The following is a 144,179-nucleotide window of genomic DNA, read 5'->3' as shown; positions in this document are numbered from 1 at the left end:
TGTGGCTCACGGGCCCAGCTACTCTGCGGCATGTGGGATCCTCCCAGACCAGGGCTCGAACCCGCATCCCCTGCATTAGCAGGCAGATTCTCAACCACTGCGCCACCAGGGAAGCCCCAAGTTTCTGACTTTTTGCTGTTACAGTAGTAGGGCAATGAATGTATTTGTGCCTAAATCTGTGGGATTTTCTTGAACGTTGTTTCCTTAGCATATATTAGTAGAAGGGAAATGAATGGGTTAGAAATTACAACTGTGTGTGTGTGTGTGTGTGTATATATATGTGAGTAAAATAACTGGAACCACACGAAAAACCCTTGATGCATTTTACCCAATTGCTTTCTTTTCAAAATGGAAAACTTTCCACTCCCATGGTGGTGTGTGAGTGCCTGTCTGCCTGTAGACCTAGCCCCAGGGTGGGATGGATGGTCTGGGCCCCTCCACCCAGCTGTGGTGCTCCATCCCAGACCAACTCTGCTGCAGGGTGTTTTGTGTGACAGGGTGGTGTCATGTGTCTTCTCCACAAGAAAAGGCATTGTTACCAAGGCAAACAGTGACACTTGATACAGCTATGTACACACCAGAGCTGGAGAAAAGCTTTACCTGAGGGATTGTTGACAATTGCTAGAGGTTGTGGCAGTGCAGAAGTTACATAGTTTTCCTTTGGCAACACGTGTTAATGGATTTGTTGTAATGTTGGAGCCCTACTTAAATGAAAATTCTGAACACTTACACTGGAAAAATATAAAATAAAAAGCCTTAGTCGGGAATGCATTGCTTAAAATTTAGCAAATGAGATCACAAGTTGTTAAAGTAGGTTGCTTAAAAAAAAAAGGTAAGGAAATAGCTCTAATTTGCTTTTAAATAAAAAAAATATTTATAAGAACACATTTTTAACAAGAAACAATGACCAAGATATGTTCTCTGGTCCCTGGGCACTTATAATCTCATGTAATTTTACATTTAGCGACTTAACACAATTCTTTTTTTTTTGAATGGATGCCGAAATGCCATTGGGGCAGAGTCTCAGCTGAGAAACTTAGACACATAGAGATTAGTTAAATGGAAATAATTTTGTTTAAAAGGCAGTGCATGGATTCTTCAGGGAAAAAGAAATATGGAAAATTTTATAGGAAAATGCTTAATAAGTATCTAGTAAAGATTCAGATTTCGTTCTTCAGCTTCTTGTCTCATAAAATTAAGTCCTAAATTCACCAAGCAATGTTCTTTCCAGTTTACCTTTGGGTCTATGTATGGAAGAACTTGGAATTTCAGTTAGCTTCGTAATTTCAGTTAGCTTTAATGAGAGGCTCAGAGTAGAAAGCTAGGAGGAGTTGCCTATAAGGGTCAGGCAGGGAGATTAATGGGGTTGTGCCCATCCACTTCTGCTCTGTGCTACCAGGATGTTTGCCAGGGTAACCTGGTTTGTCTTCATAGTGAAAGGAGTCATCTTATCCTACAGAAGTATGAATCACTGATGCATCACCAGCAGCATCTTGCCTTGGTCCTTGGGCTACAAATATTTGAAAGGCCCACCTCAGACCCACTCCTCTCTTGGGAAAGGTAACAGAAGTTCTATGCCTGTAACATCCCATAAAGGCTAAGGAGCAGAAGGAGGGTGAGTGGGCAGGGTGCCAGCTGTCTGTGCTGAAATACCAGAGCCTGGGCTCTGATAATTAATGAGGTTTGAGAGAACATTTCCTTGGCATACTCTACTGCCTGACCCAGTTGACTGGGTCACTCTGGGGAGATGGGCCTCGATTCCTGCTCTTTCCTCCCAAGATTGCAGTCTGGCATTTATGTGATTGTTAGTATTGAAATGAACACCTGTACCATCCTATTCTTGACAGGAGGAAGCCTTTATATCTTGTAATTCTCTATTGAACGTACTCTCTTTTTTTAAGCATATATATTTTAAAAATTTGAAACCTGTGTATATTTGCTCTGTCATTATACACATAATGGAACTTGATTGAAAAAAAATTTTTTTTTCATGAGGAAGAATCAAAAGCATCTTCTCAGAGTATTCTGAATTTTGAGAAGGCTCACATTTGCTAGGCTTTATCTTTTTTCACGGATAAAGATTTCTTCTGTCTTTTCTGGTGATTGTGGGATATCAGATACTTGTCTTAAATGTTACAAACTATTTCAGTTAAAGCAGTCAACAGCTGATGCTTGGTAACATGTTTAAAATTACATATTAATAACTTTCAATCAGATTTACAATACTATGGATGTAGGTAGTCTCAATTTACATATGGAAAGTTAAAGCACAAGTTAGTACAGTACTTGCCTGAGATGTCACATGATTGATGACAGAATCTATATTCTTAGTCCTTTATGTAAGAAGAGACTTCTGTTTTTATATAATAAATTAATTGGGTAAGATAGTGTTCTAGTTAATAGCAAGGAATACGTTTAACAAACGGTTCTCAAAGTATGATCCTGAACCAGCATCGTTCGCATTGTCTGAGAGCTTGTTAGATACTTAAATTTTTAGGGTTCACCCCAGACCTCATGAATTAATCCCTGGAAGTGGGAGTCCTGCATTTTGTGTTTTTAAAAGGCCTTCCTCATACTTGTGATGCACTCTATAAAGTTTGAGAACCACTGGCTTCATGTAGTCTTTCCATAATTGTTTGTATAGTTTAAATGCTTGGGGTTGCTGAGGTGATGCACCTCAGGCAGGAAGCAGTGGGGCAACCTCCCTAGCGGCCCCAGCATAGATGACCTTAGCAGGCCCTCAGAACCTGGCTTTCAAGGTCCAGGGAGAAGGTGGGTCAGGAGATGGAAGAGGAACTAGTACTTGGGCTGCCTGTGCTATGCCAGGCACGAAGGTGGCTTTCCACGAGGTCTCTTGCATTCAGTCCTCACCCCAGTCAGGTGTGTGCTGTTAGGATGTTCCTCGTACTTCATTGGTACTGAACATCTTCTAGTTGTAATCTCATTCTCATCCATTTGCTTTGGTTCTTTGATGAGAGAGTTGATATTCCGTTTCATTTTGGGAGCTGTGCGTTGGCTCCTAGGGCATGCAGTTTGTGTTTGAGAAATAGAAAGCTTCCTGCTAAACTGGGTGCTTCTTCCTGGAACAGGTGTTTTACTTCAGGCATGTCCGGAGAAGGGGAGGAAGGGCTTTGTTTCTCTTGTAAAGTATTGTATTCCCTGTATCTAAGGTAAGGTGCTTGGTAAACAACTGTTGATACTGCACATGGTTGTATCATCTCCTAAAGAGCTTGTGTCCCCTTCCAACTCACTTCTGTTTGTTTAAGGCAGTGGTTCTCAAATTGTCATCCCCCATTCAGCAGCAGCTGTCCCACTCCAGACCTACTGAATCAGAAACTCTGAGGTGGGGCCAGTAACCTGTACTTTAATAAGTGATTGCCATTTATGCTAACATTTGAGAACCACTCGTTTTAGGCAAGAGGCATAGGTGTTTGGTTTGTTAAGATGGTACCTTCTCTTATAATTTTCCAGGAAAGTAAAGATGATTCACATTTAAACTTTGGGATTAAGGGCACACTGAAAATAATATGGCATCCTTCAAAGCAGCTGACCAAGAGCGGACTACCGATGGCTACCTGCTCACACACCCTTGCCTTGCTCAGAGTCCCAGCGAGGGGGACTTCCTGCCAGCTCATCCCCAGGTCACCCCCAGATGTGGTCCCTTCCTCCACAGAGAACTAAAAGACGAGAGAGAAGTGCTAGAGGGTGTAGAGCTTTCCATCCTGGGGCTTACTGTTGAAAGGGCAGAACTGAGCCAAGTGGTAACCCCATCAGAGAGGAAATCACTTTCTGATCTGATCATTAAAAAAAAAAAAACCAAACTTTTGCTTTCTTTGCTTTAAGTGGAAATATTCTTCCTACTTTATGTATCTAGATACCAAGTAAGGAAGTTGCTTTGGATGACTGAATGCTCCTTATTCCATACGCAGTCTCTCAAGTGTAACTTTCTGGGGTTTGTTTGGCCTGTGCCAAACAATGGAGGGTAAACAATTACGTATATTAACGATATAGTTTACACGGATAGTAGTTAGTCAGATATTTCATTTCTGATTGATTAATCCTAAAAGAGAAAAGTGTTTTTCTTGAGCCCTCTATACAATATTTTTAAAATTTAATATACGTATCTATTTTATTTTTTTCCCTAGGATTGTATCACAGTTTGAGTATATCTCATTGTTGATTAAAAAAATGCATCCAGGGCCTCCCTGGTGGCGCAAGTGGTTGAGAGTCCGCCTGCCGATGCAGGGGATACGGGTTCGTGCCCCGGTCTGGGAGGATCCCATATGCCGCGGAGCGGCTGGGCCCGTGAGCCATGGCCGCTGAGCCTGCGCGTCCGGAGCCTGCGCGTCCGGAGCCTGTGCTCCGCAACGGGGGAGGCCACAACAGTGAGAGGCCCGCATACCGCAAAAAAAAAAAAAAAAAAAAAAAAAAAAAAATGCATCCATGGGCTTCCCTGGTGGCGCAGTGGTTGAGAGTCCGCCTGCCGATGCAGGGGACACAGGTTCTTGCCCCGGTCCGGGAAGATCCCACATGCCGCGGAGCGGCTGGGCCCGTGAGCCATGGCCGCTGAGCCTGCGCGTCCGGAGCCTGTGCTCCGCAACGGGGAGAGGCCACAACAGTGAGAGGCCCACGTACCGCAAAAAAAAAAAAAAAAAATGCATCCATAAACAGCTAGGTTTATACATTGTCACAACATCGATGCAAGTTCTTAAGGAAAAATCAAGGGTGACAATTGAAAATAAAATACCCATTGCCAAGTAGGACCATTCTTTACCATTTCAAGGACTTGTGCTTGCATGTTTATGGGAGAAATTATTCCAGACCCTACCAGTTCTCTGTCAGAAAACATAATATTCTGACAACCGTTTTCTCCTACCTGTGTGTAACATTTATTTGAAATGTTGACCCCAGCTACTTGGGCTTGCATAGGCTTGATATCTTAAAATGCAAGGGGTGGGCACTGAGAGCAGAGCACATTCATGACTCTCGGAGTTTTGCTATTATGTCTTGATTTAATGTCCGCAGCTGAAAGTAGGAGTAGAAATTGGCTGTACACAGGTTTGAATATATATATTTTAATATATTCAGGTAGAGTATTCAGCCTGCAAGCCTAGGAGAATGGGTTTCAGTGAGGCAAAGTTTGGCAGGGAGGCACACAGAAATGGAGGGACGAGAGAGTCTAGTCAGTGGGGAGCTGTTTCTAGTTGAGGGCCTGGACTCTGCTGTACATAGTCCAGTGGGGGAGTCCTTCCCTGCTCCACACCCCACCCTGGGTCTACTACCCTCTGGTCTGATTCAGCACTCACCCAGCACACCCCGTTATTAGCTTGATAACATGGTAACAGGGAAAGAATGGTATTCAGTTGGGAATCTTTGACTGCAAGGAATAAAACCAACTTAAGGAACATTTTGTCAGGATACTGAAGTACTCCAAAGAATCCAGGATCCTCAGAGACAAGCTAGAATCAAAAACAGGAAAACACAAGGAAGTGGAAAGACTCTGTGTGTTGGCCCAGCTGCCCTCAGCTTTATCTTCACCTTTCTGCTGCAGACCAGCTCTGTCTGTGGAGCTGTTCCCAGGTGCACCTGCATCCAGACCCTGGCTGGCAGCTCCTCAGCCCCCATCTCTAAGCCCCAGAGGAGGACAGATTTGCCCAGCCTGGATCTGAGGTCTTTAAGTGGTCCAGTGAGCCATGGTGGGCGAGATGTGTGTGCTCTGAGAGGCAGCATGGGAGGCCCACCTCTGACCCTGTGGCTGGCTCAGAAAATTCCAAAGAAGGGAGTAGTTTGCATAGAGAGGACAAAAGCCAGTCCCCACACACATACCATTAACATGCTGCTGTGTGTTTATGCATTAGCCCCACTCTGGGGGAGTAATCATCTTTGGCTCCAAGAAAATCTGGATGTTAGACCTGAAAAACTTTGGGCCAGACTGAATCAGGGTCATGAATTGTGGTGAATTTTCCAAAGTGACTCCACTCCATGAGGCCTTGTGGCTATCAGCCTCAGATGCCTCCGGAGACCCCTGTCTCTGTTAGTGCAGACCCTTTAAATAGCAGTGGTGATGAGCAAGGCTGGGTGTTCCTGGGGAAATGCCTGCATAACGCAAAAGCCTCATGAATCTCTGCTCTAAAAGCTTTCTTTATTCTGAATGACATTCTGACCCACTGATAGAAGCCAATGAAGTGAAACTAATTTTGTCAGAAAAATATGTAGGTTACTAGATCTTAACCCTTCTTCCTTCATTTGTTTGCTCAGTTGTTAATTTGAATTGGGAATGACTGTTAGTCCACAAACTCAGGAGTGCAAGAAATAGTGCATTTTCCTGAATCAAATTAGTTTTGTCTGTAAGCTTCTGCTCCCCTGGGGTAGCAGGAAAGTAACCTTGGTAAGGCTTGGATCTCTTTCCTACACCACTCTCCCAGGGGGTCATGCCAAGGTTCCAGACTCTGACTACATGTCATGAGGGCAGGAAAGCGCCCTGGGTCATCTGTTCACACCGTCCCTGCTGCTTCTGGGCCATGTTTGAGGCTGGGGAGGATGCTTTGTCACAGCCAGGAGACCAAGCTCAGCATCTGGCCATTCTCTTGGGGCTCCGGCACGCATCTGGGGGTGCTGCCAGGGAGCAGGTGTGGCCTTCAGCTGCTCTGAGTCTCACACTCACTCTCCTCTAAGAATCCCCTCTTAGTATGAAGGGGGTGGGGGTGGGAGGTGTTTCTCTCTCCTCAAACCCTTTCCTCCTTACGGAAGCCCAACCACAGCCTCCCTGAAGCAGGAAAGCAGAGCCCTCTCCCCACGTGAATGAGGAGAGTCCAGAGAGAAAACATCGAGGAAGCCTCCTAGCCAGTAACTCTCCAAGTGCTGGCTGCAGCAGGCGGTGTGCAGGGCTCTGCCTCCTGTGTGGCCACTCAACAGCGGTCGCCTGTGGGCAGAGCCCCGCTTTGAGGCATCACCTGCTCTTCCTCGTGGCTGCTGATTTATGGGTGGCTGTACCTACCCCTAACTGGCAGCAGTTTGAGGCATTTGTTGTTTGGATGTTTCTAAAGCCAGTTTGTAAACCTGTTTACTCCAGAAGAGTAGCCTTCAAATTCTTAAGCATTTCTATAAATCTTATTGAATTTATAAAAGTATGGGGGAAAGATTTCCTTTTCCCTTTTCTGGCAGTGGAGAATTTAGTTCTGCTAATATTCCTGCCGAGAAACTTACCTACCTGGCCCCCACACATGCACTTCTGCCTTCAGAATTCTCAGTGACTAGACTAATTGTGAGTGCATCCAGTTTCAATGATCAGCTACCTTCCTTTTGCCATTGTTTTAGATGCTGCCTTGGCCACAGCACAACTAATGTATTAAAAAAAAAAACATTTTGGAAGTATATATTTAGGATTAAATCAAGGGGAATGGTATAGAAGATGGCAAAGCTTGCACAAAGCATTAATATAAAATATGTGGTCTTGGGCAATCAGCATATTACGTAGGAACTGTGAATGCCTCTTCATCTAGAATTTCAGTACAAGCTGTGCATAAAATATTTATACAGCACAGTGCTGCTTCACCCCTGACAAAAACATAGGTTCGGGTGTATGCTGTTACTACAGACATCGCTACATGTAAGCAGCTGAAGCACCTTTAAGGGTATTTGGAATGTTAGAAAGTAAAGTGTCTGTCATGGGGTTCAGTTAATAGTGACTGATGAAGTGGCCTTGGTTCCTAAACAGAAATGTGTATCTTGTTGCCAGAATGGCACTTAATAGTAAAGGCACATCATAGAGGAGAGAGAAGAAGACAGGTCACTAATGTGAAACTTAAAGGAATAGATGGTGTAGGAGCTAGTAACCTCGTTTACTGTTGGTGCAAGGGCTAGAGTAGTCCCCGGGATGACTTTTAAGAAAGAAATGTTACTAAAAACACAGCTGAGAATAATTCTGTAACCAAGCCTTTTTTAGGATCAATGCAGAGCTCATTTGTAAAATAAAAATCTAATTGTTACTTTACTAACTATGCATGCCTATTACATCTCATCTGCAAAAGAGGACTGATAACACCTGCCTAATGGGCTCATTGTAAGGATCAAAAGAATAAGGCATTTTAGTAAGTACTGAGTAAGAAACAGCATTTTTTGTTTGTTTTTTGAGTTTTTGCTTGCTTTAACAATAATTACTTCCATTCATGACTTTACGTGTCTTTTCTTTAATCCTCGAAGTAGACCAGTGAAGTAGTGGTATTTCCATTTTAGAGATAAAATTAAAAATTGGAACTATTTGCAACACATGTCAAAGTTCATACATAGTATCCTTATATAAGGATGCCTCTGTATCCTTGTGGTAGAGATCCTTTCTGGCTCTAATAGGCTGGAATTGGTTGGTTTTGTTCCTGATAGCCAAAGGTTCCCAATTAGTATACCATCTTCTTTGCATTATTAGGGTACCAAGTTAATAATATCCTTCATAGATGAAGAGATGCTACAAATGAATAATATGAACACTGTAGCAGAAAAACAAAGGGCATATACAATAAGTGCAGAAAAGTAAAAAAAATGTTCAACCTCAGAGATATGCTAATAAAAGTGAACTTTTGGAATCTATAAGATAGGATAATTTAAAAATTAATACTACCCAGTTTTAGAGGGAATACGGAGAAGTGTACCACTTATATACCACTCATATACCACTAGAGCACAAATTGGGTGAAACATCCTGTAGGACAAGCTGTCAGCAATATCAAATGCATATTTTTTTCATACGTTTGACCCACGACTTTATTGCTAGCACATACTTAATGGTGTGTTTGAGGATATCCATCTCAGCTTTATCTATATAATCAAAAATTGGAAGTGACTTAAATGCTTCAGGGGGGTTTATTAAAATTGATTATTGTACATTCATTAAAAATAAAGGCATAGGAGGCTAATAAGTGACACAACACTTCCATCAAAATAAAAATAAATGGGAAAAGTAGGTTACAAATAATGCCTAGAATTCACTTTTAGTAAAAATTACATATGCTTACACATTTGTTTATTATGTCTATGGATGTGTGATGCGAGCATACCAAAGTAGAAGGAAAAGTCAAAAATGCTAATGATGCTTATAATTTTTTTCTTTATTTATATTGGATTGTTGTAAACTTTTGGTAAAGAACAAGCACTACTTTGATGGAAGAAAAAGCATTTAAAGTTATCTTTTGACAATTCGGATCTATTATGTAGGTTACCCAGAGGTAGTAATATGGAATCTGACCTGAATCTGGATTTTTGCTCTGTTGATCGGATACATTTCAGTGTCTATTTTCTTTTTCTTTGTTAAATAAATAGCTATCATTTATCTAGAGGAGGAAAATATAATTTAGATGTTCAGACTTGATAGCGTATAGCTGTTGAATGGTTCCGCAAGGTCTCTTAGAGAACCAAAACCAGGCACACAAGGGTGGTGTCAGGAGAGAGAGGTTGGAAGGGTTTCCATTAAATTATTTTCAGTAGTCAAGCTCTGTGCATATGGAAAGGCAAGGAGCAAGGGAATAATAGTGAGAGTTTTTATCAGGCTGGTAAGTAAACTTCAGGGTAGAGAATGACCAACATAAACCCTTTGGCTTGATAACCACAATTCTTAACAGGAAAGTCTCTGCTTGTCTCCATTTGCCCTTCTGGCTTCTTTTCAATCCCCTGCAGTCCACATCCTGGACCAGCCCTATGGAAAATTGTCCTCAGGGGTCACCAGTGACCTCCTTAATAATTGTTATATCCAGTGACATCTTGTTAGTTCCCATCCACAGCGCTTGAAGTCCCTTATCTTTCTTTGGGTTGATGTGCCTCTCCACCCCCATGGTTATCCTCCCGCCTCTGTAAGCACTCTCTGTCACCTTCATTGGTTCTTCTTCCTCCATCTCCCTGAACCTTCACTGTGTCTTCTACTAACTCCCCTTAGAACCTTTGTTTAGTCCTAGTGGTTCAACCGTCATCTTTTTTGAGGTAAAAGTCTAGCAGCCAGTCTTTCCTTACTGTGAGTCATTCCTGCTGCTGCTTGGAGTTCAGTCATAAAATGTTTTTTGGAATTAGAATGTGTTGGCTTTGACTCAAAATCTACAGGCATTGGAGATACTTAGAAGTCATCTCTTGCTCTAGGAGAAGGCCCCTGGATTGTCTATGAATGGCCTATTGATGATGGAATAAGCTCCTTGTGTGAGCCTCTCCACACAAACAAAAAGAGTGGCGCTAACAACGGAATCGTGGGTCAAGGCACAAAGGCTTATAAATTTCAAAGAGCATTTGTAGAGCTGATGCAAAAAATACCAGGTTTGTAGAAACTTTGATGTAGTCCGTGCCAAAATGACAAACTAAAAATAATCAGAATAGTCGCTTTCCAGCTGGAGAGCTAAGCTCAGTAAACTAGAAACAATGGCCAGTACCATTGAGACACTGTGTGAGTTAAATTATCTGGAAGGTGGGATCGCTGAGTCTGTGAACTCGAGATAGGCCTTGACAGAGGGGATAAGAAAAGCTGTATCTTGCACGAGGAATGACAGTTGCAAAATCAGGGTGTAGGAGTATGTGTTCTTTGGAACATAATAAGACGTACCTGACTAAGACAGAAGGTGTTTGTTGGAAGCCAGAGGAAGATAAGATAAAGTAGGGCCAGATCATGGAAGAGCCTGAAAGTCAGCAAAGGCGTTTACATTTAATGGAAGAGAAATGTATTACCACTGTGGATATGGATGTAGGAGAATGCTAGATTTGGAGATGGGAAGAACAAAGAACTTCAGAGTTGGAGGTATCCTATATGGTGGGGTGGGAATGACTGATATTTGTTGTACATCCTGTATGTCAGGTGCAAGATCTCATAGTTCTTATTCTTACAGCAACCTTAGAGGTAGATGATATCATTTGCATTTTATATATAATAAATGAGCTCTGAGGAAATATAATTTGTCTGAGTTTTTAGAGTGACTGGGCCAGGATTCAACACATCCGACTTCAAAGCACAATGAGGATGGAGAACATTGAAATCAGTTCTTGATTTTACAGTTAAGAAAACTGAGACCCAGGAGATAGGGGACTATCTAGGGTTACCCACATAATGGAATGAAAGCAATTGGATGGGTAGTGTTCTGCAGAGGGAGGCCAGGTTAGAGGCTGCTGTTGTACACAGGTGGGGGTACCAGAGAATTTGGTACTAGTGCAGACATAGGAGAGAAAAAAAAAGTAGAGAGCAGTAGGACGGACATTCAAGGGAAAGTGGCAGTGGACTGATGTTGGAATGGGCAATGATGGAGAAGGCTGACGTGAAAACAATCCCAAAGTTTTAATCCAGGGGAACTGCCACTCACAAAGAAAATCCTCAGTGGAGCTAGTTTTCAAAGAAAGGCCGTGTATTTCTTATGGGCTTGTCTGATTCTGAAATGACAAAGATACCAAATATAAAAATTGATGGTATTCATGAGCTGACTTATGTACATATTGATGGATACATGGAAAGCAGTAATGGAAGTGAAGGTGAAAGGATGTGAGGAACCAGCCCTTTTCTTTGAACTGGTGGTGAGACACCCTAGAGTTAATGAGTAACTTTTACCTAAAGCAAAGGAGACTCAACGTTTGCATGATATCCTAGGTTCTTTTTTATTCTGGCCTACACCTTCCACCCACAACCGGAGAATGACTTAACCATAATAAACTGCATAGCTGCCTCTAGTAATTGATTCCCCCTCTCCTGTTGGGAAGGAGTATTGCCCCATCACATTTCCCTCAATGAGACTCTTTTTTTCTTTCAGAATGATTGTCACTGTACTGGATGGACTGCTGAGCTATTGAATTACTTCTGTCTTTTGACCACACTAGGAAATTGTCCATGGAGTTGAGATATTTATTGCAGTAATTTCTGGCCTTACATACTTAGGTAAGGTATACTTTTTTCCATATAACTATCATGAAGTTGTCATGCTTTTCTTCTTTAACTTTACTTTGTAAGAGGCATTAATCTGTTCTTTTCTTCTACTTTTTATGCTCTAATAATCACTTCAGAGTGCTCTTAATCTTCAAATATATGAGTGCAGAAAAGACTTTTATATAATGAAATATGAGCAAGCTGTTTGAAGAATAAAGGGGGAAATGTATTACTCTTCAGATTAAATCAATAAAAGTACCCCATTTCCTTAAACACAAGATGCATAGACCGGATTATACTAGAGAAACTTAATAAATTGAAAGGAGTATTTATTATTAAGTCTACTTGAAAAAATGAAGATACTTAAGTATTAATATATTGCTGGCTTTATTCAAGTAAAGAAAATTTAGAAAATACAGGGAATTTAAAAGAAAAAAATGTGTTATTTCACTTCCAGAGATAACCAGTGTTAAAATTTTACTGCATTATTTATATTTGTTTTTACAAATATTTGTAATGGGGTGTGTGTGTCATGTTAACTTGCTATATTTTTGCAAATGAGAAACATTTATCACATGCTTGCTCCATGCCAGGCTCTGTACCAGCTCTGTACCAACCCCTTTACATACATTAATTTATTAATTCTCACAATTCTATGAGGTTGGTGCTTTCTTATCCCCATCTGTACACAAGAAAATTGAAGCTCAGAGAAATTAAATAACTTGCCCATGTTCACATGGCTGGTAAACCCACTCAGAACTTGAACCAGTCAGATGCCAAAGCCCATACCAACAGGCGTTTTTACATACTTCTTTTCCTTGACGATGTGCTTATACCTTTTTTCCTGAAGCATCATTTTATATGACTATATGGTGTTCACTTATGTGGGTGTGCAATGGTTTCTCTACCCCATCTCCGTTTGTTGGACATTTATTTGTTTTTCGTGATTTAGTTTTAGAAACAACATTGTAATAACATCTTTTGTGCACGTCCATGATTATCTCTCTAGGGCAGATTGCTGCGAGTGGCATTGCTGAGTCAGCCACAGTGTGGGAATGTATCCTTCAGTATATGATGCATTCTGCTAATTGCCTTCTCGAAAGGTTGTACCGGTTTATATTCCCACTAGCAGAATATGGAAGTGGCTGATGACCCTAAGCCTTCAACGACATTGGTAGTTGGCAATTGAATAATTTTGTTTGCCTTCTTAAAAGAGTCCAGGTGTCCTTGGTCAGGTCCACCTTCTTGCCTCTAACCCTCTAGAGCCATAGCCTCCTGACTGGTTTCTCTCTCTCCACTGTAGACCTCCCTTTGTCACTAAAGGAACTGCAGGACAGTGGGTGAGAGCATGGGCTCTAGAGGTAGATGCCTGGGTTCAAATCATGGCAGTACTGCTCTGCCTTAGTTTCCCCATCAATAAAATGGAAATAATAATAAAGCCCTTTCCTGTGGTGGTGCTGGGTGATAGTTGATGTAAACAATTCTAGAACAAGTGCATGACTCCTGGTATGTGCTCAGTAATTGTTGGCTACTGCTGTTGTCTTCCAGAAGTCCATGCTCATATAATTAAAAAACCATAGCTTATATGCAGCTGACCCTTGAACCACATGGGTTTGAACTGCGCGGGTCCACTTATGCACAGATTTTTTTCAGTAGTAAATACTACAGTACTACACGATCTGTGGCTGGTTGACTCTGTGGATGTGGAGCCCTGGGTACTGAGGAAGCCAGACGTGGATGGAGGGTCGACTATAGATTTTTGACTGTGTGGAGGGTTGGCACCCCTAACTCCCGTGTTGTTCAAGGGTCAACTATACTTGTTTTAAATTAAATACAATTATTACCAAATTAGTAATTCACAGCAGAAACTACAGGTGCTGACATGGTGTTATTATATGTTAACACTGGGAGCAGCCTGAAGGTCACGAATAATCATCCCTGTCTCTGTTGATGATGCAAGGTCAGGGTACCGAGCGGAGAGTAGTAACAGGAATAACTAAAGTGTTAAAGAGTTTTATAAGCTCACAGAGCACTTTCACATGCATTATCTCGCTTGATCCTCACAGCATAACTGTGAGGGAGGTGGAGCCAGGTATCATTAACCTCTTTTTACAGAAGAGGAAACTGACTTGGAGGAATCAGGTGACTTGTTCACTTGAGGTCATGGAAATGGCCACTGGCAGAGCTGAATGTGCACTCTAGGCCTTCCGACTATAAATCCTTACTCTTGATACTTCGTGACATAACGATAGACTGAAGAGGTGCAGGTGTAGATAGCGAGGTGTAGAAATGTACCAGAAAAGGGAGGAGCAAAGAGGGATGCCACCTGGGAGGAGGAAGCAGAGTTGGGATAAGGAGCTTGGACATATTGAAAAGAAGGCAGGGACCCAGTGGGGAGGGAAGAGGGAAGGAAAGAGGGAGAGGGAGGGAGAGGGATCAGAAAGAGAAGGGAAAACTGAAGAGGTCAGGACCACAGGACCCATAGGGCTGGCTGAGGAGCTGGAGGGAGGGGGGCTCCTTCTTTGCAGCAAGCAGGGAAGAGGGAAGGAAGAGATGGAGGATAGAGACTCTGGTGCCTGGAGGTAGAAAGGACTATTTGAGAGGGCTGAAGACTTATGGCCTGAATATACCTCCTAAATAAAGAAGAAAGTATTCGTTGAGAATAAGAGTGGTGGGTTTGGGGTTTTTGATTTGAGAAAGAGGAACTACTTAGAGTAGCCAAGGTGTGAAGTGGGCCAGGGAATTAGTAAAGGGCCACCAAAGACCTTTGCGGCACAAGAGACAGGACCCAGATAATGTTTAGGCACCAACCTGGCAGATTCTAGGACCCCCAGCAACCCTGCTCTGGGGGTGCTGGGAATGTACACTTGCCAGACAAGGATGTTTCTTTGTGAGCAAAGGGTAAGACAGGCACTGGCTCAACATTAGGAAAGGTAAATTCCTCAGTTGCCTATGGAATGAGAGGAAATCACACTCTACAATAACCGTCTTGTTTCCAGATACCAGAGTGGCTATCAGGCTGTGCTCTAGTCCTGGGGTACCCTTTGCTCAGAAGTTAAGTACTGCAGTGATAATATTTGTACACAGTTCTCCTTGGTGTAGGGTGTTTTAATCAGTGGAGAACGAAGAAGCACTAGTTCAGTTTTTGGTTCTGGAAACCTTTGTTAGGACTGTGCTTATAGTCAGAAAGGTGAAGTAGGGAGATTAGATGGTTTCTTTTTTTTTTTTTTTCTTTTTGCGGTATGTGGGCCTCTCACTGTTGTGGCCTCTCCCGTTGCGGAGCACAGGCTCCGGATGCGCAGGCCCAGCGGCCATGGCTCACGGGCCCAGCCGCTCCGCGGCATATGGGATCCTCCCAGACCGGGGCACGAACCCGTATCCCCTGCATCGGCAGGCGGACTCTTAACCACTGCGCCACCAGGGAGGCCCTAGATGGTTTCTTAATCTGTGAAATGAGGAGTTAGACTAGATAGATGCCTCCCAGTGTCCCTTTCTGCCATACCATTTTCTGATTCAACTTCAGTCTACACTGAGTCTTCTATCTATGACCTCTTTTACAAGACAGTTTAGCATTTCTATATTTTTATTTTATGATGTCCTAGATATTTTTTTGCTTGGATACTTTGCTTAATATTAAAAGTAATGTATATTGACTGGTAGATAAATGAAAGATATATAGATCAAATAAAAGGACCTGTTGAAAATGCACAATCCTAGAGAGCCCAGAAATGAACCCACACACTTATGGTCAATTAATCTATGACAAAAGAGGCAAGAATATGTAATGGAGAAAAGACAGTCTCTTCAATAAGTGGTGCTGAGAAAACTGGACAGCCACATGTAAAAGGATGAAATTAGAGTATTCTCTAACACCATATAAAAAAAAATAAACTCAAAATGGCTTAAAGACCTAAATGTAGGATTGGATACTATAAAACTCCTAGAGGAAAACATAGAACACTCTTTGACATAAATCATGGCAGTATCTTTTTGGATCCATCTTCTAAAGTAAAGGAAATAAAAGCAAAAGTAAACAAATAGGACCTAATTAAACTTAAGCTTTTGCACAGCAAAGGAAACCATTGACAAAACAAAAAGACAACTTACTGAATAGGAGAAAATATTTGCGAATGCTATGACCTATAAGGGGTTAATATCCAGCATATATAAACAGCTCATACAACTCAACATCAAAAAAACAAACAACCTGGGCCTCCCTGGTGGCTCAGTGGTTGAGAGTCCGCCTGCCAATGCAGGGGATACGGGTTCGTGCCCCGGTCTGGGAGGATCCCATATGCCGCGGAGCGGCTGGGCCCGTGAGCCATGGCCGCTGGGCCTGCGCGTCCGGAGCCTATGCTCCACAAAGGGAGAGGCCACAACAGTGAGAGGCCCGTGAACAGCAAAAAAAAAAACAAAACAAACAACCCGATTAAAAAATGGGCAGAGGAACTGAATAGACATTTTTCCAAAGAGGAATGCAGTTGGCCATCAGGAACATGAAAAGATGCTCAACATTGCTAATCATCAGGGAAATGCAGATCAAAACCACAGTGAGAAAAAAAAAAAAAAAAAAAAAACCACAGTGAGGGCTTCCCTGTTGGCCTAGTGGTTGAGAGTCTGCCTGCCGATGCAGGGGACACAGGGTCATGCCCTGGTCCGGGAAGATCTCACATGCTGCGGAGCAGCTGGGCCCGTGAGCCATGGCCGCTGAGCCTGCACGTCCAGAGCCTGTGCTCTGCAACAGGAGAGGCCACAACAGTGAGAGGCCCGCATACCGCAGAAAAAAAAATACAAAAAACAAAAAACCACAGTGAGCTGTCACCTCACACCTGTCAGAATGACTGTCATCAAAAAGAACACAAATAACAAATGTTGGCGAGGATGTGGAAAAAAGGGAACCCTCTTACACTGTTGATGGGAATGTAAGTTGATACAGCCACTGTGGAAAACAGTATGGAAGTTTCTCAAAAAACTAAAAATACAACTACCATATGACCCAGCAGTTCCACTCCTGGGTATAGATCTGAAAAAAAAAAACCCACAAATTCGAAAAGACACTTGCACCCCAATGTTCATAGCAGCATTATTTACAATTGCCAAGATATGGAAGCAACCTAAGTGTACATCGACAGATAAATGGGTAAAGAAGATGTGACATATATACACAGTGGAATATTACTCAGTAATAAAAAAGAATGAAATTTTGCCATTTGCAGCAACATGGATGGATTTGGAGGGCATTATGCTAAGTGAAATAAGTCAGGCGGAGAAAGATAAATACTATATTATATCACTTATATGTAGAACCTAAAAAAAAATACAACAACCTAGTGAATATAACAAAAAAGAAGCAGACTCACAGATAAAGAGAGTAAACTAGTGGTTACTGGTTGGGGGAGGAGGGGCAATATCGAGGTGGGGGAGTGGGAGGTACAAACTATTGGGTGTAATGTAGGCTATAAGGATGTATCGTACAACATGGAGAATATAGCCAGTATTTTGTAATAACTGTAAATAGAGTGTAACCTTAAAACTTGTATAAAAAATTAGAAAATAAAAATATTTTAAAACAGAAAGTACACAGTCCTACCACTGTTACATCACTGCTGTTAATATTCTTCCAGAGGTTTTTCTATGTGTATATGCTTAAATAAGATTTTTTTTTTTTTTTTTTTTTTTTTTTTGCGGTATGCGGGCCTCTCACTGCTGTGGCCTCTCCCGTTGCGGAGCACAGGCTCCGGACGCGCAGGCTCAGCAGCCATGGCTCACGGGCCCAGCTGCTCCGCGGCATGTGGGATCTTCCCGGACCAGGGCATGAACCCATGTCCCCTGCATCGGCAGGCGGACTCTCAACCACTGCGCCACCAGGGAAGCCCTTAAATAAGATTTTTAAATATAAATATGCAACCTACTTTTCTCAGTTGGTATGTTGTAAACTTCTCTCCATGTCAGTATCATTGCTGCATAATTATTAAAGATAGATAAAGAGTCTATTTTAGGAATGTATGTACTTAACAAATCTCCCTCTAGACACGTGTGTCAGTGCCTATGAGGATAACTATAATTTTGAGGCTACTCTTAATTATTCTTACTGTAAAATCAGGAAAAAGGTCTCTGATCTATATTACCTGAAAGACAACCAATTTACAATCCCACTGATATTATGCAAGGTTTTCTTTTCCCACACTCTTTTTAACATTAGATCATAGAATTTAAAAAACTATATCCAGGGCTTCCCTGGTGGCGCAGTGGTTGAGAGTCCGCCTGCCAATGCAGGGGACGTGGGTTCGTGCCCCGGTCCGGGAAGATCCCACATGCCGCGGAGCGGCTGGGCCCGTGAGCCATGGCCGCTGAGCCTGCGCGTCCTCCGCAGCGGGAGAGGCCACAACAGTGAGAGGCCCGCGTACCACAAAAAAAAAAAAAAAAAAAAAAAAAAAAAAAAAAAAACTATATCCAGTCTTATGCACAGGTGAACATTTATCATATGTTTATAAGGCATTTGTATTTCTTCTTTTGTGACTATTGTGTTCATGTTCTTTTTTAAAAATTTTTATTTATTTTTATTTTTATTTATTTTTGACAGCGTTGGGTCTTTGTTGCTGTGTATGGGCTTTCTCTAGTTGCGGCGAGTGGGGGCTACTCTTCATTGTGGTGTGCGGGCTTCTCATTGCCGTGGCTTCTCTTGTTGCAGGGCACGGGCTCTAGGCGTGTGGGCTTCAGAAGTTGTGGCTCGCGGGTTCAGTAGCTGTGGCTCGTGGGCTCTAGAGCACAGGCTCAGTAGGTGTGGCGCATGGGCTTAGTTGCTCCATGGCATGTGGGATCTTCCCCAGACCAGGGCTCGAACCCGTGTCCCCTGCATTGGCAGGCGGATTTTAACCACTGCGCCACCAGGGAAGTCCTATACAGGACTTTTGTATTAATTACAAAAATAATACATATCCATTGTCACATATTCAAGCCCTAAAATATGTGTACAGAAAAAAAAGACTCTTGCATCCCAACTTCTGATCCCACACCTTAATATAACCACTGCTGAGTTTATTGTATACCTTTTCAGCCTTTTTTTTTTTTTTGGCGGTACGCGGGCCTCTCACTGCTGTGGCCTCTCCCATTGCGGAGCACAGGCTCCGGATGCGCAGGCTCAGCGGCCATGGCTCACAGGCCCAGCCGCTCCGCGGCATGTGGGATCCTCCCGGACCGGGGCATGAACCCGTATCCCCTGCATCGGCAGGCGGACTCTCAACCACTGCGCCACCAGGGAAGCCCTTCAGCCTTTTTTATACTTAGTAAATATATACACACCGCACACTCGTATACTTGCATGCTTTTTCTGAACAGTGTCTTAAAACCGCTTTCTTATATACATCAGTGGCTTTAAAAACACTTGAAGCCTTTGTTTTCTGGCTGGCAGCATCTTAGAGAAGTTACTCATTGATATTTTCCCAAGGCTTTGAACACCAAGCCCTGCTTAGTTTGTGGGAATCACTGGATGTAATCTTCCAGAGAGCAGGGGCTCGGGCACATTCAGGAATGTAATATAATCTGATAATAATTTCCATCTCACTACAGAGGAAGAAATGGAGACTTATAAGGGAAGCCAGTAGAGTGGGAAAGGAGAAAATTATTCCAAGTTCATGAAGGTGAACATTTAGCTAAATGTTTCACTGGGTTATATAACAAGTAGTTTGATTTCCAGGGAAAAAGGATGGCAGATGGCGTGCTGTCAGGTTGCAAAATTTTTCACAACTTTATCTCTCTTCATTCTCTTCTGCCCCCACCCCTTTTTTTGGTCCATGAGAACAGAAGATAAATTTGGGGTGGAGTAGGGTAGAGAGCAGAGTGACTCACCAGGCTGTGCCCTTCACACTGGCATTTGAAAGCATGCAGTTGGCTGCCCCAGGTTCTGATCTATGGCACTGCAGTCCAGAGAACTGTAAGGGTTTCTGTAAGTGATGGGGGCTCTGGACTTAGGCAGAATTGCACTTGTCAGGGTTTTTCACAGTACCCACCTTATTACACTTAGAGAGGCAAGTTTCATTGCTTAAGGGGACAATTTACGGCAATGGACTTATCACCTTGTTTTAGCTCTTTATATTTTTCTGCCTCTTAATAAAGCGTGAAGTCACAAAGCAATTAAATAGTGGTGTAGTTTTCTGGCAGGAGGTGGAGAACGGCTAACCAGGGGAAAAGGCTAACATGATTGACAGAGGCTGACTGTAGATTTACATTGGGAATAACTCGTTCTTCAAAACTTTATTCATTTTCTTGTGGGAATTATGGGGTAAATCATACACCAGGAGGATGGATGATTAAAAATGTAGGAGTTATGATTTCTTTTTGACTTTGTAAGTCTCTAAATCCTCCACCTTAACATAGAGTTCTCATTTCAGGAACTCTTGATGAAATGATGGGAACCAGTCCTGCCAAGGATTAAAGAGAAGCAGAAACGCTTTAAAATCTTAAGTTGTTAATAAGCTTGAGATTGTTTATATTTTGTAAAATATCTTAAGATCCAACAAACTGAAGTAGAGAATTAATCAAATCTACAAGTGTAGATATTTTTGAATATTCAAATATATTGAATGGGGTTTTAACTGTTAGTTTCTGTAATTTTCGAAATAGCATTAGTAATGTTTAATAATGACACTTAAAATGAGGAAAATTTTGAAAAAATTGAACATAAAAATCTGGAGAGTTAAGATTCCCTGTCACTCTTACTCCAACCTCCTCTAACATATAAAAGAAATTCTTTTGATTTAGCCATGTTGTATTGATGATGATCAGTTTATTCCAATTAAGAGAATTGACAAAGATATAATAGTTCTTCATATGACCCTTGTTACAGAAACAGTTTGATTTTAAGGAGTTTTGAAAAGCTCCCTTTTGATTTGAAGTTCTCTTGTTTCCTAATAATCACAATGAAATGGCCAAAGCAAATAGCTTAAAGTAAGCTATTTGAGAAGTAAGCTATTTGCCTGTTGAGAAGGATTAACTAAGAGTTAATTTATGTGACCCAGAAAACAAGTAACTAAAAGGATAGTGCTTTTTCTGGTGTGAATTTCTATTGCTGTGAAAGCACTCTGAAGGGGACTTCCCACCACAAAAAGAAGAACCATCAAAGAATCAACTGTAAAGTGATTCTACTGCTGTTTAGGGTGTCTTTCCAAATATAATAGATTACTAGTGAGAAGATTTGTGCTGAGAGAATAGGAGAAATGCTAATGTCTAGAACTTGGTAAAATGGTAACAAGCAGCTTTTATACCAAATCAGTAAGTCTTTTGCAAGTTCCTCCCCAGGGTCCTGTGTATGAGCCATGGTTCAGTTTCCTCACCTGTAAAGGAGGGTGGGAATTCCTTAGATGTTCATTGCTGTAGATTAAGTTTGGAGAGAAAAGAGACTAAAGGCAACCAGAGCCATCTGTCCTCTCAGCCCTTATCCTAAAGCTGAACTAGGGTGTGTCTCAAGCAATGGATCATTTTGCTGCCTTGGGGACAATGCAAACTTACAGTCCCTGGTTTTTAGTAGGTTTTCTTTTCCCCTGGCGACAGTCTTTTATCTAGAGTGTTCCGCAGAGAGGCATCTGGATGCGGAAGATGCCCATCCACACTGGTATCAGTCTCACTCTTCTGGGGTAAAGTAACTCAGTGGCAGTTGGTGTTTTGGTCTTACCTACATACTATTATTATTTTTTAAATAAATAAATAAGTAAATTTATTTATTTATTTATTTGTGGTTGCGTTGGGTCTTCATTGCTGCACGTGAGCTTTCTCTAGTTGTGGCGAGTGGGGGCTACTCTTCGTGTGGTGCGGTGGCTTCTCTTGTTGCAGAGCACAGGCTCTAGGCACGCGGGCTTCAGTAGTTTCAGCATGCGGGCTCAGTAGTTGTGGCTCGCAGGCTCTAGAGCGCAGGCTCAGTAGTTATGGCGCACGGGCTGAGTTGCTCCGCGGCATGCAGGATCTTCCCGGACCAGGGCTTGAACCCGTGTACCCTGCACTGGCAAGAGGATTCTTAACCACTGTGCCACCAGGGAAGTCCCTTACCTACATATTGTTTTTTAAGTTGTATTTATCGTTAATGAGAGAAAACTCAAATAACAAAAAATGAACAATTTAAAAATGAACAATTCAGTGGCATTTATTACATTCACTGTTGTTTATTACATTCACTGCTGTTGTTCAGCAGCCACCTCTATCTAGTTCCAAAACACTTTCATTACCTTAAAAGATAACCCTATACCCATTAAGCAGTAACTCCCTGTTCCCTCCTACCACTGCCCCTGGCAACCACTTATATGCTTTCTGTCTGTATTAATTTACTGATTCTGGATATATCATGTAAATGGAACCATATAATATGTGATCTTTTGTGTCTGGCTTTCTTCACTTAGCATGTTTTTGAGGTTCATCCATGTTGTAGCAGGTCAGCCATTTTATGGCTGAATAATGTATTCTATTGTACGGATACACCACAATTTGTTTATCCATTAATCCATTGATGGACATTTGATTTCTTTCCACCTTTTGATTATTGTGAAAAACACTGCTGTGAACATGGATGCTTAAGTATTGGAGTCCATGTTTTCAATCTTTGGGGAGTATATTCCTAGAGGTAGAATTGCTGGGTCATATGGTAATTCTATTTAACTTTTTTGAGAAACTGCCAAACTGTTTTCCATAGCAGCGGAACCATTTATATTCCCACCAGCAATGCTTAAAGGTTCCAATTTCTCTACATCCTTGCCAACACTTATTTTTCCTTTTATTTTTCAGATTGTCCATTCTAGGTGTATAGAAACACAACTACTTATACATTATTTTACTTTTTAAAAAATTTAAAGTTAAAAAAATAATCTCTTCTGGTTATTTTAAAAATTAGTTAAGAACCCCACTGTTTCTCCAGATATTTCCTACAGTGGCTCCTCTTAAGTTTGATATATATCCTTCTATATATTTTCTATACATATATGTACAAATATACTTTCTTCCTTTGGATGGACTCATATACTTTGTCTATGTCTTAACTTATTTTTACTTAATTATAGATTATGAATACTTTCTTTGTCAGTACATCTAGATTGACCTTATTCCTCTTAAATGCTGCAGAGTACCCTTTTATACAAATGTACTATTCGGTTTAAAATTTTTCTTTTAATGAGCATTTAGTGTGTTTTCAGTTTCTTCTGTTATAAACATTGCAACAGTTAACAATCTTGTACCTTTGTCAATATATACTTCTATGAGTATGTCTCTAAGATAAATTCCTGTAAGTAAAATTGCTTAGGCGAAAAATGTGCGCATATTATCTTTTGATGGACAGTAAGAGATCTTGTTTTTGTTTTTAATAGCCTGTCTACTTTGGGCATAAATGCTACCCACTGTTATCTAAGAACATCACAGTGAGTAATTAAATGCTTGGAAAAAAAAGGAGAAAAGAAGGGTGTGACTCACCCTTTTTATTCCCATATAATGTAGTAATATATGCAGTAATCAAAATAGAATGTAAGTAATAAAATCCTTTTGGGTATGTTTGTGAGCTATGTAAACAAGATATTTTAAAATGCATCTTTAGTCTGATTTACTGTTGTCAGGTGTGGAAGCAACTAGTAGCACTGAGGCGCCTCTTGGGCTTTTCTCTCTCTTGCCTTTTGTATGCCCCACCCCACTCCTAACATATCTTTTATTATCCCCCCACCCATTGCTGGCAGTCATTTTTAGATAGCTTTGGATTTATGCCAAAAGATCTTTTGTTTATTGACAGATTCTGTGAATACCCAGTGTTTTCTTGTTTAGCACCATCCAAGAAAGACCAGTTTGGGAATTTGCTAACATGTTCTAAAGTTAAAGACGTTGTTTTGTTCAGGACTAACTGAAAAGCTTAGCTAAACTCCAGAAGGAAGACCATATTCATCTGGGGGGAAGGTCACTGTGATATTCTTTGTGTCTGAGTCTCATCTCATACCTTTCTATGCTTGTCCATGGTTAACTCAATAAAGCAGAAGAAGATGCTTTCATAAAATGCTCAAAGTAAAGAAAGCCAAACGGAAGTGAGGAATAAGGATACCACAGTTGCTTTCCTCATCCATCTGTTTTTTTAAACGTTTTATTTTGAAATAATTTTTGACTTGGAGAAAAGTTGCAAAAGATAGTACAGAGTTTATATATTCCCTTCAAGCAGATTCCCCTAATGTTAACATCTTACATAACCATAGTGTTCTTATCAGTATCAGGAAATTTAAATTGATACAGTACTTTTAGCTCAACTACAGACCTTATTAACATTACATCCAGTTTTCTACTAATGTCCTTTTTCTGTTCCAGGATCCCCATTGCATTTAGTTGTTCTGTCTCTTTAGATTTGTATAATTTGTGACAGTACCTCAGTTTTTCCTTGTCTTTCATGATCTTCCTACTTTTGAGCAGTACTGGTCAGTTATTTTGTTCAATAATTCCGAGGTTTTCTGATGTTTACTTTGAGGTTACGTATGGATTTTGGGGAAGAATACCACAAAAGTGATTGTGGTTTTTTGGTGAGTGGTTACCTGATGTCAGTTTCTCTTATTACTGGTGATGCTAACCTTAATAATTTGATTCAGGTAGTATCTCTTGTCACTATAAAGTGACTATCATTCCCTTTGTAATTAATAAATATCTTGTGGGGAGATACTTTGAGACTATGCAGATATCCTGTTTCTCTGCAAGCTTTTGCCCACTGATTTTAGCATCCATTGGTAGATCTTGCCTACAGTAATTATTACTGTACTATTTGTGTAATAGTGATTTTATCTCCTTTGTTACTTGTACGCTTATTTATTTATTGGAATTCTTTAAGGAAGAGCTGTCCATATGTATGTGTGTGTGTATATGTATCTCAGTATGGATTCATGGATAGTTATTTTATTCTGTGGGTTATAATCCAATACTATAATTATTTTGTTGCTCAAATTCTTCCAGCTTTGGCCATTGGGGGTTCCTTCAGATTGGCCCTAACGTTCTTTTGACATGTTCCTAGACTTTTTCAAGCACTTCCTTACTTTGAGGCATCTCCAGATGTTCCAGGCTCACTTGTATTTTCCTAGGTCTGGAATCAATCAATCACTTCTTCAAGGAGCCTGTGTCCTTTTATTGCAGAATGGTGTTTAGAAAGCAATGTCTGTTAGGTGTGCACATTGCAACTGGGGTGTCATTGCGTCTATCTTCCATCAATTTTAAAGTAGACTCTTCCAGGCTTCCCTGGTGGCGCAGTGGTTGAGAATCCGCCTGCCGATGCAGGGGACACGGGTTCGTGCCCGTCTGTGTCCCGGTCCAGGAGGATCCCACATGCCGCGGAGCGGCTGGGCCCATGAGCCATGGCCGCTGAGCCTGTGCGTCCGGGGCCTGTGCTCGGCAACGGGAGAGGCCACAACAGTGAGAGGCCCATGTACCACAAAAAAATAAATAAATAAAAATAAAAATAAAAAATAAAGTATACTCTTCCCTGTGAGCCTAGGTGTAGCAGGTCTGAAACGCACTCTTGTCACTGGTGGGTAGTAAATCATTTTAACGTAAAATCATTTTGATCACACCACTTAATGGTGGTTGTTAAAATTAGTTCACATAGGCCTGTAGACAAGTAGGCATTTTGACTATAAATGGAATGGGTTAACTTTTTTGTGGAAAAATACTTTTACATTCAAAGACTAGTGCTAGCATCTAGACGTCCCTAATATTCTTTCATTAACCTTTCATGGATTTTTGACTCTCATTTTTAGTCTATTCCATATTTATAGTAATCAGAACAACATTTGGTCTTCTGTTAGTTATAGAAGATAAATACCACCTGAAGTATTCCTATTTAGAGTGTTTTACAATTCAATGTTTAGGTACAGGTTGATCATCCTATAATAAAATAATTTCATTTTTTGCTTAATTATATGGCACAAAACTTTTGACAAATTATGTCCTTATTAACTTTACTTATGAAGTCTTACAGTCAGAGGACATTGATAAAATATTTTTATTAGTTATAAGCATTGAGGACCTCTTTTCCTTGGAGATCCAATGTAATTCCTTTTGACTACTGCTTTTAATTCTTACAAAATAGTTCTTGCCTAGATGAGATTCCTGTGTGACTCCCTTTTTCCTCTGTAATTTTTTATATTTCTGTTATTATATCTCAGCTCTTTTGGCTAGCAGTTTCTGTGAAAACAAAGCATGAATTCAAGGCAGTTTCGTGTGTGATGATTGGCATTGTAATGTTACAAATTGTATCATCTACAGTGATAATGATATTCCTAAGTATTTTGCTCTGTTTTAAAACTCATTCTTGGGTCTTACCATGTATTTCTTACATATGGAGAAAGTGTCTCTTGTTAATTGTTCAAGAAGAAGCAGGTTTATATCAGAATTTTAAAAGATGACTTTTTTCAGGGACATTTTCCTCTTGGTTTTGGCATTTTGTAAGAAATTTTCATTTTCTGGTACACGTTAATTTGGGGGTGGGGTTAGATACAATATGGTACAATCCCTAGCTTGTAAGTAAAGCCTGGTGTTGCAATGTTTTGAAAATATGCCTGGCTAGCTCTCACATTTACATGTGTAAATTATCTTTGCAGCAGTAAGTGAGCTTGAAGTAGCTTTGATAACTAATCATTGTATGATCACTCAGCCAAAAGAATTTACTAAGAATAGTTTGTGTGTCTTGCATCCAATTTAAAGGTTAGTAGTGTAAGACTTGTTTCTGGTGCCTGTAACTCTAGTTATGTGGAGAGACACCACATTAACATTTAGTATTTTTTTTATTGTCAATAATTCCTACATCAGTCATCATTATCTTTCCCTTTCCCTTGTCTAGAACGGAGAAATATTTTACTTATTATATTAGTATTAATGTGTTCTGTTTTTAATTAATAAGAATAAATGCACTTGTTTAAATTTTTCTCTTTTAAAATTTCCAAAATTGTTTTAAACTTCCTGTGCTTGATTTTTGTTTCACACTAAGTCATGGTTGAGGTGGCGGGTGGAGTGCCAATGGCCCTTGACTTCAGCCTTCTCATACTATAGAATCTTGACTTCAGGGTACCAGATCATAGATGCATTAGTGTTTAGGGTAAAAGTTAGAGGTAATATATTCAAAGCACCAAACAAGTATTGTTCTGATTATTCGGGTTTTTTATTCCATCTCTTTCCTGGAGACATGGTAAATAATGACCATGATGCTAATAAAAATCATTTATTAACTGGGCACTATGTGCCAGACATTGTGTTGGGCAGTTTGTAAATACCATCTCATTTAATCCTAATAGAAACCTCCTAATTTTTTAGAAACGGAACCTAGTGCTTAGAAGGTTAAATGACTTATCCAAGATTGCACAGCTAATAAGCCAGAGAACTGTCTGAATTTTGTCTGAGTTCACTGCTCATTCCATATAATATATACTGTGGCTGTCTTCGTGTCAGTAAAGATGAGAATGCCTTTAGGATTGCCTTTCTTTCAAAGTATTTTTAAATTTTAAGATACTTCAAAGTATTTTTTAAATGATTTTTTAATGTTAGGTTTTTTTTTTTTCTTTTGGCTTAGCTGCTGTCAGGCCTTTGGTTTCTAGATATAAAATACTAGATATGAGGAAAGGTATATTGCTCCCAGATTGTACAATCATGCCTTTTCTTGAACCTGACTATAACTTTTCTCTTAGACTTTTTCTTTCCTATGAGTAGACTACAGCTTCAGGCTGGAAGAGTATTGGATTTAACGACAGAGAAAGTGAAGCACTAAACACGACAGTGTGTAGACTATAAATATGAGTCAGTTGTGACTACCTTGACCTTTGGTATGAGTGCCCTTGGCTTCACCCTGCACCCAGCAATGTTGTACAGAGTTTGGATTCAGGAAGCCTGGCAAAATGGTGCAACTGGGAACTTACCTTGGATAAATAAAAAGCCCTGACTTCAGCCCCATGTACATTTATTCTTCCTAAATTGCTACGGTGTGGGCTTCTGATGAGGCTGGGCTCATGATGCGATCTTCTTTTGGAAGAAGGTAGTCTTGAGAAAAGGAGGAAGATGGGTTTTTATCTGGCATACAATTAAAAACCTGCCTTATAGGTTCTGGACAAGTAGGGTCGTAGGTGTTGGGCTTAATAAAAAGGTTTTGCTGTGATGGATGATTTGGGATGTAAAGGAGGTATCCAGCTTATATAGTCTGAAAGTTCTCTTCTTAGGCTAAGAAAAGAAATGGAGGATATCATAAACACAGCAATCACAAATAAACACTAAAAGACTATTTTTCTATTGGGTTTGTGTATAAAAATCACCTGACTTTCACATGAGTGATGCTTATACTAGGAGATGGAAATTGTTAGAGCATTTTGTGTTTACTTATAAGTGCATCTGAGGTGGATAACAGAACGAGCCACTTACAACTAATCTTTCAGAGAAAGTTACTGTTACTGTACTAACAAACTATTGAAGACACTGCCATGTTGGTAAGAAGAAGTTAGTCCCGGTCTGTTTTTTTTTTTTTTTTTTTGCTGTATGCGGGCCTCTCACTGTTGTGGCCTCTCCCGTTGCGGAGCACAGGCTCCGGATGCGCAGGCCCAGCGGCCATGGCTCACGGGCCCAGCCGCTCCGCGGCATATGGGATCCTCCCAGACCGGGGCACGAACCCGCATCCCCTGCATCGGCAGGCGGACTCTCAACCACTGCGCCACCAGGGAGGCCCCCGGTCTGTTTTTTATTGGTGATGGGAAGTATCTTATTACTCCCGTGTATCTTAAGTGACACCTAAGGAAGTGACTAGAAAATGAAATAGCAGGAAAAAGATTGTTAAAATAGAATATGTGCCATTTGTAGACTCTTAAAAATTGGGGAAGAACTGGCATAAGCAGAACACACTGAAGTCCAATTTCCTGAAGTCAAATACGTGATGACATGGAACATCTCTTGTCTTTAGAATTTCCTTGTTTTATGGCATTTGGACCTGTGACCCAGTGCAGTGAGAAATTCAGGTGTACATGGAAAGAGAGTGAGTCCTGCCCTCCTTGCTGCATGCAGGCCCTGGGAGGGGAAGGCCCCAGATTAAGGGCAGTGATAGAATGACAGAAACCCTCCCCCACACTCTTTCGGTTCTCATCCTTCTTTCTTTGGTTTGTTTGCTCTCCGTGGCTTGGCCTAACACTGCTTCTCACTGAATCCCTTGCTCTTAACACAGCCAGGGATACAGAGGTCAGCCTTTGAGTTAGCTTTTTGTATGACTTGGTTTGATGGTTTCAGATAGGGTATGTTTCAAAGCAGGTATGGAATAGCAAGTAAAGCTTCTCTAAGTCTGTTGAGAATCTGGACTTGAAACAATGTTAAGTAAAGCACTTAAGAGGATTCCCAGCCATTGGTCACTGGGGATGCTTTTGATGATTTCTAAGGTGGTAAGGCTACTCTGGCTACATATTAAACGCAGGAGAATTTAAGATGAGTGTCATGTGATATAATATGAATGTAAGCTAAAAAAAAATGACAATTAATGTCAAGTTTATTTAACTTCAAATTGCCTGGTAAATGTGCATTCAGAAAATTTAACAAATTGCGCCACAGTTCATATTCTGTTTATATATTTTTTCCACACAGAATTATTTTATATGAGTGTTTTCATAAATGGACAGAAGTCATATAATGGTCATTTTATTAGGAACATAATATCCTATTGTGTTACGTGCCATGGTTCTTGCTAAGCTGTCCCCCTGGTGTCAAATATTTATACTGTTTCTAGTTTTTCTCTATTATAAATACTAAGCACTGAAAAGGGCCATTCTTGCTATGGTCGTTGTTGAGCATATGCTGTATATGTTCATATACGTGCATGACATCAGATGCTATGGTGGATGATACAGAGGTGAATGAGGCACAGAGTGCTGTAGGAGACTGGAGGAATGAGGGATGCTTTCTGTCTAGTGTCATCAAGGAAGGCTCCATGGAAGATTGGCATTTGATTCGGGGTCTTGAAGAATGAGTAGCAGTGAGAATGGCAAATATGGGAAAATTGAACTCCACGCAGTAAAGTAAGCAATTTCAGAATACTGTGGCTGGAGTACATCAGGTGCATCTGCTGAAGAGTCTATAAAATACATTTCACCACAAAATATCATGCTATAAGGATGTGTCTTAAATATGTTTTAGAAAGAGTATGTACTATAAGTGTATGGTAAAAATGTTGTCAAAGGGATGCTAGATATAGAAAGTATGTGACTAGAGGTTTAACTCCTCCTATTTGTCAATCACTTTTTGATCTTCCCTATCAATGATTCTATAGGCCAGTCTTATGAGGGAGATAATATCTAATTTACAAGTGATGAAAGGGAGGCATTTAAGTATGCCAGTTTGCATAAATACAAGAGGTTATCAATATCGTATGTACAAGCAAACTCTAGCTCATTCGTGCAATGATCAAGGATTTTTAGGTAGTTATTATGTGCTAGATGGGTCAGTGCTGGAATAAAGACATAGAAGATTCCATCTCCCAAAGGAACTAATGGGTTAATTGAAGAACCAAAATAAACAATGACAACAATAAAAACAAAACCTCGACAGTACGTTAAGCCCTTTGAAGTTATGCATAAGGTACTATGAAGGCACAGGAAAGGGGCATTTATCACTGGTGGGGGTGGGGTGGGAATCAGGGAAGGCTTCCTGGAGGAGGAAATGTCTACACTGGGTTTTAAAGAGTGGGAGGAAAACAAGTGAAGCCCTCCTATGGTAGGCAAGGTGATCGGCCTGGGCAAAGGTACAAAGAAGTGAAAGAACATAAACACTAGGAAACATATGTATATATATGTATATATATATGTATTTATATTTATATAATAAATATATATTATACACACACACACACACACCCCTACACCCCTTCTCTGCAGCTAGAGAGGTGGGGAGACCAAAAATGAATGACTGTGAATGACATGCTGTAAGAATATTCTGAGTTAAAAAAAAAAAAAGGCACAATCAAATTTACCCAGGAAGTGAATGGGTTGGTCCAGGCTCACGATGTTGATCAGAGCTACAGGACTAAGAAGGAGATAGGAAAGGAGACCTCCTTGGTGGCCCACTCTTCCTCAGTGCTTTGGAATATGATGAAATGAATAGCAACTCAAGGAAGCCAGTGTACCCAGAATGCTGTGCAAATGTGGTTCTGTAAGTTGATGAATACTTGGTGAGAATTATTTTACTATGGGTTAGGCAGTGACCAGGATGGGAAAGAGAATGGTAGCAGGATGAATTTGTCTCCATACTCCCTGTGGCATGTGGGGGGAGCACCAGGTTTGTGCTATGTTCTGGCCCTGTGTCCTGATTCCCTTCCCCCTAGAGTGGTGGAGGGTAGGCAATATTGGCCACACAGTGTGTTCTGGGTCTGGGTTTCATTTCACCGTGCAGCCCATTTTACCAAATTAGGATGATTTGATAAAGGACCATAGGGGGAGAAAAACCACGGAGCTGTCCCCTGCTTATAGCATTGAATGTTATATAAAGTATATATAATTTATATATAATAAATAAAAACTTTAAAAATTTAAAGTAACATATGTAATATGTCACTGCACTCATATGACCACTGCAGTTGGAAAAGAGGACCAGAATTAATGAGCTCTTACATATATCTGTGGAGTATTCATCCACTCCACAGATATATACTGAGCCCCTACTGTGTGCCAGGCACTGTTCTCACTACTGTGTACACAGCAGAGAACAAAAACAAAGTCCCTATTCTCTTGGAGTGTATATTCTAGTGGATTTGGATGAGGTAAGACAGGCAACTGAGTTGTTTTAAAAACTAAGAAGAAACTGGTAAAGCATACTCATCCATTCATATTTTTATTTATTTATTTGTTTGTTTTGTTGTTTTGTTGTTTTGTCTTGGGTAGGAGCTTTTTTAAAATTTTTTATTGGAGTATAGTTGATTTACAATGTTGTGTTTCAGTTGTACAGCAAAGTCAATCAGTTACACAGATACATATATCCATTCTTTTTTCTTTTAGATTCTTTTCCCATATAGGCCATTACAGAGTGTTGAGTAGAGTTCCCTGTGCTATACAGCAGGTTCTTATTAGTTATCTATTTTAGATATAGTAGTGTGTGTATGTCATTCCCAATCTCCCAATTTATCCCTCCACCGCTGCTTACCCCTGGTAACCATAAGTTTGTTTTCTGGAATCTAAAAAAGGGGTACAGGGCTTCCCTGGTGGCGCAGTGGTTGAGAGTCCGCCTGCCGATGCAGGGGACACGGGTTTGTGCCCCGGTCTGGGAGGATCCCATGTGCCGCGGAGCGGCTGGGCCCGTGAGCCATGGCCGCTGAGCCTACGCGTCCGGAGCCTGTGCTCTGCAACGGGAGAGGCCACAACAGGGAGAGGCCCGCGTACCGCAAAAAAAATAAAAATAAATAAATTAAAAATAAAAATAAAAATAAAAAAGGGGTACAAATGAACTTATTTACAAAACAGGAGTCACAGATGCAGAAAACAAACTCAGATTTTTATTTTTAAGTGTTTCATCTTTAGGGAAAACTTTGGAGCTGGGACTTAAATTCCAGTTTATGAGTTTTCATGGGTCATTCTTTAAAACTGGCTCTTAGACTGGTCATTAGTAAATGATACCCTCTTTCACCTTCCTTAATCCCTTTGCGTGCTGTTGGGTCATTCAGGATGGCACTAAGGTTAAATTTGGCATATCATAATCCACTTGCAAACAGATGGTTAAGTCTGCTAAACACAGGTTCAGTCAGTGCCTCTCCTGTGAGCTTGTTGGTTCTTGTGCAGATTCCTGCTTCCACCCAGTTCCAGAATCAGCTGCACATACCTGCCTCACCCCAATCCAAGAGAGCCAGCCTTATTTTCTTCACCCAACACAGAAGTAGAGTTCTAGAAACATTTGCTTCCAGGACTAGGAGAACCTCTGTAACTCCTTCTCCCTTTCCTTGTTCTCCTAAGTTACTGTGCTGGGAGGGTCTATCATGGTCAGGTGGCAAGGACTTTTAGGCAAAGAAAAAACTCTGGAACAGATGTGGTATTGAAATCAGGCTGATCTCTGGGAAGCACCATAGCAACCCTCTTTCATGATTCTGCTACCCTTACCTAGTTGTCTATAGTATGTATCATTTGTTTTTCCTTTTTTTTTTTTGGCGGTACGTGGGCCTCTCACTGTTGTGGCCTTTCCCGTTGCGGAGCACAGGCTCCGGACGTGTAGGCTCAGCAGCCATGGCTCACGGGCCTAGCCGCTCTGCGGCATGTGGGATCTTCCCAGACCGGGGCATGAACCCTTGTCCCCTGCATTGGCAGGCGGACTCTCAACCACTGCGCTGCCAGGGAAGCCCTGTTTTTCCTTTTGAAAATTTCCATGTGTGTGTATGTGTGTGACTTACCTAATACCATGGGATCTTTGAAATAAAGAGTATAAAACTTTCAGAGTTATAACATTAGTGACTCATTTGTTGTGTATCACATTCTACATGTCAATAAATAGACCAGTTCTCCTTTATTAATATCTGTGTATTCCCTTAAAGACCTAAAAGAAATATTTTGGCTTTTTAAGAAATCTCTATTGAGCAGTGTTATATTAGAAAAATGTTATTGTCTTAGAGCATCTGTGATGAAGGTGGTTAACTTGAGTGTATTTGCCTGTGGAAACTATAAAGAGAGTTGAGGTTTACAAGGGTGGGCTATATCTGCAGTCCCTACTTCAGGAATAGTGCAGTCATCAACCAGGCTGATTTGGTCAGTCTGTTTTTCTTCAAACCAAGGGGATAAACAGACTTGACAAATTGTTCACAAAAGGTTGTCAGTTTTTAGGGTGTGGCCATTGAACCACACCTGAGAAGCTACCTAGATGAAGTCAACTCATAAAGCTACTTAAGAGCCTCCACCCCAGTTGATGGTACAGATTGTCTCCAAGAGAGGTGAACTAAGCCAGTGTTGAGACTTTGAGTGAGGTAAGGCAGTGGTGGTAATGCATAATGGATGCATTCATACACATCATTTCCATACAGCTTTTTCTTGGATGGAAGCATGGGAAATAACACATGAGCGCGCACTCACGCTTCTTGGTAGCTCTCTGGGTCACCGCTGGCCTCCTGCTGTTCTTCTTGCCCAGCTACCCATTGGGACTTGAGCTTTTGAAAGATCATTGAACATCCTTATGTTCTGAGAGCCCAAAGGGAAGAAAACCTGACTCCTCAGGCTTTGGAAAGTTGGTTGAAACAATAAAATTGTTTTAAAAAGACTGTCTACACATAGCAGTTGGCTTTGACCAGAAAAAATTTACATGTTACTAAACTGATCATTGTGGTATTACTGTGATGCCATTGCGGTATTTTAATTTAGAAAGTACTTTGATAGGTTTATGGCTTATGTGTTAAATGGATTTGTTTGTAAATTCTTGGGGAATTCCTTAAACTTCTGATTGCTACCTCAAGTCCATTTTAAATAGATCCAGTAGACCTTGATCCTGCTACCGTGTTTTATCTTTTAACCCATTGGTACATCCTTCATTTCCTTTAGTAAACTTCAGTAAAATTTAGGAATGCTTATAAATTCCAATAAAGTTAACCCTAAATAAAGAAGAGGTAGGTCAGTATCTTAGTTTGGAACTATGGCAAAACCATTGTTTAGCAAGTATTTTATATTTCTTTATTAAAGAAAATCAACAAAATATTTTAGATTACATATAAATTCTACCACTCTAATATAATACATTTTCATCTTTCTTATATATATTTAGTTCACATTTTAGTTATGTGGTATACTTGGAATACTACTTTTACTTAAGTTGTCACAGTTTTCCACTCATTTACAAAGCCTTTACAATTATGATGATAATATTTAATCATATTAATGGAACATGATCTATAAACCATCTTTCTAAAGTTAAAAATGTAGGTTGTGTGTAATTCTTTGCTACTTTAGACATCATTGCAGCAAAATCTTCAGGCCATAATAAATTATTTCTTTGGGATAAATCCTAAGAATAATGAGGTAAAAGGATGAACATGTTTTGATTTGGTTAAAGAGTTTATATTTATTAAAGACTTTTTAGATTATAAAAGTAATACATGATCATCCTAATAAGTTAGAATGGTATAGGAATATGTAAAATATAAATTCTCTATGGGACCTCAGTTCCACTCTCCAAGTGAACCCTTAAGCAAATGTTGTATAGAATGAGAAAAGATAGTTCTGATGAGTGGAATGATATGGAAGTAGTGATGACATACTACGTAGTTTAAAAATAAAGTACTGGTTTATTTGTATGATTTGAAAAATGGAATCTAAGCAGTTCCTTCTTTGGACACGACATAGAAGTATCCACTGTTGGTCTACTATAGCAGCTGGTTTGACAAAGTGCAGTCTCCTGTATCAGGTAATGTTAAGTGATACCCTTGCCCCCTTGACTCTGATCAAGAGGTGGCTGGAACCAGCAGGCCCCAGCTTTCCTGGGTTTAAGGGTCATTGAAGAATCCTTGTAGATAAAAGAGGAATTGTGTATTCCAGGCCCTGGATTGATGACTAGGCCTGAAAAGCCAGGAGGGCCACTGGAGACAGTTCAAGTATGCTAAGGGGAAAATGTACTTTTGGCTGCATGTCTGTGACCTGAGTATCTATTTGATTTGATCTTCTAGACCCACCAGCAGAAATCAAGTTTGTGACCTTTCCCACTTTTCTGGGAATTGTGGCTGAGCAAAGGGAAGGAAGCCCATACATAAGACCACTCTTTACAGAAGTGTTAATTTCTTCCATGAGCCCATAGAAGAATAATGCAGTGGTAGTCTCCCACTTGGTTGTTTCCTTGAATTATTTAGAATTATTTTTCTCTGAACGACGTCTTCTGTGTTCTGTGTGTGCTCATTTTGCTACTCTAGCCTGAGTATAATTAGGTTACCTTATCACTCTGCCTGTCAGCCCTGTCTCCATCCTCACATCTGTAGGGAAGGTTGGCCTGACATGCATGGTGGTTTTTGGCCTTTGGGGGTGTTAGCTGTTAGTGTCCAGTGTTCCATTTGCTAGTATTGTGCCCAGTCCAAGCTTACTATCTGTAAAAACAATAGGCAAACTATGGAATCTTTTAGTAAGTCACAGATAATTGTCACTGAACGGAGAGTCCTGCTTACTGGGCCAAGTTTCTCATGGACTCTGTACTTTAGTTTCCAGTTTGTAAAATTGGGTGTCTGGACTCATCTCCAAGATTCTGTCTGGGACATAGATGGGAAGAGTTGGAGGCCTCAAGTGATGACTGAAATTGGAATAAAAATTATGAGACCCATTTCCCCTGTCTGTCATGCTTTTTAGACATATCTTAGCACTTGCTCCCTGCAAGGAAGCTGAATTCCAAACAAAGAAGCCACTGAGGAAGTTGTGCTTCACTTCGCTTTTTTTAAATTAAATTAAATTAATTTATTTATTTATTTTTGGCTGTGTTGGGTCTTCGTTTCTGTGCGAGGGCTTTCTCTAGTTGCGGCGACCAGGGGCCACTCTTCATCGCTGTGCGCGGGCCTCTCACTGTCACGGGCCTCTCACTGTCGCGGCCTCTCTTGTTGCGGAGCACAAGCTCCAGACGCGCAGGCTCAGTAGTGTGGCTCACGGGCCTAGTTGCTCCGCGACATGCGGGACCTTCCCAGACCAGGGCTTGAACCCATGTCCCCGGCATTGGCAGGCAGATTCTCAACCACTGCACCACCAGGGAAGCCCCACTTCGCTTTTTTTTTTTTTTTTTGCAGTACGCGGGCCTCTCACGGTTGTGGCCTCTCCCGTTGCGGAGCACAGGCTCCAGACGCGCAGGCTCAGCGGCCATGGCTCACGGGCCCAGCCGCTCCGTGGCATGAGGGATCTTCCCGGACCGGGGCACGAACCCATGTCCCCTGCATCGGCAGGCGGACTCTCAACCACTGTGCCACCAGGGAACCCCCAACTTCGCTTTTTAATAAAAGTGTCTATCTCATTAGATAGAAATATGTCTAAAGTTCAGAACCTCGGATACTAGTTTTCTGATCTTCAGATGATACCATCATTCAACTTCCCTGGCATTTTTTGATAGTTTATCTTCCTAGCAATTTTTCAGTTATCTTCATCACCTTGACCAACAAGTTTTGTGTGCACATGCCTGTATATGTAAAAATTTGATGTTTTAAAATAAAACCTGTTATCATTTACATAATGAACAAACAGATTACCTATAACACCTCCCAGGCCAACCCACACACAGTTTCTACACTCTTGACTTGCTAATCAGAAATTATTAGTTATTTTGTGCTTTTGGAAGTTCTGGAGAAAATATGGAGCCAAGAATTGTCACTCTTGGGAATAGGATTAAGAATGTAATTTTTACAGTCTATATTGTTTAATAGATAATTGACATGAAGTCTGAGATGCCCCAGTGATGAACTCTCACTTGGCATCATTATCTAAACAACACTGACTGAATGCAGTACTGCAGTATGTAGGCAGGACATATTAGATAAGCATAATGTGTGCTAAGGTGGTGATAAGGTACCTAGCATTGCCCTATGTGTGTCTGGAGGGAGAAGGGAGAGCCTTAGGGATTTCAGTATTGCTGTCCTCATGCATGTTGCTATAACAGTTTCTATCCTGCCTTTGAATAAGACTATTTTTTGAAAAAAACCTTTTATATGAAAAATTTAATAATTTGGAATACATGGATCACTTATATAGGAATAGAACAAAGTGTAAAAGCAATGATACCCAGTGGATTTGTCAGATGGAAAATGAAGAAGCAGTCCCTTCAGTTGAAGAAGCTGCAGGAATTTAACCTGAAATCCTAACGGTGAATTTAACCTTCACCCTAAGATGATGATGTCTTAATGAGGCTATACTGGAATGTGAAGAAGACAGTGATTATAAGTGAGAAATATCTCTGAATCCTAGTTTTGACCATCAGCTGTTCTTCTAATGAGGCGTTAACAAGTGGAAAGTGGACCCAAGAGTCACACAAGGCAGGAATCACCATGGCCCATGACACTTGCCTTCCATATGCTTATGGTTACGTGATCAGGGTCCCAGTGGTGGTATCATACACACAACAAATGACAGGAATGGATTTTGTTTGTATGTATGCAGTCTTTCAGAAAGAAATTTAAGGTGGCTTAAAAGAGTATGCAAAGTGAAATTAATGTGAGGATATTTGGGCAAAGAGAAATAGCCAGAAGAGGACATGAGGAGTGAAGCTAGACTGTGTATTGTGTAAGGTCTTGTAAGTATGCTGGAAATAGGCTGATTTGGCTCCATGGTCTCCAGCAGCCAAGGCAAGGGGAGCATTGTGACCAGATCCATAGCTCACAGGGTCTTTAAGTTTCAATAAACTAGTTACTCAAAAAAAGCGCTAGTACTCACCACACAGGGACAAGTGGGCTGGGCTGTCAACAACGTGCTCATAGTTAAGTACAGCCATAGCCATAGCCAGTAAGTACAGTCATTGCTGGAGGAAGAGCAGGGCTTCCATGCTTTACAGGCAAGTAGAATTTGCTTATATGCCCCTATTGTGCTGATAATACAAAGAATAATACATAGACTGCAAACTTTTAGTAACTTTTTCCCTCTTCTAAAATGTAAAATAATTGATACTTCAAATGAGATTAAAACAGGAGACTTACTATACTTCCTGAACTCTACCTTAGAAATAATGGGCCCATGAGTACTTATATTTTTGTCTTTCTAGTATAAATAGGACTGTATTCACTAGATGGCAGTATCATCAGCCTTTTGGAAAGTTAAATGTGGTCTCGAATCTCTTAAGTACTGAAAATGCAGAAAAGTAGGAAAAATCATTTAACTGAACATGTGGGATCTCATTTCTACACCTCACACGAAAGAGAGTTCGTGGGCAAAAATGTGTTTAATAAGTGAGGATAATTTTTAGACTCTGAGTATTTGCTCAGTTATCATTTCTAGCATCAAAGCAATATTACTTCTCTCAGGAAATGAGGAGATTTGATTTTTTTTTATTTATGTAAAAATCTTTTGTCCATTTCCCTCTTCGAGGAGAGACTACATTCTTTTTGAGAGCTTTATTTTTTTAAGTGAAAAAGTTAGACTTCTTTAAAAATCATAATGTTATAAAAGTAACGGTATTTGGTTGAATTTTAGGGTTTTTCCAGGGTATCTTGGGTAGCATGTGAGCAGTCTTAGAAAAATTGGTCTTTGTCCTCTTCCTCTTGGCATTTTGTTAATAGCATTGCTGCTGGTGTCCTGAGTAAGACAGCTCTTTGTTGTGTGCGACTGTCCCATGTGCTGTAGACTATTCCACATCCCTGACCCTTGTCCACTAAATGCCAGAAGTGTCCCTCAGTCATTATGATGACCCATGACACAAATTCCCATGTACCTCCTTAAGGGGGCAAAGGAGGGGTGGTGGTATTGCCCAGGGTTGAAAACTGCTGGATTAGAGGTTTTGGTGTAAGTAAAGGAACTTGTGGAATGTACTGGGCATAATCTCTTAAACAAATGTACATTAATAAGTTCATATTTTAAAAAATCACAACCACAACCGTGTCACCTTAAACTTTTACTCATTTTCATTTATTAATGGGTTGTGATTCCAATTAATTCTACATAAACACAATTTTTACATAGTAAAAAATTGTGCATGTATCATTTTGTTATACTTTTTGTATAATCTCATCATATACTTTATCTTGAACTCCTTACTGTCTTTCTATTTAACTTACACATCATCCAGATAGTTCATTCTCCTCCACCCTTTCCCCCCTCCCCTTTTTAAAGTTACAACGATTTTTTTTCTCACAAGTGAGTTTTAGTATCATTTTCTTGAGAACTATAAAGTGTCTTTTGTTTGCATTTTAATTGAAACTTAATATATAAATAAGTTGGGGATGAATTGTATTCTTTGGTATTTTTAGTCCTTCTGGCATCATATATTCTTCCTTTTTGCTAGACTTCCCCTTTTCCTCCCTTAAAAGTTTCATTGGGTGGGAGGAAGCCTTGCCTGTGTTGTATTCTCCAACCCTTACTGATCCCGCCTGCCCCTGAGTTACGGTTTGTGTACCCGGGTACTATTAATTTTTGAACTGTGCTAGTTGAGAAGCAGAGGGGAGTAATCTTGTTTCCTTCCTCTCTTCATTTTTCATCAACTAGGCTAAAAATCCACTTGAGCTTAAGGCCTGGACCCTAGGATTCCTGTACCTAGATTCCTCATGGTACCTAGCTCAAGGCCAGTCCATAGTATATCCTCCTGGTAAAGACTAGATTAGTTGGTAGGTCCCAAATTACCTTCCTTGGTTGGTTGTTGCATTAGTACAGTTAAGACCAGCTTCTAGATATAGGTTGGGTCACCATAAAGTGTGCCCAAGGCATTAGGAGCAAATTTTATATCTTCCCTTTGGTATCTAAAGACAGAAGATAGTGGTAGAGGGGATCTTGAGTGGCACCTGATCTAACAAAAGATCCATGGGTAATGAAAGAGGGAAGAGGAACAACAAATGCTGAACCTACCTGGAAGAACGCTGACCTACCCTGGTCCCTGGTATGCCAAGGTCCAGAGGTATGCCAGCTGATAACATATGCTCTCCACCTGAGTCGATGCCGTTTGCCCACCTAGCCAAGCCTCTGAAGGCACAAAAGCCTAAGGGAAGTCTCTGCTATTAAGGAGCAACAGGGACTCTTCTGCAATCATCATACTAGTGTTACCTCCCCACCCAGAACCAGCCTAGAACCAGACCCCTGACTGAGGCTGAATAAAGAAATGCTGCTTAATGCTAAAAGATACCAATCCACAAAATGGAATTTCAAGGTTTGGGTAATCTTGGGCACTTGCTTGGGTTACTAGGCTTTTAACTTGTATCCAATCCCTAGAACTACCTTATTACAAGATGTATCCATGGGGACTAAAGAGAAGCTGTTTTGGCAATTACTTCCTTCAGTGACTCTTCAGGGCCTAGCTGATACTCTTTCTTCTCACACTGGAGCAACTGGATTAAAGATGGCAGGTCTTACGCTGATTGTTACAGTAGACACTATAGATGCTGATTAAATTGCTATCAAACTGTGTAACCCAGATCTTTATTTTAATGTACAAAACCTGTATTTACTTGCCACTTCTCTAAACTGTCATTTAACCTAAAAGCTGCGTGTCTCCACACCCTCTAAAGAAATATTTGATTTAGATTCGGCTGATTCAACCTACCAAATTTCACCAGTGAATTTTTGAATACTTCCTGTTACCTCTCCATCTACCCAGCCATCCACCCAAGCTTTTTAAAGTGCCCTAGGTAAGATACTTAATATCAGTCATGATAGTAATTATTCCTACATGATCCCAATCTCAGTGGCTTTCCCAACAAAGATTGATTTCTCAGTTGTCCTACATGTCCCCAGTGGGTCAGCTGTAGGTCTGCTCTGTGTTGCCCTTTATCTATTGATGGAGCAGTCTCAGTCTGCATCACTGCTGCTCTTCAGAGCAGAGGAGGATAAGAGAGCAAGGTGAAGTTCATGCTAGCTCTTCAAGCTTCCTCCTGGAAGTGATATGTGGTCACTGCCCAAAGCCAGTCACATGGCCACACATGGGAGGAGGCATATAATTCCCCCTTGGGAAGGGACAGGAAATTCTGGTGAATAGTAATGTAATCTACCACCTGTCTAAAGATCTTAATATTCTGAAAGAGTAGTTCTTGCTCACCTTTCTAAAATATAGTACTGTGAATGAATGGTGGGTCAGTCAGGTTGATTTTCGTTTTTTATTCTTGCAAGGAGTCTACTATTATGACTAATAAAGTATAATAAAGAGTTCACAATATGTTTGAACTATCTTTAAAATTACTTTACTGTGACCTAATTTATCAATTATCAGTGGCTTAATTTAACACTTTGTATTCAACAACTGTCACTTGTTGGCTTTGCTCTTAGATATTTATATTTCAAAACCAGACGTGTCTTTTGTCTTCAAAAGGAAAGTGGAGTCAGTTGGGGGAAGGAAGGAGGAATGAGGGATGGCAAATGTCTCATGTCCTGGGTTTTACTTTCTTATTATTATTATTATTTTTTTTTTTTTTTGTGGTACACGGGCCTCTCACTGTTGTGGCCTCTCCCGTTGTGGAGCACAGGCTCTGGACATGCAGGCTCAGCGGCCATGGCTCACGGGCCCAGCCGCTCCGCGGCATGTGGGATCTTCCCAGACCGGGGCACGAACCCGTGTCCCCTGCATCGGCAGGCGGACTCTCAACCACTGCGCCACCAGGGAAGCCCTCTTATTAATTTTTTTAGAAAAGGCAGCCCATGCTCACCTGGGTATATCTGTTTAGTCTGAGAAGTTTTGCTCTTGGCCAGAAGCCCGCCTGGCAGGAAGAGCCCAGTGTCACCTTTACAGCTACTCCATGGTGATAAGGAGCCAGCTACTCTTCTTTCGTCTGGCCGTGAGAAGAGACACTTGCAAAATGGGCTGGGAGGAAAAGTTGCCTCTCAGACTGAATTTTTCCCACTGTCAATTTAGGCAGATAGGGTGCTGCTCTGCACCTATCTTCTTTGGCATAAACTCAGATCAGCGGGCCAGTTCCTGACACACCTATACACACTTTGAATTGCTTGTTCTGTGTTCCTCTTTCCTGCTCAGGTTTCTCCCAGGAGTAGGCTTCAGCTAAGGCTTATCACTTTAGTCAAAAAGAAAACATATTTATAGGATGAAATAGCTCACAGAAAGAGGGTGTAGGCAGAGTGGAGGAAGAAGTGAATACTGGGTGTTGTCAGTCAACAGTATTTATGGAACCACCCTCCGGATGCCGTGCTTATGGTGGGCAGTTACCAAAGGAATATGTTTGGCCCACCTGCTTCCTGTTATCCACCCTGCACACAAGACTTCATCCTGAAGATTATTTCTACTAATACTACCCATGGAATTCAGCTTCCTTTGGATAAAGAACAATATTTCCAAGAATAAGTTAGATCTAGATCTAGACCCCATGTGGTGTAGAACTGAGGCATTCATTGAGAAAGGTATAGTGTTCTCAGTTCCAGATCACATTTTTAATGCAAGAAAAGGTATTGTCTCATAGTCAAAATATTTATCAGGACATAATTTCTTTATAAGCAAAGACTGCAGTGTTTTTTTTTAAAGTTCACTTTTAGATACCTAATTCACTTCTTCACATCCATGAAATAATTTTTTAAATGATGATGAATAAGGGAGCTTGATCAATTAAAAATCTCCAACCACAACACTCAGATTTGTCACCTGGGAAGAGATGCTCTGTTTCAGTAGGAGAGCCTTGTACACACTGGGCGGGGAGGCGGCCTTTTCTCTTCTGACTCCTAACATCTCATGTCTGTCCTGAGGTAGAATTGGCTCCACCCTATTATCCCAAGTACAATCTGCTGCTTCTAGTAGGTTGAACAAACTTAGCTGCAACCTTAAAATGGAGAATAAACTTGTTGGAGGAGAGAAGTAGGAAATTAATGACTAAACTTTGCTTATTTGAGTAACTTGTGAATTAAGAAAATGTTTTTAAATGTGGACTCAACATTTTCTGAACTTATATTCACTATCGGTTGGTGAAAATCCACAGCACCCTTAGGAGGAAAAAACTATAAGCCATAACTAAGTGTAAGCCACGCTTTTCTAGGTCATTTAAAAGCCCCCTTGTAGGGCTGAATCTTCAGTTCTTTCTTCAGAGTCCATACTTGTCTTAAAGGAGTAGGGGAGGTTTAGGGGCCTGGGGTAGGTATCTTACGCCTCAAGAATAGTTTTTATAAATGTTATTTTTCAAGCCATACAGTACTTAGAGGCATCTCGATGCTTAGTCTTTTTTTATCTAGTTGAGTGGAAGGTGGGGCAGGAGAGAACAGGTAGAATGAAATCAAAGCTGTGGCGTCAGCAATGAGCTGGTATCCTAGCAACTTCTTCCTCAGGACAGATGCTAGACATAATTTACCCTTTGCATAGCATCAGATTTGGGTTGACCCAGTTGCTTTAGACTTTGAAAATGTGTAAGTATTTACACAAAGAAGAGCTGACATTGTCAGAATAACTAAATATGCCATTCTTTTAGAATCAAATGATCTGCTGTATAATCATAATGGCTTTCCAGCATTCAGCTAGGGACAGAGTGGATAAAGATATTTGATGATCCACAAGTAACCTTGCCCTCAAGTTGTTAGGTACATACAGATTACAGAATACAGGTTTCCTCAAGTTAGTGTTACTGTAATTTTCAGGGGATTAATATATAATATATTCCCGTATTTAAAATGTTAAAATTAATTAAAATATTAGTTCTTTGTTATAATTTTAAAATACTTTAAAATCTAGATTTTCCTCCAGTGGGAGTGTTTCTCCAAGTACATTTAGCTAGTTTAAATTCTTTTGTTACGTTCTCAGTTGTCTGGTTCAGGTCTAGGCAAGCCACAAGACTTCGTTCAGACTCTGGTGTTTTCTGAAATGCTCTTACTCTGTATTACTCAGTGTCATTAAACACATCCTATTCTTTTCCCACCCTTTCTTGGAATAGGATATTAACTCTAACAATCCATCACCTAAAACCTGATTTCATGGGTCAATGTGAGCAACAGGTAATTCTTTGCAAGAAAAGCAAAAAAAAATGTTGGGATAGAGTAGAATTAGCAATATAAAGTTTGAAGGAATAAAAAGTAGCATTTCTTTTTTCAGTGACCACAGTCCTGTTAACAGTGTCACTCTTTACCTAAATATAAGGCACCAGTTTGCTAATTGAATTGATCATATTCCAGATTGGAAAGTGGTAATGATTTGATTTATCAGAGTTAAGACTCTTGGGTCAACTTCTCTAATTTGTTGTCTCCCGTATGGCCTATGTAAACTTTCATTTAAGGGCTAAACTACTGAAATATTTTCAGAATACTTGATACCAGAAATCTAAGGTATTTAATTGTCTCTCTGGTTTTCAGGCTCCTTCTCTGAAGTCCATTTTTACCCTTTGGGGAAACTGATGTATTTAGCTAAGAATTGTACTTTTGGGCCTCATCTGATAAGAGTAACTGAACAATTGATGGCTATCAGATAACGTTAGTAGGGTAAATGGTTAATAAGTGCAATCAAAGATAAATTAATTTTGAACTCTTTATATTAGCTCTGCCAAAATTAGAGCATTATATGTGAGCTTTATGAAGCATCACTGACCATAGTAAACAAGTATGAGGAAAGCCCCCATGTGCACTCAAGACAGGTTTGAGTGCCATACTGACTTGGCAAGTGCAGAGATTCTCAAGGCATCATGTCAAGAAACAATCTGAATCCATACAGAGTTTTCTAACCTCATGTCCCATTAACAACAACAACAAAAAAGACTTAAAGCCTTAAACCTGAATCATTTCATACTGGTGAATCTACTTTGTTCTTAAATCTTCAAGGAACACACATTCTGGGCAATTAGAGATGAAAAGTCTGAAACTTCATAATCATCCATTTCTTCCTTTCCCATGACTAATAGACATTCCTCCAGCCTGCGCGCCTAGAGCCCATGCTCCACCACAAGAGAAGCCACTGCAATGAGAAGCCCACGCACCGCAATGAAGAGTAGCCCCCCTCTCGCCTCAATTAGAGAAAGCCCGTGTGCGACAGCGAAGACCCAACGCAGCCAAAACTAAATAAATTAAATAATTAATTAACAAAACAGAACTTCCTCAATAAATCACCAAAGAGAGCCCTCCTCTAAGTACAAGAGGTATACATCCAGACAGTCTTTGGTTTAAACCTTAGATCTTGATGTGGACTCGCTTTATGCCCTTGAGCAAACTAACTTTTTCATTCCTTAATTTCTAAATTATAAAATGGCAGTGAAACCTAACATGAAAGTCAAAGACATCGACATTTATAAGATGCTCTTGGGTCTGAAAGGTGCTACTAAGGGTGTACAGCTACTGGGATTGTTAATGTCCAGGGCAGACCCCTCAGCCCCCCAGGGTGTCCCCTCTTCAGTAGCAGATTCCTGCAGATTAGCAGTAAGAGCCAGATTTCCTCCAGGAGGAAAAAGACCACTACGGTCATGAGAAAGGTTTGTTAAGACATATTTTTAGTACATTTTCCCAAGTTCTTATCAAGTAGGGCCCCCAGGTAGGAACTGGTAAGTATTTAGCTGTAAGCCAAAGGTTGAGAATAGGAAACATTTAAATCTTTAAGAACTTGGGTCCAGCAAAAATGCTGGCTGACAGTCTGTCCTAGGTAAAGTAAACCTTATATCCAAGTTTCCCAGAAAAATTGTTTATTTCTAGGAAAATTTCGGGCCTCCATGTTTTTGTCTTTTTTTATCCACAGGAAACATGTGTGGATATGTGGATATGAAGACTCAAACATATGTTTGAGTCTTCTGATAGTTATCCATTATTAAAAGTTCTATATTTCTATATACCTGCTTCTGCCCGGAAAGTCTAGAAAAGACCAGAACTCAAAATTGTTTAGTCACTTTTTAAAAATTAGCATTTTGGACAGGTCTCTGCCTTTCCCTGATTTGTTAACTAAGTAACCCCCACAGAAATATCCTGAAATAGAGATACTTAAGCAAGTGTTCGGAATAAAACAAATGGAAAGAAGTTTCAGGCCTCCTTTGCCAAACGTGGACCCATGCTTTGAAATGATCAGTCTCCTGAGTGGGTTGGCTTGGGGGACACACTGTATATTTGAAGACAGAATTTGGCCCTCTTTCTAGACTGCTTATCTCTCCCATCACTCAGTTCATTTCCCAATTTCAACCACTCTCCATTGTCCCAAATTATCATTTTCATCCTGAGCTCACCCTTAAGTTACTTCAGAAACTTCCTTACATTCCATTCAACTTTTTGAACCTCCCCTTTAGTTTCTTGTATTCTCTGTGTGTACACCAGTATTTCCCAGTATCTTTTCTTTCCAACTTACTCTTCCTGCTGTTCTGTGTAGTCATTTTTGTCTTTGTTCGTGATTTATTTGATTTGTTCTCCCCTTAGCCCCCATCCCTTATTCCCAGCCAAAAAGTGGAGTGAGCAACAGAGAGTTCTTAACTACTGCCATCCTTACGTATCTAAAATCACGAAGTGTGAGAGACAGACTGTGCCTTAGATCATCCTGTCCTAGTCCTCATTTTACGGCCAGTTCCAGAGTCATGTGGTAGATGAGGACAGAGCCTGGGTAAACCCAAGTCTCCCTTCCCTCCTGTTCTCCCTCATCCACAGCATCCGCTTAGAATACCCAGGACCACTCAGGTTGGAAATGGAAGCCCTCATCTTTGACCTCCGGTTTCTTACTCCCAGCCGAGTACCTTCTCTCCCCTCCCAATTCAAGCATGTGCCTTGGCAAGGACCTCCTTTCCCTATTGATCCCCGTTAATACGTTTGACCGGCAGATGCCAGGATATTGCAGGAGATCTAGACATTGGTCTCTTCTGCCAAATATGCTCTTTGGTGATGCCGAGGGTCTTTTTTTTTTTTTGCGGTACGCAGGCTTCTCACTGCCGTGGCCTCTCCCGTTGCAGAGCACAGGCTCCGGACGCGCAGGCTCAGCGGCCATGGCTCACGGGCCCAGCCGCTCCGCGGCATGTGGGATCTTCCCAGACCGGGGCATGAACCCATGTCCCCTGCATCAGCAGGCGGACCCTTAACCACTGCGCCACCAGGGAAGCCCTGGGTCTTTTTGTCAGTAATGAACAAGCCTCCCATTTTGAAGCTGCCCATCTTCTATCCTGTTTGAGTCCATTGTAAAGTTGCCTCTTGGAATCTGCCTTCAATCCGCTGCTGTGAAAGCATCATGTCATCCCAGCTAATATTTTGGTTTTGTGGTAGGTGTGAGTTTCAGGGGGACCAAGGGTGGATGTGTGTACTTGTTGAAGCATAAATACATCATGTTCTGGACTGGAGGGGGGGAGTGTTTTGTCTTTTCCCCCCTTTCTCTTTTCAGCAGTGGTGTTTACCAGCCCTCAGGAATTTAGGGCCGAGTAGGGTTCAGGCCAGAGGTTAGCAGTGTTTATTTACTTACTTAAAAAGGATTTATTAAGTGCTTGACTTAAGCCCAGCACTCTGCTAAATGAAAATTATATTAAAAAGTGGAAATCACAAGATCTGACTAAAGGAGCATTTAGAATATTTATATCAAGAAAAATAAGTATAGTTGTTATTGGCACAGTGTTTTTTAATAGTATACAAAACACTTTTAAAATACAGTTGCTTGTTGCATTGCCTCAGTAATCCTAGAGATAGTATTTTCTGCATTTTATCGATAAGGAAATGAAACTGGGAAAGATACTGTCCTGGCTCTTGAAGCCAGACAAACAAGTGGACAGAGGCTTAGCCCCAAGCCCAGCCTGCTTGTCAGGACCTGCTCCTGGCTTCAGAATCCTGGGTGCCCCGCCTATCTTCTGTGTGCTTTCATTCCCTGCACTTGGTTGCCTGTTGGATCCCTGTCTGTCTTTTTTGAACTTTGGTTTCTATCTTCCCCTCTTCCTGGGTTTCGTTATTCTCAGCTCCAGACCCTGAATAACACCTGGGATGGGCCTCACAGTGAGTGAGAGTTCCTGTATTGCTGTTCCCCAATATACACATTTTTATGCATTAATGTATCTGAAATTGGGATGCATCTTATAGTTGCTATTGAGGTTCACGTCTTTTTGAGAGTTTGCCTCTGTCAGTCACCTGGGGCACTGCCAAACTGAGACCAGGCATAACAGTCCCTGCCTGAGGGTATTTAGACTGGTGGTGGGAATTCAGAATACAAACCCACCCACCAAATCCTCGGGAGAGTCCCTCTTCCCTCCACCCAGTTCCCAGGTCTCATTGCCATCTCCTTCTGTGGCTTTTGGTGGCCCACATTCATGTAGGGCTCCTCTGTTCAATTCCCTGTGTTAGTGCTTTCGATTTCTCAGTGGTACATAAAATACTGTCCATCTTGTAATGGTGACATCTCAGATTTGATGAAATGTAGCCTTATGTGTTGAGAGTAGCTCTGGATGGCTGTTGGTGTTGCCTTGCTTAGCTTTTTTTGACTTCAGGGGAATTAGTGGGCGTTGCTTGCTCCCCAGTGCCCAGGTGAGGCTTGCTTACCTGCTCAGACAAAAGCCAGAGTGTATCACCATTCACTCTCCCTTCCCCCAGCCTTCCTGGCAGCTGCCTAACTTGGTTGCAAACGTGCAACGGAAATACAATGTTAATAAATGTTTCTACATGTAATAGAGAAACAAGCCATAAAAATAGTCATTTGTCATCTGCTCAGATGAGTTGCTAGGAAAAGCAGTGACATTTTATGATTGAGTTAACTTAACTATCCTTGTGCCTCCTGTAAGGCATATCATAGACAAACAAATTATAAACATCCAGACACATGTCCTGAGAGAAAATGTATTGGGCTCTGAAGCAAATATAAATAACAAACACTACCTGATTCTTCTCCCTTCTCCCAGTCAAGGTCCAGAATAGTGCTTCTCAATTCTCACTCAGTTACAGTGTGTCAGAGTTGCAATCTACAGTACAAACGTGATGAAGATACATCTCCTATGCCTGTATGGAGAGAATGGGTATAACAAAGTGGAGAGAACTAGGCTAAGGGACTCCCAAGGCTTATGTTGGAAAAGTGCAGTAAACAGCGGACAATAATATTTTATCTACTCCATGCCCTCTATATGCCAGGCCCTGTACTAGGCACTTTGCATATATTAGCTCATCTCTTAGTGGACTATGAATGCTCCTTTTAAGAACAAAGGGGATAATGATAGGAATACAGATAATTAATCAAAAGCATAGATGAGTTTCAGGTGGAAGGTGAGTAAAGGGAAGCGAGAGAGGCTGCAGAAATCTTAGCCAAGACCTGGTTGTTGAAGGTTGTCTAACAAAAAGGCAGGGTTCGTGTGTGACTGGTCTGTGGGAACAGATATCTTGGTATAAGCAGTTCTAAGAGGATATGTATCTGTTGTTGCTGTTTCTGTTCAGTGTTAACATGTTTGCATCCCACCCACCCACCCATCCACAAATATTTTCTTACTCCTTTGCTTTTGAGACAAAGGGCTTGAATTCACAAGTTGAGTTAAAAACAGGTTAAGTGTACAGTATAGTTTATGTCCAGCAAACAGAATGATCTATGAAAGTTATACTGCCCACACAAAAATGAAATGCTTTATGGCCTCTTTAGCACCCCAGAATTCATGGGACTTCCTCCTGGGTAGCCTTACTGGGAGAGTCCCGTGGTCCCCACAGCATTCCACCCCAAGATTCAAGATCCTTTCCTCTCTCTCGGAGGACTGTCCTCTATACCTTTGAGTTAAACCGTTCCAACCCTGCTAGGCTCCATGTCTGTGCCTCCAGCCCAGACATCCCTCTGGTCCCTCACTGTTGTACACTTCCAGTATGGAACAACTCCTAAGACGTCTCCCTGCTTTCACATTCCGCCTCCACTTACCAAGTCATTTTCCTCATGTCAGCCAGAGTAGCAGTTCCGAAAAACTAATCTAATCCTGTGGCTTTGGAGCTCAGGTGACTTTCAGTGACTTCCACTGCTTTTGAAATAAAGTACAAACTCCTTAGCTTGGCATACAAAGCCCTTGGTCATCCAGCCCTTCCGTATTTACTTTCCCACATCTCCCTCATACACACCCCATCCTTTGGTATCTTCTTGCCTTTGCATCTTCTGCATTGTCTTCTTTGAAGTCTACACATCCTCCCCTTTAGGGCGAACATACTCATCTTTAACATTCTTTTCAAGAGTGATGTCCTCCGATAACCCTTTGCCACATCCCAGTTTGGGTTATCTGCCATTCCTTTGTGTTTCTGTGCCTCTCAGATCACATTAATAGGATAAGTGTTTAACATACAGCTAAATTACAGTATGTTATAATAATCTCCTTCCATCACTTTGTGTTCCATGAGTTCAAAGGCTATATCACTGATCCCTGTCTCCCTAGGACCAGCACCTTAATAGTCACTTAATAAAGATTTGAATGAAAAGGAGGGACACGTGGACCTCAATTTAGGATGACTAGTCAGTCATTGGTCAAACCTTAGAAAATAGCATCAAACTTCTGTTGAAGTCAGATTTCATGTTTTCCTTTAACATCAGATATCAGCAGCCAGATTTTCTAGACTTTCTTGGCCAGAAATGTTACTGAAATTCCATACTGCAGCACTTTAATCTCTGGGATGATACATCCACAGCATGTAATTATTTGTCTGGATAATTGTGCTTTCCCTGAGGTTCTAAGAGAAGAGGTTAAAGGAATCAATGGTTTAGTAATTGTATTGTTAATCTTAAAAGGAAAGTTGAATGGAAAATATTTTAAAACTGGTTAGAGAAGTTAATTATTGGGAACATGGAGAAGATAATTACTTATTACATATACTGTAACTGGTACAGATGGAGGTTTCATGCAAAATAAAGCAGTTTGTAATTTTTTTTTTTAACAAGTTCTACTCTCAAATGCAGGTTTATCAGCCTTCAGGGCACAAAGCACATCCTTCCTTTTGGATGGTATTTTTCATAATTCTGTAGCTGCACATTGACTGTCTCTGTATGTGTGAGGAGGGTGAGGGTTATTTCCATTCTTATGAGCTACATTGAGGGTTTAACTTAGAATTGATTATCACAGGGAAGTTGCCTAGGTGCCTCATCAAAGAAGATAATGAAAATGAGTGTTTTAGCAAAGCAAACAGGATGAGGCAAAACAGACTTTTCCCTCCATGTGTTATGAGCTTCTATACCATTTTCTGCCCAATCTTGACTTTTTTACACACTCATTTTTTTGTGTCCCATAAGAAAATAAGGGAGTGAAAAATTTTATGGGTATTAATAAGTAATGATACTTAACTACTCTTTTTCCTGCCATTCAGGTTACTACCAACAGTGCTAATTAATAAATATTTTAATTATTATGGAGCAATGTAAGCACTGAAGCTTACAATGTAAGCACCGCTCCTAATTAATAAATTCTCTTTGCCCATGATGCAAAATCCATATTGCTGAACCTGGTCTAGGAGCCCCCAAGAATTCATTCCAACTCATCTTTCTAGTGTTAATGTTTGAATATGTTTTAGGTGCAAGTAAAACCCAAGAAAACCCCAAATCAAATTGCCTTACACAATTAAGAAAGGTTAATCTTTTTTCATAACTTAAGAGAGCAGCTTTTGAGGTTGATTCACTGGCCCAATGATATCAGAAGCCCAGGTTGTTGTCATTTCACTCTGATATTCACCATCTGCTGGTGCATCCTCTGCATGGTGGCAGAATGGCTGCACAAGTGGCAAGCATCACATCCAGACCAGGCACTGTGTATCTCTTTTAGGTTTGAGGAAACTTCTCAGAAGTGTCCTAGAGAATGTCTCCTTAAATCTCACTGACCGGAATTGAGTCACATGTCCTTTCCTAAACCAATCACTGCCAAGGGAAATGAGGTTACTATGGTAACCAACCTAGGTCGTGTTCAACCATCAGGACTCCAGGCCTTACCTATTTCTCACTATGGATGCCTCCTCCCCACCTCCACTCCCATCTATCTTGACCTCCCCATGGTGGCCCTTACAAAGCCTGTGCCTGCCTGTCAGTAAACCTCCTCTCTTTCTCTCCAGACCCTAGGTGCCCCCTTCTCCCAAGTCCTCTGCTCCATGGAACTTTCCTTGCCTACCCTCTGTTCTGCTCATTTGGCACCTTTGTGAAGGTCACATCTCTCTGAAGGGATTTTGAGGTCCTTGGGCCTGTCTGTGCTTCTCTCTGTTCCCTAGTGTACTTTTCAGAGAGCCATAGATCCTGACATGATTTGTGCAAACCCTTTCCCCAACATGTTAAGACCAATATAATCCACAGAAGGAAATGTTGTTACATCTTATTCATAATAAGCCCCTTTGATACTAGAGCCAGTCCTTAAAACAGAATATTCATCCTTTCTATTATTAGAAAAGTAAAAATTCCATATTAGTCGAACAAGAAAAAGTAAAAATGGCATTCACAATTTATTAATATTCTCTTCATCCATTCACTCACATCCCTTTTTATCCCTTTTATAAGGGATCATAAACTCAGTTTCTGCATGGTACATGGAGGCTTTAGATTTTCTTAGTTTGACTGTTTTTCTAATACTCCCAGACAGTGAATCAGTCCTCATTGTACATCAGAATTATTGGAGGAGCATTTTAAAAATATGCATATCCGGGCTTCCCTGGTGGCACAGTGGTTGAGAGTCCGCCTGCCGATGCAGGGGACACGGGTTCGTGCCCCGGTCAGGAAAGATCCCACATGCCGCGGAGCGACTGGGCCCGTGAGCCAAGGCCGCTGGGCTTGCGTGTCTGGAGCCTGTGCTCCGCAACGGGAGAGGCCACAACAGTGAGAGGCCCGTGTACCGCAAAAAAAAAAAAAAAAAAAAGCATATCCAAGCATCATATTTAAGTGTCAATTGGTCTGGAATAGGGCCAAGTTTATTTTCATAAAATGAGATCTAGGAGTTGCCCAGGAGCCAGTGAAGACTCTGCTCTTAGATATCCATATGCCAAACCCTTCTTGGTGAGAATTATCGGAATAATTTCAAACTTTTCGGGGTTCTTGTCCAGATTGTTGCCATGTCTTCTTCTTTCTTATCTAACCATGCTAGGTAGATGCTTTTTTCTGTGTGTTTAGTATCCACTTTCCCTCTTCCCTTTCCCCACCTGGACCATAAGCATCTCCTCATTTCCCTTCTGCTCCACAGCATTCAGGGCAGTAGTGAGGAAGTCATGGAGCTCAGTCATTTTCCCTCAAGAGAGTAGTTTTGTCCAGATCCTGAGCATTGCTTGTCAGCTTCATAACTCTGTCAGCCCTTATGGAATGTCCACCTCCCTTTAGGCCCAGAAAGCCAACTGCTCTCTCAGAGCCTCTACTACATCAATTCAGACATCCCCAGCCCTTCTCAAGTCACCTGTTCCAAACTTTACACCTTTCAGGAATATTTTACCTAGTGCTTTGTTTCATCCAGTTATGTATCCCTTTTGGACAATTTCTACTTTATTCCACTTCTCTAACAACTCCTTAATTTCACTTTTATCAGAAAAAAGCTTAACTGGTAAATTGGAATAGTTGTCCTTCTCTCAACTCTGTTCTTTCTCAAGCCTGCTGTTCCCAGGTCTTTTGTTTCCTTTAGACACTGCCAAATAATCTTACTATGTATAATCACTACACAATGATGATGTGAAAGCTTTTAAGACTTTGTTGAATGTTCATTTGTCCCTTTTGCCTTTCTTCATCTATTGATAATACTTTCTTTGTTTAGAACATGGATGGTACCTCTTTAACCCATTTTGTATGTTTCAACATTCATTTGATTGTGACTAGTGATGACTGATACCTGATGTCATAAGTAGTATTTCCTACAGCAGTAGTTTATAACTATAGAGTGCATCTGAATCACTAGGGGCGCTTATTCAGACACAGACTGCTGGGCCCTACCCCCAAGGATTTCTGATTCAACAAGTCTGGGGTGAGGCTTGAAAATTTGCATTTCTATTAAGTTCCCAAGTGATGGTGATATTGCTTACCTGGGAACTATACTTTGAAAACCACTGCCCTGTGGGACCAAAAAACAAACCAGGAATGAGTGTATATGTTTTCAGTTTAAATATTTAATGTCAGAATGTTTAGAATTTTTATATAAGTGTTTTTCAGATACTTCTCTTAATAGTGGATACTCAGAGTATTTCATTTGGGATCCCCAATATATCATAGATTTTTAAAAGGAACTTTTTAATTGAGACAGGTGTGAAATTGCCATAAGCATAAAGGAAGTTAATGGTTTTCATAACTGAAGTCCAGAGAACAGCTTTTGGGGGTGATGATTCAGTAGCCCAGTGATATCATCAAAGACCTAGGTTCTTATTGTCATTAACTCTGCCATCCACCATATGCGGGTGTGTCCTCAACTGGCTCTGCATGGTGGCAAAATGGCTGCAGAAGTGCCAAGCATCATATCCAGATCACATACAAATACACACTTTTATATCCTAGCTTATATAGCAGCAGTCACTGTTGGGGAAACTGAAATTGAAGATCCAGAGGTTCTTATCAAAGATAGTGATTAAGGGACTTTGCTGGTGGCGCAGTGGTTAAGAATCTGCCTGCCAATGCAGGGGACATGTGTTTGAGCCCTGGTCCAGGAAGATCCCACATGCCACGGAGCAACTAAGCCCGTGTGCCACAACTACTGAGCCCGTGTGCCACAACTACTGAGCCTGCACTCTAGAGCCTGCGAGCCACAACTTCTAAACCCACGTGCCACAACTACTGAAGCCTGTGTGCCACAACTACTGAAACCTCCGCACCTAGAGCAAGAGAAGCCACCGCAATGAGAAGCCCGCACACCACAATGAAGAGTAGCCCCCACTCACTTCAACTAGAGAAAGCCCGCGTGCAGCAACGAAGACTCAACGGAGCCAAAAATAAAATAAATAAATTTATTTTAAAAAAATAGTGATTAAGGTATGAGTAGAGCAGTCATTGAGAGGCAAGTTAATTTAGCTGTGTGCTCTCCATCATTAGTGGTAGATTAAGACATTGCTCATACAAGAAGTGTACTTTTTCAACTACACTATAATTATCTGAGGCTTTTCATCAACTTCTAAAACATCTTAATACTTTCAGGGTATATCATAGAATCTTGCAGTTCCAGGGATTCTTTAGGCAGACCAGTACCATGAAGAAAGATATCAGTCTTATCTCACTGTGTGGAACCCTGGCCTATCCAGCATGACGTGAAACGTAGACAAATACAACTTCTGTGTCAGGCGAGTTGCAAACAGGATTCAACTGAATGAATGGGAGAGACAAGGCAGGGCAGTGAGTTCACTCACGTAGGCTCCCTGATCCTGCTATTTTTCTTACCTATGGTGTTATCAATATAACGCCTCCTTGGCTGAAGTCTCACCTGCACCGTATTAGCCACCTCTGTTCTCTCCTCTTATACCTTCCTGAGGTTTTGCTCTCTGGACCACCGTATTGCATTTCCAGAAGGTAACTGTAGCTTGGCCCCCTCTGCTGTGTCAGGGATATCCTGATTTGTTCAGAATACGCATATCAATGGAGTCTCAGATAACTATTTCCTCACCATCCGTGCTCAGATTACATTGTTGGCACCAGCTCTGTAAAGTGTCCCAATGTGTCTTGTCAACTTGAGGCAGAATATTTGGCGAAGAATGAGTTAGTTTTCTGCTCCCAGGTTCTGGGCAAACAAAAAGTCGTCCATTCTTTGGAGAAAGACTGGCTTTGTTGTCTTAAACTTGTTGAGTTTCATTTCTGCCATTGAAGCACTTCGTTCCCTGCAGTTCTCCTCTGAAGATCCCTCTGGTCCTTGAATCTATGTGAGTGTTGAAATCTCCTTCTGACTCCTCCACAGAAGGAGTCTTCTCTCTGCCATTCAGTTTGTGCCACTGCCAAGGTCAGAGAGCAAAGGGACATAACAAGGTTCACAGTTTAGGAGCAGTTTACTCTTTTTAACCTAAGGTGGCACAGATGGATTTGATAACATTTATCTTTGTGTGTACTTTAATACCTTCATCTAAACAAGGTTGATGACTTAGAAGCTTCATAAAATGAATAGTACATAAAAAAACACATCTCAGTCTAAGTGCTACATTCCTAAAGGTGCCCCATAAGAACACTCTAAAAGATGCACTTTTCCCCCAGAGATCTGATGCTATAAACAGGTTGTTTCACCAGTCTTCAAAGGTCTTTCCAAGCTGTCATTTTGCTTTATCTAGGATTATATTCCACTCTGTTTTACTTAAATATGTACCTCCATTTTAATTTTCTCTCATTGTTATCATTGGCAGTAATCAGTTCCTCAAGAACCCATCTTCTTTCCATATGCTGATCTTGGATGATTTTACCAAGCAATGCGACACCCTTCTGCCTTTGTGTGTGTGTGTGTGTCTGTCTGTCTGTCTCTGTCTGTCTGCCTGCCTGTTTCAGGCTCTAGGTAATGTCTCCAGATCTCATTGTACATAGCTTCATTTTAGAGTAACTCCATACCTGAGTTAGGGACCCAAAAGCTCTCATCCCCAATCCTATGTTTTGTAAAATATTAGACTCTTGCCTGCTCAGCTTTGTCCTAACTGCTCAGGCAGGTGAAGCCTGTTTGAATGGGAATCCTTTTTTTGGAACACGCATCAGCATTTTTAAATGTCTGCCTATGTTGCAGTGAAATTTTAAAAGAGAGTGCTTGATTTTGATGTCAGTTTTTAAATAGATGTAGCCAAAAGCCATAACCAATTTTTCATTTACCATCAGTGATACTCCAAGCCTGAAAAACGTAGTCCTGTGTGGGAGAAAGCCATGTAATGGTGAGAAATTCAGCTGTAAGAAATGAGGTTCCCCATGAAAGTGATAATTAATACAATTAGATGTGTGCAGTATGGTTAGAGGTAGTCTGGGCTTGTATATGTGTACTCTGTCTTTATCAGATAAACAAATGAAAGTCCTTTACCTAATTGTTTCCTGCGTTAAAATCTGCCTTATCACATGTTTACTTTGGTCATTGGAAGTGAAAAACATCCATCTTGGTAATCTTGTTTAGTTAGTACTTTTTCTATCCTTTCCAAACCAGTATTGTTTTGTGAAACAGCTAATAAGATCATTACCACCACTATCATTAACACATAAATGGAGCAATGTACAGGATGTTCTAAGCATTGGGATTCCAAAGAATTTTAAGGAAAATGGCTGTGCACCTAAGGAACTTTGAAGGAGGCATCCTCAAGCCACTGTTCTCTCCCACTACTTTACGGAAGTAGTGGGAGAGAACAGACTTTCTCTGAGGGTAACATTCAAAGGTCCATTTCCTTATCCTCTCAAACCTGAAAAAATAGACATTATTTTCACAGTAACGTCTCTGAATTGACTTACATTTCAGCAAACTGAAAATTGGAGAGTGGAATTTAGTGGCAGGTCTGGTTTTGAACAAGTGTTTGATTTTACTGATCTCAGCAGTGCTTAAGCTTACTTTTGTAAATTTCCTACCCCTAATTCCTGGCTCTTGGGCACACTCCGCCACCAGAACTGAGAGACGGTTTGTGGCTCCATGAGTGACCAGCCAATAGAATTTGCTGTCTTTGAGGGGGAGAAAAATTCAAGCTAGACAAGAAGTTATGTGGCAGGTAATTCTTATTTGAAATGTAATTGAATTTCTAAAGGCAAATTAATTTCTTTCTGTGTCCTTCATAGTAAATAGGTGCTTGTCACCATCTTTTTTTTTCTCTTCCCTCTGATGAGCTTCTACTGTGAAGAAATTTGGTATTTTGAGAGTTTTATTTCTGTGCCTTTTCTTGGCAGCCTTTTCCTCTTGTAAGCCAGTGTTGGAGTGATGGTGAGAGTCAGTATCCCTAGTGTTCTGGAAGTTTTTTTTTTTTTTTTGCGGTACGTGGGCCTCTCACTGTTGTGGCCTCTCCCGCTGAGGAGCACAGGCTCTGGATGCACAGGCCCAGCGGCCATGGCTCACGGGCCCAGCCGCTCCGCGGCATGTGGGGTCTTTCCAGACCGGGGCACGAACCCGTGTCCTCTGCATCGGCAGGCGGACTCTCAACCACTGTGCCACCAGGGAAGCCCTTGGAAAATTTTTTTAATGCATTTTACAACTGAGTAAATTTATCATTTTTCACCTACTTTATAGCTCCATATTTAATATGTATGAGCCTTTTCATAAACAAAACAAAACAAAAAGGAAAGCCTATTTGGAAACATAAAAATAGCAAAGCGAAAGTCATTTTAAAGTATCTGGTTAGATCACAATTTGGAAAGATCTTATACTTTAAAACAAAAGTTTTAAACAATGGATCTGTTGAAGGTATGGTGACAGTCCTCCATTTCCCTCTCCTTTTGAAATCTCATTTAGATTTGTGTGTCTCTGTGTGTGCATTTTCTGATGAAAAAGTCCATAACTTTCGCAGACTTTTCAAAGCCACTGCCTTTAAATATCTACTTGATAACTAACTTTTACTGTAGTTGTTTTAAGATCTTCTCTTTGCTATTTTCAAAACAACTGTCAATATTGGTTAACTCTTTAAATGCTTTTTTTTTTTGCAGCATAAGATCCTTTCTGTAATACATTTTTTTGTTTGTTTATTGTCCACTCAAAATTTTGGTTCAAATTCTAGGGAGCTTCTCTCATGAGAATTCGGTTTAAAAGCAAAGGATTTAGCATAAATTAACTAGGCTTAGTTTTGATTTGTTTTGTATGTGGGAAAATGTATATTTTAGTTCAGTCTGTGATGTGTCATTACATAAAGCATGTGTCGTTCTTTACCATGATTGCATTGGTTTTTCTCCATTTGATGTCTGTGGTAAGGCCAGTCTTTTTAACCTCTGTAACAGAAGTGGAGTGGATCCTAGCCTGTTAGATCTGGAGACTGAAGTATATATTATCTTCTGGGAAAGTAGTTAAACATAGCACAGATTTTTTTTTTTTAACAGCTTGATTGGAGTGTAATTGCTTTACAATGTTGTGTTAGTTTCTGCTGTGTAACAAAGTGAATCAGCTATATGTATACATATATCCCCATATCCCCTCCCTCTTGCGTCTCCCTCCCAACCTCCCTATCCCACCCATCTATGGGGACACAAAAAACCGAGTTCATCTCCTTGTAGCACAGATTTTTAAATCAATGTGCACTCGCTATGATTTCAGTCAAGATGATAAGTACCTATGATTTTTGTGTTTGTACTGCTGCTTTGAGAAGAAGTATTACCATTAACCTGGGTAAAAAGGACAACTCTGAAATTTTTAGGAGTTTAAGAATTAGGCCTTAAGTTAATAATCAGTGAAATAAAAGAGGTCACATTTTAAAAAAATGAAATCTCTAATGTTTAAAAACTAATAATATACACATTGGTTTATGTAACAAAAACAAGGTAAAGTATTAAATTATTTCATGATTTGATCACAAATTCATTTTTGGCCTCAATGCTCTGACTTAATGCTTGTTGAAAAAAATTAAATATTTTTTTCAACAGGAGTTATTTTTAGGTTTTCTTTTATTTTTTATTTTTTTTTGGCCATGCAATGTGGCATGCAGAATCTTAGTTCCATGACACGTTATCGAACCTGTGCCCCCTGCAGTGGAAATGCAGAGTCTTAACCACTGGACGATGAGGGAAGTTCCCCTCAACAAGCATTTACTGAATGTTTACCACATGCTCAGTGTAGATTAGACTACGTGCAGGAATAACAAGAGAACCAAAGCACGATGGTAGATCCCTGGAGCTAACAGTTCAGGGCAGAGCAGCATCTAATACTGTCCCTTGACCCTTTGCTTTACTTTTATGTTTTTCTAAGTTTGTTTAGGATACCTAATTAGGCAGTAATACACACCTTTGGAAAATATAAATATCACCAGGCATCATTTTAAAATATTTTTTAAATATTTAAAAATAAAGGGTAGTAAAAATGTAGGTTGTATTTCTCCATCAGAGACTGTGCTATTCTGGATAGCTGAGCTTTCCCAATGGCACAGGATTTGTCCCTGTAATTATGTCTTCTCTGTCCCTCTCACTTGAACCATTTTGGTTTGAAAACTTTCTGAAATTGATTATATCCTTACAGACTTTTTTTTTTAATAATGCACAATTCCATTTATATGACATTCTGGGAAAGCCAAAACCATAGGAACTGAAAAACAGATCAGTTGTTGCCAGAGGATGGGGGGTGGAAGGAAGGGTAAATGCAGATGGGTATAGAGGAGTTTGTTGGGGTGATAGTATCCTATATCTTGATTGTGGCAGAGATTAAATAACTGCATGTTTGTCCAAACTTGCAAAGCTGTATACAGAAATTTAGAGTGAATTTTACTGTGTGTGAATTATACCTTAATTTTTTTTAATGGAAAAACATAGTCATAGAACTTAGAGCATTTCTTACAGACTTTGTTAAACAATATATTGAACACAATTTAAGCTTCTTGTAGAAAGTTAGGTCTATCCCAACATTTCATTTTTTTTCACATTACTTTAAAATCTCTTCCCGTGCTATAGGAATTTGCCTTTGAGTTACTATGACTTCTCAAGCAATCCCCATGATCTTATAATCTGACCAGGGCTATTGGGGAGAGGGGTGTACCCCAAACAACCAAATTTAATAGAACCATATGTGAAAGAAGAATAAATTGGTCATGGGTTTGGGATTTCTATGTAAGCTAAGTTCATAGATACTATTTTTCCTGTAGTTTATTTATTTGGTTATTTTCTTTTCTCATTCGTTTTCCAAACAGAGTGGCTAGGCAACTAAGTTCTGGGTAGATACGTCACTATCAAATAATGATATTTTATATTTCTTGGCATTATAATAAGTATGCTGTATTGTACTTTTATTATATTGATGAAATATGAGAAGCAATTTCAGAAGCTTAAATTTAAGAAGACTATCATTTTATACCTCTGTTTTTTTTCTCTGCCTTCCCATGAAATTTATTCACTCTATTATAATTGTTTATCTTTAGCACTGACCAGGTCTCAAACTAGTGAAAACTACAGAAAAAACAGTATAGTGTTTTAATGTCTATACTCTTTCCTCGTTAAATGTGTATTTACTCCCCACTCTTTTTTTTTCTTTAATCATTCCAGTTTGCTTTAAGGGAGTGGTTTTGAAGAGAAAACTCAATAGAGTTGTGTGCACCCATGTGTCAAGTGAGGAGAAGCCCTGAAAGGGAAGTGTTAGGAGCAGAAGTTCTTGCCAGGGTCTCATGAAGTGTTCCACGCTATTTTTTCCTCGTTGACTCAGAAGAACAAATAGTAAAGAAGGCACTGGACGACCTCACTTCTTTTGGCCCATACTTATATATAGCAGAGACATGAAACACCAGCCCCAATCCAAGACTTTCAGTGGATAGTTTGGGGAAAGTGTTATTCACAGAGCTGATATTGAAGTCCAAGGAAATCAGGTGGAAAACTAAAGGATCTAGTTGTTCTAGTATCTTTCAACCTTCTGCTTTCATATACACCTTACTCAGCTCATCTACTACCTATTAGAGATTGCCATTTCTGCATGTTCCTTCTCCTTTAAGCTGTATTAGCTCTACTTAGTAGTAAATTCCTTGTTTCTTTCACCTTTATTTAGTAGGATCCTCTCAATATATTTTTTAAAAATTCTGTATCTATACAAGATTTGCCTTCCCTGGGTCATAAAGCGAGACCATAGACACAGGAATAGAAATGAACCAATTCCTTTCTTATGGAATTCATTCACTCATTCAAAAAAGAGTTTTAATTAATTAAAAATAATTTTGAACACTGGCTCTCCTAGGCACTGAGTGCTAGATACTTAGAAAACTAGGGTGACATAATCATTGCACTTGCAAAGCTGAAAGCCCAGTGGGGAAGAGCAACACAGTAAATGATGTTGCAGAGTCATGCACGCAGCTCACTTCTCTGAATGTTAGTGTCCTTATCTGTTACAGGGGAAGGTATCTGCCGAAGCTGTTTGGAAGCTTAGCTAAGATAATGCATGTGAAAACATTGTAAAATTGGTAAGCTGTGGACGTGTCTGTTGCCATGTTTGGTTTAAAATAGAAGCTGGGAGAATTTTAATCCTGAAACCATTTAGATAACCCAGTTATGAGACTGTGGATAAAGTGAGAGAAACAACATGTGTCAGTGTCAAATGCAGTTCCCAGGAGAATGTTTGAGATTGTACTGTTAGGAGCCTGGCATTCTAGAAATTATTTCACTGGTGTTTATGCTAAGTGGTGATGACATTGGGAATAGCACAGCTTTGTTTGATATCACATGTTACTGTTAGCCTTTGTTAGCGTTCACAATGCATTTTTACTGTATCTTGTTAATAAGAATGTATTGAATGAACCTCGTGACATTGGGATATATGTTAAGATGTCTTTTTTTATACTTGGTTTCTAGAGTGTCTTTATAGCAATCTCCCAGTGTTTCTATTATTGTTGTTCCCTTCCCTCCCCTTTTTTCTATTAGTTCTTTAAAGGTAGGGATATTATACATCCAAGTTTGCCTGGGACAGTCCTAGTTTATGTCTGTTTTCCCAACATCTAATCTATTTAGCATTTTAGTGTTCTCAAAAATGTCCCAGTCTGAACCATAAGTTATACGGCCACCCAGGCTCAAGGCATAAAAGGAAATGAGACAGCAAATTAGTGGAATTGTAAAGATCTGTGGTAACTGACCTTAGCCAACTCAACTGACTGATGGAGTATGGATTTGGTCCAGTAATATCATGAAATTCAACTCAGAGATTTAAGTCCATGTATTGTGTCTGATTATCAGTTCACATCACAGCAGGGTTCTAATGAGCTGTTAAGACTAGAGCATGGGGCTTCCCTGGTGGCGCAGTGGTTGAGAGTCTGCCTACCGATGCAGGGGACACGGGTTCGTGCCCTGGTCCAGGAAGATCCCACATGCCATGGAGCTGCTAGGACCGTGAGCCATGGCCACTGAGCCTACGCGACCAGAGCCTGTCCTCCGCAATGGGAGAGGCCACAACAGTGAGAGGCCTGCGTACTGCAAAAAAAAAAAAAAAGAAGAAGAAGAAGAAGACTAGAGCATGTGTTTGTTCACCCCGGCTCAGAACAGCAGCTTTGCCACTTGAAAGATTCTCACTCAAGCATGGTTTGTTGGAGCTTGAAGGCTGACATTCCTTCTAAAGGCCCCTCAAGGTTTTCATTCATTGTGAGCATATGCATTATGATGGTATTGATCCTGTTTTTGACCATCATTCACCCACAGCAGCCAACCAAGGGGGTTGTAAAACATGTCTGTCACCCCTTCCCCACCTGTATGGCTCTCATGGTGTGACTAAAGTCGATGAGTAAGATGCAGTTTATAGGGATGGGCCTACGTTGCAGCATCTCTGCCACAGCCTTCTCCCTTTTTAGAGTGAGAAGACTGGAGTGAAAGGTCCAAAAAAGAGAGAGAATTCTGCAAGGAGGAAGGTGTTACATTGTGTGTCTGCTTACAGTCCCTAGTACAATGGAATATATCTTCTTGTCCCCTCCTGCCAGTGTTAATATGAAATTTTTTATAAAGGTCAAGGGGAGATAGACAACAAGGACCTACTGTATAGTACAGGGAACTATATTCACTATCTTGTAATAACCTATAATGGAAAAGAATCTGAAAAAGTACACCTGAAACTAACACAACATTGTAAGTCAACTATACTTCAATTTTTTAAAAAAGGTCAAGGGGTTACTTTACTGTTTTAGTGTATGCAATACCAGTATTTTCAAAACATGGCAGTTTGAGAAAGTTCACTACAAATTTGCTTGTTTAAAAGCAAATGCAAGGCTTCCCTGGTGGCGCAGTGGTTGAGAGTCCACCTGCCGATGCAGGGGACACGGGTTCGTGCCCTGGTCTGGGAAGATCCCACATGCTGCGGAGCGGCTGGGCCCGTGAGCCATGGCCACTGAGCCTGCGCGTCCGGAGCCTGTGCTCCGCAACGGGAGAGGCCACAACAGTGAGAGGCCCGCGTACCGCAAAAACAAACAAACAAACAAAAAAACAACAAAGCAAATGCAGAGCTCTGCTGTTCTCTGTTGACAGCTGTATTAGAGTTTGGGGTTGGTCTCTGCACTCATGAGCCATGAAGAAATGTGTGTGACTTAAGTCTTGCAAAGTGAAGGTGGAAATTCAGAAAATAAAGAAAAATCAATGGAATGGTCCTTTTACTGCTGTCCCCATTTTACTTTCCAGAGAGGCAAAAGTGGTATAAAGATCTTCCTTGAAACAGTGCTTCTCACACTTCAACGTGGGGCTCTTGTTGAACTGCAGATTCTGAGACAGTAGGTCTGGGCCAAGGGCCCAAGAGTCTGCATTTGTGACCAGCTCCAGCAGATCCTGGTGCTGCTGGACCACGGGCCACTGCTTGTCTAGGGAGTTGTTGGAAAATGAGTGCCCTGATGGGTTCTGACTCTGGATTTCACTCTTGCACCACAGGCAAGTTATAGTGACACAGACGTTAAGAGTCCCTCCTCTGTCAGGAGTTGTGTGTTTTAGTGGGAGGTGAGAGCAAGAGGAACTGTCCAGACAGTTCCCTGTCTTTAAAAATCTTAAGGTATCCCCTACAGAGGCCCAACATTCCTGCTAATGAGAAGAATAAAGAAATATACATTCCATGGGCTTGGAATTCCAGTCATGGGCTCCCCCCACCCTTTTTTTTAATTAACTGGCTCCTTTTACATCTATTAAGGGTTATGAGGAAAGGAGTGGGGAGCAAAAGATTAAGAAAATAAATAGGAAATTCAGAAAAGGAAAGTTCCATTCCCTCCTGCCTCCATAGTAGGAAAAAAATTGTGATGTGCCTTCCTCTCCTCATACCTCTATATAAAGACACAGACCTCTGCTAAATAGTTTGTGTGACTGTATTCTGGCTATTTAACCTCTGTTATTTCACAAAATGTCCTTCATCTACAAAAGAAGGATTTGGATTTAGGTGGTTTTCAGAGCCCTTTTGATTGTAATGCATAGCAACTAAGAGCTTTATGATCATATGATACTGTATATAATATATACATATGTCTTTAACAGTATGGTTTTATTTCTATAAGGGCACCTCCAAAATAAGTATATATAAATTGTGTATTTCCCCCTATATTCCTAGTTCTTTCTTTTTTTTTTTTTTTTTTTTTTTTTTTTTTGCGGTATGTGGGCCTCTCACTGTTGTGGCCTCTCCCGTTGCGGAGCACAGGCTCCGGACGCGCAGGCCCAGCGGCCATGGCTCACGGGCCCAGCCGCTCCACGGCACATGGGATCCCCCCAGACCGGGGCACGAACCCGTATCCCCTGCATCGGCAGGCGGACTCTCAACCACTGCGCCGCCAGGGAGGCCCCCTAGTTCTTTCTTTAAAAAAAACAATCTACTTTGTTTCATAGCTTCAAAAAATTTTTTTATGTTGTGTGTAATTGGCTGTATTAATTTTTGCTCCACAACATTAATTTAAGGAATCTGGTCTCACAGTTCTAGGAAAGGCTAGAACTTTCTTCTCTGGTTTACCAGCATTCTCTCTATAAGCATCTGCTTGTTTTGGGGATGTGTGTACATTAGATACCTGTTCTGAGAGGATGAAGAAGTACTTGTTTCAGAAGGTACTTTGGGTCCAGCTGTGAGTACTCAACTAAGTGTGTTCTCTCAACACCATGACCTCTTCAGTCTTAGGACAGAAGTCTGGGATTTATTCACATCTCTGTTCTGATTAATTGGTTACACATCAAGCCCCCGTTATCATGTCGTAGGTCAAGAAGCACTCTCAGTCAGTCAGGGATTTCTCATCCTCAGACTTCTGGATGAGAGAATTAAGTTTTTCTATAAATTTACCCCCAGAGACAATGTTACATACAGGAGTTGAGTTTTATAAAATATAAATTACTCTGAGCCGAGGAAGAAGAATGAACATAGAATCCCATGTTGAGCAACTAAAATTGCTGTATTAAATACAGACTTAGCGAAAACATGTTGTTTACAGAGAGATTTTCAGTACATTGTTTTGAGGGTGTGTGTGCTGTATTAAAAACAATAAACGTACATAGGCATGGAGTCCAGTTTCATTGGCCCTCCCACGTGGTTTTGGTGAGAGTTTAAATTGACACCTTTCTGCAGGGCAACCTGACATTACCCATCAGAATGTACAGGCTCAGTCTTTTCCTCTCACAAATCCACTTCTTGGAATTGATCCACAGCAAATTATTGGATACGTACACAAAGCTGTATGTAAAAATATGTTTCTCAAAGAGTTTGTAATAAGAAAAAATTGGAAAGAATCTAAATATTCAGAAATAAAGGTCAGTGAAGTAGCTAGGGGTAAGACGGGAAAAAAGACACAGACCTACTAGAGCATGGACTTGAGGATATGGGGAGGGGGAAGGGTAAGCTGTGACAAAGTGAGAGAGTGGCATGGACATATATACACTACCAAACATAAAATAGATAGCTAGTGGGAAGCAGCCGCATAGCACAGGGAGATCAGCTCGGTGCTTTGTGACCACCTAGAGGTGGGATAGGGAGGCTGGGAGGGAGGGAGACACAAGAGGGAAGAGATATGGGAACATATGTATATGTATAACTGATTCACTTTGTTATAAAGCAGAAACTAACACACCATTGTAAAGCAATTATACTCCAATAAAGATGTTAAAAAAAGGTCAAATAAAATATAGCACAAATATGAAAGGGGACACTATGCAAGTATCAAAAGGAGATATAGGTATTTTCTTTAAAAGATGGCTGTAGGGCTTCCCTGGTGGCGCAGTGGTTGAGAGTCTGCCTGCCGATGCAGGGGACACGGGTTCGTGACCTGGTCCGGGAAGATCCCACATGCCGTGGAGCGGCTGGGCCCGTGAGCCATGGCCGCTGAGCCTGCGCGTCCGGAGCCTGTGCTCCACAATGGGAGAGGCCACAACAGTGAGAGGCCCGTGTACTGCAAAAAAAAAAAAAAAAAGGCTATAATGTTAAAAGAAATAAAATAACATATTTGGAGAAAAGTATATACTTATACACATGTGTATATAAGCCCAGGGAAGAATTGGGAAACTACATAGCAAAATGTTGATAATAGTGGAATTATAGCTGATTTTTCACTTTCTCTCTTAAAAATTTATTTTTTTTTAACTTTTTATTTTATATTGGAGTATAGTTGATTAACAATGTTGTGTTAGTTTCAGGTGTACAGCAAAGTGATTCAGTTATACGTATACATGTATCTATTCTTTTTCAAATTCTTTTCCCATTTAGGTTGTTACATAATCTTGAGCAGAGTTCCCTGTGCTATGCAGTAGGTCCTTGTTGGTTATCCATTTTAAATATAGTGGTGTGTACATGTCAGTTTCGTTGAAAATTTCGTACTAGTACGTTGAAGGGGGGAAAGATAATTTGGAAGGTTCAGAAAAAAAGCAGCCACCCTGGGAGCTGAGTTGGAGAAGAAACAAGAGCCCTGCTGTTTCAGCATCCCTTTTATGTTGACTGGTGGGAATTCTCTGACTGGTCATTGCTGTCCCAGGAGGAGCTTCAGAGACAGTGGGGGTCTGTGGGGCACGACCCCTGTCCTGCTGACCTACACACAAGGTTCCCTATGGCCTGACTTTACTTGGCAGTATCAGCCCCAGGGAGCCGTGTGTACCCATTAGGCCCGGGATTTAGACGAACAGAATTACTGAATGTTTGTCAGGCCTGGAAGTGTCATTAGGGCTGAGCTAGTCCAGCTGCGAAGAATGGGAAGCCCCGTTTAAGTAACTTTCCCAGAGCCCTGGAGGTAGTTCCAGGTCACGTTGAAATGAAAGTGTGGTTCCCAGGTTCCTGGTCTTCGGCTGCTATTTTGCTTCACCCTGAGTTCTGCTGTTGTGGATGAGCCCCCCAGTTCTCACAAGCAGCTTTAAAGCCCAGAGAGAAAGAGGTTTCCGGGTAAGGGAATGGATTTCCTCTTGTAACTTAGAACGTTAAATTGTTAGACCTTTCGTCCAAATCTGTGTCCTGTGAAATATGTGGAAATTCAGAGGTTCCTGACTTACCTTGGGTCCCGGCCTCTTTGGGATAATTCATAAAGCAGCAAAACCTCTCACTTGAACAATGTGGGTTGCTAGAAACCACAAAACTTTGCATTTGGTTTGGGGGTTTCAAGAACCCTCTGAGACCTGTCACTCTGTTGTAAATATTCTTTGTCTTGTGTTCCCTAAGTTTGCAAGTAGTTCTCTTGCATTTGGATGTAATGAAACTGTGAACTGGTTTTCAAACCTTTGTAGGGGCTTCCCTGGTGGCGCAGTGGTTGGGAGTCCGCCTGCCGATGCAGGGGACACGGGTTCGTGCCCCGGTCCAGGAGGATCCCACATGCCGCGGAGCGGCTGGGCCCGTGAGTCATGGCCGCTGAGCCTGTGGGTCCGGAGCCTGTACTCCGCAACGGGAGAGGCACGACAGTGAGAGGCCCGCATACCGCCAAAAAAAAAACAAAAACAAAAACAAACCTTTGTGGTAAACATGTTTCTTGACAGAACAATAGTATGGGAAGAGAGAAAGAAAGGATGGGAACTTGGAAGACCCAGACATCTCACCACATTAGTCACTTGTTTTCTTTGTTTCCTGTTGCTGTTGGATTGTCTTTCCAATTAAAGTAAAATGTTATGATATTTTTTTAAAATCCTACCACAGTAGCACAATGGCTTTCATTTTGGCAGTGCACTCCACTCTGTTCCTATCCACATGAATAATTTATTATTACACCCAAAGACTGTCTTCAGTATGTTCTTTCATGCTGTTCTTTGGAAGAGGACAGTCCCCTCCATAAGAAAGACACAGGCAAGGCCCAAGATGAGGCCAGAATTCCTTTGTACTTCTCACCAAAAACTAGGTGTTTGAATAAGAGTGGGTAGTTTCCACTTACAATATATAAGAGTTTTGAAAATAACCTAGTGCCATAGTTTTCAAATCAGCTGGAGGACTTGTGAACACGCTGACCGCTGGGCCCACCTGAAGAGTTTCTGATTCGGTGGTCCAGGGTGGGGCCCAAGGATATGCATTTCTAGTCTCCAGGCGATGCTGGCACGACTGGTCCAGGGCCACACTTTGAGAAACAGTGACTTAGGGAGTAGAAGTCCTATAAAGCAACGTGTTTTCCAAACTTTTCTTATAACAAGAATCACGTGGGGATGTGTGTGAAAAATATAAATTTCAACTCCATGCCAGACTCATTGAATCAGAATCTGTGGGGAAAGTCTTGGGATGCTGCATTATCAGATTTCGGGAAATACTATTGCTATCAGGTAAACCCTGCAAATCACCATGGGACAGAAGAATTTACCTACTTCTCTGAGCCACAGTTTTCTCATCCATTGCATGCTTTGACCCTGTGACCCACTTAGTCCCTAGACATGTATCTACCTGGCTTCATCCTCATTTTAAAATGAATTCTATGCCATCTTTACAAAACATACATGTTTTTATTTCAGGTGCTAAATAAATTGTGTAAAGGAGACACCAGAATACCTGCCTTCTGAGAACTTCCTGAGGTTTTACTGAGTTCTCTTTTTATAAAGATAGTCCCAGTCTGTGTGTGTGTGTGTGTGTGTGTGTGTGTGTGTGTGTGTGTGTGAGAGAGAGAGAGAGAGAGAGAGAGAGAGAGAGAGAGAGAGAGAAGGCTGGAAGGAGGGAAGAGGGGAAGGAGGGAAGGAAGAAAGAAATGTGCATTTCTGTCGAGTTCCCTGGTAGTGCAGCTGGACCAGGACCACACTTTGAGAATCACTGGAATAGGCCAATCACTCAAGCACAGCACATTGGCATCTCCTAAGGGAGTCTTAAAAAATACTTCTGCCTGGGCCCCAACCCCAGAGAGTAATTTAACTGGTCTGTGGTTGGACCTGGACAGTAATTCCAACGATCGGCCAAGGTTGTGAATCACTGCTATGGATCCCTCAGGATAGAAGATAACCTGTTAAGAAGCATAAGCCCTGATGGGGAAACTAGGGCTAAGCCAGTGCCTCTCCCACGTCAGTGTGTGTACGAATCACCTGGGCTTCTTGTTAGGGTGCAGGTTCTGATTCAGTAGTCTATAGTGGGGCCCAAGATTCTACTTTTTTTAACAAGTCACACAGATGCTGCTGCTGTTTACTGGCTACCATGCTTGGAGTAGTGAGGGGCTTAGAAGGTGTTAACCAACACATGTAAATGCCTATCAACCCAAACTTAGTTTTTTAAAAGATCAGTGTAGAACAAATAAAAGCACAGCTGTCAGACATTTGAAATTAGAAATAATAGCTATTTTGCCATTAATGAACATTCCTCTTCCCTTGATGGCTAGAAATTTTTGTTTTTGCTTCTCTTTACCCCCACCTGTAGTTTCAAATAAACGTTTGTGAATTAACGTTGCTTCAGTGTGATAGAAATGTACTAACAGGCCTTTTATCCTCCTGTGTCTGGATCTCACTGTTCACGGTCTTTCTGAGTTTGGGGATCTTGCTCTGTAGTGTCCTCATTGCCTTGGATCCTGCCCGTTAGGTGTTATCACCCAGGAGGCTAAATGTTCTTTAATGCCCCAACGCCCTCATCTCAGGAGCTGATTGCATTTGGCTCCATAGCACTGCCAGATTGCATGCTCTGTGAGTCTACTTGGGACATGGCTTCAGACTATGTTTCTGGCTTGAGCCCAACCTTTCTGCCCTGGGTGAGGGGTGAAGCCTTTTCTCTGGCAGGTTCCATGCTCTGGCACTTTTCCTAGCGTGGTGGAGTTGAGACGTAGCTGTCAGAGCCTTTTAGAAGGGGGAACAGAGAAGCGGGGCAAGGAAGAGGCAGACTTCAGGTGAGGAAGAAGGAATTTAAATCCTACCTGTGGAATAGGCTTCCCTTGGCCTGTTGCATTTCCCAGCTGAACATGGCAGAAGTGTTGGGTGATTGATGGCTTTTGAATTGGCCCGCAGAGGATGCATCTATGGCCTCTGCCCATTTGAAATTGGTGGGAATGACCCCAGGGGTCTGCTGACAAGAGGACAAAGATCTCTCTCCTGGGCGTGGCCTGTCACTGGTCAGGCTGGCGCCATACCGCTATTATCCAGAGCATCCCTCAGTGGAATGGGATACCAGCAGGAAACAAGTGTTCTCAGTCATTTCCCATTTTTAAATGAAATCTACATAGCGGATGCCAACTCCCCCACCCTGCGCCCTAGTGTTTGCTCCCTCGCATGGGTAGATGAACATGAGCTGGATTTTTGCACAGTCAAGAAAGCAGTATGCTTGTCCCAGGTGGAAAGCCCGAGACAACAAAATAGCAGAGAATGTTCTGAGTCTTTATTAAAAGTATAAAAGCATAAATTAGATTTATTTCAGCTGAAGGAAGGCAGCATTCAAGACTTACTGGAATAGCTTGTATTGCATGTTAAGGGCAACTTGAACTTGACTGTGGCTGGGGCACAGGAGATGCTAGTTCTGTCTTTTTAAATCTCTGGATTCGGTTTCTGGTTCCAGCTTTTCCCGTAACCATTTTCAGTTGAAGTGCATATGCTGTATTGAGAACACAGTTTAACGTTCTGGGAACTTTTGTCAGGCAGCAAATTATAAAGTACCTTGTGATCTAGGCACTTGACCTCCTCTGTTTCTCCTAAATAAGAACTTGTATCTTCTGGGGAAAACACAAGAACATCTGGGAAGTTCCTGTTTAGCATGGCTGAGCCTTTCTGCTCTAAAGAGTAGAAAATAAAATGTTTTTGAAAAGTCAAATCAAAGGACTGGTCTGAATAAACCATTCCTGCAAAGTCCAGTGTCCTTTCACCATGATAATATAACTAAAGAAGCCCTGACCTACCTCTCCCTAAAGAAAGCCTAATACGCAAACTACTTGAAAATAAGACCATTTATATTATGTTACTCATTGGCTTTAAAACCTTTAATGACTTTACTTTGCAGTTAGAATAAAACTCATTTTCCTTACCATGGCCAGCAAGGTCCAGCAAATCTCATAATCTAGCCTCTGCTCACCTCTCCTCTCAGCCCAGTCTGCTCTCTCACTCTCTGAATAAACTCAGTTGCTCAGCTGGTAGAACTTTCCCTGCCTCAGAGCCTTTGGGCCGTTCTTTTACAGAAAAAAAACTTTTAATTTTGATGAAGTCCACTTTATCAACTTTTGGTGTCACATCTAGAACTTTTCTCCAAACCCTAGGTCTGCAAGGGTTTGCAAGGGTCTTCTACATTTTCTTCTGAAAGCTTTATAGTTGTTTTGGTTTTACACTCAAAACTATGATTCGGGCCTCCCTGGTGGCGCAAGTGGTTGAGAGTCCGCCTGCCGATGCAGGGGATACGGGTTCGTGCCCCGGTCTGGGAGGATCCCATGTGCCGCGGAGCGGCTGGGCCCGTGAGCCATGGCCGCTGAGCCTGCGCGTCCGGAGCCTGCGCGTCCGGAGCCTGTGCTCCGCAACGGGGGAGGCCACAACAGTGAGAGGCCCGCATACCGCAAAAAAAAAAAAAACTATGATTCATTTTGAATTAATTTTTGCATATGGTGAAAGAGTAAGATGAAGCTTTGTTATTTTGCCTATACATAGCAAATTGCTGTAGCACCATTTTTTAAAAAGACTTCCTTTATTGAGTTTATTGAGTTTCATATACCATTGGGGAAAAGCAGGTGAGATCATTGTGTCAATCTGTTTCTGGGCTCCATTCTGTTCTCTGGACCATTCTTATCTTTCATACACCCCCCAGCTAACTCCTACCCATCCCTCAGGTTTCACCTACAATGTCATTTCCTTAAAGAAGCCTCTAAGGACCACCCATTTCATCCATCTCCATACTCTCAACTTTAATCCTAAGAAGTTCAGCCTCTATTAGTCTCACTCTACACCTATATTATACATTTCGCATAATTTGTTAAAAATTTGCTGGTATGTGTGTAAGTATGTGTGTAATTCCTGCCTAAAAGCCCGCAAAAGTCAGGAACTGAGTCTATTTTGTTTACCTTTTTAGTGCCCAGCAGTGTGCCTCTTATATGCTGAATGCCCAATCAGTATTTTTTGAATAAGTGAATGGAGAAAGGTCAGGCATTCTGGGGGATGTTTTCTAAATCACTGGGTATCATTTTCTTTTCTGTTTTTTTAAATTTTATTATTTATTTATTTATTTTTGGCTGCACTGGGTCTTTGTTGCTGCGCGCAGGGTTTCTCTAGTCGAGGCAGGCTGGGCTACTCTTCATTGCGGTGTGCGGGCTTCTTATTGCAGTGGCTTCTCTTGTTGCGAAGCATGGGCTCTAGGCACGTGGACTTCAGTAGTTGTGGCTCCCAGGCTCTAGAGTGCAGGCTCAGTAGTTGTGGTGCACGGGCTTAGTTGCTCCGCGGCATGTGGGATCTTCCTGGACCAGGGCTCAAACCCGTGTCCCCTGCATTGGCAGGCGGATTCCCAAACACTGCACCACCAGGGAAGTCCCTGGGTATCATTTTCTTAAAATCAGAGGCCATTCCTGGCTCTTGGAGCCTTAGGACATAATTTTTCCCCAATTAACCCATCGTTTAAGTCAGTGATTTTGAGAACCTTTGGCCTACACTGGAATCACCTGGAGGACTTGTTAACATTCAAACTACTGGGGTCCACCCCCAAAGTTTATGATTCAGTAGGTCTGGGGCGGCCTGAGAATTTGCATTTCGAAGAAGTTCCCAGAAGATCATGATGATGCTGGTCTGGGAACCACACTTTGAGACATCCACTTTCTCATTCCTGCCTTTGCATGTGCTGTTCCTTCTGCCTAGAATGCCCTTCCACCTTTCTTGCCCTGAAAAACACTCATTCATCCTTTAAGACTTAGGCCAAGTGATTTCTTCTGAATACATTTTTCAGCTACTCCCACCCTTTTTGGGCAAAGTAAGACCACCTTACTATGGATTGGAGTTGAACTGTGTATACACTGCTGTTTCAGTGCTTTCTTCTTTGTGTCTCTGTCTGCTTCCAGCACTAGTGTGTGAGCTTCTGGGAATGGCATAATATTTTAGTTTATCTTATTTCTCTAAAATGGAAACAAAATAGTGGCTGGTACAAATTCTAGGACGATGTAGTCTTTAAAACATTAAGGTAATTAAAATATACATATAGTCAATATATTGAAAAGAAATAGCCTCAGGTGGTAACAGTGGAACATTAGGATTGTGAGATAGTAAATGATTATTTTTTTGCATGTTTTGTCTTTTCCATATTTTGTCAAATTCTTTTTTTTAAAATTCATTTTATTTATTTATTTTTGGCCGCATTGGGTCTTCGTTGCTGCGTGTGGGCTTTCTCTAGTTACGGCGAGCGGGGGCTACTCTTTGTTGTGGTGTGTGGGCTTCTCATTGCGGTGGTTTCTCTTGTTTCGGAGCATGGACTCTAGGCACGTGGGCTCAGTAGTTGTGGCTCATGAGCTCTAGAGCACCGGCTCAGTAGTTGTGGCGCACGGGCTTAGTTGCTCCGCAGCATGTGGGATCTTAGTGGACCAGGGCTCGAACCTGTGTCCCCTGCATTGGCAGGTGGATTCTTAACCACTGGGCCACCAGGGAAGCCTAGATTTTGTCAAATTCTTTATATTGCTTCTTTTTTTTTTTTGCAGTACACGGGCCTCTTACTGTTGTAGCCTCTCCCGTTGTGGAGCACAGACTCTGGACGCGCAGGCTTTTCGGCCATGGCTCATGGGCCTAGCCACTCCGCGGCATGTGGGATCTTCCCAGACCGGGTCACGAACCCGGGTCCCCTGCATCGGCAGGCGGACTCTCAGCCACTGTGCCACCAGGGAAGCCCTATATTGCTTCTTTAATTTAGGAAAAATACTATATGCTGTAAAAGACATTCTAGAACTTACACATCAAAATGGTTGTTTCCCCTTTCATAATTGTCATTTTGAGCAGCAAGGTTCTTATTCCAGTTATGCTGCACTGATCCTGTCCTTTTTTTAAACTCCTGCAGTTCCACTGAGAATCTCTCACCTGTCCTCAGTGGCGGAAAAAATTTTAAGTGTACTTAATTTTTTGAAAGAGTCAAATGACATTCATGGCAAAGTGTAAGGAACAAGATTGATAATCAAGCTGATTAATATCATGTGGAGTCTGGAAGAGAGTATGACCAGTAAGTGCTAAGATATACCCTGTGTGTCATATAAGTAGCTCCTCAAGCTCTTAAATATGTAATCTCAAAGAGTAAAGCTGGAAATACAATTGCTTTAAAACCAATATTGCATAAAACTTTGAAACATAACTTTCTACCTAAAAGGGATTTGAACAGAGCATCCTTGCAATAGGCATATACATCCCTTAGGTGACTCCTTGAAAGGGACCTTACTACGCGCATATATGTTGTTATTTGTTAAAGAAATAGTGCCCTCACTCTAAATCACTAATCACAGGGGTTAGAGCATGAGCTGTAGGGCCGAATTGCTTAGCTTTAATTGTAGCTCTTTCACTTACCAGCTGTGTGACTTCGGCACATTTTAAACCTCCCAGTGCCTCAGTTACCTATCTGTAAAATGGAAAGAGAGGATTTTTGTACTTCATAGGGTTGTTGTGAGGTTTAATTAAGGTAATAACTGTTAAGTGCTTTTAAAATTGCTTTTAAAGGTAACATCATTTTGCCAATTCCAAGATGCACATTTTTCACATTTTAACACTTGGGAAATGAGGATATGTCTTACAATTAATGTAATTTTAAGAAGCACTTTATTACCATTTAATTAGCAATATCTTTTTTAAAATCAAAGGTACTTAAAATAATGGTGCAGCTTGGAGTAGATGATGTTTTAGGTTTCGGGAACATAGCGTAAGAGCTTGATAAACACTGGCTGTCATCAGCATTGTCATCCGTGTTGTGGCCATCATCATCATTATCTTGGTTCTAACCAAGGCAATGCCATTTGATTGGTTGGCAGTGCTGGCCTAGAGTGCACATCAAATTTCTGTTTCATTTATTTGTTTTCATTGATGTGTTCTTAGAAAAGATCTAGTTAGCTCTTTTTCATATCTGTTTCATATTAAGCTAATGTATCTATGGGGTTAATTCATGCAATGCCTGCGTTATTCTCTGCACCATACTTGGGGAGCTGCTAAAATGTTCTTCAATGCAGATTAGTCTCTTAAAATAAACAGACAAGAAGACAAATTCTTTATTTTCTCTGTTGATGTATTTTCCTAAATCTTTTTGAGGCACTTTTTCTTAGTGAGCAAAACCAAGCCACTGTTGAACCACTTAAGATTTACTGGTTTGCAGTCTTCTCTGACAGTGAAAAGAAGCAGTTTATTGATCTGTAACAGAATGGATCACGGCCAAATCTTTTCTGGTTTATACAATTCACTGACATAAGAATCTGCATATCATGAAGAAGACTGAGTCCTCACGATTTGAGGCCACCTGTCAGGCATGAACAATAACTGGGAAAAATCAATACACAATATAAAACTGTTGTTTCTGCACAGACACTGCCAGGATCCACACCCAGTGACAGGCATGTTTTGTTATTTTACCAGTGATATGCCTGTGATTCCTAATTTTAGGCTTCCTCCTCATTTTGATTTTATTGTTCAGTTTGGGGGAGGGTGGGAGAGACCAATTTCAATCTGAGATAAAAATCTTCTGCCAGGTGAAAGAGGTTAATAACAGGAGAGAACCTTGGACCAAAGTTTATGAAGCTTGACTAGGAAGATTCTGGGCACATCTCCATCCAAATACCTTGACACATACTTCATTCACCCATAACACAAGCAGCTTGTTTCTTCTGGCCTTCTGTTTGCCCTCAAGAATTTAAATGGTGGTATTTACAAGCCATTATGAAGCAAGAATACAAACACATAGGGCTGGATTGAGGCCAGTAAACAGTTTTTGCTTAGGTTTTGTTGTTATTGGCTTTTAGAAGTATAATTAGTTGAATAATTCCAGAAGCTGGGCTTCTTTCTTTTGCCCCCTCATCAACTCACTCATCCTTCTTCAGTTTACCCATTCCCCACCTTTTTTTCTTAACAAAGCTACATTTGTCAGACATAATGCTCACTCTATCCCTGAAGTCTGCCTTTTGATTCAGCTATCTCTGACTCTCCAAGTTCAATGCCATGGACCTGAACCAGTGCCTGTTTCCAACAGAATGTCAGGTGATTGCCACATAGAGAGATTAGAGTCATCCTGCTCTCCTGGTGTGCTGCCAGACAAAAACTTGGGACCAGCAGGGAGCTGGGGGCCTCCAGTGGGAGGCTGAGAATCAGGTCTCTGTGGGTGAGCTGAGCAGTAGTCACTGTAGCTGGAAAAGCCAAGCAAGGAGCACAGCTGTCAGAAGCAGCCTGTAGAAACCGGTCCTTAGAGTTTGCACTGAGCTGCGTTCAGTAGTCAGCCTTGAACCATAGTGCAAACCCATTCAAACAGTGAAGAAAATTTCCCTAGCTAAGCAGCAAGAAATCCTCACCCTGTGCGATCAAAGCAATCAGCTGGTTCCTCTTCCTTCCAATTTGTTTATATTTCTAATCTCTTATGATCTCCATGACTGTGGCCTGATAGTTTTCTTTTGCGTAGTGTTTTAAAATACTTTTTTCTTTCTCCAGTGCATTTTAAAGCAGATAAAACCAAGTTGACAGGAAGTATCTAATGTTTCTTTTTTAAATAATTGTTATTTACAAACGTAATGAAGGAGCTAAAATCATCCATAATTGCATCACTGAAGGGCAACCACAATGAACATTTTGGTGTATTTACTTCTAATTATTTTAAATAGATGTGTAAATATGTACATATGTATTTTTAACAAAATAGGTTATGACAGAATAGTTTTTTTTTATCATTAAAAGCTCTTAAATGACATCAATGGCTGCGTTAGAATCCAGGAGAAATGGATATGTTATTTATTTTAGCATTCTGTTTTGGGAAGCTCATGTGGGTTTCTAAATTGACACTTTTATTTTTCAGCTTGGAATTCGTTAAGCTCAATTTCTTCAGATTTTGTTGCTTTAGAGTGAGAATTTGGACACAGTGGAAATGGAATATTTCTGTCTGTACCATTGTTTGCTTTCCTTGCCAACATTTTTTTTAATTCATTAATTTATTTTGGGCTGTGTTGGGTCTTCGTGGCTTCGCACGGGCTTTCTCTAGTTGCGGCGAGCGGGGGCTGCTCTTCATTGTGGTGCACCCCGGCTTCTCATTGCGGTGGCTCCTCTTGTTGTGGAGCACGGGACTCTAGGTGCACGGGCTTCAGTAGTTGCAGCTTGTGGGCTCTAGAGCACATGCTTAGTAGTTGTGGTGCACGGGCTTAGTTGCTCCACGGCACGTGGGATCTTCCCGGACCAGGGCTAGAACCCATGTCCCCTGAATTGGCAGGCGGATTCTTAACCACTGTGCCACGAGGGAAGCCCTTGCCAACATTTCTCAAAAGGCATTTTGAAGAAGCAAAGATTGGAGCAGTGGGTTTTTTTTCTTGTTTTTTGCTTTAAATTTTGTGATTGGAATATGTCTTGTAATCTCAATTAACTTTTAAGCAGAGAATCGATATAAAATAAGAAATATGTTGCCTAACAAACCCTAATGTTTCAAAACCACATGTTGTGCTGTGTCATTTGAAGTTTATCCAACAGGGAAAATGGGAGATTTTGAAGTTTTTTTTTTTTTTTAAGACAGGGACTGCCTGGGTCAGATTTATGTTTTAAAAAGACTAGGTCAGTGAAAAACTTGAGCTATCACAGAGTAATTCACATGAAGTTAACCGTTTAAAAAAATGAGCATTTGGTGCAACAGCTGCTTTGGTGCAATTGAGAAAATGAAACTATTGAACCAACATTTGGAAAGAAGGATAAGTGTAAAAATGAAAAATATTTTGTGAAATGATAAGAATGATACATGTTTGTATTTGAAGGCCACCTTCCTTAAAAAGTCACATTTCTGGAGAACATATTTTATCTCCCATAAGAGTACTGTGTCTAGAGACCTGCTTTCAGCACCTGTCCACAGGTGCATCTGTGGGTGTGTCACTCTCAACACCCAGTGGCCGGGTCCGGGGCAGTCACCACCTTGTTCCACAGGCTGTCTCTGCCCCCTTCCAATTTGTTCTCTCCATTAGCAGTCATCTTTGTAAACAGAAGTCTAAGATTTAGTGTTGTGCATATTTTTAAATGACCTATTTTGATGGGGCTCTCTTTATTGTTTCAGGTTGAGTGCATTTGGGAACTTGATGCATAAAATTTGCATGACTCCTCACTCCTTTCTGAATCTGTCTTTGGATTCAAGCCAGCATGGCTCACACCACAAAGGTTAACGGCTGTGCCTCAGGTAACTCCATGTTCTGGAGTGTGTTTGTGTGTGTGTGTGTGTGTGTGTGTGTGTCTTTGCTCAAACTAATTTATTTCTTTTTTAATAATGGATAAATAATAAGTTGCCTAGATAACTAGGATTTCAAGCAATTTCTGTCCATTGAAGTTTTTTGTTGTTGTTTTGTTTAATCTCTTAGAGAATTTGCTTTTATCTTTAGAGTCTTTATTATGTACAAAAATCAGCTAGGTAAATTATTACCTAAGTCAATTCTATTGGAGTGTTGAAAGATAAATGTAAAATACTGAATGCTGATGCAAGAATAATGTACACTCCTCTTGCGCTTCTTTATGAGGTATTGAACGATGAACGAGGAAATGAGTTTGAATGCTTAAAACCAGTTCCTAGTATCCACTCCCAAGCAGCTTTTGTTTATTTAAAGTAACTTTTCCAGAGGGGGATGTGCAGCAAACCAAATATATTATGAATCATAAAGACTTGTATTCTGATTATTGCTTTGGTTATATTAGAGACCTATAGAGTTTGCATATCTATTCCAATATTGCTTATATAAGATTTTGGAGAAATTTATAGAACAAATGCTGAGAAAAGCCTCCTAAGAGACAGTACATGACAGGAGATGACAACCTATCCAAAATGGTACTCTAAGTGTTCATTCCTCTTTTGAGCTATCTGCCAAATAGCAGAACGTGTGAGAGCAGTAATTGTGTATGTGGGAATTCTTGTGGAGTGCTTGAGTCCAAGGTCTTCACTCTGCTGGCTCTGAGCACTGGGTAATGGAGAGAATGTGGATTGGAATCGGGAGACCCATCTCCTGCATTAACCATGAATTATGGGGCAGGACTGTTTCTCCATGTGTAAGACATCAGTAAGTATATCCACCTGCAGGGTTAGAACCAATGGGAGCACCATAAATGTGCACACAACTGCCTTGTAAGTTGTAAAACAACAGCAGAAGGAGGAGACCTCTGAATTGGGGCCACCCAGCCCGTGTGTGGCTTTCTGTTTCAGCCATCCCAGCTGCAAGTATCCTCTCTGGAAAGATGCTCTAGCTTGCCCCAAACCAAACCTAAATAAACTCAATTGTTTATTATGCAACAACTGATCTTACTCTGTTCATTCTGTTTCCTATCCTTTCTAGTGCTCAACTTCTCAGGACTATTACAGATTCTGCTCAGGACTGCTGTCATTAATAAAATATGAATGACAATACCTAACATTTAATGAACACTTAGTGTTACCATGGTGCCCAAGATGTTTTGCCTGCATTATCATATTTAATAGTCATAGTAATCCTAGGAGAGTGTGCTGTTATCACCACGACCACCACTGTCATCCCTATATGATGGCACAGAAAAGCTCAGTAACTTACCTAAGTGAAGAAAGGAAAGTCATGATTCTTACTTGTTTCTCTAGTCGAGTATTGGATAAGGGAAGAGATTGAAACATTGTGAAATTTCTCGAGAGTTGTGGGCGGGTTTCAGTCCCCCCGGGATGCTATGATCTCCCTTCCCTCTCCTGCCCTCAGTTCTTCTCACACACTCAGAGGAAGGAGGCTCGAAGTTGTTGGTGCCTCGGAACGCTCTGGTATCTCTGGCAGAATCAATATATTCAAGGGTTTGGATACTTACCCCAAGTGACCCTAATTCCCTTTCCAACTTGACTTGTCCTGGAGTATCCCTTTTCCTTTGTTCCTGAAGTCTGATGATACACTTATAACCTTTCTTCCTCACCTGGTGTCCTGCCTAACAGGTCTGGGGACTGAGTCTGAAAGTGAAGAAAAGCTCTCTGATTTGTGACTTCTGGGGTGTCAGGGTGTGAATTGTTATTGCACAAAGGTGCCTGGACAAGGCAAGGGAAGGTTTTTGTTTATTCTGATCACCATGACCTCTGTAAGCCTGTAAGCAAATCTGATTAGAGGCTTAGTCATACACAATTACTTTAATTTTATATATGCATATATGTGTATAAATATATGTGTGTATGTACATACACAGATACATATACATGTATACATTATGTATACATATACATACACATACATATATATGAAACTCATTAGAGAAAATTTTATAATACACAAGTTTAGTGTTTTCCAAAAAAATAAAGCAAGAATTACTGGTAATACCACCACCCCAAAATAAATGTTTTGCTCATTTTCCATATGGCCTTTAAAATTTTTTTCTTAATTTAACTTATTTATTTTTTAAATTTTTATTGGAGTATAGTTGATTTACAGTGTTGTTAGTTTCTGCTGTATGGCAGAGTGAATCAGTTATACATACACATATATCAACTCTTTTTTTTAGATTCTTTTCCCATATAGATCATTACAGAGTTCAAGTAGAGTTCCCTGTGCTCTACAATAGGTCCTTATTAGTTACCTATTTTATATCAATATACAGTAGTGTGTATATGTCAATCCCAATCTCCCAGTTTATCCCTCCCCAGCTTCCCCCTGGTAACCGTAAGTTTGTTTTTTTTATGTCCGTGACTCTATTTCTGTTTTGTAAATAAGTTCATTTGTACCATTTTTTTAGATTCCACATATAAGCGATATCATATGATATTTGTCTTTCTCTGTCTGACTTCACTCAGTATGACAATCTCTAGGTCCATCCCTGTTGCTGCAAATGGCATTATTTCCTTTTTTAAATTTTATGCATTTTACATAGTGGAGATTATATTTATAAAAATCTTTATTTTACATTTTCTTTTCTCACTTTGTATTACAAAAGAGATACCTGCCCATTGTTAAAAAAAAAAAAAAACCAAACTCAAACAATGCAAAAGAGTATGTGAGTTATAAATATACTTTTTGAAATATAATTAACATAAGAACATTTACAAACCCAGATTAAGATGGGATAAAGAGAGCTTTATGGCAGCTAATGAAGGCTGGTTACTGATCCTTCCCATGAGAAAAAGTTACATTATTTGGATAGTTTAGTAGAAGTTTTAAATGTGGAGTAAATTATATGGTTTTTTTCATTTTCCAAAAATAAAGTGTAATATTAAATATGCTTTTTTAAACTGTACTTCCCCTAGATGTGTTATGCCCAAAAGGGGTCTCCCTCCCTACCCTTACCCCTGAAAAATCGCTGCTTTGGGCTCTGTAGAACATGAGGAGAAATCCTGTGTGATGGTGGAGTCAGAGCACTGGCAAAAGAAACACTTTCCACGGTCTTAGGAATAAAGCAGATGCAAAAGAAGACAGATGAGAAAAGTACCACCTAGTTAAACTGTGCCCTTGGCTGCAAAACACACCTGAAGACTGATCATCCCATGGTCACGTCCCTGTTTAGAGTTTAAACTGGGTAAGGGACCATTCACAAGTCCTTTTATACTCTGACTTCCCCTTTGAGTCCTTCAGTTAGATTGGGTAAAAGGTACTGATTTTTTTTTTTTTTTGAAATATAGTTGATTTACAGTGTTGTGTTAATTTCTGCTGTATAGCAAAGTGATTCAGTTATATATACATTCTTTTTTCATATTCTTTTCCATTATGGTTTATCACAGGATTTTTAAAAAATATTTATTTATTTATTTTGGCTGGGCCGGGTCTTAGTTGCAGCATGCAGGATCTTCGTTGAGGCACGCGGGATCTTTAGTTGCGGTGTGCGGACTCCTTAGTTGCAGCATGCAGACTCTTAATTGCGGCATCTGGACTCTTAGTTGCGACATGCATGCAGGATCTAGTTTCCTGACCAGGGGTTGAACTCGGGCCCCCTGCATTGGGAGCGTGGAGTCTTACCCACTGAGCCACGAGGGAAGTCCCTATCACAAGATACTGAATATAGTTATCTGTGCTATTCTGTAGGACCTTGTTGTTTATCCATTCTATATATAATAGCTTACATCCGCTGACCCCAACCTCCCACTCCATCCCTCCCCCCACCCCCTCCCCTTATAAGAGCAGTTAGTTAATGCTGTAATTTGTAAATGTATTACTGTACATTTCAGAAATACAAAATATGTAAAGTTTATATAACAAGCACCCATGTACATACCATCACAGCTTAAGAAATAAACTTAACTAGTACATGGCAAATATTACTGAGCACCTACAATGTGCCAAAAATATCATTCTGGACCCTGGGAATAGAACAGTGAACAAAACAGGCAAAAATCCCTGCTTTCAAGAATCTTACATTCTAGTGGAAGTTGAAGTCTCCTTGTGGACAGAGTATCCAGATAAAATAGAGGTCATTCTTATACTATAAAAGTATTCTTTGTTTATCTGAAATTGAAATTTAACTGGGTGTCCTGTATTCTTATTTGCTAAACCTGGCAACCTTACCTGTGAACCCCTTCCAGATTGCATCTTCCTTCTTACTGGCAGCCCCCTCATTATCAATTGTTTGTCATAGTTTTATCTCTTTTTCACCAGATCCTTTATCCTACTTCTATTGACTGGTCCAGTTTTGTTTTCATTAATTTAAAACATTTTATTATGGTATTACTAAGAGTACCCTAATGTCATTTGTTAATGTAATGACTTATGAACATCATAAATTGCTCATGGCTGACTGTTCTCTTTTTTTATAGCCAAGTAGTAAGTAAATGGGGGTCACTGGTTAGGTAAATTGCTGTATTTCTGAAGAATTTAGGGATAGGGACCGTCTGCTTTTCGCCAAGTTTTTGCATCATGTTGTAAACTGAGTGTACTGATCGATGCCTCTGTAAACACTAATTAATGTTGTAAAACTTTAATCAGAGCCTAGAATCTCTTTAGAAGCCAAATAACAAGTGGCTTATTTGTCAGATGAAGATAATAATACCTGTCCTACCTTCTTCACAGGATTGTTGTGAATAAAAAAATAAAACAACAACCGTAAAAACACAATGTAAAGTGCTGGTCAGATGTCAGGAGAAATCACCATCCTTCTTGTTTTGCTATCTCTGTTATGAGTTCCTGATCTAATAAACACCGGCTCAGGTGCCATTGTGCCAGGCTCTGCCGGATGCTGTGATGCTGGGGAAAGAATTGAATTACTGTCCTTGGACAGTTAAATGAAATGGATAGATGAGCATTCGGGAGTGACTTTTTATGCTTGCCATCAACTATTTTTATTTCTGCGAATACTTGCCTTTGCTAGTTTATTACAATTTTTCCCTCTCTTGCTGTTGTTCTCTTTCACAGCCTAAATACATGTAAATTTTCCCAGACAGATGCATACTTACTCATTTAATATACTTATTGAACAACATTAAACATTTGGTTGTCATTTTAAATTAATATAATAACTTTCATAAAATCTTGTTACTGGTCAGTTATTTGGCTCCAGGTTTTTTCTCCATGCTTATCTTAAATTAGGTACAAAGGCCACTGATAAGACCTGGCCAATCAGAGAGAGCCAAAGACTCGTGGCCGAGCAGGCAGAAGGCTGCAGTGCAGTGCAGCCCACTCTCCGTTGTGTAAATATTTTTTCTGGGCAGGAGCATTTCTCAAACAGAATTCTGAGCCCACTGCGGTGAACCTGACAGCAGGGATTGCGTGCTGTTTGTCAAGTACAAGACCAATTTGCACTGACTGGTTTGGCTAGAGCCCACCTGGTGTTTTCTGAGACCATCAATGAAGAATGTCACAGAGCATGGCAGAGGTGGTGTGTTCATGGTGGTGAGTCTTCGACCTGACCTCTGTGTTTGTATTACTCCAAAGACAGAGAGTAAGCTGATTAGAAACTGGGGCTGCTTTAATTCATGGGTACCCTTCTTGACCTTCCAGGGTCTCCTGATGCAATCTGCAAGAGGATTAAATGAGTGTTCCTATTTGTACTTTGCGTTTCCCCCTAAGCGGTGTGTTCAGTGGTTATCAGAAGAGCTGAGAGGGTAACACAGAGTTGCCTAACATAAAAACATACATAAGAGCTAGCCAGGATTTTGATTTCTCCTGTTCAATCTCCCTTCCTTATTTTCAGATGGCAAAACACGACTTGCCACCATGGCTAAGCCAGAAGTTGAATATGGAAAGTAATTTTCCTTTGTTTGAGGCATTCTGTTGACATTAAAAATCAGAAGTATAGTGTCTGTGAAGATCCGATTAAACAGATCAAGGGTAAAGTATGGATTTAAGAAAACTACAAAAAAACCCACAAATAGAATGATTACAAATAACATGTCCTTCCTGCCAGGGGTTATTTTTTTTCTTCGTGTGAATTGTTTCATAGAGCCAAATTAACAAACGTATTCTAATACCATATATATATATATATATAAATTATATTTGTATATTTAATATATCATGCAGCTTCATCCTGTTATTTGATGTGTTTACTAATTGGATTTAATTAGATTATGCGTTTCAACTTCAAACGAAACTTCGTTGTTAGTTATTATTATTATTATTATTATTTTATTTATTTATTTTTTTGCGGTACACGGGCCTCTCTCTGTTGTGGCCTCTCCCGTTGCGGAGCACAGGCTCCGGACGCGCAGGCTCAGCGGCCATGGCTCATGGGCCCAGCCTCTCCGCGGCATGTGGGTTCTTCCCGGACCGGGGCACGAACCCGTGTCCCCTGCGTTGGCAGGCGGACTCTCAACTACTGCGCCACCAGGGAAGCCCCGTTGTTAGTTATTTGAAGGCTAATTTCACACTGAAGTTTATAAATGAAATAATTTATTTTCTTATAGTGGTGGTGTTTGGTAAGATAGTTATTTTTTTAAGTAAGAAGTATTTGCATTTGAATTTCATTACTGTTAAAATGCCAAGACCACCTACAAACAGGGACCCTGGGTTTTAGAGTCTTGCTTGTCTCGTTAATCAGAACCCCAGAATTTGTCCAGCCCCCAAGAGGCTCTGAAGAGTCCCTCCCTTGTCAGGGCTTGCCTGTTTTATAAACTTTCAAGGCTTTGGTTTTAAGCTGTAGCCAGCTTCGCCTTATAAGATTTTTGCTTCAAACCATGAGCGAGTCATAATGGGTTAAGCATCAGATTTCAGACAGGCGATTAGCTCTCCAGCTAAGCCGAGGAAGGATGACTTATCTCCCAGCAAGTACCAGCTGACCTGGGTGTAGGAAGGATAGAATCCAGGCTCTTGCTAGTCCTGAGTGCTGGGCAAAGTACCCTTCAGTTGTCGATTGCTGCGCTGATACACTGTGGGTGCCAACAAAAAAGAAAAAACACAAAATAAAAGCCCAACAGGGAGATTGGCTATGTTAAGAACTTGAGCTGTTGCTATCATTAGGAGACTCCATAGTGAGGCAAAGGATTACAACAGCCCTTCCTACAAGGACTTGAGTATTTTGTGCCCTGCTCACCCGCAGACTTCCCATCGTGAGTATTGACATTTGTTTCTGATTAAACACTTCCCCTCTTTCTGGAAGAACTTTGGGTGGGCTAGTTGAGCCCATTAGCTTCCTTCCTCCTGTGTCCCGGATAGTTCCTGTTCATCTCCTTTGTGCAATTTCTGAGAAAGGTTTGAATGGGTTTGGAGGAAAATCAGTGACTAAAGCTCACAGTTTCTGCTTTGGGGACCTTTTCTGTAAAAGGCTGTTTGATCTGGCATGAAAAATAGTTAACATAGTTCTCAAATTCACAGAGATAATGAATTCTTGCTCTTTTCTGGCAACATATTTTAAAATGGCATTGAGTAGACTTCTCTAATAAAAACCTCAAATAAGACCCAACCAGGAAATCAGACTTGGTAAGATTCATTCATACAGTTGTAGAAGTTCTAAGTCAAAAAATAATCATGATTCTATCTTTCCTCCCTTGGCTGCCTTGTTAGATATTTTTGGAGTGTACTCTATTCCATGTGCTTTAGGGAAAGTATGTTCATGTTTTAGAGGCTAAAGCCTGGTTCTGCTTTTGGGTTGCAGTTCATTATCAAGCCTGAAAACAAGAGAAGTGTTTAAAATATGCAGCCACTTACATATATAACATTAGTGATCTCAGCTGGCAGTTCTGTATGGACAAGTGATCTCACAGCTTAAAAATAAATATGTAACTATTTTGAGGATTTTTAAAAATAGTGAGTGACCAGATTTCTAATCCTAGTAGTTCTTGGAGCAATCCATGGCTGAAAATTCAGATTGAATAATATTCTGTAATATTTAGAAGGCTTTTCTAACCAACAGAATGAAAAGCAGAACTACAGACATGAGGGAGAGCTGGACCAAGAGAAAAAATTATTGGATTCATGGGATTTGTTCTTATCCTGAAATTTAAATCTTTGTACTCTTAGTTTGTCTTGTTTGTGACAAGGCAGATTTGAGTGGTTCATGACATTTCTACCAGCTGGATCAGAGGTTGTGGACTGGCTACATTTCATCATATAAACCTTTATTTAAAGGAGCTGGTGCTAGAGTAATAGTTTATGGAAGCAATTTGCTATTAATAGTCACAAGTACTAAATTTATTTTAGCTCCTTTTTCTGTGATTTTATTAATTGGAACAGTTCTCTCTCCAAGGGATCTTTTGCATTTTGGACATGATCTCTGTTGGATAGAATCAAGTGATAGTCATGGGATTTTCTGAATTTAGTCTCACAGTATCTGGTTTAGTTGATAAATTCCATCAGCTTTGCAAACATTGATTCAGCTTGTCCTGCCAAATTTTCCCTTCCCTGTCCACTTTCTGAGTGCCTTTTTCTTGCATCAACCATCTATTAGGCAAAGGCATTTCAAGTGCTTCTGTACAGCAGGCACATTTAAGAGTCTCCTGAAAGGGGACCTCTGTCATGGCGCAGTGGTTAAGAATCCGCCTGCCAATGCAGGGGACACGGGTTCGAGCCCTGATCCGGGAAGATCCCGCATGCTGCGGAGCAACTAAGCCCGTGCGCCACAACTACTGAGCCTGCACTCTAGAGCCCGCGAGCCACAACTACTGAGCCTGCACACCACAACTACTGAGCCCACGAGCCACAACTACTGAAGCACACGCGTCTAGTGCCCGTGCTTTGCAACAAGAGAAGCCACCGCAATGAGAAGCCCGCGCACCGCAACGAAGAGTAGCCCCCGCTCGCCGCAACTAGAGAAAGCCCGCGCGCAGCAACGAACACCCAACACTGCCAAAAATAAAAAAAAGTTTCCTGAAAGAAAGGGGGAGAATATGCCAAGATCAGAAATATAACAGAGGGAGAGAGAGGTGACATTTCTAATAATTCATAAGCCCAACTGCTTAATCTCTTTAAAACGTTAGTCACGTGCATCAGTTCTTACGTTCTTCTAACTAAAACAGAAAAAAGTTCACTCTTCCTCTGCTCTCAGTATCCCGCTCATGTAAGACAGCATATCCACCAAGTGACGGCTGGTTTATTTCCTTTTCCCTAGCATTTCAGATTGATTGACTGGGATTTTTTATTCTAATCAGGGCCACCCCATGGCAGTGTTTTTTGAGGCAACCCATTTGGCATGTTCCCTTCAACTGTGAGGACAAAGCCTGTTTTGTCTTCCCATGACCTGGCAGAGGAGGTAGAAGTACCTGCTGGCTTCATGCGGCATGTCCCCTAGCCAGTATTCCACCTCTTCAGGTGGTGAGTCAGCCCGATGGTATACTGACTTTTATAGCACAGCAGGGTGGAGACGTGGAAGTCCATAAGCCGGTCAGGGAGGAGGGAATGGTTTGCGTGTCAAACCATTCCAGCAATGCAGCTTACAGGGAAGGATTGCAAATTACTGAAGCCCTTTGCCACCAGATTTTTCCATTAGCACCACACTTTACACAGCTTTCAAATCTGCCTCAGGGACAGCTGTTTGGCAACGTGAGGGGAAAAGGTCACGTCACATCATAAGCTCTGTGGTTGGTTACCTGTCAGCCTGTCCTATAAGGAATCTCGGCAGGCCCTGAGCAATGCCTTCTAAACGCTCATTCATCACACACACATACAAGGAGCTGTGGATTCTCCAAAAGGGGTGCTTGGAAATTATTTGGGAACTGGAAGACAGTGCTGGAACTTACACCACCTCAGGATACTGATTTTAAATGAAGAAATCCAAGACAGAAAAGCTTCCAGAAAGGTAAAGAGGGCTTAGAGCTGGGGGCTTTTCCTCTGGGACATTATCCCTTGGTTTTCTGTCCTCTGGACACTTTGATGATGAAAAAGTAGGCTTTCCAAATAGTGGTAAATTTAAGTGAGGGTATAGTTTTTGGACTACCAGAAAGAATGATACAAAACTCAGTAGAAATAATTCAGTTCAGTGAGTTCATTCATTCAGTAGCTCACTTTTAAAAGACTGCACAGAAATTTACTAGGCAGAGGGCAGCTGTTTCCCTTCTTCGTGGAAGGACCAACCCTGAGTTTCTGTGAAAGTTGGTCTGTCTTTGCCTTATTCTCACTACTTTGTGATTTTGTTTTGTTAAGGATGGCTGGCAAGATTAAGAGTCATTGAGCTTTCTATACTTTTGTTATTTTCTCTGTCTCTCCAAACATTTTAGCTTTCATTAACTTTAATCTCTGTTTTCTGCTCTTTACTCTGAGCCTTTGTTTTGGGCCTTATTTTGACAGAAATCATAGTCTATTTCTGTTTCTTCAGTCATAATGCCTGCAAAAATCACAGTTGGCCTTCCCAGTTCTCCATGGCTCCAGGTAGTAAGAGACCTGCTCTGTCCAAAGAGGTGTGAAAGAAGCAGGGGCTTCTCCACCATCCCAGCTGCTGCTCCCCACTCCTACCTGCCCTGTAGGCTTTGTGCAAAGCACTATTCTCTTTACTTGGATGTCTTTCCTGTATCTGTTTATATGAGCCCTTCTTATGCTTCAAGTCCTGCTTCCTCTCTTACCTCTTCCAACAAGTGTTCTCAGATACTCCCAGTGGGAATTCGCCCATTCCTCTTCTTTATTCCTAGAGAGCTTTGTATTCTATTAAATAGTTGCCATCACTTGCTTTTTTTTTTTTTTTTTTTTTTTGTGGTACGCAGGCCTCTCACTGTTGTGGCCTCTCCCGTTATGGACCACAGGCTCTGGACGCACAGGCTCAGCGGCCATGGCTCACGGGCCCAGCCGCTCCACGGCATGTGGGATCTTCCCGGGCCGGGGCACGAACCTGTGTCCCCTGCATTGACAGGCGGACTCTGAACCACTGCGCCACCAGGGAAGCCCACCATCACTTGCTTTTATGTAAGAGTTGTAGTTGTGTGTCTCATTAATCTGTAATCTCTGAGGTCTTAAGAGGTAGGATTCATGTCATCTTCATCTTGGTATGCCTGTTGTGGCTTGTGTAGTACCCAGCATAGCCAACAGGCTCAGTGTTCAACCAGCAAATGTTTGCAGCCCACCTCCTTGGTGCTGCCTTAACGCTGGGCATCTAATACAGAGCAAGACACAGGCACAGTGCCTGCTTAGGAATATGTGGGGTTGAATTGAGCCCTACCAGTTGCCAATCTTAAATTGTCATACTCTTGGCAATTTTCTCCCAGCCTGTTCACCTGGATATTTCCCCTGCATGAACAGGTGGCTTTCACTCTGTCACACATACTTGGATTCTTCCGCCTCATACCTTACATCTTAAATGGAAGTTGTAGTATATACTTTCTCTCCATCACGTGCTCTAAGGTAGGCTTAAAATGGTGTTGTCTGTTAAATGCCTTGAGTTCCAGGGAGAGGAGACCAGGTAGGATGTGGTTATCCAGAGAGGGGTATTATTGGAGGCCATTTGGAAAGCTCTTTCTAGCTCCCATGGCCTCTTTGCTCCTTTCTCCGCTTGTTAACAATCCAAGCAGAGAGAGGTGGGGGAGGTCCAGTCACTTCCTCTTGCTTATTTATCTGGTCTGGTTTGTTGGACTGGTTGAACCTGTGGATGAGAACCTGAGCTGGTAACCTCTAAGGTGGGAGTATGGCCATTGGTCTACCTTCCTTCTCACCCACAGTTTTTTGGGGAAGGTCTCTACAGATCTATCACCCCTTTTAGATGGGAGGAAATAAACTGTCCTTACTGCTTCATCATTTACAGCCTTTATAGTCTCTGTGGTAATCTCATTTAAAGTTTTAGATCCTTTAGTTTCATACCCCAATTCATTTTGTCATTTGGCTTTTTTAAATGTTGATTTCAAATCTCAGATGAAAATATATTGTGAGAAAGTCTTTAGTTTCAACTTAATGAAAGTAATAATCATAAGGCAACCCAGACCATAAAAAAAAACCCAACACGTAGAAATTCAGTGTGACTCCAGTGTTAAACCTTAAATGTGTTTGGGGAAATGCACTTTGTTGAGTAAGGTTTAACGAAGACAGAGGATTCTTTTCTGGCCTTTTAAGATAGGCCCATCATCCATAGCATCCTCTTCCTAATTTCAGTTTCCCAGCTGGAATCTCACACCTCCGCTCGGGCACACCCTTTTGGTGTTGGTTGTGGCCTCTCCTTGGAAACTCTCCCTGATGTTAAGTTTTAGGCGCAAATCCTTCTAATCCAGGCAGGTAAAGAGGAGTGTTCTTCCAGCACCCAACGCTGTCCACACCTAACAGGATGGAAAAGAACTGTAAGCCCTTGCTGGACCTGACCTGTCCTGTCTTTCTAATCCCCTTCAAGTCCTGTCAGCCTCCTTGGGCTATGAGGGAGGTGGGTAGAGAAGGAGCCCTGGTGGTGAGGAAGGGAACTGTGCCCACTTTTCTCCATCACTGCAGTTCCCTTAGACACCCAGGTTTTGGTGTCATATCCCATCGCAAGTCTGAGAGGAGAGGATGGGTAACATAGCGTCGTAAGGTATTTGAATTCTTTAAGGGTTGAGGGGAAGTCTCAACGCAGGTCCTTCATAAGCATGACAGCAGAGCATCTTGCTTTCAACCTGTCTCTTTTTAGGATGAAGACTTACAGGTAGGGTTTTTGCTATTAAGATTACCTGCAAGAGAAGTGGTGGTAGGGATCCTAGGCTGTTGTTTTGGTTCTTGTCTTTGTCTTCAATTTGTTTCAACAAGGACTCTAGCAATTTTACATGAGAAGAAAAAAAAAGTTGGCCACCTGGAAAATGGGAAAAGGAAAGGGATGGAAACAGGAATGAAATTGGATCCCAAATGGATACCATTAAGTCCTTGCTTGGTGTCATACTGAGTCCTGGGAGCATGTTCAGTTTGACCAACCAAGGTTTTGTTTTCATTTGAATTAATTGCCAAGATTTTTTACATTAATTTCATATAAAAATACCAATTTCTGCAGCTTATCTTTTTTTTTTTGCTGTACGCGGGCCTCTCACTGTTGTGGCCTCTCCCGTTGTGGAGCACAGGCTCCGGACGCGCAGGCCCCGCGGCCACGGCTCACGGGCCCAGCCGCTCCGCGGCATGCGGGATCCTCCCGGACCGGGGCACGAACCCATGTCCCCCGCATCGGCAGGCGGACTCCCAACCACTGCGCCACCAGGGAAGCCCTCTGCAGCTTATCTTGAAAAGTCAGAAGATCTGCATCACTGGATGTGTACTTCCACAGGGCCACAGTCATCTGGAGAGGACAGGTGCCCTCTGGTCGCCCCCAAATCCGTCTGAACCCCTGCCTTTCCATCATTAACCTGGACTCTGAAGGTAGTTGAACTTGTGATCTGAACCTTGAGGCTGCTTGAATTGCTTAAGGGGCTGCCCCTAGTTTGGCTGTCAGCTTCCTTTAAGCCAAGATGAAGAACACACTTAGGAGTTGCAGAGTTTGCTTGGTTTAGAGCTGAGGTTCTCATCCCTGGCTGTGGCAGAGACTCATCTGGGAAGCTTCTAAAGATGCTGATGCCCCTGTCCCCACCACAAGAGATTCTGATTCATTGGGGTGGGGATGGGGGGACAAGTCAGCAGAACTGTGGCTACTGATATGCCTGGTTGCCATCTCAAAGTCCTGCAGCCACCATCCAGGGAAGAAGGACCGTTGGGGCACTGTCTGCCAGCCTGGTGTCACAGAAGCCTTTGCCTACAGCCCATTTCCCCTCTCACAAGGAGTCACCTTTCCTGGCTACTCCCCACCTATCTGAGGAAAGGTCTTGAGCACATCTTCATCCTCCCAGATCTCATTTGGTGGCTTCTTCTGTACATAAATTAAAGAAGAGTAGAGGCAGAGAGGTGTGTCTTTCTCCCGACAGTGGGAACCGTTGTGACTGACACTCTCCAGTCAGAAGAAGCTCCTATTTTTAATTCTTCTCCCATCCCAAACTTTTGTCATCCTTGATAAAGGACTAGACATTTACTTGCATACAGTGACATTTTCTGTTAGACCTTGCCTTCATAGAAGCACACAGACAAAATAATGACCTTCAGCCTTTTTGTAGAATAAACTATATTCATATTTATAAAATAAAAATTTAGCAGAATTTTTTTCCAGGATTAAGGAACACTACATTCAGTTGCTTTCCTCAGTTTAATTCTTAAGAACAAGTCTTTTGATATTGATACTTAGTTTGGAATATAATAATGTGACTAAATAATACCAGAATTTTCTCAGAAGTACAGAGGAGAAAATTTCTCTCTTAAAAGCAAATGATAGGGCCTCCCTGGTGGCGCAAGTGGTTGGGAGTCCGCCTGCCGATGCGGGGGATACGGGTTCGTGCCCCGGTCTGGGAGGATCCCATGTGCCGCGGAGCGGCTGGGCCCGTGAGCCATGGCCGCTGAGCCTGCGCGTCCGGAGCCTGCGCGTCCGGAGCCTGTGCTCCGCAACGGGGGAGGCCACAACAGTGGGAGGCCCGCATACCACAAAAAAAAAAAAAAAAAGCAAATGATAAAACAAGCCTAAGGAAATTTTTTGAATGATGGATGTTTTCTAAAACTGGATTGTGGGGATGGATGCACAACGGTATACATTAACTAACACATCAAACTGTATACTTAAAATGGGTGAATTTTATGGTACATCAGTATCTCAAAAAAGTTTTTCTTAAGTCCAAAAACAAGGAAAAAATTGATCTAACTCAAATCTCTTATCTAATGTGGTGTCGTTGGGTAAAATCACTTGGAAGTTTTTGGATCCTATATTTCAAAGTATCTGGCACTTGAAGCTTTGTTCTTTATTAGTTTGTTATTTCTCTTTGAATCAGTTTATTTGGCGTAAAACAAGCCCAAATGAATTCCACGTCATCTTAAAAACTGATCTTTGTAGCTTCACGCAGGAAAATGTCTGTTTCAAAGACAGTCACTTTTAAAGCACTCAGCCACCAGGTGTGGAGCCAAGGATGGAATGAGAACGTAAGTGGAGTGAGGTAGGGTGTGTGCCAGCACTAAGGTGGACCAGTTAGATCTCTGCAAATCCAGGGGTTCTTGTAAAACTCTGCCTCTCTCCACATAGCTGTCCCGTTTTGAATTTTACAAAACAGACCATTTAGAGTCATCCTTAATCTTTGTTAATCTCTGTTTTACTGTTTAGACCTAGCTTTTCTTACTTGCCCTGTAGAAGAGTTCAATTAAACTTTATTCCACTAGAGTCAGTCACATTTACCCAATATACTTAGGCACAAGTGAAGAACAGATTTAAAAGAACCCTTTTTTTCCCTCTTTTTTTTGGTGGTGAATTTAAACCATTAGAGGGACATCTTATTCTTAGTAAACGTTTAAAACAGAAACAAAATGTCGCTCAGAAATGTTTTCCCCCTAAAACAGAATGCACTTGTTTGGGAACTCATTCTGTGTCTTTGAAAGTCACATGATCTAATTGGAATAAAATGTTTAAGGAACTATGAAAAAAAAAAAAGGTTTGGGTCTGTGGTTTACAAATGGGAGTGTTTTTAGCCTTTAAATTACATGTTGCATTAAATAAGAATAAACCAAGAAAAGAAATCACTCGCCTCAAGCCCAGCCTGGGTTCAGCATAACACTGAATCATTTCCTTCATAGAACAGCCCTGCGCTATGGCTCAGATTGTGACAGGGAGCTTTTCTCAGCACTGGAGGGTTTGGGGGAGGGACTAAATCAGCAGGAAGAATAAGGACACATTTGCCGCCTTTCAGTCTGTGTTCTTCCTAGAATTAGCAGATTTATAGCTGTATTTCTAGGTTAGCATTTCATGTGTCTGAAGGATACGAGCATAGTTTGTTTGAAAAATTGGAAGGGGCATGGGAGAGGTCTGTCTTTACCTCTGGGTTAAGATCCTTGCTGGCAGTTTCGTTCATTGGTAGTTTTTGCTGTCTCACTGACGCCTAGACTCCTGGAATTAAACCCCGTGGCCAGCAGGCTGTTAGTTGGTCAGGAAATTCCAAATGGGTATAAATAAATGCTCTGCAGCAGCTCCTGGGCTCTTTGCCTGCTAACGTGTGCAGGCCCTTTAATGCTGAGGGAAGTGGGCCTGAGACTTGGCTTCCTGCTTGCTGAAAATTACAGTTATTTTGTTTCTGGGTGGGTAAGTAAGAAAGCCCAAAAAAAGAAAAATAGAGGAGAGTGTGACGTTTGGATGGGGGTTGGTGAAATATAAACTCAAGCTCTGTATGTTATAAAAAAATATTTGCTTTTCTTACAGGCTGGAAAGAATAACTCAGTCCTGGATTTTTGGTTCAGTGACAGTTTCGGCTTTAGCCCGTGGCTCTAACATAAAGGTGTCATTGTCGTGGGAGTGAGAGGTTGTATGTATATGTTAAGGTCTGCGTTTTTGAGTTTATGGCTTACTTAAATCCCAGAATTTCCTTTCTTGTTGGTAAATCCATTTTTGGTCATTTGTTTTCAGCTCTGTTTTTCTAATAGGGAGCTGCTCAGTGTGCCTTAAAGCCGGTTTCTTTTTCTTATGTAAATACTGTAAAATAAAATAAGGGCCGGGATTCATATAATTACTTTAGCCCCACCCCCTAAAAAAGAAAAAAAAAAACTGTAATGCTTTGTTAGAAAAGCCTTTCTGTCCCGAAGTCCTAGGTTGTGCTGCTTCTCTGCTTTTCACAAAATTAGTCTTTGGCACATTTCCTATGTATGCTTAGAGCAACGTGTTATTTTTGAAGAAAGTTTGGAAAACAGCATTTAGTCCCCAAGCTATGTCCCGTCTGTGCGTGCATGACAAATTTAGGCTCTAGTTCATCAATAAGCCTTTAAATTAGACAGTGGACGTTAGAAGGCAGCACTGCTGAGGCTGGTGAGAACAAGTACTGAAGTGCCCGTGGTATCTTGACTATTACGAGACAGATTTGGGGTAGAGTCACTGCATCTTCTAGTTGGCACTGAACACTGGAGAAGAGGGCCATTATGTGACCCTCCGGCCTCTGTAATGTCACGTCCTCCTTACTACAGTGTGTCCTTTATTAACACATCGCCTGTTCCATTCCCAGGAACTTTAACTCTTTCCACTTTCTTCCCTCTCACCGCTCACCTGCAGCCTGGCTTCTGGACCCCTAAGGCCTGCCCAGGATAGGACCGATGATACAGCAAAAGGAAGCTGCATGTAGGGATTGTTAAGTTGTGCCACTTGTTACCATGCAGCTGGAAAGTGCTGCCCAGTGGAGTGGGCAGAGAGCAAGGCCCCGGGCTCTGTATGAGTTCATCTGGTCGGACAACTGCTCTAATTAATTTCTTCCTTCACTTGCTCACATAGCATGCGATGTTATGGAATTTTGTGTGAAGTATAGTGAAAGGGTCATGATCTGGAAGCAACCTTTGGAAATCATCGAGTTCCACCAGTCCCCTCATTTTATGTGTACAAACCTTGTCGCTGAGTGTGCAATCCCAGACCCTTGTTGCCCATTGCTTGTCTGTGAACTAGGAAGTATTTGTAGCTCCTGTACTTGTTTTATGAAAAAATTATACCACCCCCCGCCCCCAAGTTTAGTCAAGCCATTCTGGATGACTGCATGGAAATGCAGTCAGTGGTTCTAAAGCACACGTCTCTGCACAGTGTGTTAAAGAATGCTCTACTCTTATGACTTCAGTAGAGATAGAAGAATGAGATTGTTGATAAAAATTAGTGCCTACCTTTGTCCTCTTATTGTGAGAAGAAAATATCTTAACTTGGTCGTAATATACTTTTAAAGATTGGGGAAGTTTTTCCACTTTTACTTTTATTTTACTTCCTTCCTATGCATAATTGATGCTGGACTAGGGCTCCCTGTATACCTAACCAGCACCCATACTCCACTCCCCTGAGCCCTAGTGTGCACACACATACACATGAACATCCTCTGCAGGACCCAGCCAGCATCTCCCTCAGCCAGCAGAAACCAATTTAGATGTTTAGCAAACTCGATTTTGAAAAGCATCACAAATACCTCAAACCCTAGCTTTGTGGGCTAGGGGGAGAAAAAGCAGGGTGGAGGGAGAGGAGTTCTGGACTATCTGGATGCCAGGGCTATGTGCTTCACCAAACAACAGAGGGTGGTCCAATAATAGTAAATAATAATAGTAGTCTGCCGACATAGCTCTAAGTACTCCACAAAAACACTGTGAAGCAGGTCTATTATTTTCCCAATCATACAGCTGGAACAGAATCTAACTCGCCAATGGCTGGAAAGTGGCAGCGACAGGATTCGAACCCAGGCAGTCTGGTCCCAGAGTGCCTGATTTTAATCACTACAGCTCTTCCTCCACCATACTTAATTAACTGGTACATGCCTAGACATGGGGTTTTTCATTTCACCAAATACCGAGCGTGCTGTGTGCCAAGCACCATGCTATGCACTGAAAGATAGAAAAGTACTACTTGGCTTCTGCCCCACAGCACACCTACAGTCTGCTGGGGGAAGACAGGCACGTGCCTGGCAGTCACAACACAGGTCAGTACGTATTAGCAAAGAGTTCTAGGAGAATGGAGGAAAGAAGGTGACCAGTTCTTTCCAGGACAAAGCAGTTAGGGATAAAGGAAGACTCTACAAAGGATGGGATATTTGGGTTGGGCCCCTAAGGTGAAAGCAGCTAATTCTGACAGATGGAAGAAGCTGGGGAAGGGCGTGCCAGGTAGAGGGAACAGAGTGATCAAAGGCAGATAGGCTTAAAGTTGCTTGGTTGGTTGAGATTCAGAGTGGGGGTGGTGGGCAGAGGGAGGAAACTGGGAAGTGCTGGATTGGGGCAAAATTGTTGAAGACTTTTAATGCAACAGAAAGGAACATTTGGACTTTATTTTCTATAATGGGGCTCCTGGCAACCAGTCTGCAAAATTAATATTTGAGAAGCTCTATAAGTTTCCAGGGATACCTCAAACAAATGTAAAATTCCTCAAAGAATATGTAATACAGGAGAGCAGAGACATTAGGCTTGATTAAAAAACAGGCAGCTTAATTTGCATATGAGCAACAACAGAGTGTTGGCTGTGCTCCCTGGTGACTCACACTGACTGCTCTCATGTACCCCAAAGATACTGGAGGCACAAGTAGAGGAGGTTATTATCATCTATATCTACGTAATTTGTTTTGAAATAATTTCAAACTTAGAGCAAATTTATAAAAGAACTCTCATGCCTCCTTCATCCAGATTCAGATTCCCCAGTGGTTAATATTTTGCCATATCTGCTCTGTCTCTTTTTGCATGTATGTATGTGCTTGTGTGTGTGTGTGTGTGTGTATAAAGACATGCATTTGTCATATCTCTTTAATCACCTTCAATCTGAAACAGTTCTTAGCCTTTCTTTGATGACCTTGACAGATTTAAAAATATATATATGGAATCTAAAAAAAAAATGGTACTGATGAACCTAGTTTCAGGAAAGGAATAAAGATGTAGACATAGAGGATAGACTTGAGGACACAGGATAGGAGTGGGAAGCTGGGACAAAGTGAGAGTGGCGTGGACCTATATACACTACCAAATGTAAAATAGATAGTGGGAAGCAGCCGCGTAGCACAGGGAGATCAGCTTGGTGCTTTGCGATGACCTAGAAGGGTGGGATAGGGAGGGTGGGAGGGAGACTCAAGAGGAAGGGGATTTCTGTGCATTAATTTTATATCCTGCTACTTTACCAAATTCATTGATTAGCTCTAGTAGTTTTCTGGTAGCATCTTTAGGATTCTCTATGTATAGTATCATGTCATCTGCAAACAGTAACAGCTTTACTTCTTCTTTTCCGATTTGGATTCCTTTTATTTCTTTTTCTTCTCTGATTGCTGTGGCTAAAACTTCCAAAACTATGTTGAATAAGAGTGGTGAGAGTGGGCAACCTTGTCTTGTTCCTGATCTTAGTGGACATGGTTTCAGTTTTTCACCATTGAGGACGATGTTGGCTGTGGGTTTGTCATATATGGCCTTTATTATTTTGAGGAAAGTTCCCTCTATGCCTACTTTCTGCAGGGTTTTTATCATAAATGGGTGTTGAATTTTGTCGAAAGCTTTCTCTGCATCTATTGAGATGATCATATGGTTTTTCTCCTTCAATTTGTTAATATGGTGTATCATGTTGATTGATTTGCATATATTGAAGAATCCTTGCAATAAAGGAATTACCCAATTTGGGTATAAACCCAACTTGATCATGGTGTATGAATGGGAGAATCCTTGCAATAAAGGAATTACCCAACTTGGAATAAACCCAACTTGATCATGGTGTATGAACGGGAGAAAATATTTGCAAATGAAGCAACTGACAAAGGATTAATCTCCAAAATTTACAAGCAGCTCATGCAACTCAGTAACAAAAAGACAAACAACCCAATCCAAAAATGGGCAGAAGACCTAAATAGACATTTCTTCCAAAGAAGATATACAGATTGCCAACAAACACATGAAAGAATGCTCAACATCATTAATCATTAGAGAAATGCAAATCAAAATTACAATGAGATATCAACTCATACTGGTCAGAATGGCCATCATCAAAAAATCTAGAAACAATAAATGCTGGAGAGGGTATGGAGAAAAGGGAACCCTCTTGCACTGTTAGTGGGAATGTAAATTGATACAGCCACTATGGAGAACAGTATGGAGGTTCCTTAAAAAACTAAAAATAGAACTACCATATGACCCAGCAATACCACTACTGGGCATATACCCTGAGAAAACCGTAATTCATAAAGAGTCATGTACCACAATGTTCATTGCAGCTCTGTTTACAATAGCCAGGACATGGAAGCAACCTAAGTGTCCATCGACAGATGAATGGATAAAGAAGATGTGGCACATACATACAGTGGAATATTACTCAGCCATAAAAAGAAACGAAATTGAGTTATTTGTAGTGAGGTGGATGGACCTAGAGTCTGTCATACAGAGTGAAGTAAGTCAGAAGGAGAAAAACAAATACCGTATGCTAACACATATATATGGAATGTAAGAAAAAGAAAAAAGATGATGAAGTACCTAGGGGTAAGATAGGAATAAAGACACAGACCTACTAGAGAATGGACTTGAGGATATGGGGAGGGAGAAGGGTAAGCTGTGAAAAAGTGAGAGAATGGCATGGACATATATACACTACCAAACATAAAATAGATAGCTAGTGGGAAGGAGCTGCATAGCACAGGGAGATCAGCTCAGTGCTTTGTAACCACCTAGAGGGGTGGGATATGGAGGGTGGGAGGGAGGGAGATGCAAGAGGGAAGAGATATGGGAACATATGTATATATATAACTGATTCACTTTGTTATAAAGCAGAAACTAACACACCATTGTAAAGCAATTATACTCCAATAAAGATGTTAAAAAAAAAAGAGGGAAGGGATATGGAGACATATGTATGCATATGGCTGATTCACTTTGGTGTACTACAGAAACTAACACAGTATTGTGAAGCAATTATAATCCAATAAAGATCTATTTAAAAAATAAATAAAATAAAAATAGAGACCTGGGAATTCCCTGGCGGTCCAGTGATGAGGACTCTGTGCTTCAATTGCCAGTGGCCTAGGTTCGATCCCTGGTCAGGGAACTAAGATCCTACAAGCCACATGGCGCAGCCTAAAAAAAAAGAGAGACCTGTCCTTCTGTAGGATGTCTTTCAGGTAGGATCCATCAACATTTCCAGATTCAGGCATGCCTTCCGAGCGGAAACCCAACAGAAATGAAACTGTGTTCTTCTCAGAACATGGCCTCAGGGGCACGTGTTGGTAGCCTTGATCACCGGGTCCGTGTCGTTCTTGGTCAGTGCTCTGCACCATACCATCACCATGTTTCTCTTTGTGATTGACACGTATTTTGTGGGAGGCATTCTGAGGCCACACCAATATCCTGTTCTTCAGTAGGAAATCTCTACACCCTAGACTTAGCAGCCGTTGATGATTCCTGCCTGAGTCAGCTACTGTTAATAATCGTTGTTAAGTGGTGATTTTCTGTTTCCATGATTCTTTATTTATTGAACTATAAATTGGCACTCTATTATATATTTCTTATAGCATTATGGACTCCCAGATACCTGATTTATTCAGTGGATTGAAATCTGCTACTATCATTAATCATATTATTTTGATGCCCAAATTATCCCAGGTTTGGACAGTGGAACCTAAGAGAGTTTTGGAGCCAACTAGACCCCTGACACTGTTTTTAAATAGCTCATCTGATGTGTGCTGACACTTGAGGTTAATAACTAGTAGGTAGCACCTGTTATCTGAGTTCTAAGGGTTGTATGCACCTCAGGCAATAGGGGTCAGCTGCAGCAAGATCCTTGTCAGGCAGGCACACAGAGCACTCAGGTGACTAGAGGCAAGCCGACCTGAAGTTCAGCTTGTCAGGGTCCATGTAGTAGGTAGAAGTCTTGAATTTTCAGAGTGTATTGCTTACATTCTCCCAGACCCTCTCCTTTGTCTTTATCCTTCCCTTGGGTAACTCAGGCCCTGGTCAGCGTGGGCAGAGAAGTAGGGGCTGGGGCTGGGAGCACTATGGGTTGGCAATAGCTTGCCACCCATCCTTCCCTCTCTCCTCCACGAAGACACTTGCTGGCTGCCAGGGTCAACGTTGTCTTTGCTACACAGAGATTTTCAGTCCCTGCGGTGCTCATTCTAGTTTCAAATATGGAGCAAGTTTGTGCTCTGCATCTCAACATGCTAAATCAGAGCCTGCATTCCCTAAAATATCCTCTCTCCTTTCTTCCTGCCCTCACTCATGCCACCCCTGTTCCTCCCAGATTAGATGTATCATACTTCTCAAAAGGAAATCCCATCATTTTTCTCTGCAGTGAGTCATCCATTGGTTTAAAGAAAAATATTTTCTTTTTTATTAGCAGAATGAGGTCATAGATAGAGCCCTAGAGGTGAGTACAAGGACTGATCCCCGTCTCTAGCTCTGCCCAGAGGAGCTGAGATTTGTCAGGCCTTCTCAGTTTCCTCTTGAATAGTTTAGGGGGGAAGATGTGGACCACAGGCTGCCGCCAAATGCAGGCAGGCTCTAAGTTCTGGTGGTTTTAACACTATGGCTAGCACTTATCTAGTTGAGTAAATAAAACTCACACAGTGCAAAGGAATTTGTGATACCACAAGAAAACCTCACAGGGACTTGAACAGTCCATGGAAAACCTAATGGAGGCAGCCGAAGAGAATTTTAATACATACTCCAGCATCTAGCCAGATCAGCCTTGCTAAGATGCAAATCTCATCATTTCACTCCCGTGTTTAGACCCTTCAACAGCTACCTGATGCACCTGAGAACCACAGACCTGACTCCCAGGGCCCTGTGTGATTGGGGCTTGGTCCCTTCTCTGCCTCGGTTCGTGTTTTCTTTATCATGCAAAACTCTTTTCAGTTCCTGAAAGTGGCAGGTTTCACATATGCTGTTTTCTCTGCCTAGAATTTCTGCCATCCCAGTCTCCCTGCCAAACACCCACCCGCCCTTAGCCCAGTGGACCCCTCAAATACAGCACCCTGGCAGAACACTCCCTGAGCTCAGCTCAGGTGGGATCCCTGCTCTGCCCTAGCAGAATCCTGTCTTTTACTCTCACAGCACTTATCACAGTTGCTTTTATATATGCATCCTTTGTCTGTCTCCTAGAGTTCACAAGTTCTACCCAGGTCGGCTCTCTGTCCATTTTGATTTGCCCCTAGCAGTGTTTGCCACATGGTAGGTTCGTAATAAATACTTACTGAATGAAAGAATAAATCCATCTTTCAGTCTGACAGTTGCATCTTCCCTAGGTCACATTCCCTCTCTGAGGTGTGGGAACAGGTAGACCTGGAATGTGGGACCAGTATGAAGAGGAGCAGTGACGGAGACAATGGAAGAATGTGCAGGTTAATGTCTGTGGGGACAGGTTACAAAAGCAGAGATAAGATCATCTGTGAGAGGAAATCTAACTATTTAGGGAGAGAAGCCAGAAGGAGTTATGAAGAGTTTCGGATATGAGAAAAAAACCACATTATAACTTAGCCACGTAAACAAACCAAGCCTGTAAAATTGAGTTATGCTACGTATGACGTGTCAGTTGGCCTGGTATTTCGCATGAACTCTGGCATGCACTTTGCTTTTCTTCATGTTGTCATTTTATTTGAACGAAGCATTTGGGTAGCTGTTTAAAACAGCTGCAACCTGAAAAGAAGTCTAGGTGAAATCAGGTAGGTAATATAAACTCCATGGAACAGGGATTCAGGCTTTATAGAACAGGCTCTAACATCTAATAGGTGCTCATCATTCGAATGAATGATTGGATGGATTTGTTAGCTAGGAGGGGAAAAGAGCAGATATAAAAAAAATAATTCTTTGGTAAATGAAAAAGCAAGAGAAAGTCTCATCTGCCATACATTCTTTTTTGTTTGTTTGTTTATTTTCTCGGTATGCGGGCCTCTCACTGTTGTGGCCTCTCCCGCTGCGGAGCAAGGGCTCCGGACGCGCAGGCTCAGCGGCCATGGCTCACGGGCCCAGCCGCTCCACAGCATGTGGGATCTTCCGGGACCAGGGCACGAACCCGTGTCCCCTGCATCGGCAGGCGGACTCTCAACCACTGCGCCACCAGGGAAGATCCTGCCGTACATTCTTGGAAAACAATGAGGAACACTTACATTGTTATCCTTTTCTTTGTGTGTTCTCTAACAAATGGTATTTCTCAATAGATTTGGTACGAGAAGCTCCTTGGGACTCAGTCTTAAGGCTGACAGTGTCATCAGGAGAGCTTTCCAGTTAAACCTGTCCAGAAGGACCTGTTCCACTTCACTGTCTTCTTCATCCCCTGCTCCATGCCGGGAAAAGTTGATTTGCTAGCTCAATTACTTTCATACTCTGAGTGATTAACTTCATGAGAACTTCTCTCTCTTAAAGTTCATCTCTAAGTTGATCCTACTGCTTTTCTTTCCTGCCTCTCAGCCTTAGCTGATGTTGAATCTTTTTGACTGCTTCAGACAGCAGGATGCTTACACTCTGCTGCTTTTAAGTGTGGGGATCTATGTTTAATTATGTGCTTCTAGGGGATTGACTCAGCTCTTAGGGCAAAAACTTCATGGTTCATGTGAGAGGGGACAATACGGTAATGGGAATTAGCAGAGTTCTTCAGTTTCAATAGTCAGGTAGACTATCTGGTGAAGAAAAACACATAAAGAGTGTGTGGAAGTCTTGGCACATAGGTGCAATTATTTTTCACGGCACCATTAGTCAGTAATTGGGCCTAGAGTTTGCAGCAGTAAAACCAGAACAAAGAAGTCATTGTATCCTAGTTAATAGATAGAGTAATAATATCAAAGTTTTGTCCATTTAAAAGTTCACCGGGACACATTATTTCAGAAACCTCCAGTGTTTTTTGCTCATAGGAAAGAATGGCTCACTGTGATAGTGTATGTAGAGAAGTATTTAGTGGTTTCTGGCTCAAAAATGGCATTTTTATTACCCTGTCACTTAAGCATGATGGTGTGGTCCCACTGAGAAAAGGAAGACTTGGAGACCGCAGCTTACATGGCCAAATTCTCAATTGCTATATGTGAATTTTTACTATGCTCACTGTCTTTAGCATAGGCATTCTCAGCCTCAACACCACAGTCTGCACTCAGTATCCACAGGGGATTGATTCTAGGACCCCTCAGGGATACCAAAATCCGTGGATGCTCAAGTCCCTTGTATAAAATGTCGTAGTACAGTTGACCCTCTGTATCTGTGGGTTCCACAGATAAAGAGGGCCGATTGTATTGACATTTTGGACTGGATAATTCTTCGTTGGGAAAGGTAGGACCCTCCTGAGCATTGTAGGATGTTTAGCAGCATTCCTGGCATCTACCTACTAGATGCCAGTAGCACCACTTCTTCTAGTTGTGGCAAGCAAAAATGTCTCCAGAATTTGCTAAATATCCCCTGGGGGCAAAATCACCCCCAGTTGAGAAACACCACTATCAGGTTAGTACTCCCAGACTAGGTTCTTCTAATCTTCTACCTCCTGGCCACTACATTACTTTTTATGTCTTCCCAAACCAAATATTTGGATATTAAGTTTAGTTTCCTTGAAAAGTTAAAACCATATAATGCTTTATGAATCTGAATGAAATGACTTTTGAAATATCCATATCTCCATTGCACTTTGTTAATGCAGAAAAATTGCAAGAACGATTTCAAATTGTTCTTGGGTCTATACACTTGCCTTGTCACAGAGCACTAGTTTTACAGGTAGCAAACATATAAATAAAGAGTAGAATTACCATCAGTTTGTTGATTTTAGCTTTTCTCTGAACCCATGGGAATTTGGTCTGGACTTGGGGAGTTGTCTCTAGTTAGTGCTATCACATTTGGTGTTTGGTTACCCCAAATTGCTAACTGTCCAAACTGGGTTGGGGCAGAGAAGAGGGAAGAGGGACTCTGACCCTTGGTGTCTAGGAAGCTGGTCGACCCAGAGATGATGGCAACCTGAGAAGCCAGGTGGACCACTGTTAGAAGCCTATCCACTTAGCCTGGTACACAGGTATAAATTCTGGTGGTTCCGCCTCTTTGCTTCACTTCTGCCTTGCCTTTTATTTATTTATTTTTCTATGCACTACCCCCCTCCCACTAGACTGTGAGCCTTGTAAGAACAGGGGCCTTGTCTCCTTTGTTCACACTGTGTGCCCAGCTCCTACAATAATAGTACCTGGAAAATAGTAATAAGAGAGAGAGGTGTTACCAAAATTGTTTTTTTTAATCAATATTGCTTATAAATATAAGTTAAATATATGAATCATTTTTTATTTGGTCCTCACGTCACGCTTGGGTACTATAACATTTTAACTGGTCCCCTTGAATTTAATCTCTTTCCCTATCTCAGTTTAATCCACACACAGCTATGAAGACAATCCTTGCTGAGCCTTTTGGCCCCCTAGCACAGGGCCTGGTATGCAGTCTGTCAGTGACTAAATGGACGAGATTCCCCTGCTCCAGGACCCGGTGTGGTGTCCTCTTCTGTACTTGGTCATCCCCCTCTCTTCCAGCCTCGTCTTTCCTTGAGCTGCACTAACAGGCTCTGCCTGGCTCTTCTCCACCACCTACCTGTCTTTCCATTTTACTCTATCACTTACCTTGTCTTCAGAACTCATCTCCTGCTTAACTCCATTCTGTTTTGATCATTTATTCAAATATCATCAGATTGTGCTTGTTGATAATATACCTTTGTAATTGACCTAACTTAGTGTTATGTTTAGGGTGTTTGGCATTTATCTCACAGCTAGACCGTACCTCATTTTATTTCTTATAAATCCTTCCTCTTCCTCTTTCCATTGAAGAGGACCATTTTCTGCACCCAATTAAGCTTTCAATAAATGCTATATAATGAAGGTAGAGGTGGTGCCAGGAGCAGTCTCTACCACTGGATTTCCAGACATTCAGAAAATTCTTGTAAACACCAGGGACAGCCCTCTGATTCCAGACTATTTTGTTAGAAGCTGTTACTTTCCGGATTCCAGTTGCAGATAACAGCCAGTGGTTTTTGGCTTTGTATAAGCAGGCATAGCTCTGTTAGTCCAAAAAGGCTTTTTAGGAAGTTAAGAGTCTCCTTTATAACCCATTCAGAGATTTTTTTTTAACTGCTGTTTTTACACATCCTTAATTATTCTTGAATTTATCAATTTTTTTGTGATGAAAATGTTTTAATGTAACATCTCCCCCAATTTATCGTTAAACATTTTTCTTTTCAAGATCTGGTCTTAATTTTTTTTTTTTTTCTTTTGTGAGCGGGAGAAGACACTGAGGAGAGAGTACTGTATCCATTAGAGTTCAGTTTAGCTCTAAGTAACAGAGACCCCAAACAAACAATAGCTAAACAAAATAAAAGTTTATCTTTCACATAAATGTGTAGAGGTAGGCTTTCCGGGAGTAGTGTAGTGCTCTGATCCACAAAGCTCTTAGAGACCCAGGTTCCTTCTAGCACCTTGTTCCTCCATCCCTAAGTATGATCTCATAGTCCATGATAGCAGTGCTATTGTTCCAGTCATCACATCTGCATTCCAGGCCACAGGATGGAGGAAGGAACAAAGAGAAAGGCTGTCAAAGAACAATTCCTGTGTCTTTTAGGGGAGGCTTTTGGGAGTTGCTACGTGACATATCTGCTTATGGCCATACTAACAGCAAAGGAGGCTAGGGAAATACAGTGTTTATATTTGACCAACTAAACAAAGAGAGTCCTATTAGTGTAGAAGAACGAGGTAACACATACTGAGGAACATCTAGTTATCTTTGCTATGGCTGCCCCATACATCCCTCTGTCAAATGAGCTTTCCTGGAGTTTATTTCAATACATTCCTCTTGCTTCAAAACAGTGACTTCTTGTCATCATATTTTTTTAAAAAGATAAATACCTATGTGTTGTAAAAATTTGTAAAAACATAAAGAACAACGTTAAAATCACCATGATTCCACAACCTAAAGATAGTCACTGAAACAGCATCATGTAAGAAATGTCCTTAACACTAATATAGAACAAGCAACTTCAGACTACAGAGTATTTAGATGTTTTTCAAGGTTCTCTGCTACACTGTATATGCAGTTATTCCTTCAGTAAACATTATAAAACATCTTAGTCCCCAGCATCTTGTTAATTCATGTGTGTGGTTGGAAGGGAGAGCAAAGAAAGAACTTTTAAAAATTATATTTGTTGCTCTCAAGATACTTACAGTCTAGTACTGAGAGACAAGACAAACATATATGAAAAAGTTGGTAAATCAATCAGGGCATATAAGTGCTGTATTTGTGTTAATGTATGTAAAGGTACACTAGAAAGCAGAAGATAAAGTAATCATGACACTAGGTGTCTTTATTTAATGGTAGAATAATTTGTACCATGGACAACTGTTTGGAAAAATGACACCTTGAGAATACATCTTGCTTTTTAGTTGCTGGAGAATGAAATTTGGATTACAAGTCCTTAGAACAGTCTGATCAAGCTTAACATGGTTAAATTCTAACCTCTCCTGAATCCCAGATTTAGAAGTCCAAAGTTCATTTAGGGATAATTCAGCATGACCTGTGCCTTTTGTGAACTTCAGAAATAACTAAAGATGGGCCAGTTGAATTTTGCTGAAAAATGGGACGTGCTTTTTTTTTTTTAATCCTGACGTTAGTGCATTAAAAAAATTTTTTTCTGAGGAGAAATCAATGAAAATTAACCTTTCCTAATGAAAATGCCTAAGTGGGAAAATTAACGATGTTAAGACATACACAGAAATACCTAAGCGCTATACCAAAATACTAACAATTGCCACTAGATGGTGAGATATGAGTGACTTTTTTTTTCTTTAGATGGTCCGTACATAACATTTTTTTGTATTCCTCATCGTGTTCCTTTTTTTTGTAGTATAATTGCTTTACAATATTACAGTAGTGTACAATATTATATATAGGTGTACAGCATAGTGATTTTTTTTAACAAGCAAAATGGTTTTTAAAAAGTTATTTTATTTATTTTATTTTCTAAGAAACCTTCACTCGTGGCAAAAGCACAGTGGAGATTACTGTTAAAGGATAACTCCTTGATCCCTGTCCTGAGCCGAGCGCTGGGAAGGTTTCCGCCCGCCCGCTCTGGAACCCATGCCGCGGCGGGTGCTTTCGGAACCCACAGAGAACAGTGGGGCCCATTGTGCCTCCGGCTTCCTCAGGTGGCCCAGGGCCGAGGCCGCCAGTTTCCACACCAGAACACACACTCTTTCATGAAGAAGGGACCTGGGCGGCAAAGACAGAGCCTCTCTGTGGAGACATTGAAACTGGCGGCTTTCTTTCGACTCCTGGCAAAACTGGCCAGAAGAACACACGTTTTCAAAAGCTCCGGGCTTCCTGTTTGCATTCAGAAAGCGGGGGCCGCCGAGTAGCTGAGGGCGCCCGGGGGTGGGGTCGGCGAGCCGCTGCGACCTCATTGGTGAGGACCCGGCCTATGGCATGTGCGCCCGGCCCGCCGGGCCGAGTTCCCCCAGTGTCCACCCTCCTGCGCTGACGGAGTGGAGAGCTTGGGCCCCCGAGCTGGAGTGCGGGCGGCGGGCCGGCGGGAGCGCAGCGGGCGCCCGGTAGGTGTGCGGCCAGCGGGCGGGCGACGGGGCCTCCCCCGGGGCGCAGCCCCCGCCGGCCCGGGAGCGGGGCGGGCGGCAGCGGGGAGCACCCGGCCGGGAGGGTCTAGGCCGGCCCACTTTAGAATCAGCGCGTGCCGTGAGATCTGTCTGACACCCAATCCTGCCGTTTTTCTTGGCTGATGGAATTTCAGACAGCACTGGAAACAGGTCTGGCTGCATACTTTGAGTGAGCATGTTGTCCTTGTGGAGTTAAAAAGGAAAGAAGACACGTTCTGTTAGCCTGAGCCCAAGTTTCCGGGCGCAGAGCTCCTCATCAGCTTACACTTCCTTAGGCTAGAAAATGATTGGTGTTGAGCACCTCTTTCAAATAGAATCCTTTTTCCACGTGGTTTAAAACTGAAATCTAATGGCCAGATTCTAACAGCTAGAACAATTTAATGTTGTTTTTAAATGGGGACACGAAGAGAACATAACCTTTTTATTCCTCTTCTTGGCAGTTTTCTTTTATGTACTTTTCTTTCCAGCGTTTCAGAGGGAAGAGGGGGAGTGGAGGTAAAAGGTTTACTCAGAGCTTTCACACTGTCGGGTGTCACATTCAGCACTGTCAAGGGTGGGAAGGACAGGCCAGCAATCCAAACTGCTGGAAGTATCTGGACCTTGACAAGCAGTTAGGTGGGCTTTTACACCCAAGGATAGGGGCAGGGGTACAGATGGCTTGCATTTTTACTCATCACTTTGGGATCCTTCCCATAGCTCTCAAATGCAGATCTTGTTACTATGACTCTAGGAAAACACATTACTTAATCCTGCAATTTAAACAAAAATGGCCTTGGTTTTCAGTTTGAAATGCATAGCTCAGGTCAGCAGCAAGGTCTGTGCCTTGAAAGATTCCTGTTTCCTTTTCTAAATGGTTTAGCCAGAAGTAGCATTTATCAAATGCCACACGATCCAGTGTTTGGAGTATAGGTTTGCCCTTATTTTCATTCTCCTTTGCATCTGTTTGGATCCATCACAAGTGCAAAACAAGGTATTCTTCGAATAGTGAATGTTTTGTCCAAAAGAAGTCAAAGAGGAAAAAACGTTTCCTCTGGTGCGATAGGGTTTGGTTTTGTTTTTAAATGGGAAGACACACAACATAGGTGAAGTCTATCCTCCAACTGTTCTTACCCCAATGCTGCTGGAGTTAATCACTCAGTGTCCCCTGTGTCCCCGCTTTCTCTGCAAGGAAGGTGTCAAGGCAAATTGTGACCTGGTGGGGGTGGTCAGGCACTGGGGTACGCTGGCCACCAGTTAGAAAGGCTGTACGGTCTGCGAAAGAGCAGTAGGTGGGAGAACTCAGGTCCAGGCTTCCTGGATCTGAACTGACTTGGTCTGTTACTTTAAGACTTCTCACTTTTTTGTGCCTCAGAGTACACTTTATAAAATAGGAGACATAATGACTGCTGTCTATACTTCAGAGGGACTGTAGACGGCAAAAGAAATGATCAACTTGAAAATGCTTTCCAGTCTTTTTAATGCATTCTTTTTTTAAAAAAATCAAGTATTTAGTAAGGACTTACTGTGTGCCTGGATCTTAAAAATCATTTTCTCATTACATTCTTTTAACAACCTTATGATTTAAATACTTGTTTGCATTTTTACTCAGGGGGAAACTGAAGTTCTGAGAAGTTTGTTAACTCTCTCACCCAGTTGTTGAGCTGTAGATTCAGGGTTAGAACATAGATTTGTCAACTCTTAAATCATACTAGCTTACCACACTGCAACATACAACAAATGTTAGTTTTTACCATTATGAGTATTACATGGCATTATAACATTCTCTTCTTTCTGTCTTAGGAAAAGCAGATGATGTTCTGAATGGAGATCATGACAGGGGACAAAAAGGTCCTTATTTTGTGGAGACCCCCTATGGTTATCAACTAGACTTAGATTTCCTCAAATACGTAGATGACATACAGAAAGGAAACACCATCAAGAAAGTGAACATCCAGAAGAGGCGGAAGCCATCTGTGCCATGCCCAGAAACCAGGGCCACACCTAGTCATCAAGGTGTGTGGACTTCCACTGAATCCCTCTCATCCTCCAACAGTGATGACAACAAGCAGTGCCCCAACTTCCTCCTAGCCCAAAGTGAAGTTACATCAACTCCAATCCCAAGGCCACCTGCCCCTCTGGAGACTTCACCCACTTTTCTTACCATCCCGGAAAGCCGACAGCTGCCACCACCATCCCCGCAACTCCCAAAGCACAACCTTCATGTCACCAAGACACTGATGGAGACCCGGAGAAGACTCGAACAGGAGAGAGTCACCATGCAGGTGGCACCTGGTGAGTTCCGAAGGCCCAGGCTGGCCAGTTTTGGAGGCATGGGCTCCACAAGCTCCCTCTCCTCATTTATGGGTTCTGGAAACCACAATCCTGCCATGCAGCAGCATCAGAATGGATACCAAGGCAACGGGGATTATGGTGGCTATGCCCCAGCTGCTGCCACCACTTCTTCCATGGGGAGTTCCATCCGCCACAGCCCTCTGAGCTCAGGGATCTCCACTCCGGTGACCAACGTGAGCCCCATGCACCTGCAGCACATCCGTGAGCAGATGGCCATTGCCCTGAAACGCCTGAAGGAGCTAGAAGAGCAGGTGCGAACCATCCCTGTGCTCCAGGTAAAGATCTCTGTCTTGCAAGAGGAGAAAAGGCAGTTGGCTTCACAGCTGAAAAACCACAGAGCTGCACCCCAGGACGACGTCTGTGGTGTGAGAAAGAGGTCCTACAGTGCTGGGAACGCATCCCAGCTGGAACACCTCTCCCGGACCCGGAGAAGCGGCGGGGAATTATACATTGACTATGAGGAGGGAGAAATGGAGGGCGCGGAGCGGAGCACCCAGAGGGTAAAGGAATTCCGGCAGCTCACAGCAGACATGCAGGCCCTGGAGCGGAAGATCCAGGACGGCAGCTGTGAGGCCGCCTCAGTGCTCAGGGAGAACGGGGAGTGTCGGCCTCGAGAGTGCCAGTCTGTGGCTGTGGGTGCTGATGAGAACATGGACAGCATTGTCGTGCGCCACAGGGGCACCGGGTCCTGTAAGGATGTTGCCGTAGGCACAGTCACTGAGACGAGGAATTCTGGGGTCAGCGTGACAGAAGCCATGCTTGGAGTGACTACTGAAGCCGACAAAGAAATTGAGCTGCAACAGCAGACCATAGAAGCCTTAAAGGAAAAGATCTATCGCCTGGAAGTACAGCTTAAAGAAACCACCCATGACCGGGAGATGACTAAACTCAAGCAAGAGCTGCAAGCTGCTGGCTCGAGAAAAAAAGTTGACAAAGCCATGATGGCCCAGCCGCTTGTTTTCAGCAAGGTGGTGGAGGCAGTGGTACCCACAAGAGACCAAATAGCTGGCAGTCACGTGGACGTGGTTGACACCTGTGTCGGGACCTGCGTGCAGGCAAATAGCGTAGGCATCTCCTGCCAGCCCGATCGTGAGGATAAAGGGGTGGGGCCTGAGCTGCCCATGAATTGGTGGATTGTTAAGGAAAGTGTGGAAATGCATGACCGATGTACTGGGCGGTCCGTGGAGACGTGTGACAAGAGCGTGGGTGTGGACATCAGCGTCTGTGAAACAGGCAGCAACACGGAGGAGTCTGTGAACGACCTGACGCTCCTCAAGACCAACCTGAATCTCAAAGAAGTCCGCTCCATCGGCTGCGGAGATTGCTCTGTTGATGTGACCGTCTGCTCCCCAAGGGAGCGCACCTCCCGGGGCGTGAACACGGAGGCCGTCAGCCAGGTAGAAGCTGCCGTCATGGCAGTGCCTCGAACCACGAGCCGGCACAGCAGCACGGTTCTAGAACAGGTGTCCCAGTTCACCAACACCGAGACAGCCACCCTCACAGAGTCCTGCACCAACACTTCCCTCAGCACCACGGACAAGCACACCAGCACCCGGACTGTGGAGATGCGGACCGTGGCGGTCGGAGAAGGCCGCGTCAAGGACGTCAGCTCCGCTAAGATGCGGTCCGTCGGAGTTGGAACGGTGCTCTCTGGCACCTCTGGGTTTGACAGGCCATCCTCTGTGAAGACCAAAGAGTCAGGCGTGGGGCAGATCAGTATTAACGACAACTATCTGGTTGGTCTGAAAATGAGGACCATAGCTTGTGGTCCTCCCCAGTTGACGGTGGGGCCAGCAGGCAGCCGGAGGAGTGTAGGGGTTGGGGATGAGCCTGTAGGAGAGTTCGTGGAGAGCCCCCAGCCCCAGGCTCCGTCCGAAATGGTGACAGGCTTGGATCACTACATTGAACGTGTCCAGAAGCTGCTGGCAGAGCAGCAGGCGCTGCTGGCTGAGAACTACAGTGAACTGGCAGAAGCTTTTGGGGAACCTCACTCACAGATCGGCTCCCTCAACTCCCAGCTCATCAATGCCTTATCGTCAATCAACTCTGTCGTGAAGTCTGCAAGCGCTGAAGAGCTGAGGCCTGACTTCCTGAAAACCAGCCTGGGTAAGGTCACAGGTAGGTGGTGCTCCTGAAGGTCCTGGGAGTGAGAAAGGATGGGGACGGTGGAAATCCAGGAGGTAGGGATTTTTTTTTTTTTTTTTTGCCTGGCGGAGCCATTTTTTGGAACCATGGAGAAAGCTTCAGAATGGTAACGGGTAGAATGAAAACCAAGAATCTAAATCCATAAGCAGGTCTGCTGATTCTCATTATCTGATAGTTTCATTAAGGCTAGAAGAAGAAAAGCATACTAGTGTTGGCTGGCTTAGGGGCTGTCTTCGGGGGCTGCTGGTTTGATAGGTGTCTTTCAGTTATTTACTGGCTCATTTTATACAGTATGGCCTGAAAAAAAGTCCTGCCCTGTTTGTAACCACAATTACCAGTGTATGATCAATGAAAAAATACTGGTATGAAGTGTTTTTAATTAAAACTTTTTATGAGGGGAGAGAGATTCCATTAATTCATGTATCAGTTCAACAAATAATGATTAAGTACCTGCTTTGTTTCAAACATAGGTATAGGCTCTTGTTTTCATGGTGCTTACATTTCCAGTTGGGGGCACAGGCAATAAACAATATACTTAAATATGTCAGGAGGTGATACGTGCTATGAAGGAAGGAACTCCACTTAGAGAAACTGTGAGTGGTGGCGGAGAGGTGAGGGCAGCTGGAGATGGCATGGTCCAGGAAGGCCTCTCTGACAAGGAGCCCCTGAGCCAGAACCCTGAGACAAGGGAGGCCTTTCCCACTGTTCATTTTGTTAGGTGCTTACATTTTTGTCTTTCTCATATTTTTCCTTATTCATTGGGATTCCTGCTCACCCTGGCTTTTCTTTTTTCTTTTCTTAAAAATAAATTTATTTATTTACTTTTGGCTGCATTGGATCTTCATTGCTGTGTGTGGGCTTTCTCTAGTTGCGGTGGCTTCTCTTTTTTTTTTTTTTGTGGTACGTGGGCCTCTCACTGTTGTGGCCTCTCCCGCTGCGGAGCACAGGCTCCGGACGCGCAGGCTCAGCGGCCATGGCTCACAGGCTCAGCCGCTCTGCGGCATGTGGGATCCTCCCGGACCGGAGCAGCGGTGGCTTCTCTTGTTGCGCAGCATGGACTCTAGGTGTGCGGGCTTCAGTAGTTGTGGCATGTGGGCTTCAGTAGTTGTGGCTCACGGGCTCTAGAGCGCAGGCTTAGTAGTTGTGGCGCACGGGCCTAGTTGCTTCGCGGCATGTGGGGTCTTCCCAGACCAGGGCTCGAATCATCCTACCACTGGGTTCCATTCCTGGCTCTCCAGCTGTCACAAAGCAGCATGACCTGGGGAAGGAAAGTCATCCTTCTTTATACTTCCTTGTGAAATGGGCAGTCAAAGGGCATCCATCCTGTAAGGTTGTCAGTGTGTTCATCACTGGCCCCCAGTAAGCACAGGGTGGCCTTTGTCGTCCTGGGGGTGGTGCTGCTAGCACGTCCAGTGTGGTTTCTTTTGTTGATGTGCCAAAGTGTAGCTGAGGTTTGGGAAGTACTAAGAAAACACACTCTCTACTCTGGCTAAGTGCTACACATAAAATGAATTAAAATGCTTCAAATGATTGGTGTAGTGTGCATTAAATTTAATTTTATGTGAAAACGTGCAGTAGAGACTTAAATGTAACTTAATAAACAAAAAGTTCAAATTCTTTGTTTCCCTCTATAACCAAAAGAGCAATGGTTAAAATAGACTGAAATAGATTATTTTTATATCTCCTGAGGTTTCACCTCCAAACCTGAATTAGTTAGTTTTTAGTAGCTGTGCTGTGGAACACATAGCTTATTGTGGAAGAAAATTGAACATGACAGTGACAGCTGATGTATGACAGATTTTTTGCCTTTTGGAGTTAAAGGAGTCTAATAAATGTACAGGGAGTCATTTTAGAGTCAAGAGATTAAAATGATGTTTGAACCGAAGCAAGGTCTTAAGTAACTAATAATATGTCTGTTTCTACTTCTTTTTAAAAATCATGATGTCAGATGTTGAAGTCAAAATGAAACTCTTAAATACCTCCAGACACAGATGGTACAGTGCATCATCCGTTGTAAGAGCCTTTTCCTGCCAGCCTTCCTCCCTCCTCCCGAAACTGGGGTTTCTATTTCACATTCCTGCCATAAATATTCAGGTGAATCGTTGGAATAATCTGCCTGACACCCAGAGCATCAAGACCCAGGGAGGAGGTTTTGTCTGGCTGTGTTACAGTGTTTTTTGGTCTATTTCCAGTCACACTGACATTCCAGACATCACTATTTCGATCTGACCCTACACATGAACACCTAATTAATCAGCTAAAATGCAGGAGACCTACAACATTTGTGAACAAAAGTACAAATAGTCTTCATAGAACTTATTTGATCATAGTGGCAGCTCCGTCTCAGAGCATGCAAGAACAACTTTAAATTATTTCTGTAATTCCCATCACATTTGTATTTTGCTTTAAAGTTCTAACGAAGGAATTAGGTTAGGAACTCAATCCAGAGAATTACATTTTTGTTATCTCGTGTGTGTTGTATGGGCTGGAAATGAAAGCAGTTCAGTGTAGTAGGGATCTCAACGTCTGCAGGCTGTGAAGAGTGAAGGTGTGTCAAATGTACTCCAGCTTATTGTTCACACCGAACACTACAGAATATTGCTCACATACAGTCTAGAATACATTTCTGTACCAAAAGGAAAATGGAGTATAGAAAGGTAGTCATCTCAAACTTTCTTCCCCAAATCAAATGATAGGAAGTTTGAGTTTGACATCACCACAAAGAGCGTATAAATGATCACTTATGTGAACCTAGTACTTTAATTTAAAGAATTTAAGTTTGGGCTCCAAAGCCAGGTATTCTGGGTTCGAATTCCTTCTCGGCACTAGGACAGGTTGTCTTTGTTCCCCTACAGGGTTGAAATGAAGATTTAGTGTGTCAGTATGAGTAAAGCATTTGGGATAGTCTGCACCACAGAGGATAAATGCTGGCTCTCATTGCTGTTAACTGTTTTCTGTACTTGCAGAAATGGAAATGTAGATCTAGAACAAATTGCCAAACAAATGCGCTACAAATAGTCTTTTGTGTTTAATGCAAATTATTGTCTTCGTAATTCTGGCTGGCCATCGCCTTCCCCCACCCCCCAATTGTTACACCTCCCCAGCTAATAATTTTATCAAGATAAAGAAATATATCAATAACAATGGGAAAACACAAAATGAGTAGAATAAATTTTCAATTCAGATTCTCTCAGAATCTGTGTCAAAGCTCAAAATGAAGCCTAAAATTAAATTAGGTGTATATTAGTACCAAACCCAGAGAATTCTCTTCAGTTTTCCTAGGGTTGAAGATCTGAGGGTATTGCTTTTTAGTATGCAAAAGAGCATTATTTTTATCAGCATAATAATAATGCCTAACACTCCTATTCAGTTTCTTGAAGTTATAACTGGAGTATGTGCTCATAACACATTAACAGTTCAGAAAGCATACAATACTGAGAGCCTCCCACATGCTCTCATGGGGTAACCCCTTGTGGGTTTGGTGTGTACAGTGTGCAGGTCTGTATTTTAGAGACATTCTGTTTTGACAGCATTTGAATCGTACATATTCTCCTATGTATTTTTCACATGAAACATCACAAACATTTTTTCAGGATTTAAGAGACAATGTCACAGTTTTGATGCAGCTGGAATTTGGTGGTAATCAAAGATGATCTGTAAAGTACTTTTAATTACTAGTAGTATGAGTTTCATGTATTTAATATTTTCTTTCATGGAATTAAAAGATTAAGAGGAAATAAGTTTCTCAGAAACCTCAGGGAAAAAAATGTTTATTCTTTCTGTAAATCAATTGGATTGTTTTGGTTTGAGGAGTGGGTTACTTTTTTTTTTTTTTTTCCTTTTCCTTTTTCCCTCTGGAGAGAGAAAATTCTAGACAAATGACTTGCAGTTACAAATACTCTAAAAATATGTAACTGTCTCTGAGCAAATAACAAACAGAACTATCTATAACAGTGGAACTTAACTGCCTGCCACATGATTTATAGAAAATTCATCTCTCATACCGGAATAAAAGAACTGCTTTTTAAATCAGCTTCCATATTTGCACTCTTAGTTTTCTTGGGCTTGCTAAAAAAAATTTATGAACTTGAAGTCATTCCCGTAACTGTGAAAGCAATTTTGTAGACGGAGATCTGAGCCAAAGCAAAAGCAGGGAAAATTAAGTCATTACAAAATACCATTTTTAGTTAGTTTTCTTAGTTCAAATCATATACCATTTACTTGTCCCAGTACCTTTCTTTAAAATCACAAGTTTCTTTTAGTAAATGCTACAAGCATTGAATAATCCAAACCAAATGTTTCTGGAACCCTGTGGTGTGTGATAGCATGATGTGAAAGTCCATTGACCCGGAGGTCAGAGAGCTGACATCTGGTTCTGGCTGCCCAAGAACTTGCAATAACACTTTAGGGGGGTTTGGGCTGCCGTGTCCTCCTGTGTCATGAGAGGGTAGGATTAGATTTTTCTTGCTTGGGCCCTTTCAGCAGAATTATTCTGTAAAAGTAGCTCTTCACCAGGCTGCCCATCAGATTCATCAGAAGAACTTTTCTCCCCCAAATTCATGAGTTTTCTGCTGCCACCCACTGCTACCACCAACGACTCAATAGGCACACTTGGGCCCTATTGCAGGGAAATACTGTTGGAATAAACAGCCTTAAAGTGAGTCTTATTAATCTGGGCTCCATAGCTTCATGAATAGTTTTGTGTTTGGAATTTTTGTGAAGAAAGTGCATGATTTTTATCAGATTCTCAGAAGGGATAGTTGACCCTCAGAGACTGAAATTACAGATCTAGGACATCTGTTACAGACCTTGGGAAAAAGCACTTCAGCCCCGAGGAAAATCTTTTACAAAGATTTAAAATCCACCACTTTGTGAGCCCTTCAGTTGACACTTGTTTGAAAATCTTCTTCTTTTAAACTGATGCTTTATCATTTTAAATGGGTATTAGTGAAATGTATGCACTCTGGAAAAAGATGCATGTTTACTTTGACACTTCTACTCTGAATGAATTGTAAAGTATATAGTTCATTTCTGGCTAACGCATGGAGATTGGTGTTTTTTAAGAACAGAAATGGCTTTAAGTTTCTGGATGTCCAGTCATAAACGATGAAAGAATTGTTGGTATTGGGTGATGGTTACAACTGTTTGTTCTTCCTCCAATCAGCGAGTCGTTTGTATCTCAGTAAAGATGTTTAAAGTCTGCTCTGTTCCCATCTCTATTCAGGTCAATTGATAGCTATGCATTCAGTGTCAACTATATGCAAAGTGTGGTACTAAAGCAGAGAGAAAGAGAAAGTGGTCGAAGCCTTGAACTTGCAATCCAGTTGGGAAGCCAAGACACTTATACCAGAAATATGAATGATAACCTATGGGGGGTATATATTAGCCACCAAATAATGTGAAAATAAAAGTGCTTGAAGCATTCAGTTGCCATTAAGCTCTCTGAGGTTTAGGGAAGAGATGAGTTTAGTGTGGAGAGGACGACGACGTTAGCTGCATCTGGAAGAACACAGAGCACATCTGTTTAACCCAACAGTTAATGCAACCTGTCAGCGTGGGTTTTCTGGGTCAGGTCTTGGGTTGGTGTGTAATTAAATGTGGGTGGCATTGTGGTGAGGGAGAATCTGATTCTTAATCCACTCAGCATTTTGATTTCTAAGTACCCACTTTTAGATACATTCATGACAGCTATCTGGTATGTTCTCAGGAAAATATTAAAGTGGCCCTAGAAATTATTACACTGCGGCTCTTACCATTTAGTGGCTTTATGTTGGTGGCCACACGCATTGGTATTCAGGCAGAGTTCTGAGCCAAGAGCCTGCAAACAGAAAGGGATTGTCCTTTCTCCTCCATCAAAGCTACATACTTTCCCCTCACAGGTAATGTGTACCAAATAAAGAAGGTGATCCTTCATGAATAATCCCTACTGTCTATTCCCCAAACCAACATGTGGGCTGAAAAGGGTGAATTTGTGCTCAAGCCCTTTTCCTTATGGAAAAACTAGAAGTGTTATTTTAGACCTCTTTGAATTCTTAATTACACTTCGGGAAAATGCCTAAATGATTGAACGGCCTCCATTATGACTCAGAAATTTCAGTCCTACCTTTTTGACAAGTAAGCTAGATGTTCTTTAAAAATCAAATCAGAATGTTTAAATGAAAATTTGGCACAATAACATGGTTAATTAGTTGGCCGCACTGTTCATAATTGTGCTTTTAGAAGGCACTTGGCATTATAAATAAAAATATGAGTCATCGTGCCAGAAGCATTGCAGTATGTGAGCAGGGCAACTTTTAAGATCCATTTAAATATATTTTTAAATATCAATTTTCTAACAGATTTAGAAACAGATTTCTATATACCAACAACTAATACCCATTCCAGGTGGATAAATATCACAGAGGAAACTGGAGAAGGTGTTCTCTTTAAAAATTTCTCCATCTGTATTTTTCATTGATTTTTTAAAAATATCAAGTACTTTGCTTTAACTTTTCTAAAGTCAAAAACATAAAGAAAGTTTTCCTTTTAAGTTACTTATTTTTCATTACAGTTTGCCTTAGCTAGTAGTATAATTATCCAGGTATTAAATGCTAAGTGTACTTTCGAATTAGAATTAATACTTCAAGGATGCTTTTATTTTCCAGAACACTGAGATTTCTGTCATTTGCTGTCTTTTACTTATCACTAATCTGGTCAAGTCATAAAATGAAGCTCATGCTTTATTGGCATTTATGACCATTATAAGTTTGAGTTAACGACCGAAGACCACACAGTTGCCCACTCCCCTGTTCACTAACTCCCCAGTGGTGCCTTCGGAAACTTGTTGTGCCCTGGGGGGAATTTTGAGCAGCTAAGCCATAGTACCAGACTTGTGAAGGTGTTTGGTGATTACTTCTGTTGTTTTACCCTTATTGTTTGCATAGCATTTACTGTTGGTCATGGACTTCTACCATTAGTGGTCCAGGGCTGCTAACTAAACCAACAATAATTCCTAATAACTCACATGGTCCAAGTTGATGGAGCGAAACTGGAGGGAAGTCTAAACTCTTGTTTTTGGCAGTCAAGTTTCACATTGTTTTCAGCAAATTTTTGATTGGTTAATTTAGTTCACTGGTTCTCAATCCTAGCTGCACATTAGAATCGTTTGCAGAGCTTTTAAAAATTGCTAATACTTGGGCCCACCTGCATATACTTCATTGTATCTGTATTTTTAAAAGCTTCGCCCCCAACTCAGGTGACTCTAAAGGGCAGCCAGGGTTGAGACCGTTGAATTTTGTTGGCCACTTTATTTTTGGCTTTCTTGGCTGCACTCTTCCTGTGTTTTAGTGAAACACAGCAGTCATTTGTCAGTCTTAGGCTCGTGCGTGTGTCATCTTATGTGTGCCCGCTAACCACAATGGATCTTTATCAAGTTCAGACAATTGTTTCTGGGTCACTCAAGAGAGCCAGAGTTTCAACACCATCTAAAAAACATTTTCTGGCAATAAAGGTGACAAATTTCCTCTGATCCAGCTAATGAGAACTAGTTTAATGCTTAGCGTTGTTCTTTGCCTTGCTAGTTAGTCTTAACAGAATCCCTGTGACTTTCCATTGAATTACACAGGCATTTATTTAAGGCTTTCCATTGTCCAGCACTGTTCAGAGCACTGAAGAGGACCCCAGGTAAGAATGTAGCATGGAGGAACTCAGGGACTTCCCTTCTCACAGAGCGAACACATGTGAGACCAAGGAAACGGAGGGCAGGGTATATTTTGGTCTGGACAGTAAGTGCTGCAGAGCAGTGAGGGGAAAAGATCTTTGTGGAGTGGTATCACAGGAAGAAGACTAGAGGAAATAGAAATGGTGCCAAGCCTTGAAAAGAATATGGGTAGAATTCTGCTGGTAAAGAAAGCTGAAATTCTAGGCCGGTAGGACAGTCTAGCAAGGAAGGGCACAGAGGTGGGAGTCATTAAGTCACCAGACCACTCCGAATGAGTAGAGGGTAGGAGCTGTTGAGCAGTTAAACTACCCCAGGAAAGAAGAAGCTGTCCGTGTTCACTGTGAAGGATCTTCAGATGCCTACTTGAGAGGGTGGACCTTGATGGGAGAAGCTTTAAAAAGCCCTCGTTTACAAAACTAAGTTCTGGAGAAGAGGAGTATTTGCCTCCAGTGGGAAGATTATCTGGAAAAGGGCAGCAGGTGGGAAGTGTGGATTTACTGGGTTGTTAGAAATGTTCTATTTCTGAATTAGGGAGGTGCTAACACAGGCATGTACATTTCCAAAAATTCATCAAACTCGACACTGAAATTCTGTGCATTTTACTGTATATACATTATACCTCAATTTAAAAATATTTTTTAAAGCCGTGTTTAGAAGGAAAGAGAACCTATGGATTAAAAGACTTAAAAACCATAGCAGCCAGTGGAAATATAGGACTGAAGTTCTGATTCAAGCACTCTATAAAAAAAATTTTAAGAGATCATTGGAGAAATGTGAATACTGACCAGATATGTGATCATTTTAAATTCTCTTTTTTTAGATTTGATAGTTTTAGCTTTATACTTACTTTTTGAGAACTGTGTTAGGAATATATACTAAAATATTTATGAATGAAAGTGGTAGGGTCTTCAGCTTGTGCTTCAGAGGAATCCAGTGTGAGTGGTTGGAGGAGGTGTAGATGAGCCCAGATAGCTGATCATTATTGAAGCTAGTGCTGGGGACAGAGGGGTTTATTATACTGTTGTCTACTTTTGTGGCTGTTTAAGGTTTCAATAACAATAAAAACTATTTATGTATTTGCATTTTAAAAATCATTGTTGGTCCTTGAATGGAGAAGTGGTTAGTGAAAGTGTTTCTCTGGGAAGTATTCTGGTACTTGAGGATTAACATACTGAGACTCTTTGGAGGTTACTGCAGTAATTTCAAAGTAATGATGAATGAAGTTGGAAAAGGAGGAATGAAGACAAATGCCTTGCTTTGTTTACTTCAAGTAAGGCAAAGGCACTTGAGACATTTCTTATTTGCTGTTAGGGGGACACATCAGGTCGTGGGGGCAATTGAATATTATTTGGAGGACTACAGTTAGTACTGTCTGTGTGTGCTGGGGAGGGAGGTGGATTTGTGAAGGAATCACCAGGGAGCACCCCGTTCCTCCGGAGCTAGAGGAGGGAGCATTGTGAGTGGACAAAGTACCATTCGCAGAATTAGGAAATGTCAGCCACACTAAAAATTCTGTGATATACTTGTGTGTGTGTGTGTGTGTGTGTGTGTGTGTGTGTAAATTACGTAACAATAATACAATTTTTCTGCTTCACCAGTAAACAAATATTTTTTTAATGTAGTTTCATTTTTTTTTTTTTTAGAAATTTATTTATTTTTTATTTGTTTATTTTTGGCTGCGTTGGGTCTTCGTTGCCACGCACGAACTTTCTCTAGTTGCGGCGAGCGGGAGCTACTCTTCGTTGCGGTGCACGGGCTTCTCTTGTTGTGGAGCACGGCATCTAGGCACGCGGGCTTCAGTAGTCGTGGCACGCAGGCTGAGTAGTTGTGGGTCGCGGGCTCTAGAGCACAGGCTCAGTAGTTGTGGTGCACAGGCTTAGTTGCTCCGCAGCATGTGGGATCTTCCCGGACCAGGGATCGAACTCGTGTCCCTTGCACTAGCAGGTGGATTCTTTACCACTGTGCCACCAGGGAAGTCCAGTAAACAAATATTAAGTACCTAACATATGTAAAAGCAATCTAGAAGATGTGGTGAGAGAAGCAAAGTTGATTAGAACCATGTGGCACCCTCAAAATATTTACAGACAAGAAGGGAGTCTTAAGACAATCACACGAATCAACTACTACATTGTATTATAGATCTTATAAGAGAGTCTGAAAGATGGGCCATGAGAGTTAAGAGAAAGGAGAATTAATTTCTGGTAGGGAGATGAGGGAAGGCTCGGAAGAGGAAGCGATGGGAAGGTTGGCCATGTGAGGGAGGGTAGGGAAGGAACATCACCAGGTAGAAGAAAAGAAGCTAAGAAAATAAGCTTTTGTGCTCTTGGGAGAATAAGAGACCCTACTTTCTACACTGGGAGGAGTTCCATCTACTGGGGTGCAGTTCGCACCCCAAAAAGGACCACAGGTATAGTGGGAAATAAACTTGGAGAGGTAAGTTGGTGCCGAGTGGCAGATGGTGTAGAATCTGGCTAAATAGTATGGACTACGTTTCCTGAGTGGTGGGGAGCTTTTTAGGTTTTTCAGGTTTCGTTTTAGCTGGAGTCAGGATGGGATTTGAGCTGAGTGGGAGTTCTACTCTGCAACAGTGCGGGAGAGGGGGAAATGTGAAGGAAAGGGGACAGTCAGGATGCTACACTGGTGGCCCAGGCCAAAGTTAGGTGATAGCACCAGAACAGAGAGGAGAGAGGCACACTGTGGAGTTTGACCAATCCAGATGTGGTCATAAAGGGAAGGGGTCACAGTCAAGAAGGCCTTGGGGGTTTGATTTTGGATGGCTTGGCTATTAATGCCAATTATGCAAAAAGAAAACACCAGAAAAGCACTTGAGAAAAGGATGAGTTGCAAGATTTTTTTTTTATACCATTTAGCCCATTTTATTTGGTCCTAGCATCACACACTTCTACAACCTTCTCCTTCCTGACAGGCAGTAATTTGGAATACACCTGTAAGTGTGGAAGTCTTCAATCAGGAGGACCATTAAACTCCCAGACATCCCGGCATGAGCAAGAGGTGGGGACCACAGAAGGGAAGCCCATCAGCAGCCAGGATACCTTCCCCACTCAGGAAAGCACGCTGTCTCCAGTGAACCTGACAGACGACCAGATAGCCGCTGGCCTCTATGGTAACTTTGCTCACTCACGGCCCCTCTCGGCATCAGGGTTCTAGGACCAGAGTTGTCAGCATTCCAGTCTAATGCCAGTGTGCCTTATAAATTGACCTGGAAGAATGATTACACAGTTGTTAGGAAGGTAGACCTAGAATATCTTTAAGATTATCAAAGAAAGCCATGCAGTCCCCTTAAGAAAACTCATCTGATGTTGCAAATGACAAAATATTTTAAACAGCATTTCACTCTTTCATAGTCTGGCAGGTATAAATTTTTTTCCAGGTTATCTCAACTGAAAAACAAAGGACTAATAATCCCTATCTTAGTGCCTAGATGGTTTCTGAGGATCAGGTGAGACGTGACATCACTTTATAAACAGTAAAGCCTGATACAGATGCTAGTTGTCACTGCTTTTGTTATGTCTGGAAGGACGAATGGATTTTTTTTTTCCATTTAAAGAACATTATTAATGGAACTTTGAAGTATTTTCTTTGCACACACACAATTTTCCAGTGGATTTTGGGCAAGCTTCTCATATATACATGCCAAGATCTATATTAACATGAATAAAAAAATAAATGTACATGAAGAAAGAGTACCTATTCACTTAACTTGTATGGGTATGAGTTGTATTAATTTTGATCACCATGATTCACTTTTCCACAGTATGTTCAAATAATGAAAGTACACTGAAGTCCATCATGAAGAAGAAAGATGCCAACAAAGATGCAAATGGAGCGAAAAAGAATCTTCAGTTTGTTGGCATTAATGGAGGGTAAGGAAAGATGGTGGTACTAGTGTTTATACGCGGTCTGTCTGTTTCCTTTGCCTCCTGCCTACTCAAGTCATGTTTAAAGGTGCCTAGTCTGGGATGCTACCACATCTGGGTGACGAAAGATTCCCTCCTCAGAAAGGTGCATTTGGGCTTCCCTTCTCTCTTCTTGCTATCTTTAAGGATATTTCACTCTTGAAAGGATACATGATGAAGCTGAGTAATTTACATCTTCTCACCTCTGATCTGAAACAAATGGCCTTCAACAAAAGCAACAGGCAGCAGGTTCCCTGTTGGACAGCTTGTACTTAACTGTATCAGAACTGAGCAACAACCAGAGACTGAGAACATCACTCCATGGTCCAGGGATAGTCGTCCACTCCTTCAGAATGGGTTGTTTTGCTTAGCTCTCCATGTTTACAAACAAAATAGTAGGGCCTTTCACCTGAAGAGTAACCTCGCCATGCCATCAGTTATTTGCTTTCTAAATAGAATGTGTTTTAGTTGTTTATTCCTTCTCCTTTAATTGGCCCAGATAAATAGTTAAGCCTGTTTGTCCTCCTACAGTTGAATCAAAGCAACTAATCTATTAATCCATTCATGGCCTTGGCAAGAAAGCAATAGTGCAGAGTTAGTTGAGATAACATTTATAGTAGGGCATACCACAAAGATATAACAGTGCTGTCAGTTTTCTAGATGTTTAACGTTTTATTGGGTAATATGTCCCACAGTTTGGAGAGTGTGTACCAGAGAAACTATTGGTAACTTACATAATATGTTCACCTTGGACACTGGGAAAATTAATGGTACAAAATAAGAAGAATGAAAGGGGGAAAGAAAAAGAACAGGAAAGATGAAAAACTACAGACTTGGTTTCCATAAAATGAATTTCCTCTGATTTATATTAAGCCAGAGGTGCTGTATATATACATATTTTTTTTTCTGCAAGTGGTATGTGATACCACTTGGCAACCTAGGTTATTCCTTGTAAGTGAGAACCCATTCAAAACCACCAGACTTCTAAATAGACCTTACTCTGAACTTCTAAGTACAGGCTCTAAAACCACTGATGAAATTTCTGGAGTCAGTTAGCAGGTTTCCCTTCATAAACATTTCTGTCACTGGGTCTTTATGGGCACACCTTGCATCTCCTGAACTCCCAATTGCCACCTAGGTATGAAACCACTTCAAGTGATGATTCCAGCTCAGATGAAAGCTCTTCTTCCGAGTCAGAAGACGAGTGTGATGTCCCTGAGTATCCTCCTGAGGAAGAGGAGGAGGAAGAGGAGGACGAAGACACTCGGGGAAAGGCAGAAGGCCACCATGCAGTTAATGTGGAAGGTTTCACGTCCAACAGGGTGGAAGATGAAATGCAGGTTCCAGAATGTGAACCTGAGAAGGTGGAAATCAGAGAGAGGTGTGGTACATTCCCCCCCTCCCCTCACCCTTCCCATGTTTGATGTACTTCGGGAGTAGAATTGGCCGATCAGGAGACTGTGCAGTTGAATCTATGAGTTTGGTCTTTCCACTCACCAAAGGAGGGCTGCACTTTACCTGTGCCTCAGAGGTGTGTACCTCTTGTCATGATGCTAATAAATACAAGTGCAAAAATGATAACTGCTAGATCTCTTACAGTAGCAAAGGGAAGGGCTTGATACCTGTTCACCTTTGTTTAACTATTTGCTATCTAATATTATATGTGGAGTCACCATCCACATAATTGTTAAGCACCACTAAAGCTTCCATTGTTTGAACAACCCACCTTATATTTAAAGATATATTAGAATTTTTTGTGACCAACACATTTCACATTTTAAAGTTTCAGATTTTATCATTAGCCATTTATCCTCATACAGGTGTCAGTACTGTTATTACAGGATCACTGTGTGTGAGAGGAACAGTTTTTGGCCTCAACCAAAGATCACATTTACTATAAGGATGATGTAATCAGTCACATGCCCATATTTTGTTGCTCATTGAGTGATTGGGAACACCGCAAGAATGGGTTTGGGAATGTTGTAAACAGCAGCTGAAATATCAAATAAACACTCTGGTTGGCTGAAACATGTACCTAAAAGTGTAGTCAATTTTAAAGACTTAACAAGTATGGAATCGATGCTTATAAAACAGAAGAGAGTAGAACAGTTGGAAATTTCAGCATGGTTTTTCACCATGTGAAGTGTAACTAGAACATTTCAGAAAACTTACCTCTCATTTGGCAAATGAATGTTTAACTGCATTAACACAAGGTAAGTGTCTTTAGTTTATATTTCCAAGTATTTTCAAGTGGCTCAATAACTTGACATCTGTTGGTTTTTTTTGAACAGCTTTATTGAGGTATAATTTATATACCATATGTCATCTGACTTTTAAGTTTATATTTTCATGTGGGTTAAACAAACACTTCTTGAGTCACCAAATGTGATTTCAGATGTGTGGTCCGCTGGTCAGCATAATGGGCAGGTGGTAATTCAGACCTCTTCAACCCCTCAAGAGTAAAAATATTTTTAAGAATTTAGAACAAAAGGAGCAAACAATATCCAAGTGTTATTCCATAACGTCACACAGGCCAGAGTGGTGAAGCCGAAAGCTACCCTCATGAAAAGATCCGAGCTCTGGCTGGAGGCCTTGGCTCTGTATGGTAACATCAGTCCTCGGACGCCTAGACTCCACCAGGGAAGCGCTAGCAGCACCACAACCTGCCAAGGTTGACTTGGGGCCTCCGGTCTTGTGAAGGGTTATAGAGTTTGAGGTAAAAATGCCTTTCCTTTTGTGGCCAGTCATGAGCTCTCTTTCTTTTATTCTTTCCTCTTTTAGATATGAACTAAGTGAAAAGATGTTGTCTGCATGCAACTTACTGAAAAATAACATAAATGACCCCAAAGCTTTGACCAGCAAGGATATGGTGAGTCTGACCTACAGACACTGTCCCCAGTCTGTACAAAGTGGCTGAGTGGACACCACAGTTAAGGCCTCTCTAGCCTGCCCCTGAGCTGTTGTTGCCTGCACGCTTTTCCCCCAGACTATTCCTAGTGTGTGGGGGCAGAGTGAATATCCTGCTGCCCTGCTCACCAGACCACCCTGTGAACGTTTCCCTCAGGCCTGATCTCCTTTCAGATCTCCTTTCTCCACCCTGTACTTTGCTTGGGAGCTGAGCATCTGCGAGAGGCATATAGTTGCACATGGAAAGGAGGGCTAATTTCACTCATTCGTCACCTTTCTGCATGTCCTGTTGCTTACAGAACCTTGTGATCTAGGGAGCAGAATCCCAGAATTTTTTAAGTTAGCCTTTGTTTTTAAGAGAAACCTATCTGGACCGAGGACAGCATTCCTTTCAATTATGAAACTGCATATTATGTTCTGATGTGGAATGCAGGCAGTCGCTATTTTTAAACCTAGAAATAACTGCACTTATCTTCTCGCAGCTTGAGATTCAGAAGCAAAGACGTTGGTGGTTGCCTTAGGGAGCATGAATAGCATAACATAGGACAGATAAATGTTTCCATGGCAATGGTGACTCTGATATCCTTTACAAGTATTGCTCTCCCATGCATTGGTGACATTTAGATGTGTGGCTTCTTTCATAGGTTAGACCAGCCTTCTGGTTGACAGCTCTATTCAGTGCATTGAGAAAGTGTAGCATCTCATGTTATTTTAGATAGTAATGTGCATTTGAATCTTTGCATATTAGCAGTAGATTTAATATGAAAGTTTTATGCTAAATAACTTAAGTCTGCAGCTGGTGCGAAAGTTGTTTCATAGGTCTCACGGGTTTATAGAATTATGAAACCAAAATGTTAAGACTAGAAGGGATTTATGGAATTATCTAACGCTGGAAAGGCAAATAGTCTTCCTCATACAACAAACACAATCTGAAGGAGAATTGGTGATGGCTGGCACAGGCATGAGAAGTACATGGGTGCCTGTGTCTACGAGGCCACTCTATTCTGGTCCATCCTGCTTTAACTGAGGCCCTAAAGATTACGAGTCTTGCCCGGAATGTCAACTGCTAGTTAATGCTGGGACTAGATTATACCTATCTTAAGTACTGGTCCATGTTTTGTTTATCCCAGCTAAAGCATATTACCTTATTATATGGCATCTTTTTTTTTTAATTATGGTATCTTCTTCTATTTGTTTATATTGCTATAGAAACTTAAATTTATCAGAGCCAGCTGAATCTTGACATTCAAATACTGTGCTGAAAAAGGAGCATGGCAATGATGTTTATAGAAGGAAATACTAAACGAAGTCCCTGGCCTGGACATGGATCTACATGTTGAGCTCCACCAGTATAGACTAAGTGCCTGTCTATGCCTTGGTCACAAATAGTAAAACCAGGAAAGGTCACTGCAGTGTTAATGTTTCCCACTAGGTTTAACCTGAACTTAAAACTGGTGCTTTCAGACCCCAGATTTTATAGCTTTAATACACTTTTTCTTTTACCCTCCCCAAAATACTAGGTTATGTGGTCCTCAGGGAGGACTTTACATTTTTGTAGCCCCAATTGTCAAGCATTTTGTCGGGCACATACTCCAGGATTGGTACATTTTTTTGTTGATTGGATATTCATTCAGTAAAGAAGTGTTTAAAGTGCTGTGCTGTGAAAAGTCTTGGACATGTGAATGATCACAATGCCAGGGCCATGTAACCATGTCAGGACACTGAATATGTAGCTCTAACTGAGTTCGACACCCAGACGCCATAATTTCCCTTCTTTCTATGTGAAGCATCCAAAAAATGAAATCTGAATATGTGAAAGAGTGAGCAGAAGAAAAGAAAAATTAGGTGAATTATTTCCTGGCCAGGACCCTTTTCCTCCAGTCACCCAAACTATGATTGAATTGGATACACCTGAATAATTAGTAGCAGGAAGATAAAGAGATGGGTGTGTTCTGTAATCCCAGTTCCACCTTTTCTATAGAAAGAAGACTACATGGGTTCTGGTGCTTTTGACATAAGCTTTCCATCTTTCTTGATTTATTTTTAAACTTTTAAAGAACAAGCAAAGCACAAATGAATGATAAACTCATATGAAAGAGGGTCCATGAAAAAAGCACTGTAGTTTCCCCCATCACCAGCACTGGCTCTGCCCAGTCTACATTGAACTTCATGTCCAAGTTTGACTTGATCATCCATGAAACAAATGCCAAGTTCATGTGTCTACAGCCTAAGGGAAAGCAAGTGGGGCTGATGACCAGATACAGATGATCCTCATGGGAAAAAGTAATTTGTTTCAGACTTGCTTTTTATTCCCTTTCTGTGGTTGAACGTTTGTATTTGGGATGGAGTAGGAATTGGGTTGCCTGCATGGTTATGGTCTCCCAGCCTAGTGCTGTGGAGATGCTGAAGGAGTTGAAGTTGGTCTGGACAGGAAGGAAGCAGCATAATTGTGTTAAGTAATTTCTCCTGTCCTGATGACTATGAAAATCATTTGCAAGGCCAGCATACCTACATAATATTAATAGTTCAATAATAAATGGAGCCTGGCTTAAGTGGTTTACATGTGTTGCCTCATTTATCCTCATCACAAACACTGTGAAGGAAAGGTATTTTTATTATCCCCATTTTGCAGATGAGGAAACTGAGGCACAGAATAAGTATCTTCCCCAGCGTCGAACAGCTCGTCAGTAGCAGAGTCAGAATTTGAACCTCGGTGGTATAATTCTTGCACAGTGCTATAGGCCTGTTTTGTAGAAGTTACAATATGTGTGTGTGTTAAAATCAGGAAGGATACTTCAGTTTGGAATTTGAGGCTTCTCTGAGAGCTCTGGGTTTCATTAGTTGTTTTTTGAGAGCAAATTCTATTTGCACACACTTTTGACTATAAAAGGCCTGGTTTCTTAGGCTTTCAGCTAGGTCTCAGAAATGTCTATAAATAGAAGAACTAATGGCCAATGGCTCGGTGTTTTGGCAGCGGTTCTGTCTGAACACTCTCCAGCACGAGTGGTTCCGCGTGTCCAGTCAGAAGTCAGCCATCCCAGCCATGGTGGGGGACTACATAGCCGCTTTTGAGGCCATCTCCCCAGACGTCCTGCGTCACATCATCAACATGGCGGACGGGAACGGCAACACCGCCCTCCATTACAGTGTGTCCCACTCCAACTTCGAGATTGTGAAGCTGCTCTTGGACGCTGGTACGTTGGTTGTCCCCGTCTCTTCTCAAACAGACTTGGGTTGTGACTCATTTAGAAGGAGCTGGTCAATCCACTCCCCAGTTCCGTGACCATCCTAAAAGCCTTTTCATTGCTTTCCCCCGTGATATGGCAAGAATCATTCTTGAGTCATTCACGGGAGGCTTGAGGTTTAAACAAAACGGGGTGACACAGATCCCAGATCTGTTTTGAAAGGAGGTGTTGAGGATGTTCTTGCTGCAGTTGAGCTGTGTTCAGATGAGTTGTATCCCTGGTAACACACATGACTCATGTTCCTGCCTGAACTGAATCATGCAGGCTTGGTGGGTTCAGTCTCAAGAGGCAGAATGCTGCGCCTGGGGCCAGAGTCAAAGCTGTAGTGTTTGTGAGCTGCTCTCTTTGTCCTTGTTCCATGACTCCTCTCCAGCCGCCTTGCAGAGCCGTGCAGTTAGTCAAGATGGGGGCCAAGCAAAGCCACTGTAACAGATTGTGGTAGAATCAACACCATTCCCGCCAAAAGACACCCTGTTCCTGGGGAATCAGCATAGAGAAAAGAAAACGTTATTCTTACATCTGAACCATAGTGACGAGAACAGTGAAAAGTTTTGTCCGTAATTGGAATTTGCCATTCCAGAATATAGCCAGTGCATGTATTAAACATGGAGTGAGGGGGTGGTACTTGCAACACAGTGAGCTTTCAACGTTTTGTTCAAATGGAACAGCCCTGTGATACATTGAGTCTCTAAGTCACTTTTTTATCTTTGAAATACATACTTTTACTTCTACTATAACTGATAACAGAGTTCACAGTACCTCAGTCAATTAATGAGAACACAATGTGAACATCTGATTTAGAATATGCAATACAATTGTCCAATCTTCCCATTCTGCTTCTTGACCCAACTGTCCAATTTTTGTCTACTCTGTTTTGGGAATGTTGGATTAAGGCACAGAAGAAGCCAAACAGATTTATCTTTTTTTTCTCTTCTAAGTTTGCTTGTCCCCAGTTTAGGGGCCATGTTAGGATAAAACTGTTTCCAGCTTAAAGGAAGGAATTCCAAGCCTCCTTCCTTTCAGACTTGCCAGACTATAAACAGAGCTGGTGATACTGTCAGCCGGAGTTACTGTTTAAACAGAGAAGTGGATGATATCCAGGAAAGCTAAGAACAAGATTTCAGGATTGCCCCTGAAAGTAACGGTTTAATCCACCCTTAGAAAATTTGCATGGACAAGATATTTTGGTAAATTAAACTATTTTAATTCCATTGTTGGATGGCTTTGGTTAATCACTTTTCTGGATTTACTTCACTTTTTACTGCTCACCATATAGACTGAGATGGTGGCTTCGTAAAGCATGTTTGTGAGGCTAGGATACTTTGCAGTTCAACCACCAGTTGCAAACAGGAGGTGCTGTGAGAGAGCTTGCTGTCATTTCTCATGAAATAGAAAAAAATTTTTTTCTTTGGTTTGGTATGAAACATCTCTCACATTTCCTTCTGAGTCACTCCGGGACTTTGACTACCTAAGGCCATTTCACTGGGCTTTTCTAAACTCCATACCTTTAGTTCATGGGGACAACTGATGCTGTGAGGAGATGGCTCCTCCCTGAAGAGACTCATGTCTTTGCAGATGTATGTAACGTGGATCACCAGAACAAGGCGGGGTATACCCCCATCATGCTGGCAGCCCTTGCCGCTGTGGAAGCAGAGAAGGACATGCGAGTTGTGGAAGAACTCTTTGCCTGTGGGGACGTGAACGCCAAAGCCAGCCAGGTGAACGCGCTTGCTTCCAGGGTTTGTGCCGGCTGATGTAGCTCTGACCTGCACGGGTGCCCCTGCCGTGCTCTCGCCCCTCAGCACAGTCCATGCGGCTGCCCGGTGGTCCTTATGACCAAACACACCAAGGAAACACTGGCTTAACTTCACACTGGGAACTTCTCCCTCCATTACCTCGCGTTCTCTCTGGAGTAGTGTGCATGTGGACCATGGGTCAGCCTGCCTGTAAGTGACTAGGGATCCCCACCATGTACCTGGTGACCACTGTTTCCTGACTGTCTCCATGTTATAGCACCTTCATGCCCGGCACAGAGTGCCTCTCATCCAAATGTGTTCACAGTTGACTTGTGACCACCTTCTGAACTTCCCAGCTCCTTGCTGTCATGAGACAGATCCTCCAAGCTAAAGGGAAAAATTAACTCATTACTTTATGGTCTTACTTATTAGCTCATAGCTCACGAGAAACTAGTTTTTTCCAGTGCCTTTCCACCACTGGGCCCCAAGTAATTCCATGTCCACGTTTCCCCCTGTCATCACTCTCCCTCCTCCCCTTCCCCCAGCACAGCCCCACTGCAGGTCACACACTGCCAGCCCAGCATGTGCTTCTGAAGTCCGCTGTCATTTCTTCCCACAGGCAGGACAGACAGCCCTCATGCTGGCTGTCAGTCATGGGCGGATAGACATGGTGAAGGGCCTGCTGGCCTGTGGGGCTGACGTCAACATCCAGGACGACGAGGGCTCCACCGCCCTGATGTGTGCCAGCGAGCACGGGCACGTGGAGATCGTCAACCTGCTCCTGGCCCAGCCAGGCTGCAATGGCCACCTGGAGGACAATGTAAGCTGTCTCCAATGGTCCTGCAGGCCCCTGGCCTGGACACAGTTGCGGGGTGGGGGGTTGGTTCTGTGAGTGCTGCTTGACCAGGGGAGAGAACAAATCCTCCTTTATTCTCCTCAGGGATTTGTGTTGCCATCCAGGCCACTTCCCATCACGGCCCAGCATGGTAGCATTTACTCTTTGCAAACTAATACTCCCATTAACTAAAGCCAAAGGCAGAAAGATAAATAGGCCTCACCCCAAACATTTATAAAAGGAAGAAGGTGATGGGCATGTACGAGAACCAGTATACTGAAGTGGAATAAACAGATGTACAATACAGAATCAAATGTAGCAGGCAGTGTAGGCAACAAATGGATACACTACGAAGAGAGGACCAGGCCCCCGGACACTACGAAGAGAGGACCAGGCCCCCGGTCCACTTGGAAACCCTTCACCAGGGCCCATCAGAGTAAATAATCGGTGACATTTTATCAGCTAGGGGATCCGGACCATCTTGGCTTCTTTTCAGCACATCTTCGCACTCCCACTCGGGCTGTTCCCATCATCGTCACTCTCATCTCCTTCCGCTCCCCGTTCCCAAGCTGTCCCATTCCCAGATAACCCCTTGACTGGAAAACATTCCAAGGAAACCTGCTGCTCTGGATGTCTCCAAACCGAAGGGGAGGAGTACCAATAAGTCACAGCACAGGAACTAACATTTAGGTGGCGACATGGTTCAAAGGTCCAAAGGTCCCAGAGGTCTGGCTGGGTTGCTTCTGTTTTTGAAAGTTTATCTCTGTGGAGCACAGGTTTGGACCAGAGCTTCCATCAGCCCCAAACACTAAAAAGCCTAGAGGGAAAACATTCCCCTTTGCACTAAACTTGAGATCCTCGTGGGCCCACGCCAACAGGAAGAGCGAATCAGTGCAGGTATTTACTGGCAGGAAGGACTGACTGGTTTCTGCAGTTGCAGTGACCTCCCCCAGGAGCACGTGAGCTGCGGTTGCACCAGATTCCCTTTACTTCCACTGCAGCCGAGGGCCAGTTTCCAACTTCTCTTTCCTTAAGAACAGTCTATGTTTCGTGTGCCTTGTTTTTGTTTGTTTGCTTTTACTTCTGCTCTTAGCAAAGAACAGCTGGTAGATCTAATAATAAGAGGCCATTGCGCCACAGTAACTTGCAGAAATCCTGGTTCCCTCTGCCCGTTGTCTACTTCCTTATCCTTAAAGGAACGGGAGGGCATCCAGCTGGCCTCCAGAAGAAAAGTTAACTCCCAGAATTCAGAGTGGTAGGGAGGACCATAAGGTTCAAACCACACACAAATTGTTTCCTGCTGCTGGTGACCAGAAGGGCATCTTTATTCCAAGACTAGACAGAAAATAAGTTGTGCTGTTTTTTGTCTTTTTATTGTTACTACTTTTTTTTTTTTTTTTTTTTTTTTTTTGCGGTACGCGGGCCTCTCACTGTTGTGGCCTCTCCTGCTGCGGAGCACAGGTTCCGAACGTGCAGGCTCAGCGGCCATGGCTCACGGGCCCAGCCGCTCCACGGCATGTGGGATCTTCCCAGACTGGGGCACGAACCCGCGTCCCCTGCATTGGCAGGTGGACTCCCAACCACTGTGCCACCAGGGAAGCCCCCTATTGTTACTACTTTTGATTGAGGTAGAGTTGATGTCCAGAATGCTATTTTTGTCTTGATGCATCTTTATATCCATCTGAGTTCCTGCATCTTAATGGAAAGCAAACATTTAACTGAACATTTTTCTTTCCCATATTTAGTGTTTCCCCTCGTATTTCCATAAGATACATTTCTGCAAGGCAGCAGGATGTAGTGCTTACATGTAGATGTGACTCGGAGCATTCTACAGGGGTGGTTAGGGCTGTAGGATCAGCTCCCTCCCCAAGAGGAAAGTTAAGAGATCCTTGGCAGATTGCAGGGCATCAAAACAGACACCACGCTACTTGACCGCTCGTTTGTAATTATAAGGGAAAAAAAAAACACTAAATTATGTTTCTACCCCCTACCTTCACCTTCTGCCCCCTGCTGGTGGGCAGCCTGCTTTTGTTGAGTCTCCATGGTGTGCAGACCTACACACTAAGTACCATGAAGCAACAACAAAGTCAATAATGGGGTGATTCTTGTCTGAGGGCAGGGTAGGGGCTGTGCCTCTGTCATCCTTGTATCCTTCAGGGCTAGCACCTAGAGGTCCAGAAAAGTTTCCTAAAAGACTGAACAAATGGCTAGATTGGGGAACCTTATCTAATTGAAAGAGTTTTGTGTTGTTACCTTTTGGGCTACCTGGAAGTTTAAGAAATCCAACCTAGCTTGTTCTTTTCATCTCCTCTTAAGGATGGCAGCACCGCGCTCTCAATAGCCCTGGAGGCAGGACACAAGGACATCGCCGTTCTGCTGTATGCCCACGTCAACTTCGCGAAAGCCCAGTCTCCGGTCAGTGTTGTGCACTTGGCATTTGTAAACAGGCTAAAAGCCACCAGACTAGTGGGCCCCCTTCCTTGGGGAGTTGACAGGAGATACAGGTTTTATAATGATTCTGAAAATCAAGGTTTTAGTCCAGCACTTAAGAATGCATCATTTTGCCCCACCCAGAAGGCCAGGAGTGCTAATGGTTAGCACAGCAGAGGCTGGATGCCTGCTTGTCCTCACACCCTCACAGGAAGAGTTTATTCTGGACAGAATTATCCAAATGGCACATCTTGAGCCCATAAATAACATATCACCATCCTGGCATTTTTCTTAAAGCAGACAGGGAGCTGCAGCCTGCGGTCCCAGAGCTCACTCTGAGAGGGAAGTTGACTTCCCAGGACAGCTGGACGTGGCACTGCCGAGCCCGCTGGCCCCAGAGCTGCGCCCGCTAGTGGACTGTCTGCTGTGTTCCAGCTCTCCTCGCTCTGGCTTATAGGTGGTGCTCAACTGTGGCTGACAGAGTCCTGTGTCACAGAGGACACATCTACCTGAGGTCACTAATTAACCCCCAGTTTTTTTCCTTTCCTGGTCTCTAGGGCACCCCTAGGCTTGGAAGGAAGACATCTCCTGGTCCCACCCACCGAGGTTCATTTGATTGATTATGTGCAAATACCGTCCACTTACATGCCACCACTAAGCTGCTAATTGTTCCTGTTGGGCTGACAGATACTGAATGTATTTTGTGCCTGAGCTCACCAGCAAACAGAACGCATAAAGCCAAGGGCTGAAGGCTGGAGCTGCCACAGTGGAAGCTGAGCCAGCAGGAGATTGCTGGCCAGGCACACACGCATCCCTTCTGGCCATCTTCCGTCTGTGTAGGGCACACTTGCTGTTGAGTCTCTCTCTGCTCCGTTATGTACAGTTGTAGGAAATAGTAACCTGATCTGAGTGGGCAACTTGTGTTCCTTCTCTCCACCCCCTACCAGTGCTGAGAAGTATCAGGTTCTCACTGGCATGGTGTTTTTAAACTTTCCCACAAGTATTTATATTTACTAAACATGGAACCATTGGAAAGCTCTTTGAAAATTCCATTCCAGGATGGTTTTGTTGATTTTTCTTTTGTTTTTATTATTTTAAAGTAAGGAAGTTGAGATGACTTTGATCATCGGTGAATTGGGCCTGGGCTGGTTTCTGGTTTAAAAATAAAAGTTGAAACTCTCAAAAAGTTTAAAACTTAACAAAAGGAAGTCTTTTCAGTTGGTTTTATCTAGATGGATGCATTACACGACGTTTTATGTAAAGGGTATCTATATAAAATTGATGCAGTATTTTCAACTTTTATATTCCATAGTAATTAAAGACGTGAAGAACGACATGTAACATTACCATATTTTTATTAATAATTGCACAACTCTGTATCTAATGATAAAAGTTGAATTGTGTTAGAGAAATTGGCTATATATTTGCCTCTAGAGAAGCATAGTATAGTTCTCCACCTATTTATGGATTCCTTTATCCCATGTCACATTTGCTTTGGTCTCATATGTATTTAAATGTTTGAAGTGCCTTAGACTCTTGCCATATTTTCAAAATAAAATTTCATTAAGCTCTTTTGCTTGTCCCTGCTTCATCTCTGACAGCCGTCTGCCCCGATCCTATTGACTTACAGCAGTGACAGCAAAAGCTGATGGATGGAGTGCGTGGGTAGGGTGAGTGCCCAGTCCACTGGTCCAGGGCTCCGACAAGAGGAGGCGTCTTCTGAGAGAACTACTCCGTTTCCAGCTCTGCTCATTACTCAGGTTGCACGTCATGAGTCTGAAATTTAAGACCTAATTAGGCAAACAGTTCATCAGACAGGTAACCTCCAAGTTAACTTCTGAGCTAACTCTTCTCAGGTGCAGAAGCACTGGCCCTTGACTCTAATTTGGGGGCAGCTGCTGGATGACTGGTTGAAACCTGAAGTGATGCGAAAGGAAAGATGAAGCCAGACAGACTTTTTTTTTAATTAATTTTTATTGGAGTATAGTTGCTTTATAGTATTGTGTTAGTTTCTGCTGTACAGCAAAGTGAATCAGTTATATGTATACAGATATCCCCTCTTTTTTATATTTCCTTCCCATTTAGGTCACCACAGGGCATTAAGTGGAGTTCCCTGTGCTATACAGTAGGTTCTCATTAGTTATCTAGTTTATACATAGTAGTGTATATGTGTCAATCCCAATCTCCCGTTTATCCCACCCCACTCCCGGAGAGACTTTTTTATTTCAGCGTGCTGTTGGCCCAACAACACCTGTTTTCAAGTCCTTTTTAAAAAGTAAAGGGGATTGATGCCTTCTCATTTAAAATGAAGAAGCATGGCAGCCAAAATGCAAACCAGGTGTTATGGCACAGTTGCGGTGGTGAACTTTAACCCGGGCCGTTTGTGAGAGCCAGGTGCATTGGAGAAATATCACTGAGGTTTTTCTTAAGCCTCTCTTTCCTTTCTTCCTCTCCTTCCTTCTTTCATTTATTCACTCATTATTGAGTTTGAGAAAGAGGCCAGAGAATAGACTTTTCCAACAGGTGTGTCATCACAGTGCTGGCTCAGGAACTCCTGTTTCATGGGCTCAGAGGTTTGCATCTTTAGAGAACTTGGAACTGTGAAAAGAGTGCTGGCAGTTCAGGCCAACCTTGGGTGGTAACAGATGCTCTCCCAGTACGGTTCCAGGGCCTCTGGGGCAGAGGGGCCATCCTCCTTCATGACCCATCAAAGTGAGGTCACAGCTACCTGGACTCATGAGTGTCTCTTTCCCTCCCAGAGCAGATCTGCTAGTTCTGGGATCTGGGCTAAATTTCAGTTCAGATAGCTATGCAAACCCAAGTTCCTTCAGACCTGGAATAGCACAATAAATTAAAGCAGAAGAGCTTGTGTTTGAAGAAAAGTGGGGCTGTGAGTTTTCTGCCCCTTAACGACATGCACGCCTTTTGAGAAAGGAGGGCTGTATCTCAGGTGGTGTGCAGTCCTGGGAATTTTCTTTGTTCCATTTTGAGAAAAGAAGGCATTCATATCATCCATGCATGAGAAAATGAATTCCTACATCTGCGTGGTGCATTTCGAATTTCTTGTGCTAAGTTTTGCAAAAGAAAATGAGTGCTTGTTGTATTGTGGAATGAGGAATTTAAGGAGCTAACTTCTGGATAGCACATGCTGGCTTGTGCCTTGTTTGCTCTGCTAACTCTGGGCACTTAGAATGCTTTTTATCTTGGGATCTTGGCACACTATAAAAACCAGTCTGACTCTCCCCATCGGTACAGCTGTGATTTATTGAGGCACAGGTCCTTAAAGGGATTTGTGGTAGGAGGCTTGGGCAAGGTCCCCAAGTGAGGCCGGCATAGGGCTGGAGACTCCTGAGTTTATTTTCCAGCTTAAGTGAAGAGAAGGCTAAACCTTTAAGTGACAGAGAGCCAATTTCCCAGACACCCTTGCCCTGGAAATTTGGAAGCTGAAGGCCAGAATCCTCCCCAAGACAAAAGGAATAGAGCAGTGGGAACCTTGAGACTTTAGTGTTAAAGAAAGTAAAACTGACCACTTGTCCTGCCATCATTATGACTAAATGGACTAAATCCTGTATTTACCCTGGGGGAGGAGGCCTTGCTCTTGGCAGTAGTCCCCCAAATACCTGAAGTGTTGGGTCCTTACCTGTAAGCTGCCAATACGCCAATGAGAACAATGTTATCCCAGACTTGTGTAATACTGAAATACTGCAGATATGTAACAGCCCTTGCAGATAGAATCAGGTAAGAAAACTGCTATTTTTTCCCTCAAAGGAAATAACATTTCTAATGAGTCCTTTTGGGGTGCTCGGAGCCTGCTGCAAGTAGAGATAGTTTTGTTTTTGTGAGGCTTTTGTGTGAGCCATCCTCTTCACAGCATGGGTAAGAATTTTGTGAGGGAGCTGCTGAAAATGCAAATTCTCAGCCCCACCCTGAGGATTCTGATTTTTTTTTTTTTTTACATCTGTATTGGAGTATAATTGCTTTACAATGGTGTGTTAGTTTCTGCTTTATAACAAAGTGAAGCAGCTATACGTGTACATATATCCCCATATCCCCTCCCTCTTGCGCCTCCCTCCCACCCTCCCTATCCCACCCCTCTAGGTGGTCACAAAGCATCAAGCTGATCTCCCTGTGCTATGCGGCTGCTTCCCACTAGCTATCTATTTTACGTTTGATAGTGTATATATGTCCATGCCATTCTCTCGCTTTGTCACAGCTGATTCTTAAGGTCTGGGAATCTGCATTGTTAACAAGCATCCCGGGTGTTTCTTCATGTGGCCTTTGGTCCACACAGAGAATGTCATTATTCCTGAATTACGAGATGCCATTCCTATGTTCTTTTCCAAACAAGTTAGGTGGGGTGGGGAGAGCTATGACGAAACAGGAAACATGACATTTAATCATTTGTCTTTGCGTGTGTATAGTCTTTGTGCGGCATTTTTCCATGTTCAGTGACGTTTCTGCATCTCCTGGAGTGGTCATTTCCAGAAGGCCGGGAGTCAGGGCTGCCCTGGATCCATTTTCTGTGTTTCCGGGACAGAAGGAGGAGTGGGCGGCTCCGTACGTGAGTGACAGCAGTTCAGCAGGCAGACGGTTCTTGGAGTGTTTTCCTAAGTTAATCTTTTCCTTCCCCACTTCCTCGTGAAGCAAGACTATTACCGCACAGGAAGGAGAAGGTCATGGCCTGTTGCTTTGGTTTTGGAATAAAGACCATTTTCTGTTTTTTACTGAAAGCACAATTCTTTTTGAGCCCTGGGCCTTAGCCAGAGACTATTTGGTGCTACTTTCTGCCATAAGGAAATTAGTAATCATATGTTTACTCTGTACTTACTTAGCATGGCTGTAATTTAGAAGCCAACTGATCATAAAAATATATTTAAAGTACATTTTGTTAAAGACGATCACCGCCAAGGGATGTCGCTGAACCGCTCGCTGGTCACAGTGTTCCTGAGCTTACACACACTTGCCCTCCCTCCCCCACAGAATCATGGCTCTTTCCTATGGGGAGGAGTTGGGAGGTCACATCAGCTCTTTAAGGGTGAAAGATGGGGTTAGTCAGCACTTGTATTGGTGTCCCTGAGATACCTGGGGGCCCAAATTCTGGCCTTTGTAGAGAAGCTGGAAAGCAAAGTACCATGTTTTACGGGTGCATGCTTGTACAGATATGTCTGATTTTGAGGACATTTGGGGGAAGAGCTGGCATTTAGGAAACCAGCTGGCCCACTGCCTCTCCATTAAGACCTTTGATGATTTCACAGGCCAGGGAATGGAAAAAATCTCCCTAATTTTCAGATAGTGGAAGCTGCATAAGAAATATTCCTAAGACCAAATGGCAATCTTGTATCTTGGACAAAATAAGTTTCACACTTGTTCCGCATTCCCTAACCCAGAAAGATCCAGTTGGCCCAGCCCTAGAGCTACTTGGAAGGGTGAGGCTGCATGATGGGGAAGAAGAGAAAACACCTAAACTGCAGGTGGGCAGGAGCTGCTTTGCCCAGTGGTATCAGGCAGCTCAACGCTGGAAAGGGTGGCTGTCGGGAACCCCATGCCAGCAGGGCGGGCCACTTATTTTTCATGTGTCAGGCAGCAGAGATTCCGGCCCTGATTCCGTCTGTTCTGTTATGAAATACTGAATGTGCTTAAATAAACAGATAATAAAGACAATACTCATTAATTAGAGTGAGTCCCTGAGAGTTCAGAGAGTTCACCCCCTGATGCACCCCACCAAACCCTGTCTGAAAGATGTCACCCCCCAGAAAAGCCAGCCCTCTGACAGGAAGCTTAGTAAGATCAGCGTTCGTGCTTGGGTTTGTAACACCTGCCAGGGCTGAGAAGTTCCAGTCCCTGGCTGATAAATCCTAGTTGAATGAGTGAGTGTGAAATGAATGAGTGTTGGAAGTCAGGGGGGGGCTTCCCATTAGGAACAGGGAAGGAGATGCCTGGGAGGGAGCCTGAGTGGGGCTGGGCACCCCTGACAGCAATCCCTCTCCTAGCCTTGATGTAGCTGCCCTGTTACGAGCATTCATCAGGCTGTATACTCCTGATCTGTGCACTTCCCTGTGGGTATTTTCACTTCAATATTTTTTCATTTAAAAAAATGAAAACGTGTGTGGAAAAGGTGTCAATTTTGCTGATCTGAAGGTCAGTAGGAACAAAGAGTGAATGTAAGACCGAGAACTCTAGGCCCTGCCAGTTCTTTAATGTAAATACACAGCTTTACACACGACGAGTATTGTGGCCCAAGCATAACCTGGAATAGGAGTCATTCAGGTTGTTTTCAGATCCTCCAGTTGTTTTTCTGGGTACTGCCCATCCACTTTTTTTTTTTTTAAATTTAATTAATTAATTTATTTATTTATTTGGCTGCGTTGGGTCTTCGTTTCTGTGCGAGGGCTTTCTCTAGTTGCGGCGAGCGGGGGCCACTCTTCATCGCGGTGCGCAGGCCTCTCACTGTCGCGGCCTCTCCTGTTGCGGAGCGCAGGCTCAGTAGTTGTGGCTCACGGGCCCAGCTGCTCCGCGGCATGTGGGATCTTCCCAGACCGGGGCACAAACCCGTGTCGCCTGCATCGGCAGGTGGACTCTCAACCACTGCGCCACCAGGGAAGCCCTAGATTTTCTTTATTGATATAGAAATTGGTTCCAGGAAGTGGTGCTGCTGTAACCAAAGGGCTTAGTAGCTGATGTGTCGACAGCAAGGTTACTGTCATTGCAGAATCAATCCCAGAACACAGGAAGCTATTTGAATGGCTCTTTCTTAGTTTTCCCAAGAATGGTAAGTACCAGTACCATCCTAGATGCGCAGGAGAGAAGGTAATCCACTGCACAGATGCCTTTGGGTACTAAGGACTAAATCTCTTCGGGAAGGAAAGCCCTTTCCTATGTATCTTGAAAGGCAGATTGCATCTTATAAACTTGTAGTTCTCAAAATTGAGCATGCATCAGAATCCCCAGGACGGATGGTGACGACACATTGCTGGGCCCTACCGAGAGTTTCTGATGCAGTATATCTTGGAAGAGGTCCATGAATTGGCGTTTCCAGCAAGTTCCCAGGTGATGCTGTTGGTGCTGGCCTGGAGACCATGCTTTTGAGAACCACTGCTCAAGGCAAGGAGTATTATAGGTGGACTTCCCCTTATCTCAACCACAAGGACCTGCTGATGCGACTCCTAAGTGTCTGTAACTCTTTAATCTTTGTGGGGTTTTCTTTGTTTGTTTGTTTGCA

At 41.9% G+C, this 144,179-nt stretch overlaps 1 protein-coding gene across 5 annotated transcripts; it reads left to right on the top strand.

The window, feature by feature from the left end:
• The first annotated feature begins 79,432 nt into the window (after positions 1-79,432).
• On the top strand, positions 79,433-139,394 carry KANK1 (KN motif and ankyrin repeat domains 1). Of its 5 annotated transcripts, none has more exons than XM_060102254.1 (11): positions 79,433-79,505; positions 111,495-114,164; positions 124,817-125,014; positions 125,666-125,774; positions 126,946-127,188; positions 128,589-128,676; positions 131,689-131,908; positions 133,535-133,677; positions 134,315-134,515; positions 136,847-136,945; positions 138,562-139,394. In XM_060102254.1, the coding sequence occupies exons 1-11, from the start codon at positions 79,469-79,471 to the stop codon at positions 138,607-138,609; spliced, it is 4,056 nt and encodes a 1,351-aa protein (XP_059958237.1). In that variant the 5' UTR covers positions 79,433-79,468; the 3' UTR covers positions 138,610-139,394. The 5 variants fall into 5 exon arrangements, with proteins under 5 accessions (XP_059958237.1, XP_059958236.1, XP_059958233.1 ...); XM_060102253.1 differs by lacking the exon at positions 138,562-139,394 and adding an exon at positions 137,518-138,524 and having other exon boundaries at positions 111,495-114,152; XM_060102250.1 differs by lacking the exon at positions 138,562-139,394 and adding an exon at positions 137,518-138,524.
• The last annotated feature ends 4,785 nt before the right edge of the window (positions 139,395-144,179 follow it).

This window comes from Mesoplodon densirostris, chromosome 6 (genome assembly GCF_025265405.1).
Source record: "Mesoplodon densirostris isolate mMesDen1 chromosome 6, mMesDen1 primary haplotype, whole genome shotgun sequence".
Taxonomy (NCBI): domain Eukaryota; kingdom Metazoa; phylum Chordata; class Mammalia; order Artiodactyla; family Ziphiidae; genus Mesoplodon; species Mesoplodon densirostris.
The sequence above is the reverse complement of the archived record's forward strand: the minus strand, read 5'-3'. Positions and strand labels throughout refer to the sequence as shown.

Excerpts from the sequence above, each read along its gene's own strand:
- KANK1 (XM_060102250.1), top strand. The coding sequence starts at position 79,469 with ATGGCTCACACCACAAAGGTTAACGGCTGTGCCTCAG. Across the intron at positions 125,015-125,665 it reads GATAGCCGCTGGCCTCTATG|TATGTTCAAATAATGAAAGT; the intron begins GTAACTTTGCTC and ends ACTTTTCCACAG. Across the intron at positions 134,516-136,846 it reads ATGGCCACCTGGAGGACAAT|GATGGCAGCACCGCGCTCTC; the intron begins GTAAGCTGTCTC and ends TCTCCTCTTAAG.